This window comes from Maniola hyperantus, chromosome 20 (genome assembly GCF_902806685.2).
Source record: "Maniola hyperantus chromosome 20, iAphHyp1.2, whole genome shotgun sequence".
Lineage (NCBI taxonomy): Eukaryota > Metazoa > Arthropoda > Insecta > Lepidoptera > Nymphalidae > Maniola > Maniola hyperantus.
Genome location: NC_048555.1, coordinates 11,585,817 through 11,729,995, shown reverse-complemented (window position 1 = coordinate 11,729,995; position 144,179 = coordinate 11,585,817). Strand labels below are relative to the sequence as shown.

The 144,179-nt window shown below is 37.6% G+C and overlaps 5 protein-coding genes across 7 annotated transcripts; 3 read left to right on the top strand and 2 right to left on the bottom strand.

Annotated features, from left to right (window-relative positions):
- The first annotated feature begins 2,640 nt into the window (after positions 1 to 2,640).
- Positions 2,641 to 13,568, top strand: LOC138403768 (uncharacterized). The gene is made up of 7 exons (XM_069505556.1): positions 2,641 to 2,684; positions 3,364 to 3,778; positions 5,368 to 5,596; positions 6,244 to 6,365; positions 6,924 to 7,232; positions 12,026 to 12,184; positions 12,271 to 13,568. Exons 1-7 carry the CDS (start codon positions 2,676 to 2,678, stop codon positions 13,566 to 13,568), a joined length of 2,541 nt encoding a protein of 846 aa, XP_069361657.1. The 5' UTR covers positions 2,641 to 2,675.
- A 39,202-nt stretch (positions 13,569 to 52,770) lies between these two features.
- On the top strand, positions 52,771 to 72,242 carry LOC117991711 (pupal cuticle protein 36-like). Of its 3 annotated transcripts, none has more exons than XM_069505471.1 (4): positions 52,771 to 52,869; positions 56,047 to 56,671; positions 70,974 to 71,072; positions 71,142 to 72,242. In XM_069505471.1, exons 1-4 carry the CDS (start codon positions 52,861 to 52,863, stop codon positions 71,300 to 71,302), a joined length of 894 nt encoding a protein of 297 aa, XP_069361572.1. In that variant the 5' UTR covers positions 52,771 to 52,860; the 3' UTR covers positions 71,303 to 72,242. The 3 variants fall into 3 exon arrangements, with proteins under 3 accessions (XP_069361572.1, XP_069361571.1, XP_034835203.1); XM_069505470.1 differs by having other exon boundaries at positions 70,974 to 71,135; positions 71,169 to 72,242; XM_034979312.2 differs by having other exon boundaries at positions 70,974 to 72,242.
- Positions 72,243 to 83,719: 11,477 nt separating this feature from the next.
- LOC117991694 (uncharacterized) lies at positions 83,720 to 86,976 on the top strand. Its single transcript, XM_034979292.2, has 3 exons — positions 83,720 to 83,754; positions 85,130 to 85,607; positions 86,575 to 86,976. Exons 1-3 carry the CDS (start codon positions 83,746 to 83,748, stop codon positions 86,964 to 86,966), a joined length of 879 nt encoding a protein of 292 aa, XP_034835183.1. The 5' UTR covers positions 83,720 to 83,745; the 3' UTR covers positions 86,967 to 86,976.
- A 4,220-nt stretch (positions 86,977 to 91,196) lies between these two features.
- Positions 91,197 to 103,473, bottom strand: LOC117991808 (pupal cuticle protein 36-like). The gene is made up of 4 exons (XM_069505481.1): positions 103,420 to 103,473; positions 98,614 to 98,808; positions 95,056 to 95,254; positions 91,197 to 92,771 (listed from the first exon to the last, which is right to left on the bottom strand). The coding sequence occupies exons 1-4, from the start codon at positions 103,426 to 103,428 to the stop codon at positions 92,659 to 92,661; spliced, it is 516 nt and encodes a 171-aa protein (XP_069361582.1). The 5' UTR covers positions 103,429 to 103,473; the 3' UTR covers positions 91,197 to 92,658.
- A 20,741-nt stretch (positions 103,474 to 124,214) lies between these two features.
- LOC117991727 (uncharacterized) lies at positions 124,215 to 142,630 on the bottom strand. Its single transcript, XM_034979326.2, has 8 exons — positions 142,567 to 142,630; positions 141,341 to 141,536; positions 139,698 to 139,925; positions 134,758 to 134,897; positions 128,025 to 128,039; positions 126,785 to 127,064; positions 125,714 to 125,941; positions 124,215 to 124,333 (listed from the first exon to the last, which is right to left on the bottom strand). The coding sequence occupies exons 1-8, from the start codon at positions 142,573 to 142,575 to the stop codon at positions 124,215 to 124,217; spliced, it is 1,215 nt and encodes a 404-aa protein (XP_034835217.2). The 5' UTR covers positions 142,576 to 142,630.
- Positions 142,631 to 144,179: the final 1,549 nt, after the last annotated feature.

Here is a 144,179-nt window from a genome sequence, read left to right as displayed (position 1 = left end):
AAAATATCACGTCGATCTGTTGCACCGTTGCAACGTGATTGAAGGACAAACCAACAAATCAACAAACCAATAAACCAACAAACAAACACACTTTCGCATTTATAATAAGGGTACTGATGAACTTGAATTTGTCAGACTATCAATTCTATAGCTACGGATCTCCAAAAAATGATTTTTTACGATTTTTCTATCGATGGGAGCTTAGCGATGGCCGTTTAATTGTTAGTTTGTAATTAATATTAATAAACCTGTAATACTGTGTAATATTACTTCACATATTAATAGATTCTAGGCCTACTTATCTAATTTTTAATTACTTTACATAAGCTTTAACATCAAGTATGATTTTACTAAATCGGTTATTATTGCTAAACTGTTACACCTAAAAGAACATTACTTTTTCGGCATTTTTCAAAAAAAAGCGTAGGTAGGTTATAGTTCGTGACAGGTCGAGATGGCAATCGAGGTATGAGGCGGGGGGAAGCCCCGCACACCCGCACTCGCCAGCACCGATTGTCATCTCGACCTGTCGCGTACTATAAATCATCATCATCATCATCAACAGCCTGTGGAGGTCCACTGTTGGACATAGGCCTTCCCTAAAGAGCGCCACCACACCCGGTCCTCAGCCTTCCTCATCCAGCCACTTCCCGCCAGCCTCTTTATATCGTCGGTCCATCGTGCTGGAGGGCGTCCCACACTACGCTTGCTTAAACGCGGTCTCCACTCGATACATAGATATATTAATTAACTATTTAAATGTAAACAAATTAACGGTCGACAGTAGGTAAGTGGATCACAGAAGGATTTCTACACACCAGTTATAATATTATTACGATACCTACATACCTAGTTTTACACTATTATGTAGTCATAATATTATTAAGTACTAGCTGATCCCCGCGGCTTCACCCGCGTGTATATAATATAGCCTATGTCACTCAGGAATAATGTAGCTTTCTACTGGTGAAAGAATTTTCAAAATCGGTTCAGTAGTTCCAAAGATTACCCCCTACAAACAAACTTAACGACATTACCTCTTTATAATATTAGTATAGATTATATTATATATATATTATATTACTAGCTGATCCCCGCGGCTTCGCCCGCGTGGTTTTATGTTTTTAAAGATCCCGTATAGCCTATGTCACTCAGGAATAATGTAGCTTAATACTGGTGAAAGAATTTTTAAAATCGGTTCAGTAGTTCCAGAGATTACCCCCTACCTCCTCTACTACCTCTTTATAATATTACTAAACTCCCCTCCCGCACGCGCACCCCCGCCTTGGTGACGCCCACTTCGCAACGGGCCGTGCAGCAGAAATCGTAATATTTTAATTTCGCCATAACTTCAAAACCAAACGTCCAATTTTAATCATTCAAAGACCAAATATTATCTCCATAAACTGTTCTTAGTGATGAAATCATTTATTTTGATAAGGATTAATAGCATGAGTAAAATAAACGCGTTTAAATGTAGTCCAAAAAAATTCAAGATTTTTAAATAAAAAAATGGTTGCTGTGCCTCACTCGACATAGATGGGTATAGTGTGTCGCGGACTTTTTTGTAGATATTTATAAGATCTACAATTAATTAGAACATTTTATGGTTCTATCTTTTATAGTTTAGGCAGCGTACGCAAAATAAGTAACTTTTCTGGTTGATTTTTTACACCTTGTGTCCGAAAAACCCAAATATCTTACGGAACCCTATTTTTTTCCAAAATAAAATATAGCCTATGTTACTCGTGGATAATGTAGCTTTTGAATGGTGAAAGAATTTTTAAAATCGGTCCAGTAGTTTTTGAGCCTATTCAGTACAACCAAACAAACAAACAAACAAACAAACAAACAAACAAACAAACAAACAAAGTTTTCCTCTTTATAATATTAGTGTAGATGTAGATTATATATTATATAAGTATAGATAGGTAATCCATATCCATACTAACATTATAAATGCGAAAGTGTGTCTGTCTGTCTGCTAGCTTTCCACGGCCCAACCGTTTAACAGATATTGGTCTCTATCATTTATATGGGATTACGTAACAGAGAGGGCGCTATACCTACTAACTTCTATCCGTGGATTTTTATTCCGATATAAGTTAGCCCTTGACTGCAATCTCACCTGGTGGTAAGTGATGATGCAGTCTAAGGTGGAAGCGGGCTAACCTGGAAGGAATATGGCAGTTTTATTAAACCCACACACCTTTGATTTCTACTTTCTACACGGCATCGTACCGGAACGCTAAATCGCTTGGCGGCACGGCTTTGCCGATTGGATGGTCGACCGAAGCCTCCCACCAGACCAGACCAGAAATTTAGAAATCTTAAAATTCCAAACCCCTGCCGGGAATTGAACCCGGGACCTCCCACTAATAAGACCACAGCGCTTACAACTGCGCCAGGGAAATAGTATAGAGATAGTAAGTATTATTTCAGTTTACCATAAATTGTTTTCTTTTCAGGATTAAGATCTAGTTTCGGTAAGTCTAACTGCATGCGCTATTGATGAAGCAATAATCGCGACTTTTTAGTTAAAGAGCCATATTAACAATGTAGATCAATAATATACTTAATCAGGATCTAGTATAAATAAAGAACTCGATATGAAAGTTACATCACTGTATCAAAAAGCATCCGAGTGGTAGCTTGTTAGAAAAAAAAATCGGAGAATGAGATTGGTAAAAATTTCACAATATTTATTTTATTATTCTGATATAATAAGTGTTATTTCAATAATTTTACATATGGACATGAGGAAGTCGTTTGAATAAGTGTTAGAAATGAGTTCAATAACGTAATGTCATCGTGTAATTATACAATTTGTGCTACAAGCTACAAACAGCGAAGTCAGCAGGCACCACAAAGTAATAGTGTTGATTTTGACTTTACATTCGCACTTTGCGGCGTTCCCCATTCGATGTTGCTTTTGTTTTTCGGAGGAGATGTTACCGATCGACGAGTAGCTTCTGTGGATTTACAACCGTGTGCGATCTCCATAAGGTCGCTTTTCCCTCTTGCACCAATCGTGGTCGTGAAACTTGCTCGTTATCCGCGATTCAATGCGCATGAAAATATGTCCCTCTACACTCACAAATAACAGTCCAGGCGCGCGCAGTGTAGTTCGCATTCCCTTTGGACTACAAAAATAACGAAAAACGAGGAGCTACCCGTGCACCCACCGGCTTTTCCCACCAGTGGGTGGAAGGGGAATTCGTATTTCCTCGTATACACACTCACAAGAGATTTACTCTTGTTCGGGACAAATTGGCCTCATCCCACCCGTGCTACTGTATTCTTATCTCCTCCGATAAGATGTCCTTGTCATAATAATATTAACCCGCTTTATTTACTTTTCAGATAGCGCTATTAAGTATAATAGCTTTCTCATATGGAGAAAAGCTGGATAAAACTTACTTACCACCAAATGCCCAAGCGTCTGGTGGTTCCAGTGAAATACTCCAAGCTCCTATCTCAAGACCTATAGTTGTCGTTAACGATGAGGATTTCCAAAGACAAATTGATGAAACCGTTGAACACGAAGAGGAAAGGAGAAGAGAGGAAATCCATAGAACCATACTCAATAATGGGGTTGAATTTCAGAGACCAAGTATTGCAAATGTAGTAACAGATAGTCCTGCGTTGCAAAGACCGATAGGTTTTGTGGTAAATACTAACAATCAAGAAGTCAACGATGTAGTTCGTATTGGCAACCGTGGTAACAATTTCGTCCAAAAACAAAATCCAGTGGAATATAAAGATGTGCGTTATCCAGGTAATGTTGAACCTATAATTAATTATAATAACACTAGCTGATACCCGCGGCTTCGCCCGCGTGGGTTCTATGTCACTCTCCGTCCTTTCAATTACCTCTATGCCAAAATCAAGTCGATTATGGTTGCTTACTATGTATGTATCATAGTTTTAGAATTATCCTGCAAAATGTCGAAAAAATACGACTGTAGTACGTAACCCTCATTGCGCAAGCCTGACTCGCACTTGGCCGGGTTTTTTTTATTCATTATAGGCAAACGCTTGACCACAATCACACCTGATGGAAAGTGATGATGTGGCCTAAGATGGTACGCGTTAACCTAGAAGATGCCTATTTACTCTTGTTTTAAAGATACCCGAGTTGTAATTGGTAGGAAACACATATCGTGGAAGAGTATTCTAAACCTTAGCCATACGTATGAGGAATGATGACGCAAAACGTTTCGTGCGTGTAGATGGAATGTCGACGACATAAGGATGGAAACTCGCTCGACGTCTTGCGGTTCGGTGGTAAAATGGTGAAGGGGGGACAAGATCGAAGAGTTCCTGAGCACACTCTCCGAAATATATCCTACTAGCTGACCCTGCGAACTTCGTTCCGCCTAACAGTCGATTCAAATTTTTTAATTTTTTTTTAAATCCCCACGATTTAGGACGTCAGTACTTTGCAGCATCAGGATTGAGGAGTTAGGATCCGAAGTTCAATGATGTAGCCTATGCTTGGTACCTAAAATAATTTTGCATCATCCGCAGTTCCTGAAACATTATAGTTTAGGAGTGCTGTACCCTACATCATCAGGGTTGAGGAGTTGAGACTTGAAGTCTGAGAATAAAGTCGTTGCTTGGTACCTACAATATGAATTCACTATGAACACTTCCTGAATCTTGATAACTCAGGCGGGCAGTAACCCTGCAGCATCAGGATTAAGGAGTTGAATCCAGAATTTTTTATGTGACCACCACGAAAACTTTTTTTGTTGATTTAAAAAAAAAATTGCAAATCGGTCCAGAAACCTCGAAAAATCGATGTAGAAAAAAGAACCACCTCATTTTTGACAGTCGGTTAAAAACCGATTACCTTGAAATATTTATGGAACAATTTTTAAAATATCCCCTTTCTAACAAAAAAGAATGAATGAAATCGGACTACGCGTTAATGAATTACAACTCAGTATACATTTTAACTTTCATCCCCTCTCCTACGGGAACCATGCTGAATTTCGGGATAAAAAGTATCCTATATTCTTCCTCATAGTATGACCTCAAATCGTACCAAGTTTCATTGGAATCCATTCAGTAGTTTCAGCGTGATGCGCGGCCGTGATACAGACAGACAGACAGACAGACAGACAGACAGACAGACAGATAGACAGACAGACAGACAAAAATGAAAAAAATTGCAGTTTTGTGTTCAGTATCGATTATAGAGTGCCCTCGAAAAAAAATTTTCAAAATATCTTCAATGTACAGAATTTGACCTGTTACAGTTTTATTATAAGTATATTGATTGATTGATGATAAAACACTGAGAAACCGTTATAAGTTTATTAATGTAAACAACTGAAGTAATCACTGTATTTATTCTTTCAGGACCCAATTACCAAGTGGTTGAGCAAAGACACGAACGCAAGCAGGCTGTTAACGAAAGGAATGCTGCAATAGTCCGTCAAGAATACAAGAATGAAGGCGATGCTTACGCGTATGCTTATGAAACTGAAAATGGTATTTGGGCTGAAGAAAATGGCGTAGCTACAAATGGGGTTAACGCTAAAGGCGCATTTTTCTATATTGGTGACGATGGTGTCCAATACAGTATGAGGTAAAGTCTGCTTTTTTTTAATTTCAAGGCAAGTTATTGCTTTACTGCGATTTCTCTTGATTATCCATACTAATATTATAAAATATGCGAAAGTATGTATGTCTGTCTGTCCGTCTGTCTGTCTGCTAGCTTTTCACGGCCCAATAATTCAACTGATTTTGATGAAATTTGGTACAGAGTTAGCTTATATCCCGGGGAAGGACATAATATGTTACTTTTGATCCAGGAAAAATAAAGAGTTCCCACGGGATTTTTTAAAACCTAAATCCACGCAGACGAAGTCGCGGGTATCATCTAGTAGTAAATAAAGATGAATTCTTTAGACAAAGTGTCAGTTTGTATAAGCCACCGACCACCACCTATAAACGATCCCCCGATCGCCAGTTGGCCGGGGGTTGCTTAGCATAAAAGTTGGCCCACACCCGTTCGGTACCCTCATGCATGTTCGGTATCTGCATGCCAAATTTCAGCCCGATCCGTCCAGTAGTTTAAGCTGTGTATTGATAGATCAGTCAGTCAATCAATCACCTTTTCCTTTTATATAGATATCGGTTATAAATGATAACAGCATGCACCATTGCACCAAATATCGTCCAACTTTTTAAAATTATTGAAGTAAATCCTAAAATAATTATTTCTATTTTCAGCTATACTGCCGATGAAAATGGTTTCGTGCCTCAGGGTGATCATATTCCTGGTATCCCAGAAGAGATTCTTAGAGCATTAGAACAGAATGCTCGTGACGAAGCTGCTGGCATATTTGATGATGGTACGTGATTTTATGGATCTTTTATAGTTCTTGCATTTCACGAAGGCCACTGACTCATGCTTGTGTTTAAGACGTATCGCTTTACGTAAGGAACACTAAATGTGTGCGTTTGACAGCGCTTGCTCGCGACTGATTGGTCCGACATGCACGCACACTAACACAATAACCATGTAAACGACGTTACCACAAGTAAAGTTCACTAGCCTTCGTGAATTGCAAGAACTGTACCCGAATACGGCAAAGCCAAAAGGAAGGGTTATGATTTTAGCAGTCTATGTATGTATGTATGTAAGTTTGTATTTATGTGTGTTCCACCGTAGCGCCTAAACTACGAAGCTGATTTAAATAAATTAGGTGTTAATCGATTCGTTATTATAGTCCGGGTGACATAGTTTACATTTTAAATAAACAAAATCAATATGGCAGATGTAACCAAAAAAGTTTGCGACAGCAAAAAAATCCCCTATCTTCCTCGTAGTCATATTGTATCTATCGTCCTCGTAGTCGTATTGTATTGTAGTCACCTTAAAATAATATGCCTACTTTTGCTTATTCCAGGATCTTACGATGAGCGGAAATACGGCGAAGAAAATAGTAATCAGCAAAGAGTCAGCGTTGTTACGAGTCGTCCAAATGTATTCATCCAAAGTTATCCAACCCCACCTACAATCATCCAAAGTTATCCAACGGTGCCCACGTTCATCCAAAACCGTCCAACCGTAGCTACCATCATCGATCAAGGTTCAAGCAATGAAGATGCGGTCTCCAAATACAGATTACCTGGATACAGATACCCAACCAATCTAGTAAACCAACAGAATACTTTAGCACCAGTTGTCAATGGTTTGATTCAAGAAGTGACACCGAGTACTGTAAATAAAGTGTACCTACCACCAGTTAAAAGGAAGGTACCATCAGAAAATCGTCAATCAAAGATAAAAAGGAAAACTGTGGTCGTAAAGAGAATTCGTAAAATGGAACACAAAAAGGATGATAAAAATAACAAATCGTAGTTTATAATTGATGCTTTAAAATCTGTAATCTTTAATTCGATCTAGTTAATATACGGAATTATTTATTTATTTGTGAAATTTTATTCATTTTTCCTTACATTAGATATTATGAAGGGTGTGTACCTACTTCCGAAAACCGAATACCGGCGATAAATCTGAAATTTGGTATAATAATGAATTTGGAATTCCTAATCCAAAATACCGTAACCAAATTGGCGAAAACGCCATTTTGAATATAAAAAACGAAGAATTTCCTAAATATTTTCCATAAATATCATTATCTAAAAATATATCAAAATCTTTTAAACCTTAATGAAGTAAATTAGTTACTAAGTACATATTATTATTATATCTAATCAAGTGGCTGTGTACTTACGTCCGGAACCCTTTTCATAATAGAGCATGGTACTTTGCAAACAAAACAAATGTTTTCTTTTGAGCCTAAAATGAAAATTTCATCAAAATAAATACAGCACTTATGATAATCAAAATGTAATGATTACTTAGTCATCAAAATTAAACACACCATTTTTCAGGCAATTGTTACAAAACATATGACCACATGACGTTACATGAAGAGATATTCCGGGTCCTAATTGAGTCATACAATTATTGCAATGAATCCAATCCATTTTTAATTTGAAATAAACGAAAATCTAATAGTTTTTCAATAGTTTTTTCAACGTTATGTGATCTTAATACGAAATAGAGAGACATATTATTTTATGGAAAAGTAAGGGCGTTTGTGCATTCATCCGTATTCAGATCGTATCCGTGATTCTTCAAAGTGGCTGTCATACAATGTCAATTCGTATTTTTACGGATGAGTGCACAAACGCCCTAACTTTGGAACGAACGTAGAACTACGGTAATATTACCGTGGTAGAACTCAACGTAATCTTTTAGAACTATTTCTTCATCATGATTAACCTAAGTGGTCGATATCCAAAAACAAGTAACTAAAAACTTGAGAATATTTAGTTGCCTAATCTAGCCTAATATAGAGTTATGTAAGTGATTTAGTATTCTGTTAAAGATAATAAATTCGTTTATATTGGCATTTCATGATAGTTTTAATGTGTCATAAGTTGATATTTTATTGGCGCATTATATAATTTACGAACATTATGCCACGGTAGCGTACAAGCCAGTCCAGTTTTTAGGCCTATTAAAGATGTTGTAGGTAAATAGCTGCGATAGCCTCAATAGCTCAACCGGTATAGGAGTGGACTGAAAACTGAAAGGTCGACGGTTCAAACCCTGCCCGTTGCACTATTGTCGTACCTACTCCTAGCACAAGCCTGACGCTTAATTGGAGAGGAAAGGGGAATATTAGTCATTTAATATGGCTAATATTCTTTAAAAAAAAAAAAAACATTTCGGAGTTATGTGCGTTTTAAGTGATTAAATATCACTTGCTTTAACGGTGAAGGAAAACACCGTGAGGAAACCTGCATGCCTGATAGTTCTCCATAATGTTCTCAAAGGCATGTGAAGTCTACCAATCCGCACATGGCCAGCGTGGTAGACTGTAGCAGAACCCTTCTCACTCTGAGAGGAGACCCGTGCTCTGCAGTGAGCCGGCGATGGGTTGATCATGATGATGAAGTAAATACTTGTTTTTTTTCTTTACAACAAAAGGAAATATTCTGCTGATACAATTTAGATTTCATACCGCTACACCAGGGCAGTTACCGTTTTAAATGCCGAAAATACGATAAATTCTTACAGTAAACGAATGGTCGGAAAATGTAGTCAATTCAATGACGTAAGTAATTAAGAAAAAATCGACCGGACTTAGTAAAAGTCCCGGAAGGAAACGAAAATAATGAGCACTGGTTCAAAAATCGAAAATTTGCTAAAATGACCTATTTTTTTATCGAAAATTAAATATTTGCTTTGAAAAAAATTGAGCTTATTTTAAAAACTAAGCAAAACATTTTCGCTGATTTTCATGTAAATTTATTAATTGTTTGGAATAATAATTATAAATTAAAAACCAAAAAGATGGTTTTTTTTTTGCATTTTTCTCGATAACTTTGAGGGTATGGTCAATAATATCCAATAAAAAAGTTTTAGATGTTTTATTATCTACAAATTTTGCATTAATTTTTTTCGATAGGATGCATAGTTTAACTGTAAATCGCAAAAAAATGAATATCCGCCCCTAAACACGCCTTCCGGGACTTTTACTCGGATCGATTTTTCCTTAATTACTTACACCATTATAACTACATTTTCCGACCATTCGTATACTGTTAAGATTTTTTTTGCCTTAAAATTTATCGACCCTGGTCCTCACCTGGACCTCATATTATCTTTGAGCTATTTGGCTTACACCTATTGTCACGTACCAACACTTTCAATTTCAGTAAAGCTTAAGCGCTAATTCCCTGTATCGACGTCAATGGCACCTCCCCCAAAGGTCAAGGGATCAAGATCATCACGTCCATTTTGATAGCCGTCACAGTTGCCTTAACGTAATCAAATGTATACAAGTTACTTGTGACTTTGCTTGTATCTTTTTATTCTACTAATGACAGCATATATTTTGAAGTTAGTGTTAAGTACCTAATGATCATCATCATCATCATGATCAATCAATTGAGAAGGGTGTAGACCATAGTATGCTACGCTGGCCATGTGCGGGTTGGCAGATTACACACACCTTTGAGAATATTATGGAGAACTCTCAGGAAAGCAGATTTCCTCACTATGTTTTCCTGTGCCGTTAAAACGAGTTATACAGCTTAAAACGCATGTAAGTCCGAAAAGTTAGAGGTGCGTGCCCGGGGATCAAACTCCCAATTAGGATACTTTTTTAAATAATGACTTTTAAACGAGAAATATCCAAACGACATGCTTCTTTAAATTTTTGAATTATTTACTGTAACTTATAATAAAATACAAAAAAAAATCATTTTTAATAAAGCTCTCATGAATGTAGTTATAAAAATAAACAAAATATTACGAGATAGAAAGATAAAAAAAATTAGAGCAAAATTTTCAATCGATCTACAGACAAACGAGTCCTCTATATAGTGATATGTATTGATTGATATCTCTTTTAATAATCTTTATCTAGGTCTAATAGCAACAGTCTTGCAACAATTAGACCCTGTCACGCCGTGTGTCCGTCTGTCACGAGCGAAGAGCATAAGTGACTAGAGTAATTTTTAAGGACAGTATAAAAAGCATAATGTTGATTAGATTAAGCACATATCACATCCAGTTCCTGGAGAAGAAGGATCTGTGGAGATGAAGATGATTGGGGTTTGTATTAATTATACATAATATATTTTAACTTAGTTTTTAGGGATACAGGAACATAAGTTACAACGTTAAATAAATAGCACGATAAAGTCACAAGCGTCATATTTAAAAACCAAACGACATACAACCAAGGTACGCCAGCAGAAATGATAAACACTTGTAGTGAAATACTTGACACTACCTCAACACCAGTCGATTTCTAGATGGGTGACCAATATAATATAGTTTAATTGGCAAATGTAGGTAAATTAAGCTGGCTTAGATAACTGGATCATGTTACACCGAAAAAGAAGAAGAAAACTGGCCCAATTGTGCTCGTTGTAATTGTAATTAAACTCATTGGATTTACAGCTATTGATATTTCACTGATGTTTTTGTTTTATTGTTTTTGTTTTTAATTACAGATACTTCTGACTGTAGGTCTAACCTTTGCCGAAAAGTTAGACTGGACCTATCTACCTCCTCCTGGATCTTCTTTTTCTGGAGGTAGCCCTGGTGCTATAAATGTTCCATTAGAACTACCAAAAACTAAATATAGCTCTAACGATGAAGGACTTTTGAATACACCTGAACTAGTTATAGGAATTATTAGAGTTAGTCCAAATCAAGCTGCTGATACTTTTAAGGATATATTATCTATTCCAAAACCTGGGATAACAAATAATATTAATTCTTTTACTTATCAAACCAATACACCATCATCTGTTTTTAAGGCATCTTCACCGATTCCAAAACAAGAAGAAGATTCAATAGCAAAAATACCTAAAGATATATTTTATAATTCAGATCATCAATCAAATGATTTTAAAAATGCTCAACAAATTCAAGGCATTGAAAAACAACCATCAATATATTATGATGAAAAAAATAGAGTTTATTTACCATCTTACGGAGGAGATACTACAGATTACGTACCTTTCATAACCTTGCCACCACCAATTAACAATGACAAAGGTATAAATGATGAATATAATATATACATTCAAACAGATATTGGTAGTAATAAAGATACGCCTTCATTGAATCGAAATGATCAACAATTTAAAGCAATCTTCTCAACATTATCACCAGATTATCCTATTAATAGTAACAGAAACAGAACACCATATAACTATTATTCCTCGACTGCCTCCGATTCTTCTACTACTCCAATTAGTTCAATTAAAGGGGAACCACCTACCTACTTTAGGGGTAAGCAAGGACCAGAAAGGATTCAAGCGCAGGCAGATCGACAAGCGGTCGTTTTAAATTATGACCAATCAATAACTCCAGAAGGTTATGCTTATAGTTACGACACATCAAATGGGATTCATGGCGATGAAGAAGGAATTGCTACAGATGGAGTAAAAGCAAAAGGATCGTATTCATACATAGGAGATGATGGAAATTTTTACCAAGTTGAATATGCCGCTGATGAAAATGGCTTTGTGCCGAAAGGTGCTCATTTGCCAACTGCTCCACCGATACCAGATGAAATTTTAAGGGTTATAGAACAGGCAGCTAGAGACAAGGAAGCTGGAGTGTACGACGATGGTACGTTATAACTAGAACCGTTAAGTATTTGCTCTATTTTTAATTATTGCTTAATTTAATTTTTTTAATAATATTTTGATTTTCAGGATCTTATAACGAAGAAAAATATGGGTACAAAAAGTATCAAGAGGGATATCCAAAAACAAATACTAATATAATAAATGAAGCCAAATTTTCACCAGAAAATCAAAGAAATACTGAAATGGGAGATATTTTTAAGGGATATGAAGACTTAAATGAAGAGAATAGACTTGAAAATCCAGAAGAAAATACTAAAAATGACGTCAATGGTGGTATTCTTTCTATAAAAAATACTGAAAATAATTACCATAGTGATAATGATGATGGAGATAACATTTCACCATCAAATAATATAGTTCTGAATGAAAATTATCAGGAGCCCTTATCTGAATCAGATGTAGACGTATCTAAATCAGATAAAACTGATCTAATAAACTCAAAAATAGCGACAGGTTATGAATATTTTCCACCGCAATTTTCATTTTATTACACAAATAAAATGAAACCATTCCCATTCCGATTTTCCGGTGTAGGAAACCAAGATTTGCAACCAGAAACAAAAGAAAATAACACAAAAAAAGTGACAGCGAAACCTTTCTTAACACCTTATGTTATCCGGAAAGGTGATGACTCAGAAATTAACAACTATGATGAACAATTTCAAAATGAACAACAAGAGACTGATTTTGATGAAGAAACTGTTAGAAACAGATCTAAAGGGAATTTTGAAGATGATCCAAATGACTTTGATGATCAACAATTTGGAAATAAAGGTGAATATCAAGAAAGTTTTGCAGACAACCAATATGATAAACCTATAAACATGGATGAAGAAGTCGATTCTCGTCAATTTATTCCTGGAAATAAACAACTACAGTATGGGGACAGAATTCCCAATGTTAATCATCTTGTACCATCTGATGATAAGGGTTACTTTGACCAAAATATTAGTAAACCATTTATCACTCTTAACCCAAGAGTATCTTATACAACCTCAACAGCTGCATCAACAGAATTTCCAGCTGGCAGTACTGAAGATGTCAATAGTACTCCTGTAAAGAGTCCGTCATCATTTCAAACCCCTTCTTTTTCTACAACATCATTCATAGACGCTTCTTCTACAAAAATACCTATATCCTCATTACTAACAAATACAGTAAATCCAGATGCTTATAGTAAAACTGATTCGTTATCAACACCAGGTGTTACAAGATTTAGTATGTCATATAGACCAACTACTGAGAGTTCAAAAGATTTTGATAGATACAATAGTCAAACAAGCCCTGAAGATGTAATCGGTGAAGATTTTTCTGGACCAAAACAAGCACAGCAATTCGATCCTATCACTGGATACTACTATTAATAGCAAATGTATTTAAATAATGTCTAGTGTTCCGTACTCAAAGGAAAAACGGAATAATTAGGAAATTTCCTCGGTGTTTATCTGTCTGTCTCTCACAGAATTTTTAACCGACTTCAAAAAAAGGAGGAGGTTCTCAATTCGTCGGAATCTTTTTTTTATTTTTAAATAATTTATTACGGTGTTTTATTATGTTTGAATAGAATTAAAATGATAAAAAAATTTACCACTTTGAAAGCGCATTTTATTTAGAGACTAGCTGACCCGCCCCGGCTTCGCTCGGGTGGAGTATTTCGGACTGGGAGTGTCATTGTCATCAGAAATTCTAAAATCCCCACGATTTAGGACTTTAGTACTTTGCAGTATCAGGATTGAGGAGTTAGGATCCGAAGTTCAATGATGTAGCCTATGCTTGGTACCTAAATTAATTTTGCATCATCCGCAGTTACTGAAACATTATAGTTTAGGAGTGCTGTACCCTACATCATCAGGGTTGAGGAGTTGGGACTTGAAGTCTGAGAATAAAGTCGTTGCTTGGTACCTACAATATGAATTCACTATGAACACTTCCTGAATCTTGATAACTCAGGCGGGCAGTAACCCTGCAGCATCAGGATTAAGGAGTTGAATACAGAATTTTTTTGTTGATTTAAAAAAAAAATTGCAAATCGGTCCAGAAACCTCGAAAAAATCGATGTAGAAAAAAGAACCACCTCCTTTTTGACAGTCGGTTAAAAACCGATGACCTTGAAATATTTACGGAACAATCTTTAAAATATCCCCTTTCTAAAAAAAAATGAATGAAATCGGACTACGCGTTAATGAATTACAACTCAGTATACATCTTAACTTTCATCCCCTCTCCAACAGAAACCATGCTGAATTTCGGGATAAAAAGTATCCTATATTCTTCCTCATAGTATGATCTCAAATCGTACCAAGTTTCATTGGAATCCATTCAGTAGTTTCAGCGTGATGCGCGGCCGTGATACAGACAGACAGACAGACAGACAGACAGACAGACAGACAGACAGACAAAAATGAAAAAAAAATCAGTTTTGGGTTCAGTATCGATTATAGAGTGCCCTCGAAAAAAAAATTTCAAAATATCTTCAATGTACAGAATTGGACCTGTTACAGTTTTATTATAAGTATATTGATTTTCGAGTGGTATCAAATTTTTAATTGAAATTTTCTATCCCTGTCTGTATTCTGTCCCTGTAAATATACCTTAAATCTAATGAGTATACCAATTACGCCCAACTCCTCAACTCTGATGCTGTAAGGAATTGCATTCCTAAATCGTGGCGATCCCACGGCATTTTTAATTGGTAGGTAAGTACTGAGTTACCTTGCATCCTGGGGACGGGCTACTACGGATAGGCTACGTTTTGTCCTGAAAAATTAAAAGTTCACACGGGATTTTTAAAAATCTATTGCCACGCGGGCGAAGCCGCGGCCATCAGCTAGTATGATAATAATAATTAGAGATAACATAAATCGTAAGCACAGAAATCTACTTTAGGTTGGTAAGTTCTATTTCTGTAATTTTGTCGACCTCCCTGGCGCAGTGGTGAGCGCTGTGGTCTTAATAGTGGGAGGTCCCGGGTTCGATTCCTGGCAGGGGTTTGCAATTTTATAATTTCTAAATTTCTGGTCTGGTCTGGTGGGAGGCTTTGGCCGTGGCTAGTTACCACCCTACCGGCAAAGCCGTGCCGCTAAGCGATTTAGCGTTCTGGTACGATGCCGTGTAGAAACCAAAGGGGTATGGCTTTAATAAAAACTGCCATACCCTTTCCACGTTAGCCCGCTATCATCTTAGACTGCATCATCACTTACCACCAGGTGAGATTGCAGTCAAGGGCTAACTTGTACCCATCTGAATAATAAAAAAATATATATATACATACTTCCATACTAATATTATAAATGCGAAAGTGTGTTTGTCTGTCTGTCGGTCTGTCTGCTAGCTTTTCACGGTCCAACCGTTCAATCGATTTTGATGAAATTTGGTACAGAGTTAACTTACATCCCGGGGAAGGACATGGGCTACTTTTTATCCCGGAAAATTAAAGAGTTCCCACAGGATTTTTAAAAAACCTAAATCCACGGGGATGAGGTCGCGGGCATCATCTAGTTATTCGTAATTAGGTAGATACCAACATTAAATAATTCAGCTCCATCTATCAGATACTTTAGAGAACACGAGTTACAAATCGATATTAGTTGAACAGAATTTTGAAGCGTGACCTCACGCACAGCTTCGAAAGTTTGACACGTTTCCTCGTGAGTTTAATAGATGGCGTTGTTTTTACTAGTTGTGATAGCCTAGTGGTTAGGACGTCCACCTTCTATTCGGAGGTCGTGGGTTCGGGGGTTTTCGGGGGCACGCACCTCTGACTTTTCGGAGTTATGTGCGTTTTTAAGTAATTATATATCACTTGCTTTTACGGTGAGGAAACCTGCATGCCTGAGAGTTCTCCATTATGTTCTCAAAGGTATGTGATCCGCACATGGCCAGCGTAGTAGACTATGGCCAAAACCCTTCTCACTCTGAGAGGAGACCGTGCTCTGTAGTGAGCCGGCGATGGGTTTATCATGATGATGATGATGTTTTTATTGCAGCCTAATTGCTTATATCTTGATGACCCGGAATACTGTTTTTCTGTATCAATTACAATTTGTCTTGTGTTTTTGTTAAAATAAATTATTGTTGAAAATTGCTAAAAGCACCTTGAAAATAGATCATGCAACAATGGAATTATATCTTTATAATATATACCTGTCTTACTATCTACCTATATTATATCTTACATCTATTTCATAATTACAGTTTTTTCAGAGAGCATTTTTATTTTTTGAACTGATAAAATTTTCGCTCATTTATTAGGTATATCTTATTAATTTATCTATATCTATGCTATATTATCTATATATATAAAATTCAAAGTCCTGACTGACTGACTGACTGACTGACTGACTGACATAGATATCAACGCACAGCCTAAACCGCTGGTCCTAAAGACATGAAATTTGGAGAGTCTATTCTTTGTAAAGAGTAGGTATCCACTAAGAAAGGATTTTTCGAAATTCCACCCCTAAGTGGGTTAAATGGGGGATGGAAGTTTGTATGAAAGTCCGTCATTTTTCAAGTTATTTCTATGAAAATTGGTATTTCAGTTTTTGGTCACAAATGAAGAAATAGGTAGGTACGTGTTTCGGGATGTTTGGAAATTCAACCCCCACCTCGATTTTTTTAAATACCACCCGAGCGAAGCCGGGCGGGTCAGCTAGTAGCCTATAAGTAGCAGTCGAGGATAATACAGCTATCTAGCAGTGAAAGAATTTTCAAAATCAGATCATTACTTCCGGATATTACCCCTACATTCAAACGTACAAACTGTACCTACCTCTTTATAATTTTAATAAGTATAGATAAGTAAGTAGATAGATATTAGTTAAAGAAAACCGAACTTTTAATAGCAGCTGTTTTTTTTTTAAAGAATATTAGCCATGTTAAATGACTAATATTCACTTTCCTCTCCAACTAAGCGTCAGGCTTGTGCTAGGAGTAGGTACGACAATAGTGCAACGGGCGGGGTTTGAACCGTCGACCTTTCGGTTTTCAGTCCACTCCTTTACCGGTTGAACTATTGAGGCTCTACTTGTCTTTACTTTGTCCAAGCACTTTCACGGTCAGTGACATTGAACTTTCCTTACGTAACGAATAACTTACGCCTCTAACCGGTTTAAGTTGATGACCAATGTAAGGCCCATGACCAATGTAAGGCGGACACCCGCAATCGTTTAAACCGGCTGCGCGATTGCGGGAGAATGACAGCTACAATGTCACGATTGCAATCATCTCTGATTGGTTAACGCTCGCTCACTATTGGCTACAATGCATTGTTGCAACAAGAATCGCACAAATTCAGCCAATCAGAACAATTGAGATTGTAATAATGATTGATGCAGGTTTTAGACAATCGCCCTACCGGTGAGGGATGGCAAGGCTGACGTTCGGCTATGCGGGGCGTTTTCCGGCCTTATACCCCGATTGTCATCTCAACCTGTCGCATACAAATTGTCGCATACTATATATAACATTCTAAAAAAATCTAAATGCCAGATTTATCCGCTTTAATGAAGCCGTCGCATCGTACACGGTACAAGAAATCTCAATAGCTCAACGGGTAAAGGAGTGAACTGAAAACCGAAAGGTCGACGGTTCAAACCCCGCCCGTTGCACTATTGTCGTACCTACTCCTAGCAAAAGCTTTACGCTTAGTTGGAGAGGAAAGGGGAATATTAGTCATTTAACATGGCTAATATTCTTTATTAAAAAAAAATTAGCAGACTGAAAAAGATGCATTGCAATCCACAGTCAGGAAATACAAATACCCAACTATCATTATTTTTGTACCACTCCTAAGTATAGGTACCATTCTAAGGTACCATTATCACATTATTAAAAACGCTTTCACATATGCCTCATCCGGTATAGATTTCGTCAAAAACTAGTTCACACACTCGCCGATATTTTAACAGGATTTAGTCTATACAGCACGATGCCTGCCCATTGCAAAATCCGCATGCACTCACGATGCGCGATTGCATTCATGGAACGTGTCGAATTGTCACTGCACACTGCACAGTCTCTGATGAGATTCCTTCTACAATATAATAGTTGGTCTTCAGACAACGCAACTCTTACATACTAAGTAAATCGGAAATTGGCCATTTAGTCGAAAATAACAAAATTGCAACTCTTATTATAATCATATCTAAATTCTTCTTTCAAAAATCCCGTGGGAACTCTTTAATTTTCCGGGATCAAAAGTAGCCTATGTCCTTCCCCGGGATGCAAGCTATATCTATACCAAATATTATATTCATCAAAATCGGTTAAACGGATGGGCCGTGAAAAGCTTGCAAACAGACAGACAGACGGACAGACACACAGACAGACAGACACACTTTCGCATTTATAATATTAGTATGGATTATATAAAAGGAAAAGGTACTGACTGACTGATCTATCAACGTACAGCTCAAATGACTGGGCGGATCGGGCTGAAATTTGACATGCATAGCTATTATGACAAAGGTATCCGCTAAGAAAGGATTTTTGAAAACTTAACCCCTAACAGATTAAAATAGCGGATTAAAACTTGTATAGTCCACGCGGACGAAGTCGCGGGCATAAGCTAGTTTATTAGAAGCTAGATACTTAGGTCTGAGTACTAAGATCTCAGTTCATCATCTTCATGAACCAATCCCATCGCCGGCTCACTACAGAGCACAGGTCTTCTCTCAGAGAGAAGGGTTTTGGCCATAGTCTACCACGCTGGCCATGTGCGGATTGGTAGACTTCACACACCTTTAAGAATATTATGGAGAACTCGTAGGCATGCAGGTTTCCTCATAATTGACTCCGAAAATTTAGAGGTGCGTGCCCGGGTTCGAACCCCCGACCTCTGATTAGAAGGCGGACGTCCTAACCACTAGGCTATCACGGCTTTTAGAACTGTAACTGTACTCAAACTGTGAGAACTGTCAAACTGTGAATACGTCAAATCGCTTGTTCTAGATAAAATTGTTAAAATAAAAGTTTTTGTGGAGAAAATCAGTGAAAAAGTGAATCAGTGTAAAGAGTAACTTCGATTTATCGCTCAATAATTGTTATCTCAAGTCTAACTTACAGAATAACCAAGAAAAACGCATAACAATAATCGACAAAGTAACGGAATATCAACTCGAAATTAGGCGAATTTCTCGATAACAAGTGTTCGATTATAAACAGCAGTTAATAAAAAGTGAAAAATTATGTGAAGATAATATTAGGCTCCACTATAGAAAGGTTCACCACTATTTATTCACGAATATTATACTTATATAGGTATAGCGGTAATATTCAGTGTAAAGAGGTTCATTTGCACTTTACATATCTGTAATTTCAAGTTTTGGAGACACGTATTTATAGAGATTTATACAATTTTAAAATGATTAACATTATAAATAGAAAACACGATTACTACATAGATTTCGTTAATATTCACTGGAAAGAGATTAATTTGCACTGATCTTTACGTAATTTCTTAATTTCAAGACACGTAATCGCGTATTTTATACAGACTTATGTAAATAAAATTAAATTAATTAGGTCCCTAGCATTTTTAGAATGAACTTAACAAAGTACAAACACAAAATCGCAAAGTACGAACTACGAACTCATATTATAAAGATTACCATAACATAAACCTATAATACTTTTTTTTTAACTGGTTTTACGGCTCTGGGTTCTAATCTATAATAATCTTGCTGGGAACCAAAGACCAATAACCAATTGACAAAAAACAAATGACAAAGTTTCATTTCCTAAACAAATTTTGGCAAAATTATGAATCGTTTTATGATCGTTATAAAACTTATGTTTCTACAAATAATTCACTTGATAAAACAAATTACCAGACAAATTGTCATTTCATAAAATATCATTTGACAAACAATTGATTTCTTTAATCGTGTTAATTAGTAAAACAACATATCGCACTTTTTTTTTGATAAAATGAATTGTTTGATAAAATGAACTGTTTGATAAATACTTTAAGAATTCACTAAATCTTTTATATGTCGACCGGGCCGACGGAAGAGACCGCTTACTATGGTGGGGGGTCTCTTTTCTCCCCCCCGCTCCCACCATCAAGAGCGAGCGAAGCGAGCTCGGGACTTGGGGCACTCCGACTCGGAACGGTTAGGTTAGAAGGGGATGGCGGGGTCTGTAAGACCCCGCCATCCCCTTCGTGGGTTATTTCTTTTTTTACCACCCAGAAAAAAGGAGCCCCGCGAAGCGGGGCTCCGTCGACGGGCCCCGGTCGACGAGAAGAGACCACCACTATGGTGGGGGGTCTCTTTCCTCCCCCCCGCTCCCACCATCAAGAGCGAGCGAAGCGAGCTCGGGACTTGGGGCACTCCGACTCGGAACGGTTAGGTTAGAAGTTAGTTAGTTAGGTTCGTGGGTTATTTCTTTTTTTACCACCCAGAAAAAAGGAGCCCCGCGAAGCGCTCCGACTCGGAATGGTTAGGTTAGAAGGGGATAAACCCCCCCCCCCCCCCCCCCCCCCCCCCCCCCCCCCAACCTACCCAATCCTTAAGTTTTTTAAAACAGGCTACGCCAGAAGACTCGCTTTAAAGCCGTTTAGAAAAAAAAGTTTACTTTACTGGTCTGTACAGCAGCAGCAAGAGTATTATAGATTAGAACCCAGAGCCGTAAAACCAGTTAAAAATAAAGTATTACAGGTGTTAACGGTGGTAACCTATGATAGTAGATCTATCGTATTTTGCGATTTTGTATTGTGTTTGTTGAGTTTATTCTATAAACGCTAATTGTGATTAAAGTGATTAATTTTATTTAAAAAAATGATTTTCGAGCTCTGAAATTCTAACTTAGAGTTTCAGGAGCACCCCCTTTACTGCCCTCTATCCCAGTGGATGGTATTGTATTCTATAGCAACCCCTAATATTAAAAACAACATAACTAAATATATGCCGCAAAATTAAAATAATCAAGAAATAAATAGAACTTCGTTAACATAATTTGTACAATCGGTAGGTACTTACCCGCTATTTCAATTTAATTAATAGCTTGAGAGGTTATACTTACAGTGACTTTGTAAACAACTGCAACGTACACTCACCACTTATATCTACTGTACAATACCGATTAGAACTCAGTTACCTACTCTCAAATCGCGCATAAAGAAGTTGTTTACTTTAAAAACGTTTTAGGTTAGCTTTAACCTAGATTCACTATAATAATAAATTATTATCAACCATCGAAGATCATAAACAAACCTGTCATCAATCAAAAAACCTAGATCCAAAAAAGTTAACTCATTTCAACAGGCGTTGATACTATCAAAGTTGATGAAACTTCACAAATTGTTTGAAGTTTGCTCTTTTAATACAAAAGAGTAGATAAGTAGTTCATGTTAATTATATACCAAATACATAAGAGCAGACATTGTGTTGGACACGTGATGATCCTTATCGGACTGCTCTTTTGTGTTTTAAAAAATAATTCCATAGGTTTTTTATTCCATTGACGCCTTCGGGCTTTGGGTAATTTCATATTATAAGCATTCCTTAGGCAATATCGTGGTTCAAGCACTCTCCATATTAGGCTTCATCATCACTTGCCAGGAAGTCTATAAATTAAAAAAAACCCGGCCAAGAGCGAGTTTCAGCTCTAAGTATGGGGAACCCCCGATTTTTTTTTCTATTTTTGTGTGAAAATCTTAATGCGGTTCACAGAATACATCTACTTACCAAGTTTCAACAGTATAGTTCTTATAGTTTCGGAAAAAAGCTGTGACATACGGATGGACAGACAGACAGACAGACATGACGAATCCATGAGGGTTCCTTTTTTGCCATTTGGATACGGAACCCTAAAAAACTGGCCAAGTGAGAGTCAGACTCGCGCACCGAGTGTTCCATACTACAGTCGTATTTTTTCGCCATTTTGCACGATAAATCAAAAACTATTGTGCATAAAAAGAAATAAAAATCTGTTTTAGAATGTACAGGTGAAACCATTTTATATGATACCCTACTTGGTATAGTTATCTTACTTTAAAAATCACGTTTGTTTTCTACGCGGCATCGTACCGGAACGCTAAATCGCTTGGCGGCACGGCATTGCCGGTAGGGTGGTGACTAGCCACGGCTGAAGCCTCCCACCAGACCAGACCAGAAATTTCATCATTATCATCATCAACCGATAGACATACACAGCTGGACATAGGTCTCTTGTAGGGACTTCCACACTACACGGTCTTGCGCCGCCTGAATCCATCGGCTCCCTGCAACTCGTCTGATGTCGTCCGTCCACCTAGTGGGAGGTCTTCCAACACTGCGTCTTCCGGTGCGAGGTCGCCATTCCAGCACTTAGGGACCCCAACGTCTATCGGTTTTAACAACTATGTGCCCTGCCCATTGCCACTTCAGCTTCGCAACCCGTTGAGCTATGTCGGTTACTCTAGTTCTCCTACGGATTTGGCAGACAAGAAATTTATAAATTATAAATTTCCAAAGCCCTGCCAGGAATAAAACCACCCGAATCCAGAACAGTCAACAAGTTTTGCAATAATGATCTAAGCCGATTTAGAACAGTATAAACTTTGGGCCAATTTGACGATACGTTATTATTAAACTAACGACTTCAAACTTAAACGTTCTTGGCTTAACGACATAATTATGTCGAATGAAGTAATACACGTACTTTTAAGTCCCGCAAATTGCTGTTGCGCTGGAACCATGTCTCTTAACATCAAAATAACGTCATTTTGACGTCAGCCGAAATAAAAATATACCATCAGATAGAAACTTCAGTCTAGTGCTGACGTCACTAACATGGCGGCCACGCGTATTAGCAATTTGCGTGACTAATCTCTAGTCCTAGATAGTACTTACGGCTTAGGTCCAGTTGCATGACAGACGGTTAAAGTTATGTTACGATTAAATTTCGACCGTCCGTCGATAAAAGCAAAACTGACTGACATGTCAACATAAAGCTACCAACTACTGGGTCAACTTGAGATTTTACATATAGGTATAGTACGCGACAGGTTGAGATGGCAATCGGGGTATGAGGCGGGGGGACGCCCCGCACACCCGCACGCCATCCCGTGCTTTCCCGCATCAGGCTAGCGCGGGGGCTGTGTGGGTGTGCGGGGCGTCCCCATCTCGAGACTTGTTATTTTTTTTAGGGTTCCGTACCTCAAAAGGAAAACGGAACCCTTATAGGATCACTTTGTCTGTCTGTCTGTCTGTCGGTCTGTCAAGAAACCTACGGGGTACTTCCCGTTGACCTAGAGTCATGAAATTTGGCAGGTAGGTAGGTCTTATAATAGACATTAGGGGAAAAATCTGAAAACCGTGAATTTGTGATTACATCACACAAAAAAAATTAAATTGTGGTCATGAACTAATAATTAGTATTTTCAATTATCAAAGTAAGATAACTATATCAAGTGGGGTATCATATGAATGGGCTTCACCTGTGGATTCTAAAACAGATTTTTATTTGTTTTTATGAATCATAGTTTTTGATTTATCGTGCAAAATGTCGAAAAAATGCGTCTGTACTACTGAACCCTCGGTGAGCGAGCCTGACTCGCACTTCGCCGGTTTTTTGTGTGTGATGTAGGTAACTACAAATCCACGGTTTTCAGATTTATTCCTTTACTTGTGATATAAGACCTAACTACCTGCTAAATATCATGATTGTAGGTCAACAGGAAGTATCCTATAGCTTTTCATGACAGACACGACAGACAGACGGACAGACAGACAGACAAAGAATTGATCCTATAAGGCTTAACTTCTTTCCTTTTGAGGTATGAAACCCTAAAAATAAAAACTATTAGTATCATTAAGGTGACGCAGGACGCTCGACCGAAATTGGCAGCGCACGTGGGTAACATGTTTGCTTTTCACTTGACATTGTATGAGAAAGTTGAGAGGCACGATGATTTTCACCAAAATCAAGCGCGCGAAAAGGGTTCAGGAAAAGTATTTTTGAGAAAAAACTGCTGAATTTATGTTTGCAAAGTAAAATTATTTCAACTAATGAATAAATAAACTACGTCTAATGATAAATTGTTTTAGAATTTTCATATACCTAATCTTATTTATTTACGCCCAAAGTTGACATTAATTTAGTGTTAAAATAGGAATCTTTTGAGCCTCGTAACTTTTAAATCAATATTTTTTTCAATGTTTTATATATCAATAAACCTAGATAATGACGAGATAAATCGATATAAATCTTAGTTTTGTGCGTACAATATCAAATATTGTTGTAATTTCCCTCCTACGTTTGTATGAAGAAAGCACCGAACTGAGTCCCCTTAAGAAGTATTCACGAATGCATCTCTAAGCTCGAGGTCAGGGGTCAAGATCTGAAATCAGTACATTCCGCTACAATAAATAACAATAGGCGAATATTAAGAGTTACGACACAATGAACTTAATTCTATTATTATGCAACCTTGGTATTTTTGGACAATGATTTGTCCGTATGTTATAGCTTTTTATGAATGTGACTGACTTATATTCCACTTATCCACCGTTAAGAGGGCGCAGTTCGGTGCTTTGTTACAATTACTTATATTTTCTTAATTTTTTTTTAAATCTTTAATACAATAATGTATTTTTTTATTTTTTATATGAATTTAAACAATTGAACGTAAAAATTACAGATCGAAAATATCATCTAAACCACCGCAATTTTTGACAAATGTTTACAAAAATAGCATAACGGAAATAACATAAAATAAAATAACAGAGACAACAGAAAAATAAAGTAACAGCAACAAAAAAATCATTAATTATTCTAAATACATAGGTATGATAAAATGAGTCCCATTAGGGGTAGAACCCAAGATTAAATAATAAATAATTATTCTGTCGACAAAGTTTCTTAGAAACGTTGTTATTTTGTCAAATATTTTGTCAAATAACTAGGTATATTGCTTTGTAACTTATATTGACGGATTACGTATAGATTGATTATGTTAATTTTGGCTGTAAAGCAATTCAGCACTCGGTCGGGGGTTGTTTTAGGGTGTAAGTATACGGCCATTGTTTTGGGTAGATAAGGCCTTGTTCACCCTTAGATCGTTTAATATTCATACAAAGAGTTGATTACCGCACTTTTCGATAATTTTAGTGATATAAAATATTATGATACTTATCACACAATAATAGGTGATAGCCATTATTATTATTTATCCTCTTATTACTGATGTCAGTTATTTAGCTGAACCGCAAACCGACTTCCTCTGAAGAGACGGCCATCCCATAAATGTTTATACTTACTTACATCTCATCAATTAGAAGATTCAACCTTTGGTAATTAAGATTCTTTGTTATAAACATCGCTTAACCTCTCACATAACTGTGGCATCTTCAAATAGAGCAATTATTGTCGGCCTCGCAGAAGTTATGAGTTATTATATTTGAGAATATTAAAAGCGTTATAAGTCAAACTTATTAGAAGAATTTCGCCTCGGGGTAAGCGCGTGCTTACGCCGAGTATTACAGAGCTGCTGTATACGTGCGACAGTCTTGACTTTGTTGTTTTTGCATTATTTCCACCTTCCTGTGCTATTTAAAAATGACTTCTATCACATTCTGTGCTACTATTATAGCGTCATTTGTCGGGACTTGGGTGTATTGTTACAATCGTAACCTGATTATATTATTTTGAACAACTTGACTTGTTATACAAGTTATAAATGTCCTTTGTGTTTACAATAGGCACAGGTTTTGACGAAATTTGACTTGTTGTTGCAGGATATTGAGGGTTAGCGGGAGGAATGTGGAAAGATGACCTCTGTGTAAAATCGCGCTGTTTCTTAAAACACTCTGAGGAACTAGGATTGGTCTTCTTACATAAGGAACAAAATTTAGTTGGATGTTTTGGTTGAGTAATTTTTACAAGTTTGAAAAGTTTTCCTTCTTCGACTGCTAGAGAAAATCAATTTTTGAAATGCACGAGTCGTGCATTTGAATCCGAATGCACGAGTCGTGGTCACCACGGAACCACGACCCGTGCATGGGGGGCAATTGGGTTGAAATATCGACAAATAAAAACATCAAATTAATCGTGGTATGTACCCGTTATATAAATATATAAAAGGAAAAGGTGACTGACTGACTGACTGACTGACTGACTGACTGACTGACTGACTGACTGACTGATCTATCAACGCACAGCTCAAACTACTGGACGGATCGGGCTGAAATTTGGCATGCAGATAGCTATTATGACGCAGGCATCCGCTAAGAAAGGATTTTTAAAAATTTAACCCCTAAGGGGGTGAAATAGGGGTTTGAAATTTGTGTAGTCCACGCGGACGAAGTCGCGAGCATAACCTAGTCTATGTATATTAAAATATGACGTTAAACCAGGAAATAAGCAATCATTAACTTGGCTTGGGCTAATGGCTAAGCAATAACTTTTCAAGGTTTATTTTTTATTTTAAGATGTGTCGTAATGCCATATAATAATACTAGCTTATGCTCGCGACTTCGTCCGCGTGGACTACAAAATTTCAAAACCCTATTTCACCCCCTTAGGAGTTGAACTTTAAAAAATCCTTTCTTAGCGGATGCCTACGTCACAATAGCTATCTGCATGCCAAATTTCAGCCCGATCCGTCCAGTAGTTTGAGCTGTGCGTTGATAGATCAGTCAGTCAGTCAGTCATTCAGTCAGTCAGTCAGTCACCTTTTCCTTTTATATATATAGATTATATTCTCTAAAAGTATTGTAGAGAGTGTAGCTTTAATATTAACAACATTAACAAGAGTAAACATGCATCTTTTAGGCCAGCGCGCTTCAACTTAAATCTCATAAAGCAAGATTGTCGTCAAGCGAAAGCCTATTTTGTAAAAATATATATAAAAAATTTAAAAGCTTTTGAGAAACTGATTATAATTATACAACTGTATGTCTATTGCCTAGCGCGCTTTTTTATTATATTAAGATGATTTAAACGCCAATCGATAAAACCATTGTGATACTCGCCTAAAGTTTTTTACTGCTTCACATACTTGACTATTAATGTGTTTAAAAGTCAACAAAGTGAAATTCTCTTTCCAGCTTCAGTGTAAGAAGTAAGAACCAACGTTTCCTCCTCCTTCTTATGTTACATATTTTGTCGTGCATACAATAATTATGTCGCAGCAAAATCGCAAGTCAGCCCTGACTCCATGAATAACGCTCCACCGATCAGTCTCACGTTGCACAATATAGATCATCAGCACAGCAGATACTTAGTTCACACAACAGACGCTTGCGTTATATTAATTTTGGTATTGGCTGCAACTTCTCACGACTGCTACCTCTGACGTTTGGGAACTTTGCACGAAATTGTATCGGTTGCCTAGACTTGAATAATTTGCTTATACTTAGTGATGAACACAGACATATATTGTAGGTACAATATAAATGTCTGTGGTGATGAAGTCACTCCTAAATAATTGATCAACTGATTAGTGATTACCTACTTAGGTCTTTTAAGTTGAGTCCCATACATAAAGATATCATCATTTTCAATATAGAGTACGGGTCACCTCTCAGAGTGAAAAGGGTTTTGGCCATAATCTACCACGCTGGCTATGTGCAGATTGGTAGACTTCACACACCTTTAAGAACATTATGGAGAACTCTCAGGCATGCAGATTTCCTCACGCTGTTTTCTTTCACCGTTAAAGCAAGTGATATTTAATTACTTCAAACGCACATAACTCCGAAAAGTTAGAGGTGCGTGCCCGGGATCGAACCCCCGACCTCCGACTAGAAGGCGGATGTCCTAACCACTAGGCTATCACAGCTCGCAGCACGCTAGAACAAATACAAACAGAAATTACACGCTACCACAGTAGTTATTTTATTACGAAATCATGATAATTAATGATGTTTTAGATTTAATTTAATTTATTTTAGTTTTAATTTAATGTTGTTTTTTTTAGATTTAAGTTTATTAATAGTTTATTTGTAATTAATTATAAAATGTAAAATTCTATAAAAAAAAAAATTAATGATGTTTATTTACTTGAATCACCACAAAACTCATGAAACACTATTAAACCTTTTAACTGATGGTTTGATAACCGAGGCAGTCACAATTAATTATTTCTATTTCTAATCGCAATAAAACTGAACTGCAATAACCACGCGTTGTAGATTTGCGCTGACCAATGCTGCGTCTTCCGGGGCGAGGTCGCCATTCCAGCACCTTGGGACCCCAATGTCTATCGGTTGTACGAACTATTTGCCCTGCCCATTGCCACTTCAGCTTCGCAACCCGTTGAGCTATGTTGGTTACTCTAGTTCTCCTACGGATCTCCTCACTTGATTTGACACACTGATTTGATCACGTAGAGAAACTCCAAGCATAGCTCTCTCCATCGCCCGCTGAGTGACTCTGAGCTTTCTTATGAGGCCCATAGTTAGCGACCATGTCAAGAAGATTTATTTAGTTGTAAATTAATTATTTCTAATCGTAATAAAACTGAACTGCAATAACTACGCGTTCTAGATTTTGCGTATGACCTTTCGTAATGTAAGCGAAACCAGGTAATTATAGCATCATAAAATCGAGTTTAATGTTAAATAATCTGTGTTGAATTTGATTAAGTTTCATAGGTTTTTAGAGTTCCGTACCCAAATGGTTCCGTACCCGATCACCTACTAAGTCTTCGCTGTCCGTCCGTCCTAGAATAGAGGCCTAGTATAAGCAAGCGCAGTGTGGGACGCCCTCTAGCACGATGGACCGAAAGAGGCTGGCGGGAAGTGGCTAGATGAGGAAGGCTGAGGACTGGGTGTGGTGACGCTCTTTAGGGAAGGCCTATATCCAACAGTGGACGTCCTCATGCTGATGAAGATGATGATTAACAATATAGTTATGAACAAAGTAACCTAATAAAAAGATCTTCGTCAATTCGTCTTTAGAGCCTCGCTAGCTCAACGGTTGAAAATCGGTTCAAACCCCACCCGTTGCACTATTGTCGTACCTACTCCTAGCACAAGCTTTACGCTTAATTGGAGGGGAAAGGGGAATATTAGTCAGCATGATAAACTTGGCTAATATTCTTTTATTTTACAAAAAAAAAGACAATACAAAAAGGTCAATTCTTTGTCATAGTTCATCCCACATGTCCAATAAACCACTAAACTACTTGCAATAACATATGAGATAACAATCAGATCAATAGGTATATGATTGACAGACAGACAACATAATAACTATGTGGGAATTTCAACAAGATTGCTTTATACTAATGCACGCATTCCATTGCGTGGGATGTTCCAACTATCGGTTGTTGCAAAATTGTTTTACGAAGGAATTTCGAAGACGCACGTTTCTCCGAATTATGCGTATTTTCTTTCATAGGTTAGGGATACCATCGTAATACGGCTCCTGTGGAGTAATACAAATAAAATGGAAGTACATAATTCAATAGTAAATAGAGTATAAAAATGACCGACCTTTTTTTAAAGCTATGAAAATATTAAATTATTCCATAAATACTAATTAAAATTTTCAAATAAGGATTCCGGTATACAGTGTGCTGGTATGAGATTTTACATCTCTACAATGTTGATGAAATTCGAGAGTCAAAACACAATAATGTGCGAGTTAAATATACCTAAAGGTTGTAAAAGTTTATACCTTTACACCGAATACATAATAGTTTCTAAAGGTAAAAAATTCAGTACCATTGATTTTAATTTTGACAAGGTTTCCAGTTATAGCGCTAGCTGTAGATGTATGGATGAAGTTGAGCTTTAAAACCAGGCAGTTAAGATCAATTTTGCTATAATGCTGAATAATTTTGACGCTCAAATTCTATCAACGTTGGTGAAACTCATAACAATGCGTGATAATCATACTCTTTGGTATTTTATTTATTTTTCACTACTAAAACGCCTAGTTTGTAGGCAGCCTTATAGTAAAATTCAAGAGCTATCGGTCATGATTGCACTTCAATAGTATTTATATATTAAGAAACAGTAATACTTATACTCGATAAATCAAAAGTCATTGATTTTATATGGCGAATTGATGCGCGCAGCATTTAAATCAGTTTTATTATGGGCATGACTTTGTAATAATTACAGTTAAAAACACATGTCGATTCTTGATGACCTTCTGAGTTATCTATAATTAGTTGAGTGATGCGTCCAGGCTGCTTGGTTGACAGAAATACGTCGTCGTCTAAAACCACAGATATGTACTTATATTATGTATATACCAGATATGCAACTAGCGTGGCCCCCTCAGTCTCTCTCACTTAAGCAGAGGTACTTACTTGTGAAATGTTATTCCTTCTATTTTACTTTCGCTTAGGCTTTTATAGCCTAGTATACCTACTTCAACCAACCATTGCACAATAACAACAAAATAAATAAATTATTTCTTTAAAATACTTGAGTCAACATAACCTCTCTTCACGTTGTTTGTCAAGATCTCACGTACAAATATATCTTGACAAACAAAAAAAAGTAGCCACGGTGATAAGGACAGAAAATAATCATTTTGTCACGTTCTAACAAGAGCCTAAATGCATTTAGCTATCTCGCTGTAACAGTAAGAGTCACAATAGGACTAGTTCTAAATGTATTTATTCTGTGAAACCTGATGGCATGAGGCCTATAGTTAGCAATCATGACGTCTCGGATCCATAATATGTTATCACTGGCAACACTTCGAAGACTTTGGTCTTGAAGCACTAAGGAAGACAAGAAGCCGAGAAGACATGACAAACCCAAAGACTCTCCATCGCTCGCCCGCTGAGTGACTCTGAGCTTTTTTATCTAGCCATATTTCGGGATATTTCATCACTGGCAAAAAACAAGATCATAAAACATGTCATAAAATAATATTTTTCACCTTTCCCTCCAACAAAACGAAAGGTTTGTTCTAAATACGACAATATTCCAATAGAAGACGTTTGACTTACAACCTCTTGAATTTCATTCCGCCCCTCAAAGTTATGTATGATGCAGAACCTTGACCTTTAAAAGCACTGGTTTAAAATTTGGAGCATGTATAAAACGAAATACCTTTACTACATTTATTATACTTGAATACAAGGATAATAATAATTATTACGTACTATATTTTACGTCTTTTTAATAAGACGTATAATAAAAAGGCCATATACTATAATTGAATCATGAAACTTTAAAAATTGTAGGTATGTGATAAACAATGTATTACAATTTAAAATTCTAGTAGTCTAATAAGCGTTTAAAAATTCCATATTTCTGTCTGTCTATATAATCTTCTCTTTCATATTGTATTTTCTTTTATAAAGAATTTTTTCTTGGATTAGTTAATTTTTAATTAAAAAATTACAATAAAACTTTAAAGCTAGCCTTATCTATTTACTGAACAAATCATGCCCGCGTGGAATGATGCCAAGAATACTGGCTGCATTTCCACGCTGGACAGCCAGGCTGATCCTTTGCGCAAAAACTGAGCCCTTCTTTCACCAGATGAGACTATTACTTATTCTTACTCCTTGACATTTATGAGTGACGGGTCAACAGAAATAGGGCATGTACAAAACTAAATGCAAAGCAGACAGTTTTATTGACCATTCTCGGCGTCGAACCACAATTAGATGAGTTGCCTTAAACACTGGATTATCTTTGTACTTCAGTGAGATAAGGGCGGGTACACTTGTAAGACACTGCAGCTAATTTTTGAGTTTATCATCACTTCTGAGCACTTCAAAGTTCGTCCAAATTCTTTTTAACCGACTTCAAAAAAAGGAGGAGGTTCTCAATTCGTCGGAATCTTTTTTAACATAAAGGAACTGACACGGAACACTATGTAAAATGATGTTCCATTATTTATTAGAGCCTCAATAGCTCAACTGGTATAGGAGTGGACTGAAAACTGAAAGGTCGACGGTTCAAACCCCGCCCGTTGCACTATTGTCGTACCTACTCCTAGCACAAGCCTGACGCTTAGTTGGAGAGGAAAGGGGAATATTAGTCATTTAACATGGCTAATATTCTTTAAAAAAAAAAAAAAAAAACTGTCTCAGATAGTATAGCTAATTCTGGTGTAGGTACACAATCTCGCAACTAAACTAAAATGGCAGGTATAAATAGATGGCTATCCCTTTCATAATCCATTTCATACCTGGAGAAAAGAATAGCACGAGATTTAGACAATATTAGCTAGCTTTTCCATTTTGTCTTAGAACTTTATTTTTTATTTTTGTATTTGATGGAGATGTGAAAGCTGCAGGTAGACCAAATAAATGAAAAAAAAAAAATTGAATTCTTACATATTACTTTCAGACTTTTATGTGTAGCTAAGTTGTGTTGTGGTTGTTGTGAGTATGGTCCAATAAAAAGATTTGCTTTATTTTTTTTTCTTGCTCACCGGTAAGGTGAATGAAAACATTGTGAGGAGATCTGCATGTCTAAAAGTTCTTCATAATGGTATCAAAGGTGTGTGGAGTATGCCAATCCGCACTTGTCCAGCGTAGACCATATAGCCCATTCTCATTCTGAGAGGAGATCCGTGCTCAGTAGTGGCTAGTGGGCTGGCGATGAGTCGATCATGATGATGATGATATATCGTGGATGAAGGCACAGGCAAAGGCTAGTCTAGTCTTGTAGAAAATAAAGCAAAAAAAAACTGTGGCGTACGTTTATAGGGGGCTTTAAACGTCTGTAAACGTCAAATACCCGCACGATGATCCTGATGTCTTTCGTTCTCATTTTTAATGCGCAAAGGTTATCCTACGTACCCGCAATTACTGTGACTGAGAGATTTTTTTATTCCGATACAGGTCAGCCCTTGACTGTGATCTCACTTGGTGGTAAGTGACGATACAGTCTAAGATAGAATCGGACTAACTTGGTAGGGGTGGCAGTTTCATTAAACCTATATCCCTGATTTATGGAGAGGGCTATGTTAGGAGTTTTCCTGAGGAATAAGATCCGAAATGAGGAGATCTGCAGGAGAACCAAGGTCACTGACATAGCCCAGACTATTAGCAAGCTGAAGTGGCAGTGGGCAGGTCCTGCCTGTCGTAGAGGCGATGGCCGTTGGAGCCGGAAAGTCCTTGAGTGGAGAACGCGTTTAAGCAAGCGTAGTGTGGGACGCCCTCCAGCACGATGGACCGACGATATAAAGAGGCTGGCGGGAATTGGCTGGATGAGGAAGGCTGAAGACCGGGTGTGGTGGCGCTCTTTAGGTAAGGCTTATGTCCAACAGTGGACGTCCACAGGCTGATGATGATGATGATGATGATGATGATGATATCCCTGATCGGTTTCTACGCGGCATCATACCGGAACGGCACGGGTTTACCTTTAGGGAGGTAACTAGCCACGGCTGAAGCCTCCCACCAGATAAGACCGGAGACAATTTAAAAATTGTAAATTCTCAAATTGACCCTGCCGGAAATCGAACCTGGCACTTCGCGCACCACTGCGCCAGAAAGGTCGTCAAAAATATTATGTCAAATGAAGAGTAGGTATATTGATTACCTATTGCCTGCACTACCTAATGCATTATACATTTCTAGTGCATCGCTGACTAAATCTGCCATCAAGTTAACTAGACGTTGAATAAGCGTCTGTAACAGACAGATAGACAGACAGACAGACAGCGAGGTGATTCCATTCCACAAATAATCCATTTTATTTCGTAGACAGATCACTAATTAATACAAAAGAAAAATCCTGATTTTATTGAGTTGTGGTGTAACAGCGACGATTTCAAACCCTATCCTAAACGAAGCCTATAGTTTTTCCGAACAAAACTATCCCAAATTTATTATGTGCGTTGATCGATTACTCAGTAAGACAGCTTTTCCTTTTATATATTTACATTTATTAAGATTTATTGTACAGAAATAATTTCTTACCCAAATTTTTACAGATTTATTTTAAGTTTAACTCTTTTGTATTGCAATAATGCATAGATGCAGTCGAACTGCCGATTGTGAAACACAGGTTCATAGTCTCTGATTTATTATTTACAAAGCAAGATAGATAAGTATGGATCATTTAGTACATTGACAAATAGCTACATTAGGAGTAAAGATGCCGCTAAATGCCCTAGGCTTGGGAAATGTGCTGGATTTAGGGATTGCAATCCCGCAAAACGGGATCCGGCATTCCCGCGGGATCCCGCTCCACTTATTAATCTGCTGGATCCCGCACCTTCAAAACGCGGATCCGCGGATCCCGCAAATTTAAATTTACCGCTAAAACATTCGTGAAGTTTTGCGTAAGAAAGCGAGTGGTACGAGCACGACGTTGCCGTTTCGCACAGTGACACATAGACTCACCGACTACCATAGATTATGACCACCGTGCGCTTCGCGCGTCGTTTCTGTATGTGACAGACAGAGTGTTTTCGTATTCACCGTCCGGCGTTTAACGTAAGTATATTAATGTATTCTATTTATTTTTTGTTTTGTGCTATTTTATATGCTGATTATGCCCGTAAATGGGAATATGTCGTAATGTGGCGTGAACATTTGCTTACAAGTACACATTAAATACATACTTGCAGGTAACGAATAAATGAATCATGTCCAAGTCCAATGAAACTGAGAATTCCGAGAAAGGGAATAAAGGCGACGACAATCAACTTGGTAAAGGTCTGTGGCGTTATGATACGTACATAATGTAAGACATGTTTAATTAATAATACTTGATTTTTGAAACAAAAACCTGTAGTTTCAATTCGATTTTATAACATAATTTTAAATAAGATAAAGTATTAATTTTTCGATCTTATAGCCCTATAAGATCAAAAAATTAATACTTTATCTTACATACAAACGGCAAAAAGTTGAACTACTGTGAATAATTTCAAATATGCGGGATCCCGCGGATCCCGCGCGGGATTAATCAATCCCGCATATCAATCCCGCGGGATTGAGTGAGCTGCGGGATTGCAATCCCTAGCTGGATTCCGTTACCTTCTGACCTTTAGTAGGTAACTATGACTTTCCATTAGGACACTTACAATTGATGCCGACAGCTAAATATAATGGTATGATAATTATTGGATCGAATCCATCCTTGAACACTCCTATTTAGAGTAAAGCAGCGAATACATCTAAATATATAAAATGAAAAGGTGACTGACTGACTATCTATCAACGCACAGCTCAAACTACGTGACGGATCGGGTTGAAATTTGGCATGCAGTTAGCTATTATGACGTAGGCATCCGCTAAGAAAGGATTTTGAAATCCTTGAGGCGATTGAAATATGTGTAGTCCACGCAGACGAAGTCGCGAGCATAAGCTTGTTCTAAATGTTTAATAAAAATAAATAAAAATCTGTTTTGGAATGCACAGGTGAAGCCCTTTCATATGATACCCAACTTGATGTAGTTATCTTACTTCTAAAATGGAAAATACTAATTATTAGTTCATGACCAGAATTTCATTTTTTTGGTGTGATGTACCTAACCACAAATTCACAGTTTTCAGATTTTTCCCCGAATGTCTGCTATAAGACCTACCTACCTGCCCAATTTCATGATTCTAGGTCAACGGGAAGTACCCTGTAGGTTTCTTGACAGACCGACAGACAGACAGACAACAAAGTGATCCTATAAGGGTTCCATTTTTCCTTTTGAGGTACGGAACCCTAATAACTGACGATTTGAACGCAACCAAAAGTCATGGCTGACTTTTGAAACTTTGTATCCTTATGTCACGCTCAAATTGTCAGATCAATGAAATGCACACTTTTCTGCAACTAATTAACTTGCCTTGTCTTAATCCGACGCGCTCGAGTAAATCCCAAAATCCCCTCTTAGGCTCCCCTACCATCACCCACAGGTACACGTGTAGAATTTAAGAGTGAGCTTTACCACTCTATTACAACGAGCAAACCAATAATACTGCAATTAGGTCACTCATTATGTGTGTATTTTATATCAATAATCACACTTAACCGGATGCCGAGATGCGTTGAACTGGTATGTGGTAAATAGCCACATGTCATACCATGTCCTTACATGGCCCCATGTATTATTTATGAGTCAAATACAACTGTAATTATTGCAGGCTAACTTTTTGATTTAAGAAAAAAACTATAAGAAAATCTAGTCAGAGATGCACTGCGAATTCCTGTGCGGTTTTTAATTGATCGTGTTTCATAATAGGAATAGAAACACCGACAAAGAAATGTCTGTGATGTTTATATCAACGCACAGCCTGAACCGCCTGGTCCTAGAGACATGAAATTTGCAGGCTGTGTCCTTTGTAAAGAACGGGTATCCACTAAGAAAGGATTTTCTGAAATTCCACCCCTAAGTGGGTTTAATGGGGGTTTGAAATTTATGTAGTCCACGCCGACCAAGTCGCGAGCATAAGCTAGTTATTTAACAAAATCCAAGGTGCTGAAATGGCGACCTCGTGCTGGAAGACGCCCCACTAGGTGGACGGACGACATCAGACGAGTCGCAGGGAGCCGCTGGATTCAGGCGACGCAAGACTGTGCCGTGTGGAAGTCCCTACAAGAGACCTATGACCGGCAGTGGACGTCTGTCGATTGATGATGATGATGATTTAACAAAAATCATGTGCAACTAGCCTTTAACAGATATAGATAATTGAGACGATCCAAATACCGATCTCATTATACAAAAACCGGTCAAGAGCGAATCAGACTCGCGCACAGAGGGTACCGTACTACAATCGTATTTTATCGACATTTTGCAACATAAATCAAAAATTATTATGCCTAAAAATAAATACAAATCTGTTTTATATAATGTACAGATTCCCTTTCATATGGATACCCCACTTGATATAGCAATCTTACTTTGAAAGTAGAAAATAGCAATATTTGTTCATGAACACATTTTAATTTTTTTCTTGTGATGTAACCACAAATTCACGGTTTTTCAGATTTTTCCACTAATGTCTGCTATAAGACCTACCTACCTGCCAAATTTCATGATTCTAGGTCAACGGGAAGTACCCTATAGGTTTCTTGACAGACCGAGAGACAGACAGGCAGATAGACAACAAAGAGATCCTAAAAGTGTTCCGTTTTTCCTTTTGAGGTACGGAATCCTAAAAAATTACGATAGGAATATCCCAATAATCGTTAAGGCTAGGACTCGCTACCTTGGAACCTGTTAATTGAATTGAATCTGTATTTTACGAGACCTACCCATACTTTATGCATTTTAATGGTATACGTTTGATATTATGAATTGATTCATGCTTAAAGCTATGGTAGGTACGCGACCGCTTCAGATGGCAATCGGGGAGGGAACGTCCCGCACAGCCACACAACCCTCGAGCCAACCTGGTGCGGGAGAGCGCGGGTGACGTGCGGGTGAACGGTGCGCCCCCCCCCCCACGCCTCATACACTTATTGCAATCTCAACCTGTCGCGAACTTATACGTGTATTCAAATCATGCTTTAATGAGTTTAGTCATAAAGATGATGATTAGTCATAATATAATATGAGTAGCAGAAGTCAGAACTGCTCCGGATTCGCTTCAGTGGATTTTTTGAAAATTGGTGAGGGCCAGATAAGTACCTACTTACTTTTTTATTTCGGACCGAAATTTTATCAATTTTCATGGACACAACCTGAAAAAGACGGACTTTCGTATTTAAATTTCATCCCCAATATAATCTCCGTAAGGGTGAACTTTCCGAAAATCGTAAAACAAGTATAATTTCTTCATTTTGAATGGATATAACTTGAAAATGACGAATTTCCTAAATTACTTTCTTAGTTAGTGCTTTCGCTATAAAACTGTCAAACTTTCAAGTTACTAACTCCAGCTGTTCTGTTTAGGCTGTGCATTGATAAATCTGTCAGTTAGTCAGGACAAGTGTTTATATTTTAATACTAGCTAACACTCGCGACTTCGTCCTCGTGGATTTAGACGTGGAAACTGATTTCCGGGATAAAAAGTAATGAATGTCACTCTCCAGGTCTTAAACTATACTCATGCAAAAAATCACGTCGATCCGTTGCTCCGTTGCGACGTGATTGAAGGACAAACCAACAAACCAACAAACAAAAACACACTTTCGCATTTATAATAAAGGTTGGGTATTGATTATTTTGGCGATCAAAAAAAATTTCCTTACAAGAAGATAATTTATAATCCATCTATACTCCTTCATTATTAAAGTCGGTTAAAACGGAAATACCGGGAGAACTAAACGGCCAAAGAAGCGTGACCTAATTGGCACCCGGTACTGTTTTGCAAATGTTAAGGTCACCTCTCACTACGCACCTAAGAGTCAATTTCTTGTAAATAAACCACTCGATCTATGTAAGAGGCATCTGTCTTTTACATAGAGTGATCTATGCGGATGCAAAATCGTGCGTGTAAAAGGATCCAATTATATTAAGTACCTAATATACTAAATGATGCTCGCAATTTCGTCCGCGTGGATTAGGATTGCAATGAACCTAAATTATAACCTAAATCCTAAATTACCCCTGTCAGAAATCAAACCCGGGACCTCCCATTTATAAGAACACAGCGCTTATCACTGCATCAGGAAAGACGTCAAATACGTACGTAGAGGTGTCGTAGAGATATACAATGAACAGAAAGCTTAATTTGCTGTAATCCGCTGAAACAGGTCGAATCTGTATGGTGCAACGTGCAGCATGCGAAATGCACCGCCCGCCCTCCCTCTGCTAAACATGTAGGAAAGAGCGGCCACCAGGCAAGCAATATGCACCACCACCACGCAGCACCACACAAATCCCAAAACACACTTGTCGCACGTTTCGCCCCGACACCGGACCATCCTCAGGAGTAGACCTTACAATGCACAATTTCAAAAAAGGTGTTTTGGGATTTGTGTGGTGCTGCGTGGTGGTGGTGCGTATTGCTTGCCTGGTGGCCGCTTTGTCTGCTGCCTCCCTGAGAGTTCTCCATAATGTTCTCAAAGGTGTGTGAAGTCTGCCAATCCGCATTGGCCAGCGTGGTAGACTATGGCCAAAACCTTTCTCACTCTGAGGGAGACCCATGCTGTGTAGTGAGCCGGTGATGGGCTGATCCTGACGGATGTGACAGACTACACAAATTTCAAACCCCTATTTCACCCCCTTAGGGGTTGCATTTTCAAACACCCTTTCTTAACGGATACCTACGTCATAATAGATAACTGCATGCCAAATTTCAGCCCGATCCATCCAGTAGTTTGAGCTGTGATAGATCAGTCAGTCAGTCAGTCAGTCCTTTCCTTTCATATATTTAGACTAACCCCAGAGTGAGCTAAAATTGCAGGAATCATAGAGTGGAGAGTTTGCACATTAGCACATTTACTTTATTAGATCTGTTCAAACATGAGTCTAAAACGCGTGAAACTTGAGATAGCGAGTCGAGATAAAATAGTTAACTGGTAGATAGGATCAGCTGCATTTGTTCACACTAACGTGAAGAAATTTCGACGACTAGGTAGGTATAATATGGTAATAATGTTATTGTATTCATCTCACAATTAATTTAGAGCCTCAATAGCTCAACCGGTATAGGAGTGGACTGAAAACCGAAAGGTCGACGGTTCAAACCCCGCCCGTTGCACTATTGTCGTACCTACTCCTAGCACAAGCCTGACGCTTAATTGGAGAGGAAAGGGGAATATTAGTCATTTAACATGGCTAATATTCTTTAAAAAAAAAAATCCTAATAACTATCTCAGAATTACTCAGGAAGACTTTATGTAGGTGATTACTAGCTGATATCCGCGACTTTGACTGTGGTAAGTGCTGTGGTCTTGTTAGTGGGAGGTCCCGGGTTCGATTCCCGGCTGGAGTTTGGAACTTTATGATTTCTAAATTTCTGGTCTGGTCTGGTTGGAGGCTTCAGCCGTGGCTTGTTACCACCCTACTGGCAAAGCCGTGCCACCGAAGGATTTAGCGTTTCGGTACAATGCCGTGTAGAAACCAAAGGGGGGTTTAAACTGCGATACACCTTCCGAGTTAGCCCGCATTCATTTTAGATTGAATCATCACCAGGTGAGATTGCAGTCAAGGGTTTATTTGTATCTGAATAAAATAAAATAAAAACTACCTACCTTGTATTCCGGATATAGACATAACCAACTTTTCCAGAAAACCAAAGAATTCCCACATGATTTTGAAGTAAATCTACGCAGACGAAATTGCGGGCATCGTCAAGTAATACTTAATATAATTTTCTGACTTCATCATGGCAATCTAAAAATAATTTATCTATTTTTCACATGGAAAAAGCTCTGTAGTGTCTTAACATAATGACAGCTACAGTGATTTATTGTACGGATATGAGTACCTAGCCACAATGCGTGACTCATTCAATGAATAATTTATACGATGATATAAGAAAACTGCAATAAAATTGTTATAATGATTTAATTTTCTTAATTACAAAATGTATGCCTCTCTTATCGAGAGTTACATTTTTGTTCCGTTCACCGTGGAGACCCTGGGGCCATGGAGTATTAGTGCGAAAAAAAATTATGAGACATTTTTTCACCGCGAAACAATATCACATGAAGAGAAATTTGTTAACCGTGTTACCAGGGTACACCAGCCCAAGTGCTGCTCTTCCCTCCCAAAGGGACGCGCAACACTCAGGCACACGGGACGGTTACCTGGCTGGTACCCTATTTAGTTAGGTCCCTATTCCAAGTTCGTGGTATTAAACAGTAAGACAAATACAATAGAGTTAGACTGTAGTTTATCAAAGTCAAGTCAGTAAATTTCGTGATTCACGCTTTAGTCTCCAATAACAAACAATTAATTTTATAGGTAAGTAATCCTTATTTATCTTATAGAGTTATGGATTAATCCAATCCAATTTTACTGACCATAAAATCACAAAATGATGACAGATCCAGGTGGAGCTTCGATCGCAATCGTGAAGGAATGTTTTTGGCCGATATCTTGACAACTATCCACTTTAGGGCAAAAATTACATAGACCATTATTATAGAAAATAAAATTTCGCATCTTTTGTTTTTTGAATTTACGAATTAATCCAATTTTTTAAAAGTTATCGGCCGATATAGAAAAACCGGTTCATTAAATCGGCCATAAAATCGTAAACGGTAAGTTTTACAAAAAAGTTTACTAGAAACAAAAGATGCAAAATTTTATTTTCTACAATAGTAGTTTAAGTAATTTTTGCCCTAAAGCGGATAGTTTCCGAGATATCGGACAAAAACTGTTCTTCAAGATTGCGATCGAAGCTCCACCTGAATCTGTCAGCATTTTGTGATTTTATGGTCAGTAAGTGACCCTTAACCTAAAAAAATAAAAATTGGATCGGAAATTAAGTGCGCGGTTAAATGCTCTATTTACTGGCCTAAATATGGATTATAGAAATAATTGTAAAGATTACAGTTTTAAGATACTGTAGTAAAGATCTTGCGGTCAATGGAAACACTCGCATTTATGATACTCGGTGTATCTATCTATTCTATTTTAAGCCGTGATAGCGTATTGGTTAAAACGTCCGCCTCCAATCGGTCGGGGGTTTTCAGCTGGATGGGGTTTTTGGAGTTGTGTGCGTTTTAAGCAATTAAATATCACTTGCTTTAACGGTCCAGCAAAATATCGTGAGGAAACCTGCATGCCTGAAAGTTCTCCATAATACACTCACAGGTGTGTAAAGTCTGCCAATCTGCCCTTGGCGTAGCGGACTATGACTCTTTTCATTCTGAGAGAAGACCTGTGTTCAGAAGTGGGCCAGCTATGGGTTGATGATGATGATGATGACTCTTAATATTTTACAGACCCTGGGAACATGAGTGAATCAATGTAGAGCTATTAATGTATTTCTAAATGAAATTGCACTATCACGAATATAAACGCAATTTACACGGCTACAAATTAAAATATGTACTAAATTAAAATTGTAAAATACCTAATCAATCAAGAGCAATCAGTGCTTTTGAATTATCCTTAGTTGTTTTGACTTATTAGCATATTCATTGCAATAGGTATGGGCTACACTAGCGACATTTTGTTTCCACAACAACAAAGGAAAAAAAGTTTTTTGTCTTATCTCTTTTGCGGGCTACGATTAGGGTAACGACGCGACAGATTGTAAGTAGGTACTTACTACATATATTTAGTGTATATATTACGAATCAACTATGCACCATCAGGTATCACAGAATTAACAAATCAATCAAGCAAGCGAGTGAGAGAACGAGAGGAACGTATTCCATAGGTCACACAGGTAATAATTTAATATTTTCCTATTGTAAAACACAGAATATTAAGTGTAACAGGCACTAACAAAGAGACTAAAGCCAAATTGTACCAGGGATTATTAGGAAAGGTAATATTTCAGTCTAGTCAGTTAGGAAAAAGCTGCATCAACCATTGTTACAATCTGAATGGGTGTGATTGGCTGAATTTATGGTATTTTTGCTGCAGCAATATATTTTAGCCAATCGCAAGAATATTGGCCAATCAGATGTGATTATGATCGTCACAACTCACACTGTAACTGTCAAACAACGGCAATCAGTTTATGTTTTACAAAAAACAAACAGTCTTTTGTAAAAACATAAACTAGACGTTTTAAATGTATTTCATGTACAATATAAGGACAATTTCGTCTGTGACTGTCTATCGACATCTGAGAAAGCACATACAGTGCGACAAGATTCATTCAAGTGCCACGAGAGCCCTGTCGCACTGTACCTAATGTTTTGTGTACAACAATTTGTCGAGCAACATGTCGATAGTGTGTTTCAGTTATTTGCATACTCATTGCGAGATTATGTAAGCAGCGAAAGGCAGATGTTAGGTCAAGTGTTACTAGAACAAACAATGTAGGTACGGACAGACAACACCATGTTGCGTTTAACCTTAGGCTGTGGCATATTTGGTATAGAATCATATCCTTTGATTCTCGAAGTCTTTATCGACAGGTATGGATTTAAACCCTTGCGTAAATTTAATAGGGTCTTGAACTGTAGTAATAAAATGATGTATTTTTTTTATAGTGCCTATTTATGGGGCTACAATCCATTATTAAAGAGAATATTTAAAAAAAAAAAACTAGAATTTTCGTTATTTTTAACATAATATCATTATTAACGTCACGCTGTACGGAAGGAGATTAATGACGTCATAAGGCGTAAATGACAAATATTTTTCAATTTTTTTAACAAAAAAATATTTTCCCGCCGATATTACTCTTATTTTTATGTCAAAAATTGGAATTTTTTGTCGTTTATGGACTGTGACGTCATTAATCACCTTCCGTACAGGCATGACGTTCATGTTAAAAATAAATAAAAAATCTTGAGGATCGTCACCGAGGGGGTTTTAGTGGGTAGAAATCCCACATAACCCGATCTCTCCTCAAAGAGATAGAGATCGGGTATTTTAAGAAGATTTCCCCCCGTCAACAAAAAAAGGTCACCTAAGCTATCATAAAGTCGCGGCATTTAATTTTGTTTCTGCGGGCGATGGAGGGAGCTGTGCTTGGAGTTTCTCTACCTGATCAAATCAGAAATGAGGAGATCCGTAGGAGAACTAGAGTAACCGACATAACTCAACGAGTTGCGAATATGAAGTGGCAATGGTCAGTAAACATAGTTTGAAAGCCCGACAGACGTTGGGGTCCCAAGTTGGAGGCATGCCTACTTCGCACCGCAAAGCGCAGCGTTGGAAGACAAGCTCTGATCCACAACTATTTCCTTTCTCATTACTTAGATATATGTAAAAAAGCTGTTAGGTCAGGGTTGTTACAACGCGTTGCAAAGACGCACTATGACGCACAATTATTTCAATCGAAGGTGATACCGATCACGCGAAATGACGGGCAAGGGCGGGCCGATTGGACGAACTCTTTGCATATCCATACTAATATTATAAATGCGAATGTGTGTCTGTCTGTCTGCTAGCTTTTCACTGCCCAACAGTTTAACCAATTTTGATGAAATTTGATACAAAGTTAGTTCCCTCTCGGGGAAGGACAAAGAGTTCCCACGGGATTCTTAAAGGCTCGTCTGCTTTTATATGAAATTTGGTATAATTAGTATAATGGTAGCTTGCATCTCGAGAATTTTTTATCCCGGAAAATTAAAGAGTTCTCACGGGATTTTTTAAAAACCTAAGATCACGCGGACGAAGTCGCGAGCATTCTCTAGTTATCTGTATATATAAAATCCAAAGTCCTGACTGACTGACTTATATAGGAATCAATGCACAGCCTAAACCGCTGATCCTAGAGACATGTTTGGAGGGTGTGTTCTTTGTAAAGAGTAGGTATCCACTAAGAAAGAATTTTTAGAAATCCCACCCCTAAGTGGGTTAGATGGGGGTTTGAAATTTATGTATGCGGGGCGTCCCCACCCCGAATGCCATCTCGACCTGTCGCGCACTATAGGTAGGTAGCCATCATAGAAAACAACAAAAGTGATTGTCCATGAACAGTCTAGAGCTAGACAGTGCATTCCTCACTTTATTTATCGTACATCTTCATAGTTTTAGGGCTAATTGTGACCTTTAGTATCGCAACACGCCATAAAACATTAAATGGCTTGCGGCTAGAAATGGAGTGAGCTGATTGAACCGTCGTCGATTAGCTTAAACACTAGTTATAGTTACCTACATGTTATTATTACTTCAACACCTTGTCACTGCTTTTTTGCTATTTTATTATCGATCTATTGAACAAACTATTAATGATTTTACCGAACTAAAGTATCGTAGGTCTAGTTGTCAAAGATTATCGCACTGTTTTTGGTGTTATCATAATATCAGTACCATAACTTAATTTTCTGTATTGCGTGTAAGTACTATCCAACACACCTAGTTTCTCCTTTCACCAAAGGTTGCCTGGTAGAGATTGTTGTGAGCAATAAGGCCGCCTTTGCATACGATTATTTTTTTAGTTTTAGTTTCTGTAATAGTTATGTAATATTTTTTGTGTGCAATAAAGTATTTCTATCTATCTATCTATCTATCTATCAGTAATCATCAGTAGTAGCCTAGTAGGCAGGTATCTCCTGTCTTCGTTTTTACTAGCGTTCTGGTTACACCTGTATATCGTATCTACCTATACGGTTCTTTGAAATCTATGACCCGTTCTCAGTAGTGGGTCGGCTAAGGATTGATCATGATGATCCTAAATCTAATGTAAAGTAAAATAAAAGATGTTCCCATAATTTTTAGGGTTCCGTACCTCAAAAGGAAAAACGGAACCCTTATAGGATCACTTTGTTGTCTGTCTGTCTGTTTGTCTGTCTGTCTGTCTGTCTGTCTGTCCGTCTATCTGTCAAGAAACGTACAGGGTGCTTCCCGTTGACCTAGAATCATGAAATTTGGCAGGTAGGTAGATCTTCTAGCTGACATTTGGGGAAAAATCTGAAAACCGTGAATTTAGGGTTAGATCACACAAAAAAAATTAAATTGTGGTCATGAACTAATAATTAGTATTTTCAACTTTCGACGTGAGTGACTATATCAAGTGGGGTATCATATGAAAGGTCTACACCTGTACATTCTAAAACAGATTTTTATTTATTTTTATGCATCATAGTTTTTGAATTATCGTGCAAAATGTCGAAAAAATACGACTGTAGTACGGACCCCTCATTGCGCGAGCCTGACTCGCACTTGGCCGGTTTTTGACAGATAAAAAAACTGCAGGTAGGTCATTGACTTATGGCATTGACTCAGTGGTGCTTTAGCACCAATGCAACCTCAGTGACGTCTGGATTTCAAACGGGTCGTTCATTAGTATCTAAGAGGTGGCGCTGATTTATTTGGTTCCAAAACCGTGAAAATTAAGTTCGCTTGACCATATCTTGTTATTTATATCAATGAAGTAGGTACATTAATGAGTACACACACCTTACACACCTAGTTTCTCTTTTCACCAAAGGTTGCCTGGAAGAGATTGCTGTGAGCAATAAGGCCGCCTTTGCATACAATTATTTTTTTAGTTTTAGTTTCTTTGTTTTTGTCATGTTATGTAATATTTTTTGTGTGCAATATAGTATTTCTATCTATCTATCTATTAATGAGGTCAGTAGCACAAATTGACCCGTAGTAGAATTAACTCCCAACACCCTCTTAGCTGCACGACATCAGGAAGCGTTCACAAATAGCTATAACGTGGCAGATGGATAAAAACGTTTCAAAACCGCGCGGCTTTCTCACGGGATTGCGAACATACGCTTTGGAAACATACCGAGCTTTCAATTACCGAGCATCGAGATTCGAGATGTCTCTATGATATTGTATACGTGGTGTATGACGTGGTGGTGGTGCGTATTGCTTGCCTGGTGGCTGCTTTTTCCTGCATGTTTAGCAGTGGGAGGGCGGGCGGTGCATTTCGCATGCTGCATGTTGCACCATACAGATTCGACCTGTTTCAGCGGATTATAGCAAATTAAGCTTTTGGTTCATTGTATATCTCTGCGACACCTCTACGTACGTATTTCGACTAAACGTAGTTGACGTCTTTCCTGATGCAGTGATAAGCGCTGTGTTCTTATAAATGGGAGGTCCCGGGTTTGATTTCTGACAGGAGTAATTTAGGATTTTAGATTTTCTAAATTGTTTCAGGTCTGGTCTGGTGAAAGGCTTTGGCGGTGGCTAGTTACCACCCTACTGGCAAAGCCGTGCCACCATGCGATTTTGTTAGCTAATAGACCGTGTTAGACCGATTGGGGGTTTTTGATTTTACCGATTAATTTGATGATTTTTATTTGCCGACTAGCTTATTCTTGCGACTCCTTAGTTTCCAAACCCACATTTAACCCACTTAGGGGTGGAATTACAAAGAATCCTTTCTTTGTAGATTCCTGCTCTTTACAATGAACACACCCTCCAAATTTCATGTCTCTAGGACCAGCGGCTTAGGCTGGTGTTGATACTTGATAATTATACAGATTTTTTTTAAATTCTGAATTACTGAATTAGCTGCTCACATTATGAGTAATGCGAATCACTTCGACAAATGCATTGAATGAGTACCTAAATAAATACTATCTGTCCCGGCTTACTCACGTGTGTAGTCGACGTTAGCCCGACTAGTTTCGAACCCATCCGGGGTCCTTTTCAAGGGAGTCCGTCCGCGCACGCGCCGCGGTTTTGCGGTTTTGCGGCGCGTGCGCGGACGGACTCCCTTGAAAAGGACCCCGGATGGGTTCGAAACTAGTCGGGCTAACGTCGACTACACACGTGAGTAAGCCGGGACAGATAGTATTTATAATGGAAATCACTCACGGTAGTTTAAACGCTAAAATAGAGTACCTAAATGGCGAATATTTGTAAACTTTATTCTTAGAATTAAGTTCTCATGTAAGTGACTTTGTCTTTATGAGAATAAACGTCTTTAAACCTAAACCTATTCATTTAGATTATTTATTCAACTCAGTTGCATAAGTCGTGGTCACGACTATTTATTATTTTGTATGCTCGTGCGAATCACACCCCGTGTGTACACGTAATAAGTGGCGGTGGTAATTACTGTCATCACAATAACATAATAGATAATATAAAATCGCATCTCCGCTGTTTCCTAAGCACCAACGTGAACTACTGATTGTTATACAGGGTGTATGTAATTAGTACGCTAGTGAAAACTTAGCTCTAGTAATATACTACCTAAACACAATCCAATACCAATAACCATTTGCCTTATAGGTACTTGTAGGTTTATTATATTTCGATTTAGTATTTTTCAAACTCGCAATGTATAGCATGCTAAACTCGGGATCAATGCGCCCATCTATCTACGCAACGTTCGTTGACCTCTAGCGTCAGTCAGACGCTTTATTTGCAATATATTGCAAAATTTAAAAAAAAAAAATCCCTGCGTTTCTTGTGTGGGATCTTACTATCATCTATCTTCGTTTTTGCTAGCGTTGTAGTTACAGCCTGTATTTATCCGACGTTTAATAAGATGAGTTTGCATAACCACTTTATTAAGAACACTAGCTGACCCGTCCCGGCTTCGCTCGGGTGGAATTTAGAAAATCGAGATGGGGGATGAATTTCCAAAAATCCTGGAACACGTATTTCTTCATTTGTGACTGAAAACCCAAATACCAATTTTCATGCAAATAACTTGAAAAATGACGGACTTTCATACAATCGTTCATCCCCTATTTAACCCACTTAGGGATGGAATTTCAAAAAATCCTTTCTTAGTGGATACCTACTCTTTACAGAGAACACACACTCATGTCATGTCTCTAGGACCAGTGGTTTAAGCTGTGCGTTGATATATATGTCAGTCAGTCAGTCAGGACTTTTAATTTTATATATATAAGATTAGCGATAGCCCGCGGGTCCACCTGTATTTTTGTAGATTAAGCATCATTTATTTTGAAGTTTTATTATGTATCTATACAAAGTTGACAGTGACCAAATCATTTGACGAGCAGCTAGATGAAACTCATGCGTTATTCTATGAAAAAAAAATTTTTTTTTAAAGACCAAAATCGGTAGGTAAAACGGATGGACCTTTGAAAATTACGTGTGAACTCTTTCCGGGACAAAAAGTAGCATAATATATTCGTTCCTGGGATGCAAGCTATCTCTGTACCTACCCGTCAAAATCGGTTAAACGAATGTGCTGTGCAAAACTAGCAAACAGACAGACACTGCACTTTCGCATTTATAATAATAGTATGGGATGGGGTATGGATTAATATGGATATGGTAGTGATTGATTTAATAACTCTATGTAATCATCTGGGCGGAACCTCTTGTGACTAACGAGTTAGTAACTAACTTACCTACTATTTGTGAGTGTCGTCATCTCAACTCATCGCCGGGCCACTACTGAGTACGGGTCTCTTCTCAAAATGAGAAGGGGTTTTTTTTAATTACAAGTTAGCCCTTGACTGCGAAAATAGGTCATCGCAAAGTGCTATAGACTGTCAAAATATTCGTACACTTTTGACAGTTTAACATTCAATTTATAACCAACATGATTTAATGGAAAAAATAATTGTCTCCGATTTACAAGATAGATCAGTATGATATTTTTTCAAAAAGTTAGATTCAGGTTAAGGCGGAAAATCCGTGTAATTTTTTTCTTTCAAGGGTAAAAAATACAACAATTTTGTCAAAAAAATAAAGTACTTCATTTGTATAAAATTATCAATTTACGAAGTGCAAACAGTTATTAGAGGTAATTAAAGGTTTTAATTGCCAGTTACCATTGACAACACAAAAACTTGAATTTTTGTAAAAATATAAAAAACTGATCGATAATAATAATAATAAATATATTAGAGAACTTGGGGCCGTAGGGCCGGGGGGCTCGAGCTCTTTTTGAGGAAATTTCGAAAAGGGTTATCGAGTCAACCGGGGACCCGAGAGCTGGCAGCTACCTTGGACAAAGAATTAGTTTGGCCATCCAAAGGGGTAATGCTGCCAGCATCTTGGGTGCAATGCCTCGCTGAGGTTTTAGATTTCATTTAATTTATTTTATTTTTAATTCAATGTTATTTAATTTTAATTTTGATTTCAGTTTATTTAATCGAATTGTTAGTGGTTAATTAATATAATGATAATTTTGAAAATCTTAATAAAATTTAATTAATTATAATTATTGTATCCGAAAGTAGCTATAAGAATATTGCTCGTTTAGAGATAATCAATGAACTCAAAAAGGAAAAAGAAAAATTTTAGACCTACAATTACAATATTTAATTAATTATATATCTGTATAACCTTGCGCTTTGATAGGGCATTAATATCAATACACTGAGTTCATTAATACAGATTTCATAAAGAGTAGTATCTTAGTATTATATTACACATTATCAATGATCTTATCATTAATTTTCAATTATCGATATTAGCAAAGTTTGTTAACCTAGTTAACAAAATAAAGAATTCAATAGGTAAGTATAACCATACTAATATTATAAATGCGAAAGTGTGTCTGTCTGTCTGTCTGCAAACTTTTCACGGACCAACTGTTCAACCAATTTTGATGAAATTTGGTACAGAGTTAGCTTACATCCCGGCGAAGGACATGCCATTTTTACCCCGGAAAATTAAAGAGTTCCCGCGGGATTTTTAAAAACCTAAATCCACGCGGCATAATCTAGTTTATCATAAACTGTTAGATCACTTTGTTGGTGCGCCTCACACGTGTGATGGGGGGCCTCGTGAGTGAGCCCCCGCTGCAGGGTCCGCCTTGTCGGACGTCGCTGGCTGGGTCGTGGTGGTTTGCTTTGGTATTCCCGTGACCCAATCGCCAGGGGGGTTTTAGTGGGTATTCCGGTCGCCTCTCGGCCGGCGAGTCCCACATACCTTTCTCCAGTTGGCTGGCTTGTTGGGTAGCGGCTGGCTTCCAGAGGGGGGATGCGTAAACGCATTTCCCAGCGATAAAAAAAGGCTTTGTAATAGGGTCCCATTTGGACCCTTAGGTACGGAACCCTAAAAAGATAGTTGTAACCAGCAGCTTTGAGTAGGGGGTTTTTTTTGTTCTTCTTCTGGCTTGTAGGGTTTTAGGTTTTTTTTTTTTTTAAAGAATATTAGCCATGTTAAATGACTAATATTCCCCTTTCCTCTCCAACTAAGCGTCAGGCTTGTGCTAGGAGTAGGTACGACAATAGTACAACGGGCGGGGTTTGAACCGTCGAACTTTCGGTTTTCAGTCCACTTCTTTACCGGTTGAGCTATTGAGGCTCTAAATTATAGGTATTGTGTAAATAATACTTCAAAGATTTAAAGATTCTTTACTTGGGGAAACATTTTACAATGAGGTGTTAATTATATAATATTGTAGAAATGTTTCGCCTTACATAATATTATAAGGCATGCAAAATAATTAGTAAAACAATAACTATAAGTAATTTGACGCAGGTTGTCTTTGTCTATGGTAAAACCCAAAATTCAAAAATGTCTAACTTGAGAAAATGTACCTACCTATACTTTTCACTGCCCATCTACTTTCCCTATTTTGATAAAACTTGGTACAGAGATAGCTTGTATCTCGGAGACGAACAATGACTACTTTTATCTCGGAAAATCAAACAGTTCTCATGAGATTTCAAAAATAACTGAATTCACGCGGAAGTATTAAGTCACGTAGCAATGTAAAAAACTACTTCATCGTCATGATCAACCAATCGCCGGGTCACTACTGAGCACGGATCTCCTCGCAAAATGAGAATTCTTTGGCCATAGTATACCACGCTGGCGAAGTGCAGACTGGCAGAATTCTCACACCTTTGAGAACTAGGAGAACTCTCAGGCATGCAGGTTTCCTCACAATGTTTTCCTTAACTGTTAAAGCAAGTAATGGGGCCGATTCTCTTGTACACAATTTCTAAACTAAACTAAATTAACAGGTCTAAATCTAGTGCTATCCTTTTCCGCAAGCAACATTATGAAAAGGATAGGAATAGATTTAGACGTGCCATTTTAGTTTAGTTTAGAGATTGGGAGTTTAGAACGGGAGTTAGCGACTACCACCCCCCTGAACTTCAGAATATACGTAACAAAAACAAAGGAAATTTACTCAAACATTTTAACCTGGAAGATAAAGGGGGAGGCCTTTGCCCGAGTTTGGGATGACCTCTGAAAAATTAGATTATTTTAGATTAGATAATTAGAGTTAGATATACCTAATAAGCAATAATATATATATATATATATATATATATATATATATATATATATATATATATATATATATAAAAAGAAAAAAAAAGAAGTATATTAAAAAACATATATTAGAGAAAAACAAAAAATTTAGAGGTAGGCTTATAAAAAAAAAAAAAAAAAAAATACAACGGAATTAGCCACAATGTTAAATTAAAATGCACATAGTACCTCCGAAAAGTTAGAGGTACGTACGTGCCCGGGAGCGAACCCCGCTCCTCCCGATTGTAAGCTCTACGTCTTAGCCTAGGCAGCTAGGCTATCACCGCGAAGACCTACCTACCTGCCAAATTTTATGATTCTAGGTCAACGGGAAGTACCTTATAGGTTTCTTGACAGACAGACAACAAAGTGATCCTATAAAGGTTCCTTTTTCCTTTTGAGGTACGGAACCTTAAAAAATTTAATATGGCTATTCGTCCCTTTTCTAATTGCCGATACAGATTCTAAGGTAGAATGATATCATAATTATTTTAGTACGTACGTAATTTCCTCACGATGTTTTCCTTCACCGGTAAAGCAAGTGATATTTAATTAATTAAAACGCCCATAACTCCGAAAAGTTAGAGGTGCGTGCCCGGAATCTAACCCCCGACCTCTGATTAGAAGGCGGACGTCCTAACCACTAGACTATCACAGCTTAGCTGCATGTCTGAGAGTTCTCCATAATGTTCTCAAAGGTGTGTGAAGTCTACCAATCCGCTCATGGCCAGCGTGGTAGACTATGACCAAAACCCTTCTCAGTCTGAGAGGAGACCCGTTCTCTGTAGTGAGCCGGTAATAGGTTGATCATGATGATGATGATGATGTACGTAGTTTATGATTTAAAAATATTATTGAAAATGGCCATTCGTCCCTTTGCTAATCGCCGATACAGATTCTAAGGAAGAGTGTAACCTTCCTATCATCGAGATGCACCACATCGCAACGCGTGGCCGTGATACCTTTTTCAGCACGGCGTTCTAAGGCAAGATGTACGGTATAAAACCATCAGGCCATCTTTACCGAGCACAGTCCAACTCTACTTGCCAGGCGCATCAGTTTGAAAAACTATTTATTTATTTTTTAATATAATTACTTAATACAAATATGAAACTGGTGAGTGCAATTTGTAGTTTCATATCTCTAATGTAGATCACCCGTAATATATTTGGATTTTAAACATAAATCAATCTCTACTATCAATTGATTAAGCACATTTTCATCCCTTATGGATAACGAATAAAAATTGGAATAAATTAAGCGAAAGTACCTACTTATGAGTTATTAAAAATTTATTATTATTCAATACAAAATATATGAAACTGGTGAAAGGAATTTGTGGTTTCATATCTCTAAAGTAGATCACCCGTAAAATATTTATCGGCTCTTCAATATTAATCAATCTTTATTATCAATCGAATAAGTGAATCTGGTACATTTTCATCCCTTATGGATACTTGATAAAAAATCTAGTATAAGTTTAGCTTATAAGTTAATTTTAATTTTTAAATACAAGATCTGTGTCTGTGATCTGTGAATCTGTGTTCTAAACTAAATGATGCCCGTTATTTCGTCTGCGTGGATTAAGGTTTTTAAAAATACCGTGGGAACTCTGTGATTTTCCGGGATAAAAATAAGCCTATGTCACTCTCCAGCTCTTAAACTATACCCATGCAAAAGTCACGTCAATCCGTTGCTCCGTTGTGACTTGATTGAAGGACAAACCAACAAATCGACCAATATACCCAACAAACTAACATCCTGTCCGTCTCCGGGTTGCCATCTATCTCTGCACCAAATTCCGTCAAAACTTGGTAAAATGAATGGATTATGATACGGTAACAGACAGACAGGGTGCATACTTTTGCATATTATTAAGCTCTTTGGGTGTATCGTGTGCTATTATTTTTTAAATCTTAAACAATTAAAGTCATCCTAAAAACTTGAATTCAAATGAATCAAGAGGTTCTTAATCGAATTACCTGTTTACTAAAATATTCTTTCGGATCTGAAACCCTATTACTGAAAAAATTAAAAATCTATCTATTTAACCCCTAAATAATCTAACACTAAACAAATAACAAAGTTGTGTGTTTTGTAAAAAAAAAAAAAAAAACATTGGAGTTAATTTTATGGGTGGATAGTTGATTATTAGGATGTCGATTGGTTTGCCAAAAATTAAACTAACATCAAATTCGATCGATCTTTTTAATTCGATTTCAACAAGAATGTTTAATTTTATAGTAAAGAGTGTTTCGAACTCAAACTTAAATTTATTACAGCGACCTGCCCCAGCTTTGCACGGGTGTTTTTTTTTTTTTTTTTTTTAAATAAAATATGGCCTATTAGTGAAAGAATTTCGAAATCAGTTCAGTAGTAGGTACCAGAGATTACTTCCTAGAAACAAACTTACAAACTTTACCTCTTTATGATATTAGTGTGGAAAAATTCTAGTTTTCTTATAACGTTCAAACATTAGTTTGCTATCCATCCATACTAATATTATAAATGCGAAAGTGTGTCTGTCTGTCTGTCAGCTTTTCACGGCCCATCCGTTTAACCGATTTCAATGAAATTTGGTAAAGCTTGCATCCCGGGGAAGGACATAGGACATTTTTATCCCGGAAAATCAAACAGTTCCCACGGGAATTTTAAAAATCGAACCTCACGCGGACGAAGTCGTGGGCATCACCTAGTATTATAGTAAACTGATGATTGAACGCTAAAAAAGTTGAAAAAGAAGTTGATGAAGAGTTGATGCCATAATCAACCGCAATTCTGTCATCCACAATGTAACATTTCAAAAGCACTTGTAAAAGTCTACTTGAACAAATAAAAGACTCATTTCTATTCTAGTCTAAGGCTCGATAAATGCCAATTTACACGCAGAAGTACGTAATGTATTACTAAATAGAAGTAAAGGTGATCCATAATAACACTATAATGTAATGTAATAGATGTTTTTACCTCCGAGCAATTTTACGAAAGCAATAAGATCTCTAATAGCGTTTAGGATTCACTTACTTATTGGCCTTTATTGAAGAGCCGTGAACTTTGGAAAATGGATTAGGCTAGTTTAAATTATTTCAGAACCTATAGAGTGATTATTGACTTGTATATTACATCGTAATTCGTATGGATAGGGTTATTGTATAAACAAAATGGCACCGACTCATTGGTGCTTATGCACCAATACAACCTCAGTGACGTCTGGATTTCAAACGGGTCGTTTATTAGTATCCAAGAGGTGGCGCTGATTTATTTGGTTTCTAAACCGTTAAAAATGTTGTTTGCTTCACCATATTTTGTTATTTATATCGATGAGATTGATATTATTATTATTTTTATTATTATTTTATTTCCACACAAACAGAAAAAAACACAATATTGGTTTCTTCGTGCTCGTAAGCGCTTGGCGGCTTGTCTGAGCACTGCACATTCCTCTGTAGTCTTATACTTACATACATACTATACATACTATTAATGTAGGTAGGTAGTTTTAAAATAAAATAATTATGTCCGCGTATACCAGCTTCAATTTCTGCATACGAGTTGGACCTCACCACGCCAAAATGTACCATGCCACACAGCGTCGATCTCGATAAAATATAGTTCGTTGAAGTAAATAGCCTATTGTTCTATTAATTACTTTTTGCATACTTTACATTACAGATGCAGTAAAATGAACAATAAAACTGTAGATAATAAACAAATCAGACATTCAGAACAAAGTTAGTTAAAATCAAGACTAATTTATTAAAATCTTAATAATATCGCCGTAAACCGATAAAAGTAGCAATAATTCTAAAATTCTGTTGTGACAACAAAGTGTTCATATTTTGAATCGGTAATAATTGCCGTGACTCTCAGTTACTATTTTATATCCTAAGGTATTCTAAGTTAAACTTCTAAAAGCCCTCAATCAATTTTTTTTTTTATTCATTATTGGTGTACGCTTGACCACAATCACACCTGATGGGAAGTAAGATATTCAAGTTAGACAAGCGAAAACAAAAAATATATTTTATGGCTGGACTCAGGCGGCGCAAGAGATAAGACCGTCACGTGTGGAAGTCCCAACCAGATACCTATGTCCAGCTCTGGACGTCTATCGGTTGACGATAATAATGATGATCTAAGTTATTAAAAAGAGGACATTACAAAAGCCGGCGTCTGATAGTGATAGCTTTACATCGTTGCAAAAAAGCTGCTGGGCGCTGGCTGAAGAATTCCTTTGATATGTGATCTGCGATTAATCTATCTTATCTATCTTAAAAACTCCTATCTTTCCAGTTCATAGTCGCCGCGGTCATCGGAATCTGCTCAGCAGCCCGCCTGGATAACGCCTATCTTCCTCCAAGGGGAAGTTCTGGTGCTGGTTACAGCGGCGGTGCTGGAGTGGGTGGCTTCAGCGGCCCTAACTTCGGCAGAGGGGGAGCGGGTGGGGCTGGGTTTGGGGGTGGTAGTGCTGGATTCGGGGGTGGTAGTGCTGGATTCGGGGGTGCTGGAGCTGGGGGTGCTGGATATGGGGGAGCTGGGGGCGCTGGGGGTGGTGGATTTGGAGGCGCTGGAGCAGGAGCAGGTGGCTTTGTAGGCAGAAGCAACCCAGCTGACGTTAACGCCCAAATCCTCCGATACAACAACGAAGTTACCGCCGAAGGGTTCGCTTACGACTTCGAAACCTCAAACGGCATCCGAGCTGATGCATCTGGAGTAGCGACAAATGGAGTACAATCCCAAGGAAGCTTTTCATACAAGGGTGATGATGGACAGGACTACAGCATAACCTATACCGCTGATGAGAACGGTTACCAGCCAAGGGGTGCCCATTTGCCCACACCTCCCCCCATCCCTGATGAGATCCTGAAGTCTTTGGAGCAGAACGCCCGCGATGAAGCCGCTGGCATCATTGATGATGGTAAGTTTCTATTGGATTAATGATCAACCCATCACCGGCTCACTACAGAGCACAGGTCTCCTCTCAGAGTGAGAAGGGTTTTGGCCATAGTTTACCACGCTGGCCAAGTGCGGATTGGCAGACTTCACACACCTTTGAGAACATTATGGAGAACTCTCAGGCATGCAGGTTTCCTCACGATGTTTTCCTTCACCGTTAAAGCAAGTGATAATTTAATTACTATAATATATATTTAGTTGATATTGGATTAATTTCAAAGTAAAATTTGTGTTGACGGTTGTTATCATATTATCTTCTAATCAACATACCTCGAAAGTCGAAAACTCCCAATTCTATGACTGATCATATAAAAAAGCTAATCAATCACTAGGCACAAAATCTTCGTCATTGTTGAAACGACATTTATCTAGTAATTATTGATAGTTAGGTAATAGATTTTTACCAAAAATATTCTATTTAAAAAGCTGTTAAAAAACTAAAGACTACTTACTTACTTTAAGTTCTACCTAAAATACCTATATCTAAACAAAAATACCTATATCTAAACAAAAATACCTATATCTAAACAAAAATACCTATATCTAAACAAAAATACCTATATCTAAACAAAAATAACCATTCCTTTAATTTCACAAAACATTTTCAGAGGAAACAATTTGAACAAAAAAAATATGCATTATAATTGAAAGCTCGTATAACTACACCTAGTACGAATATAAAATTGAACACTAAGTAATATTATAATATTACTAGCTTATGCTCGCGACTTCGTCCGCGTGGACTACACAAATTTCAAACCCCTATTTCACCCCCTTAGGGGTTGAATTTTCAAAAATCCTGTCTTAGCAGATGCTTACATCATAATAGCTATCTGTATGACAAATTTCACCCCGATCCATCCAGTAGTTTGAGCTGTGCGTTGATAGATCAGTCAGTCAGTCAGTCACCTTTGCCTTTTATATATTTAGATTACATAATAAATAGTGCTTAGGTTAACTCGTTTCATAAATCGTACTTTTTGTAAAAGTACCAATGATAATACATCTGTGTAACTTTTTAGGGTTCCGTAACTCAAAAGTAAAAACGGACCCCTTATAGTCTCACTTTGTTGCCTGTCTGTCTGTCTGTCTTTCTGTCTGTCGGTCTGTCAAGAAACCTACAGCATACTTTCCGTTAACTTAGAATCATGAAATTTGGCAGGTAGGTAGGTCTTACAGCAGACATAAAGGGAAAAATCTGAAACCCGTAATTTAGGGTTACATTACACAAAAAAAATTAAATTGTGGTCATGAACTAATAATTATTAGTATTTTCAATTTTCGAAATAAGATAATTATATCAAGTGGGGTATCATTATGAAAGGACTTTACCTGTGCATTCTAAATCAGATTTTAATTTATTTTTATGCATCATAGTTTTTGAATGATCATGGAAAATGACGAAAAAATACGACGTTAGTACGGAACCCGCGGTGCGCGAGCCTGACTCGCAGTTGGTCGGTTTTTTTTTTGTTGTAACTTACCTACTCGTTAAGTCTTTTCGATGGGTCAACGCATCAATATGGAAAAAACTATAAAGTTTTTTCACTCTACAAGCTCGGCAGTTTCTCTGATGATACAAAAAGTTTTATTAGGACAATCATCTGTCTGCAAACCTTGATGGATTAGAAACATCCTACTTGGTTTTTTCTTGAGTTTTTCAAGACTTCTGAAATATCTTGTAGCTATAACAACGTCATAGTATTCTGTGAACTTAGTAATGTAAGATTTTAATAAGGGGTGCCACTAGACATTTTTGTCTCTTAGAATCAAAATTCAAAGTCAAAGTCTAAATCCAAGTCTAAGTCAAAATATAATTCATATGCTTTTATGAAAACTCAAGTCCATCGGTGTATCATGTACCACCGTTTCGGAATACTTTTACTGAGTAGAGTTAGGAATAAATTCAGAAACTGTAGTTTAATAAACATAATAGGTACATAAATTATATATATTTTATTATTGTAACAAACACAGTGAAATTAATGTACGCAAAATTATTATTACTATTTAGTACTACAGATATACTTTAACACAACATTTAGGTACTTTGTTTTACGAAATAGTAGTTAACATTATCAGAAATAGAACTTAATTTTGATTAATATGTTAACTAAGATGTTAGAATCTTAGTCTTTTTTATTTATTTTTTATTCAGATTTTTTTTTATTCAGATACAAGTTAGCCCATGACTGCAATCTCACCTGGTGGTAAGTGATGATGCAGTCTAAGATGATAGCGGGCTAACCTGGAAGGGGTATGGCAGTTTTTATTAAACCCATACCCCTTTGGTTTCTACACGGCATCGTACCGGAACGCTAAATCGCTTGGCGGCACGGCTTTGCCGGTAGGGTGGTAACTAGCCACGGCCGAAGCCTCCCACCAGACCAGACCAGAAATTTAGAAATTATAAAATTCCAAACCCCTGCCAGGAATCGAACCCGGGACCTCCCACTATTAAGAACACAGCGCTTACAACTGCGCCAGGGAGGTCGTCAAAAAATTTGTTAGCAAATTTGGACATATTTGAACAATCAAACTATACATCACAGCTAATGAGTATGAATTCGCAACCCGTGTTTGTAAAGCCTACTTAACCGCTAAGTGTTGCCGACTTAGATCGGGGCAATTTCATGTGGGTACGGCATATAACCGCGTCTTAACCTTGCTTTGGGCTATTAGGTACCGTTCGTTCATCAGTTGTAGGGTGACTACTTATTTAATTTATTCCTACATTCCATGTCCCAATCCCAATCCATCCCAATGTACAATATATATTTGTACCTTTCGTTTCGTTCGAAACGTCGTTCGTTTCGTACACTTCTGTATAATTTTACTATTATATATATTAGAGATACCTACCGGCTTTTTGAACCGCACATAATTTCAGTAGAATTTACAAAATTTTAAAATTAATCGTATTTCATAGTTTTAAAAATTGTTGAAAAGCAGTTTACTTAATTTAAGAGTTAAAAAGACTCATTTTAAAAGACACAGCAGGTAACTGGTAAATAAATACATAAATAAATAAATGATTAACCTAATAACAGAGGACTGAAAATTAAAAATCAATTCAGCGGGAACAAAAACAAATACGTCAACTTTTGTCTAGACTTCGAATTTGGAACGAAACAAAAACTAAACGAAAAAATTCATCCGTAGCTAGTCATCAAGTTGTTTTATACAATACTAGCTTATGCTCGCGACTTCGTCCTCGTGGACTACAAAATTTCAAAACCCTATTTCACCCCCTTAGGAGTTGAATTTTCAAAAATCCTTTCTTAGCGGATGCCTACGTCATAATAGCTATCTGCATGCCAAATTTCAGCCCGATCCGTCCAGTAGTTTGAGCTGAGCGTTGATAGATCAGTCAGTCAGTCAGTCAGTCATTCAGTCAGTCAGTCAGTCAGTCAGTCACCTTTTCCTTTTATATATATAGAAGATAGAAGAAGACTAGCTGCCCCGGCGAACTTCATACCGCCTAACAGTCGATTCTTTTTCAGGATTTTTTTAAATTTTTTCTCTCCGTAAGAACCATACTCGTACTTCAAGGAATATTATAAAAAAGAATTTGCGAAAGCGGTTCAGCTGTTCTCGAGATTTGCGATCAGCAACACATTCAGCGATTCATTTTTATATATAGAGATATAATGTAATAGTAGTCTTTCTTAATTATGTGCACACGACTGTATATTACTTTCTCTTGTAACTTTTACTCTCCACTTTAGGCAGAAAAATATTTGCAACTAAAATGTTATATTTTAAGGACTCGTCCTATAATTATCATGTATTTTTTTATTTTTTATTTTTTACATCTTATTAGAACGGCAGTGCCACTTACACTAACTAGATAATTAATAATAAATTTTAAATACAAATAAAGGTACAAGAAAAAAGACATAAAATACAAAACGATAAAAAAATCAAAGGATTTTGAATATGTACGCTGAGAACATTGAATGACATATTCATGTAATGCTCTCAGCGTACTTCAGTAACTCCCGAACCAGTATTATAGACCCATCATTAAATGGGTCCCATTGAGCATTATTGTCCAAAAGCGCGTTGAATGATGCTAATGAACGGGGTATAGGTGACATAGATCTAGCAACAGTGCGATGATGTGGGACCACGAAAAGTTTATTTTTTCGTGGACGAAGATTACTGTTGGATTCAGGGACACGTATGCGACACAGTTGGTCATGAAGTTCTGGAGCATTAACATCTCCTCGCAAAATTTGACACATAATTTTGAGTTGGTCGCAAATGCGTCTGACCTCCAGGGAGTTGAAACCTAAGCAACCTAACAGAAATTTGGTTGGGTATAGGAAAGGGTAATATCCATAGCAACGTTTATACAGGTATCTTAGGAAGGCCTTTTGTACTTTTTCTAATATGTGTATGTGGTCACCCTACCGCCATTACGCTTATGAGTTGTAAGTTCCAGTTGCATCAGTTAGTATATAAACCGGGGCACGCAGGGCAAGGGTCAGCGGATTAATTGTTTAGGTATTACTGCAGTTTTCATCACTTCTTCTGATTGGTTTATTATCCATACTAATATTATAAATGCGAAAGTGTGTCTGTCAGTCTGCTAGCTTTTCACGGCCTGACCGTTTAACCGATTTTGATGAAATTTGGTACAGAGTTAGCTTATATACCGGGGAAGGACATAGGCTACTTTTTATCCCGGAGAATTAAAGAATTCCCACGGGATTTAAAAAACCTAAATCCACGCGGACGAAGTCGCGGGCATCATCTAGTAACATACCTATATGCAGACAGGCGCTACCAGAATTAGTTCATTGCCACAGTTTGAGAGAGAGACTGACTTACTGATTCAGTAAGTCAGTCTCTCTCTAGACGGAGTTAGTAATTAAATTGTCCCTTTCAAGTGATGGACTAGGACTTTTCAGGTTGAACCCTGTTGGTTTTATGTATGTGAGTTTCTTTGTTCCACCATCTATATCTATAAAATATATAAAAGGAAAAGGTAACTGACTCACTGACTGACTGACTGACTGATCTATCAAAGCACTGCTCAAACCACAGGACGGATCGGGCTGAAATTTGGCATGCAGATAGCTATTATGACGCAGGCATCCGCTAAGAAAGGATTTTTGTAAATTCAACCTCTAAGGTGGTGAAATAGGGGTTTGAAATTTGTGAAGTCTACGCGGACGAAGTCACGGGCATGAGTTAATAAAATATAAGACTTTGACGTGCTTTGACTATGAGTCAGATCGATGGAGCAGCAATAAGTACTTGAGAACCTTCTCGTCTAGGATGTAACCTTTTTAAAAGATGTGTTCGGTGCAGCATCGAAATCGTTGGCCACGCCTCGCGCATTGCGGGCGGTCACGACTCCCATATTCCTGCAATCTGTGACCTCATTCTCTGACGTAACTTCAATACAACATAACCCTCTCTCCTATAACATCATCATCATCATCATCAACAACAACCGATAGACGGCCACTGCCCACTGCTGGATATAGGTCTCAATCAGTGGGACTTCTCCGTTTGGCCGGGACGGCCAGACGGGGGTACGGGCCTCGAGGCATGGCCTCCTTACCCGGGTGTGGCGCTGGGTATCTTTGTGCCCAGGTGTTAGTCTTTTAGCAGCGGGGTCTTCTCCGTTTGACCTAGGCCAAAACGGGGGTACGGGCCTCGAGGCATGGCCTCCTTACCCGGGGGTGGCGCTGGGTATCTTTGTGCCCAGGTGTTAGTCTTTTAGCAGCGGGGTCTTCTCCGTTTGACCTAGGCCAAAACGGGGGTACGGGCCTCGAGGCATGGCCTCCTTGCCCGGGTGTGGCGCGGGGAAGAACGCTTCCCCGGTAACGTCCTTTAAGCCGTTGTCGGCTAAGGCCTGCCTTCTTGGCTTAGGGCCTCGAGGTCTCGGTTTTGTGTTGGGTCCTGGGCGCCCGTACTGTAGGCTGTGGGCTCGTCGTTGTGCACAGATAGTCTTTTAGTTGTACGATGACAATTAATGTACTTAGTCTTTACTAGATGGCGCCACGGGAAGCTAACATTACACTGCGAATTACGTCAGTTTGAACGTTAAATAAAGTACGAAGGGTATTTTGTGATGCGAAGTCGGGGTGTAATTATAATAAAACTGTAACTGACTGATTAATAATTTTTGAAATAGGTATTTCTATAAAAATGCGTAAAATAAATAATCAAGAAAACTGATGTTTAGGTTTTTGTGGTGAAAAATGAAAAATAATTTGTTTCAACTTTCAGGAATTTTGAAAATACAACCCTCTTACCGATTTTCAAAAAAATATCTCATTTTCACATTTTAATAGATACCTAATACTAACAATTTATTAAATAAGGGTGTCTACGTCATAATAGCTATCTGCATGTCAAATTTAGGCCTGATATGTCCACTGGTTTGAGCTGTGTGTTGATAGATCAGTCACTCAGTCAGTCAGTCAGCTTTCCTTTTATTTGCTTACAAGGCACTAAAAGTTCCAGGTAATAATCATAAGTACCAGGCCATCAGAAGAGGCTATCAGATAGCCTTTTGCGAAACGCAATGAGTCTCATTTCACAACATTGCATTTACATGCCTGTGTAGTGTGGAGAGTATCTTTAAATGGAAAACCGGCCAAGTGCGAGTCAGGCTCGCGCAACGAGGGTTTCGTACTACAGTCGTTTTTTTTTCGATATTTTGCACGCATAACAATTAGGTATGCCTTAAAAAAAACAAAAATCTGTTTTAAAATGTACAATGTAAAGCCCTTTCATATGATACCCCACTTGGTATAGTTATCTTACGTTGAAAGTTGAAAATAGCAATATTTGTTCATGAACACATTTTAATTTTTTTCTTGTGATGTGACGGTTCAAATTCACGGTTTTCAGATTTTTGCCCGCATTTCTGCTACAATACCTACCTTTCTACCAAATTTCATGATTCTAGGTCAACGGGAAGTACCCTATAGGTTTCTTGACAGACAGACAGACAACAAAGTGATCCTATGAAGGTTCCTTTTTTCCTTTTGAGGTACGGAACCCTAAAAATGGATTTCTAACGACCTCGCGTGATGATGTGCTTAGCTATATCAAATTACTGTCTTGTAAAATGTAATGCTATTAGATTATACGTGTATCTATTATTATTATAGGCTGGTAACATATAGGTACCTACTTGTAAATCATCTATATATATAAAAGGAAAAGGTGACTGACTGACTGACTGACTGACTGATTGACTGACTGACTGACTGACTGATCTAAACGCACAGCTCAAACTACTGGACGGATCACGCTGAAATTCGGCATGCAGATAGCTATTATAACGTAGGCGTCCGCTAAGAAGGGATTTTTCAAAATTCAACCCCTAAAGGGGTAAAATAGGGGTTTGAAGTTTGTATGAAACTCTGTCAGTTTTGAAGTGTCTATAAAGAAGTTTTGTAGTTAATATTTTTGCAATTAGCAGTATGACATATTTTATTAAGCTCATGTTAAAATCTCATAGTTAAAGATTAAACCTAAGGGTGTAAAATAGGGGTTGAAAATTTGTGTAGTCCACGCGGACGAAGTCGCGGGCATAAGCTAGTTACACATAAGTAATTTATCCTTTTGTAATGTTTCTCTAACTAGGCCCCAGATTCGATCCATTGTATTACAGTAGCCGGCAAGAAATATTGTATATCGACCTTTAGAATGAGATTTCGGCTTCGTAGAGCTTATAGTCTCTGTCACTCATACCTATGTGACATTTTGTGGGTCTCAACGACAGAGACAAGGCTCTACGAAACCGCTATCTCTTTCTAAAGGACGATGTACAATATTTTATGTACGCACTGTACATGTTTTTCATTCATTTCGGTTTTCGGGCATAGATAATTTTTGGCCCGGAAAATATTTACAAGATTTTCAAAAATCGAAATTTACACGAAGTCACGGGCATCATATAAAAAAGTCATAAAATTCCACGTCATCTGCCCCCATACATAAATATTTGAAGGAATGTTCTAACAACCAAATTTTAATTTTGTGTTGTTTTGTATAGAAGTAGTGTAGCTATGGGGCTAGAATAATTCATTATTAAAGAGAAATATTTCGTTATTTTTAACAGTTTTTAGGATGTTATAATATTATGTAATACCTATTACTTTCTTAACATAACAGATTTTTTCATATAAAATATCTAGACAAGATAGGTAGTTATTTTTAATTGAACACTCATTTACTATCTGGGTTTTTGTAGTTTAATGGCCAGAATTACAGCTTAGGATTGTGCAATCGAGTTTTTGATAAGTAGATAAATATTTTTCTCTAAGAAGATAAATAAATATTTCACTAGTTTTTAACTAGTTTAATCAATCCAGGGACAATCCTCCACCTCCCATGGCCCCACCAACCTCTCGGTTATAAGGCCGAATCGCGGGAGGGCGCCCGTTCGGTAGGTACTTGCTCTTGGCGTTTTCCCTGGGCGCCTTCTTGACTAGTTTAATCAATCCGTTATAATCCGCCCGCCCGCCTTAAAAACTAAACTTCTGAACACCAAGGCCAAGCAGCGAATAAACAGTTGTGACTATAAAAAAACCGGCCCAGTGCGAGTCAGACTTGCGCACCGAGGGTTCCGTACTACAGTTGTATTTTTTCGACATTTCGCACGATAAATCAAAAACTATTATGCATAAAAAACTGTTTTAGAATGTACAGGTAGGTTAAGCACTATAATATGATACTCCACTTGTATAGTTATCTTATGTTAAAAGTTGAAAATACTAATTATTTGTTCATGAACATAGACAGACAGACTGACAACAAAGTGATCCTATAGGAGTTCCGTTTTTCCTTTTGAGGTACGGAACCCTAATAAACGAAATGAATACAAATTAACGTCAAAATATATATGAGCCTCGATAGATCAACGGTTAAAGGAGCGGAATGAAAACCGAAAGGTCGCCGGGTTCAAATCCCACCCGTTGCACTATTGTCGTACCTACTCCCAGCACAAGCTTTACGCTTAATTAGAGGGGAAAGGGGAATTTTAGTCAGCAATGAACTTGGCTAATATTCTTTTAAAAAAAACACACAAAACACCTTTTTACTCAATAATAAACGATTACTTAGTTAAACAAAGAGATATCATTATTTCGACACGTCCGTTTAGCTCGACACCCGATCGAAATCGCGTGACTCGGTTGTTTCCCATAAGTGGGAAAGGTGTGGGAACGCCTAACAATGACATAGGTTATCTTGCATGTTGGTTAAATCTTCCATTTAGCTCGATTCGCACACTTACCTAGTTTGTCAAATGACTTATTTGGAAAGATTTCCTCATGATTTCCTGTTTTCGTGAAGTAGTGGTCGATATTTATTTATCTATGACTAGATTTGTTTAATATATATTTATCTCTAAATATATATAAGGAAAAGGTGACTGACTGACTGACTGAATGACTGACTGACTGACTGACTGACTTACTGACTAACAGATCTATCAACGCACAGCTCAAACTACTGGACGGATCGGGCTGAAATTTGGCATGCAGATAGCTATTATGACGTAGGCATCCGCTAAGAAAGGATTTTTGAAAATTCAACCCCTAAGGGGGTAAAATAGGGGTTTGAAATTTTTGTAGGTAGTCTTCGCGGACGAAGTCGCGAGCATAAGCTAGTTCTTCATAATTCTTCTAAAAAAAAAAAAATTTAAAAAAATTGACCGAACGACAAACAAAGAGATACGCTGCCATGTTGTTTTACTATTTACAATTTTAATTAACTTTTCAAAACAGGTCCAAGTTCTAGTAATCATCTCAAATGAACATCTCCGATTTTAATTAAGGCATCGCGAGAATTTCTTACGCACTTTTCTAAGTCGGTCAAGTCCTTTTATGTAAGCTCTTCTGCGATGTTCCAACCTTCCGTTAGTACATAATTAAGATTGTATAATGTTCCATTGAAATTGTTTTATGACCTTTATGGTACAGTGGATCGGTGTGTCTTGGGTTCGATCTCGGTAGACCTTTGTATTTTCCATGCTTTCCAATATCAGTGAGCAACCAGTTGACAATTTTGATTAGGCCTAGTGGCCATACGTGGGCCTGTGCAGGTGTGCGGGGCGTCCCCACCCCGATTGCCATCTCAACATGTCGCGTACCTACTATAGTTTGGTTCTCATTAGAATATTAATCAATCAAAGTCAATAAAGAAAAAATTGGTGACATGTTCTAAAAAATAAGCTGTGATAGTCTAGCGGTTAGAACGTCCGTCTTCTAATCGGAGGTCGGGGGTGCGATCCCGGACAACTAGCTTTTTCGGAGTTATGTGCGTTTTAAGTAATTAAATATCACTTGCTTTAAAAGTGTGAAGGAAAACATCGTAAGGAAACCTGCATGCCTGAGAGTTCTCCATAATGTTCTCAAAGGTGTGTGAAGTCTACCAATCCGCACATGGCCAGCGTGGTAGACTATAGCCAAAACCCTTCTCACTCTGAGAGGAGACCAACTCATCATTTACTAAGTTTACCCAATAGGGAATCAAATCCGGGTCCTTCGGCTTACAAAAGACTATTCGCATTACAAAGAAGTCTTATGGTAATAAAATTATTATGCTAAGACATTTGATCTGAGATTATTATAAATGCGAAAATGTGTCTGTCAGTCTGTCTGCTAGCTTTTCACGGCCCTTCCGTTTAACCGATTTTGACGAAATTTGGTACAGAGATAGCTTGCATCCCGGGGAAGGACATAGGCTACTTTTTAGCCCAGAAAATAAAAGAGTTCCCACGGGAGTTTTAAAAATCGAAACTCACGCGGACGAAGTCGCGGGCATCACCTAGTAAATAATTAAAATAATTACTACGTAATGAGGTCTTGGTAATAAAATTATTATGCTAAGACATTTGATCTGAGATCACAATTTTATGAACCCTAAAAATAATGGTCTCGCCAAAGTCTCGAAATCCCACTTCGCATAGTTTTAGTGTTACAAAACCCTCCCTTCACTTGACTGACAGACACAAATACGGTACATTTACTTTGTGAACAAACGAGGAAGATTTTCGCAAAGATGGCGGCATGCTTTTCATTATTTAAATTATTCTTAGTTAGGTATTGTGAAAATTTGCGTCGACTCATGAAGTAACCAAACCAAAGTAGGTAATCGAGACCTCTAAAAACAGGACCACACAAATTTTCAAACCCCCTTAGGGGTTGAATTTTTGAAAATATTTTCTTAGCGGATGCCTACGTCGTAATAGCTATCTGCATACCAAATTTCAGCCCGATCCATCCAGTAGTTTGAGCTGTGCGTTGATAGATCGGTTCACTAATGAATGACAAAAAACGTATGACAAATTATCAGTTCACCAAAAACTTTTGAAAAACTAATCAAATCACAAACGTCGTATACCGCAAACATATCATTTTACAAAAGATCATTTGACAAATATTCTATTCACAAATGTTTAACTTTCCAAATTTTTAAAAATTTATTATTTCACCAAATAATTTGTTTTTCAAATTCGCGATTTTACTAAATAATATGATGATAAATTTATTATTTGATAAAATAACTAATTAACAAAAAACATACAAAAAGTCTGTTTTGCATACATATGCAAACCCCTATGCAACGCATCAATAATATCATGGGGCTCCTTTTTTCTGGGTGCGAAAAAAAGAAATAACCCACGAAGGGGATGGCGGGGTCTCAGACCCCGCCATCCTCTTCTAACCTAACCGTTCCGAGTCGGAGTGGCCCAAGTCCCGAGCTCGCTTCGCTTGCTCTTGATGGTGGGAGCGGGGGTGGATGAGAGAGACCCCCCACCATAGTGGTGGTCTCTTCTCGTCGACCGGGGCCCGTCGACGGAGCCCCGCTTCGCGGGGCTCCTTTTTTCTGGGTGGTAAAAAAAGAAATAACCCACGAAGGGGATGGCGGGGTCTTACAGACCCCGCCATCCCCTTCTAACCTAACCGTTCCGAGTCGGAGTGCCCCAAGTCCCGAGCTCGCTTCGCTCGCTCTTGACGGTGGGAGCGGGGGGGAGGAAAGAGACCCCCCACCATAGTGGTGGTCTCTTCTCGGCGACCGGGGCCCGTTGACGGAGCGGAGGAGGGGCTCCGTTTTTCTGGGTTGAAAGAGACCCCCCATTATAGTAAGCGGTCTCTTCCGTCGGCCCGGTCGACACATAAAAGATTTGAGTGAATTCTTAAAGTATTTATCAAACAGTTCATTTTATCAAACAATTCATTTTATCAAAAAAAAGTGCGATATGTTGTTTTACTAATTAACACGATTAAAGAAATCAATTGTTTCTCAAATGATATTTTATGAAATAACAATTTGTCTGGTAATTTGTTTTATCAAATGAAGTATTTGTAGAAACATAAGTTTTATAACGATCATAAAACGATTCATAATTTTGCCAAATTTTTTTTTGGGAAATGAAACTTTGTCATTTGTTTTTTGTCAATTGATCGGTCACCTGATAGATCACTCAGTCAGTCAGTCGGTCAGTCACCTTTTTTTTTATATATTTAGATGCCCACGACTTCGTCCGCGTGGAATTAGGTTTTTAAAAAATCCCGTGGGAACTCTTTGTTTTTCCGGGATAAAAGCCTATATCACTCTCCAGGTCTTTATCTACACCCATGCAAAAAATCACATTAATCCGTTGCACCGTTGCGACGAGACAAACCAACAAACCAACAAACTAACAAACCAATAAACCAACAAACCAACAAACAAACACACTTTCGCATTTATAATAAGGGTACTGATTATAAAGAGGTAAAGTTTGTAGGGGGTATTATGTAGTATTATGTCTCGACTATATAATATTATAAAGGCGAAAGTTTGTATGTGTGTGTGTGTATGTTTGTTACTCCTTCACGCAGAAACTGCTCGACGGATTTGGCTGAAATTTGGAATGGAGATACATTATACCCTGGATTAACACATAGGCTACTTTTTATCCCGGAAAATCAAAGAGTTCCCGCGGGATTTTTAAAAACGTAAATCCACGCGGACGAAGTCGCGAGCATTAGCTAGTAGTTTATATAATCGAAATATTTTTATTGATCGTATTCTCGGTAAGGGCAATAAACGTAAAAGGCGCAAATGCAAATCCGTAAAAGGTCACCTGTTACTATAACGTGTGGTTTAGTTTCGTTTCCGATCGCGGCCTTGAGACTTGGGAGCTTTCGGAAGAGACGGTTCCGTTGCGGCCACTAAATCAGCGACTTTGTGAATCTAAATGTATAAAAGGAAAAGGTGACTAACTGACTGATCTATCAACGCACAGCTCAAACTACTGGACGGATCGGGCTGAAATGTGGCATGCGATAGCTATTATGACGTAGGCATCCACTAAGAAAGGATTTTTGAAAATTCAACCCCTAAGGGGCTGAAATAGGGGCTTCAAATTTGTGTAGTCCACGTGGACGTCTTGACGCAGTGAATTGTCACAATTCGATTTCTATATTATTTAGAAAAGTAGCTCACGTGAATATCCAGATCATTAACTATAGGTACCCATGCTAAAAATTTCATGTTCCGTTGCTTCATTGCGATGTGACTGAAGGACAAAAAAACAAACGAAACGCTTTTACATTTATGATATTATAGGTATTGTTTATCGGCAGGTTTAGTGGCCTACCATCATTATAGGTGGGTAAACTGAGCAATTGAGACAGTATTATGTGCGTGCAGAGCATGTCTGTCGTAATTGAAAATGGTGCACGATTGCCGCCCCGCTCGTACCTACCTATCTATTGTGATTATTATTGTTGTTTGCGAAAGGTCAAACGTTTTGAGATGCTACTGCAATTTTGCTGTAATTTGACAATTTCCCTGGTACAGTGGTGAGCGCTGTGGTTTTATTAGTGGGAGGTCCCGGGTTCGATTCCTGGCAGGGATTTGGAATTTTATAATTTCTAAATATATATTTTTTTCTTTATTATGTTGATGGAAATTACTTAAAAAAAAATTAAAACCACATTTTTCTCTTTTAACTAAAATCTAAAAGAGGTTTACATATCTTACAATTATTATTATCTTCGTCAGTCTTTTTTAATAACTTTATTTTTCGTCGGTCTATGATGTTCGTTCCGTCAACCGTCCGTTCCATCCATCCATTCCATCCTTCCATTTTAAAGTGCATAATCTAAGATGGAAGCGGGCTAACTTGCAAGGGTGTGGCAGTTTTATTAAAACTATACTCCTGATCGGTTTCTGCACGACATAGTACCAAAATACTTTTATTGGCATTAATAAAATTTATTTCTCTATCTTTCCAGGCCAATACCGCGGTGAGGGAGCCAACGGCGCTGGCGCCGGCGTTGGCGGTGGCAGCTACTCCGGCCAAGGCCAATACGGTGCTCCATCCCGCGGTTTTGGTGGCTCAACCGGTGGCTCAGCCTTCGGCGGCTCTGCTGGTTCAGCCTTCGGTGGTTCAAGCGGTTCAGGTGGTTCAAGGGGATCAGCCTTCGGAGGATCAACAGGTTTTGGATCATCCTCAGCATTCGGTAACGCGGCGTCAAGGCAATACTTGGCACCTAATGCTGGATCAGGGCCCCGTGGATCAGGATCTGGCAACTTTAACTCACAAACTGGTTACCAATACTAAATGATGGATCATTGATTGTACGCTACTTTTTTTTGTTGGTTTGAGTAATTTATCTATGAAAGAGGTCTTAGATAGGTGATGATTTTGAAACCACCGAACTTGGTGTCGATTTGTAACTAAACTCAAATTACTTTTATCTGTTTTTGTCCTATTTAAGTTACCTATTTATTATAGTTTGTCAAATCAATAGACACTTTAATATGGAACCTTAGTGACGATCGCACATCATACCGAAGCTGAAACGCACGCGAAGAAATTTTTTTTTGAATCTCAATTTGAATTTGGTAAAAAATGGTAATATCAACACCACATATTATATCCATTACTGCAAATTCAAAATGCGGTTCTTTCGGATCGTCTCGTATATTGTTCTACGTGCTGTGTTACCACTTTCTTTTTACTAATACTTTCCTCTTTACTTATTCCATCTTAACTATAGTTTTTTATTATATTCAAATTGACACCAATAAATCACCTGTCTAGAAAAGTTAAAGTTTAATTTGCTAAAGACAAGTTAAAGTTGCTCCAAATTTTTTGTTCGCTCTGACAAAGTAGCTAATATCAATCAATACCTTTTTTGTTATTTTATTTGTAGCGAAAACGACTTAAGCTGTGAAACGTTTATGTGATGCTTTGTATAAAATGCTAGGCAGTCAAAGAACTTGGGCTCTCCACTGCCATGCGCTGACTTTAATACTCATTCTGTCTGTTTATAAGTCCCCTCTTGCCTCTCATTTTCATTAATGATCTCATTAACAAATCGCTGGTTTGACATTTGCCAGCATCGTACGTACCGCTTACGCTGTATGCAACAAAATCTTGCTTCGATTATATTAAATTGATTGTATATCTATTGAGTATATACCATACGTGCTGTATTTTTAGTAGGTATGTAGTTTAAAAAAGTGGATCAGCATAAGAAGGAACGCTATGAAAATACAAAAGCGTTCGGCGCATGCTAATTGATGTGTAAATAGCTTTTGGGGTTGGACTAACCAAAATATTTTTATGTGACATATATATTATAAAGATGACGATTTACCAGGTATCATTTGGACGTAATGTAACATATTACAAATTACAATGTGAGCATCCGTAACTAGTACAGCATTTGTACAGAGCTCCGTGTTACATTAGGGCCAAAACTACCACTCATCTCGAATGTTACATTATGATACAATTTTAGGTCAGTCGCCACCTTTTCATACCGCATCCATTATGTAGGAGGCGTGCGGTTCGTGCGGTGCATTCATTAATGTGCAACCAGCTTTTCCCCACTAAAGTTCTCTTCTTGTTAAATACTTGTTAGTTTATAAGTTTAGTTATAAAACAGCTATGTAAATGGACAGTACTAGAGCGTAAGACGAAAAAAATATGCGAGCATATACCTAGTTATAATAATTATAACGATTGTAAATATATGGTGTAACGTATACATGAATAAATATTATATTTAAAGCATTTTTTCTTTAATTTTGCACTTATCACTTTTACAGTAAATAGCTTTATAAAAGTTTTTAATAATAAACAGTACCTACCGACTATCAAAACTTTCTAAAAATAAGGGTATATAAACCTAGAAGCCTTACATACTTTTTTATTTAATCATCATCATCATCTCAACGTAGATAGTCGGCCCACTAAGCATCGATATCGAAGAATTTTAGGCCATACTCTACCACACTGATCAAGTGCGTATTGATAGACTTTCCACACCTTTGAGAATATTATGGAGAAGTCTCAGGCATGCAGTTTCCTTCATTCTTAAATCAAGACATACATAGGTAATTCGTTATTCCAAGAGTATTTTTTTAAAGAATATTAGCCGTGTTAGTCATAACTAATAGTCCCCTTTCCCCTCCAACTAAGCGGAAAGCTTGTGCTAGGAGTAGGTACGACAATAGTGCAACGGGTGGGATTTCAACCGCCGACCTTTCGGAAATCAGTCCACTTCTTCACCGTTGTGCTATTGAGGCTCAAAATTAGAGGTGCATACCCGGAATCGAACCCCGAACCCTTCCGAATAGGAAAAAGTCTTAGCCAATAAGCTATGACCGCTTTTTTATTACTTTAATTAAGAAAACCTAATTAGGAATTCAATTAGTAGGGATCCTCAGGATCCTATTTAGCTAGTTAAACGTTTTCATTCCTTTCCAGCTCTTATAGCTTAATCCTAAATTAGGATTACTTAATTCCGGGTAGATCGTAATTGCAGTGGCAGCTTTTGGAAAAGGTCAACCACTCTTTTGCTTCGAATTAGGGACGATTGATGCCAGCACGTGACGGGCGCGGGACGTGAAAGAAAAAAGATATGGAAGTACGTCAACCATAGACTACAGTTCGTCACGTTCGAATTTCAACTAGTAGGTACTTTGCACTCTAGCGAGCAAAACTACCACTTTCCACGCAGATTTGAAAGGGCAAAGGAATCCTTTCCGAGCGAGCGAGTGAGATGAGAATATTATTGTTTCGTAACTTAATGCTTGCCTAATTTAAAACATGTTATTATTTGATGAAAATACTATTCTAACTTATAAGATTCGTGAGATGTACGAACTTAATTAGAGTAATTTAGTAGCAAATGAGCCGTTGCAACTAATTTGTCTGAATCTAGACCGTCATGCAAATGTTACTAAATCCCATCATTACAGCCCATAGACGGCCTACTACTGAGCACAGGTCTCCTATCAGAGAATCCCTAATGAAAAAGGCTTAGGACGTACTCCACAACGTTTTTGAAAACGCAAATTCTTGTTCCGTTTGCCGTGGCGCAACGGCAGCGCTGCGGCAATTTCTAAATCTACATAAGTAATTTCGGTCGACTGATGTGCTTCGATCGGCTGATGTGCTTCGATCGACTGATGTGCTTCGATCGACTGATGTGCTTTGATCGACTGATGTGATTCGATCGACTGATGTGCTTCGATCGACTGATGTGATTTGATCGGTTGATGTACTTCGATCGGCTGATCCACATAAGTAATTTCGATCGACTGATGTGCGGCCGCAGCGCAAGTGTAGCGCTGCAGTCGCGCGTTTTTATTCATATGGATTTAAAAAGCAGCGCTGCAGCCGCTCTGCCTCCGTGCGTTACTTTGCGGCAAAGAAGACGCCCTTTCTGCTCTGGCACTTATTTTCACTGATATAGATATAATAAACATACAAGTTCTTTAATTAAAGATTAACTTGCTGATGCCCGCGACTTTGTCCGCGTGGATTTAGGTTTTTTAAATCCAGTGGGAATTCTTTAATTTTCTGAGATAAAAAGTAGCCTATGTCACTCTCCAGGTCTTTAACTGAGTATATCCATACAAAAATCACGTCGATCTGTTGCACCCCTCACACCTCTCTACCCGCCTTCTCAACTCCTGTCCCGCTGGCAAATTAGGTATCTATTCCTATTTGCATTAGGCTTTGAGCTTAATGCAAATAGGAATGTTAGATTGACTAGTGTTACTTAGAATGACAGATTTCTGTGTACATAGGTAGAAAAACACAACTCCTCCTTTTTTGAAAGTGGGTTAAAATAGTAAGTAGCTTATGTTACTCCTTGGTTAATCCTCTACTTATCTTTAAAAGTCCCGTCGAAATTAGTTCAGCCGTTCCGAAGATTAGCCCGTTAAAACAGTTTATATTAAAACTACAATTTTATTTATTAGTATAGATTAATGGGTATGGTCATGCAATATTGAATACACTAGCATTTGTAACTCAAAACACACAAGTAGGCAACATTACATAAGAGAATAATCTATGTAGTTCAAATGAAGATCTGAAGAAAGACCAATCTGACCTCATGCATAGTCATTAAGCTCATCTTGGCCGTATATGGTCGGAATGTACGGCGGTATGCCTCGATATCCAAGTTTGGCTTCCAAATGGCTTGAAATGGCGTGCCTTGGGAATGGTTGTATGACGCGTTGGGGAGAACAAACACTTAATCGCTTTCAAACGCACCTTGAATTCAATTTACTTTTTAATTTTTTAAACGTTTTCAATGTTAAGTTAGTATATAGAATGCTTAGCTCATTATGAATTCTTATCAATAATCTGATTGATAAGACATCGGGTACAATACAAAGTATCCGTAGTACGGGACTGGCGTAAGCGCAGCAGACCTCCGCAAAGAGATTTGGTAGGTAGATAAATTACATCAAATCCAACGCAGGGAGCCATGACGTAAGACAAGACTGCGGCAGATGAAAGCCCTGCAAGGAATCTATGTCAATCTAATCCACACCTATGTCTAACATAACAGTGGACACATTCTATCGGTTGACGACAATGACGACAAATGAATCCCATGGTGTAACAATGTCAATAATTAGTATTTGAATTATGTTTTGGAAAAAAAAATTATACGATAGTCGGTATAAGGATATTTCAATAAAGTTTACATTAAACAATTTGTTGTAATTTATTTCTTATCCTTCAAGCAATTAAAGATCTTCTAATATATCTAGCTAAAGTTAAGGTAAAGTTGAGGGAAACTTGAGTAAGTCTTTTGAGATCGGAGAAAATCTCGTTAGGGCGTTTGTGCACTCATCCGTGATTTTACGTATCCGTCAAAAAAATACGAATCGAATGTACATACGTATTCGTATGACGGCCACTTCGAAGAATCACGGATACGAATCGAATACGGAATAGCGCACAAACGCTCTAAGCCTGATTTTTATGCTTTCAAACATTTCAAATTTAATACTGTAATTTATATTATAACTTGTAGATAATTTCTTAACCTGAACAAGCTGGTTTTTATTTTTTTGACGTATTATGCTACTTAACCATCTTTTTGTAAAATGTAAAAGTGGTACTGTGTGTGTGTGAATAATAAAATGTAGTCTACATAGGATTTAGAATTTATGTTATTGTTGTTGTTTTATTACTTCGGAGATAAGAAACTGCGTTTCTTAAGTTACTAGCTGTAGGTATGTTATAGGTAGCTGGAAATAAAATAACACTTTATTAATGAGCTGTTTGAATGGATTGCTTTTAAATATTTTTTTTAACGAACAGATTCAGATAAGTGTGATCAATCCCTTTAATGAAGTAAGTCGGTAAATCGGACTTGCGCGTATTATGCCAAGTTATTATGCCTTTTAATTGTAAATACATTATTAATGAAGGAGAATCTTCTAATAGACATTTACTATATTTTTTGTCCGTTTCTAAATTTATCGGTTAAGGATCTAGCACTCCTTAAAGTTTATGGTTCTATTTAGAAATTCTTAATATAAGAGGTGTTTTATCTAAATATATAAAAGGGAAAGGTGACTGACTGATCTATCAACGCACAGCTCAAACTACTGGACGGATCGACCTGAAATTTTCCAAGCAGATAGCTATTATGACATAGGCATCCGTTAAGAAAGGATTTTTTGAAATTCAACCCCTAAGGGTTGAAATAGTGGTTTGAAATTTGTGTAGTCCACGCGGACGACGTCGCGAGCATAAGCTAGTATCTTATACAATTTCATTGAGCAATGAATTGGATATCTCTATTGCTATTTTTTTTTTAAAGGGAACACTTTGTATAAGTTTAGTCTTTCTCATTAAATTATTCATTAGGTAGATAATAGGGCAGATTCTCTTGTGCACAATCTCTAAACTACATTGACAGGTCCAAAATATAGTGCTATCCTTCTCCGCGAGCTACATTATGAAAGGGATAACATTTAACAATAGATAGACGTTGGGGTCCCAAGGTGCTGGAATGGCGACCTCGCACCGGAAGACGCAGTGTTGGAAGACCTCCCACTAGGTGGACGGACGACATCAGATGAGTCGCAGTTCAGGCGGCGCAAGACCGTGGCGTGTGGAAGTCCCTACAAGAGACCTATGTCCAGCAGTGGACGTCTTTCGGATGATTATGACGATGATGATGATGAAATTATGTAGGTTAGTAAATTAAGTAGGTAGGCACATCTTCTGAGTAGCCTTTTATGATACCTACTTATCCAAAGATTTAGAGCCGACCTAGGATTAAAATGCCTTGCCATAAATGATACGCAATCAGATCTAGGCATTCCAGACCTGTTGCTAGAGCTAGTCATCAAGTCAAAACTTGACATGCATATTTACTTGACTTAGTTTTTGGTAATGTCTAAGTATAGAATGTTATTTTGGTAGAGGCCAGTGAGACGGAATTAAAAAATATTCGAGACAAATAGGGATCATTTCCTTGATTTTAAGTATATCAGTACCCTTATTATAAATGCGAAAGTGAGTTTGTTTGTCGGTTTGTTGGTTTGTCCTTCAATCACGTCGCAACAGTGCAACGGATGGGTATAGATAAGACCTGGAGAGTGACATAGGCTACTTAATATCCCGGCAAATTACAGAGTTCCACGGGATTTGAAAAACCTAATTCCACGCGGACGAAGTCGCGGGCATCAGCTTGTCTTTTTATAAATTTGTAAAAATAAAATCTGCATAAAAAAATTATCAAAAAATACGAAACATAGGCTAAGTAGAAATTAAACAGCAATTTTTCTCAGGGTTCAAGTATTTAGGTGTTTCTATGTTCCGTAACTTCTAAATGCCTGAACAGATTTGCGTGTATACTTATATCGTTAGAATCCTTACATCACCCCGAGTGACACTGGCTATAAACTTTTTGAAAAAAAAAAATCAATATGGCAGTGCTGTTGTGTTTTTAATTTTCTTAATCACTAGGCACTTACTTGGTTTTTTCAAAAGCACGATTCTGACCGATCTCAAGTCAACATCCTGTATATAAATAATTGAAACTAATTATAACTTTAATCGTACTTATTAATTGCAAAAACTCATTAAAGTGCGGAAAAAACTTTTATTACCGAGATCTTTTAGCCATTTTCATGAATATTATTCATGGTATGGTTACCGGCCAGTTCCGTATATCGCAAAACTGTTGAAAAGGTCAAATTAAAATGCTTTACAGGTAAAGCTGCTTACAGACTTTTTGAGAAATTAAAACGTTTTTAGGGTTTCGTACCTCAAAATAAAAAAAATAACTCTTATAGGAACACTTTGTCGTCACGTCTGTCTGTCGATCCGTCGTGTCTGTCAAGAAAACCTATAAGTAAGTAAAATAAAGTTTTTAAGTAATTATTATATCACTTATAAAAACATCGTGAGAAAACCGGCATGCCTGAGAGTTCTCCATAATGTTCTTAAAAGTTTGTGTAGTCTGCCGATCGCACTTAGCCAAAACCCTTCTAAACCTGAGAGGAGGCCCGTGCTCTGTGGTGAGCCGGCGATAAGTTGATCATGATGATGATGATGATAATCTACGTCTTCGTCTTCTAGCTGTCTTCTAGATATTCTAGCATCTTGGGACCTTAGCGTCTATCATTGTATTTATTGACTAGCTGTTGCCCGCGACTTCACCCACGTCAACTCTATTTTCCCAAGGAATTTCCAAAAAAAACTTTTATACAAACCTTGTCTTCTTGACAATTATGAACACAACAAAAAAAATAAGCAATTTGGTGCAGTTATTCAGAAGTTATGCGCGTGTATATTATATACATTTCGGTGATTTTTTTTTATCATAGATTTTGCAGTTTTCTGCCTTTCTTTTCTGGTATGGTATTTGCGGTATATATTTAAAAAATGCACCTAACAGCTAACAGATAAATAAAGCTCCATTTAAAAGAAGTTTGTAAGCGGCCTAAACTAAGCGTCATCGTTTAATTGATTAGTGACGGCACCATCAATTAATTTAACAAGAAACAATAGAGACATGATATGATTAGTATTTCATTGCTTTATAATATATTTTTTGTTTCATTACTTAGTTAATAAGTAGTCGCTAAAAATATTAAATTGATCAATAATTTTATTAGATGACTTATAATATGCTCGCGACTTCGACCGCTTGGACTACACAAATTTCAAACCCCTATTTCACCCCCTTAGGAGTTGAATTTTCAAAAATCCTTTCTTAACAGATGCCTACCTCATAATAGCTATCTGCATGCCAAATTTCAGCCCGATCCGCCCAGTAGTTTGAGCTGTGCGTTGATAGATCAGTCAGTCAGTCTGTCACCTTTTCCTTTTATATATTTAGATGCCCGTTACTGTGTCCGCGTGGATTTAGGTTTTTCAATCCCGTGGGAATTATTTGATTTTCCCGGGTAAAAAGCAGTTAGTGCTCATCTTTAGGATGCAAGCTATCTCGTACCAAATAGATGTTGCCCATGACTCTGATCTACGTGAATTTAGCTTTTTTTGTCCCGTCGGAATTATTTGATTTTCCCGGATGAAAAGTCAAAATTGGTTTATCAGATGGGCTGTGAAAAGCTAGCAGACAAACAGATATGCTTTCCCATTCAAACTAATATTATAAATGCGAAAGTGTGTCTGTCTGTCTGTCTGCTAGCTTTTCACGGCCCAACAGTTTAACCAATTTTGATGAGATTTGGTACTGAGCTAGCTTACATCCCGGGGAAGGTCATAGACATACTTTTTATCCCGGAAAATCAAAGAGTTCCCACGGGATTCCAAAAATCTAAATCTACGCGGACGAAGTCGCGGGCATCATCTAGTTTTATAATATTAGAAGAATAGATTGGAATATAGGACATGGACTAGAATCATGACATGACATCACTTCAAATTCGACTGAAAACCTAATAGATTGTTGCACTTATTTAGTATGCAAATAATACAGTAGTTATACAAACTTTAAATTACTTGGTATAGGTTACCATGACGTCACAAATGATTCCATACTACAATACTTACTATGAAACTATGAAATCTATACATGTAAAATCGGTCAAGTGCGAATCGGACTCGCACAGGAAGGGTTCCGTACCATCGCAAAAGAAATAACACTTTTAATTTTCATGGTGGCAATTTTGAAAGGAGATCGCCCGTGAACTCTTTTGTGGCATCGTGTCAAAACTTAAATTAATTTTTTTTTAAATGTGTTATTTTTTTACGATTATGTTTTATTACGACTTTTTTCACTCTATTATTGAAAATATCCACAATTACAGTTAGAATCGTAGACATGCACTTATTTTGAAGAAGTATTAATTAAATATAACCTCAATATCAGCAATATAAAAAATAAGATTTCTTTATAACCTGGGTGAATAAATAGAAATCGTTTGCAGAATGTAAAGAGTTAATTATTTGTCTACAAAATAAAATTAAAACCATGGTGACATAACAATTATATTAGGGGGTCCCAAAGCTCCTAAGAAAATGGGCAATCTCCTTTTCTGTATTTGTTGTTTGTCGGCAATAGGAATACACATTCTGTGAAAATTTGGTCTCTAACTATTATGGTTCACCTTCCCGGGTACCAAACAAGAAATTTTGACAGTAGGTTTCTTTTATAACGGAGATTATTCAGAAATTCCACCCCTAAGCGGGGAATAAAATATGGAATGAAAATTTGTCTAAAGGTCCAAATTATCACCAAATGCTTCGATTATTAAGGTCAGTATACAGTTAAAACCATACCTTGAGTTACTAAACTTGGTAAAATTCCAAATATTCTCCACGATTTAGGTTTGCACGCTATTTTTCAAGGACGCAACGGTTTCTACGTGACCGGCCCTCTTCTACTTCCTCACGTCGCACCACGATTTGCCAAAACAGACTACAAAGCCTTACTTGTTCCCAAAAAAGTTTATTGCGAAATCTTAGCAAACGAGCTAATTCATAATTTCGACTATTAATAATTGTAAAGCTAGTTACTCATTGTAGGACTTGTAACTATTTTGTTTATTTTATACAAGCTGAAGTGGCAGTGGGCAGGTCATACATGTCGTAGAGGCGATGGCAGTTGGAGCTGGAAAGTCCTTGAGTGGAGACCGCTTTTAAGCAAGCGTAGTGTGGGACGCCCTCCAGCACGCTAGACCGACGATATAAACGGGCAGGCGGGAAGTGGCTGGATGAGGAAGACTGAGGACCGGGCGTTGTGGCGCTTTTTAGGGAAGGCCTATGTCCAACATGGACGTCCACAGGCTGATGATGATGATGCATGCATTGCCAAGTTAGGTATTTTAAAATATATACATAGTAAATATACAATTAATATACAGTTACATATACATATAAGCTACTATAGGTAATTCATTTTGAATCGAATTTATTTTTACTTTTATTTATTGATCGCAAAAACTAATTAAATTTGTTATAATTTCAATTTGTGTCATAATAGCTATTTTCATTCCAAATTTCAGCCCGATCCATCCAGTAGTTTGATAGATCAGTCAGTCAGTCTGTCAGTCACCTTTTCCTTTTATATATTAATAATAATATTATAATAATAATAATAAAAATATAACGGGCGAGCGCGAGTGACGTGAGGGTGTGCGGGGCGACCCCCCACCTCATACCCCGATTTCCATCTCAATGTGTCTATACTTAATAATTTTTTAATTACATATCAAAAATTGCACAACCGGCAGGATTCGAACATGCGTCTCATGGATTCGCGCGATGCTCTGACTGCTAAGCCACGGTTCGCTTGCTGCCAGTGTCTATACTTACATCAGTTATAGTACGATTCGAACGTAAATGCGCCCCTGAAGTTTGCGCAAACGTTGCGCAGAACACATATTATTTTGGGTGTCCGAGGTCGCCCGAGGTAGCGGGGAGGGTAACAGCGCACGTCTCGCTCCTACATTCCCGCCAGTTCCTTGATGCGTCTCTCTCTCGCTATACGTGTCTTGTTTGTTTGTACAGTCGAGTTGAGAAGTTACTTTGTTTTGTTATAGTTACAGCTTGCTTTTAAGCTGAAGTGGAACCTACCGCCAGTTAAGTGACTTAGTTCTCGAGTCTACCATGCGCAAGATCGCAAAGCTAGCTTCACGCAGACGCATTTAAGTTTGAATCGTACTGTACATTTGTAGTAACATCTCGCATACAATGAGTACTCTCCTTAACGTTATCCTAATCACGAATATCACGATGTTGATAATCTGATCTGCAGAACAAAGATTTGATAGGACCTAAGACGGCTTTCGTAATTAATCAATTTTCGAATTGTTGTGCTTGGCTTAATTAATGGTCTACCCTTGAATGTAATACCTCCTGTGACAAGCGAGGTCCGGAGTAAACTTTATCTATACTAATAACTTACCCCTCATGCATATCGTATCTACAGCAGGGTTGTTGCGGATGCCAATATTTTGACATCCGCGGAAGCGGAATAATGCGAATGTTCGGATGCGGATGCTAATATCCGTAACACCCTTGTTAGGTATCATTGTACACTTTTTACCCGACTGCGGCAAAGTCCAAAGGAGGGATATATTATGTTTGACCCGTATGTATGTATGTACGTCCGTTTCAATGTCCGCTTGTCAATACTGAACGGCTCATACGATTTTGATAAATGATATGTCATTAGATTCATCGTTGACCAGTGGCCCTACCGCAGTTGTTTGACAGCTACAATGTCACGATCGCAATCATCTCTGATTGGTTAATGCTCGCTCACTATTGGCCACAATGCATTGTTGCAACAAGAATCGCACAAATTCAGCCAATCAGAACAATTGAGATTGTAATAATGATTGATGCAGGTTTTAGACAATCGCCCTACTGGAATCATGAAATTTGGCATGTAGCTAGGTTTTATATTAAAATAAATACTCGAGTATGGAACCCTCGGTGCGCGAGTATGACTCGCACTTGGCCGGTTTATTTTTTACTAGCTGTTGCCCGCGATTTCGTTCGCGTGGATTTACGTTTTTGAAAATCCCGTGGGAACTCTTTACTTTTCCAGTATAAAAATAGGCTATGTCACTCTCCAGGTCATTGACTATACCCATGCAAAAAATAGGCTATGTCACTCTCCAGGTCTTTGACTATACCCATGCAAAAAATAGGCTATGTCACTCTCCAGGTCTTTGACTATACCCATGCAAAAATAGGCTATGTCACTCTCCAGGTCTTTGACTATACCCATGCAAAAAATAGGCTATGTCACTCTCCAGGTCTTTGACTATTTCCATGCAAAAAATAGACTATGTCACTCTCCAGGTCTTCGACTATACCCATGCAAAAAATAGGCTATGTCACTCTCCAGGTTTTTGACTATACCCATGCAAAAAAATCACGCCGATCCGTTGCTCCGTTGCAACGTGACTGAAGGACAAACCAACAAACCTACAAACCAATAAGCCAACAAACCAACAAGCAAACACACTTTCGCATTTATAATAGGGGTAGTGATTTTAAGTATTAAAAAAAAGTTGAAACGTCTCCCAAAGCTACGTAGCGAGTTCTGTAATAGGTTATCATCTTTAAGGCTACATGAACGAAGTCACAAATAGAGACTAGTCAAGGATAGCACAAAACATTACGTCAGGCCACGTGCGAGGTGCTCAGGATTAGGATCTGATGATCTGGTATATAATAGGTCAATTGTGTCTCGAACCTCACAGTTTTGTGCGAGCATCACATTTGGTTGTACCTACACAGATCCAAAAATGAAATTGGTAGGTAAACGTTTTAATTTTATATTAATTCATAAAAAACTAAGTCTCCTTTGTATTTAAAAATACACAAATATGAGTAGTTTTAATTAATATTAGTTATAAAAATAACTAGCTGATTCGGCCCAGCTCGAGAGAAATTTCGGAAAATCCTTTCGTAATGAGGGACGAGAGGGTAATATCAAAAAGTTTCAGGACTCTGAAAGTTAAACCTATTAAAATTAATTTAATAACTAGCTTATTCAACGCAACTTCGTCCGCGTGGACTACATAAATTTCAGACCCCAATTATACCCCGTTAAGGGTTGTATTTTCAAAAATCAATGTCTACGTCATGATAGCTATCTGAATGAAAATTTCAGCCCAATTTATCCAGTAGTTTGAGCTTTGCGTTGATAGATCAATCAGTCAGTAGTCAGTCAGTCAGTATCAGTCAGTTTTTCTTTTTATTTATATAGATAAACAAATTACAATTCTATTTTTACTGCATGATCTAAAAGTAGAAGAATTCTAATAACCAGTGATGTTACGATTTACGAGTCAATCCATATTAATTAATGCTAATATTATTAATGCAAAAGTGAATTTGTTTTCATGACAACATATTGGACAGAGAGAGAGAGAGAGAGAGAGAGACCCATCGCGGGACCCTAGACAAAGACACCTTTTATCTCAGGAAATCAAAGTACCAAGAAATTCCTGAAGGCAACCACAGGAATTTTAAAACAGAAACTCCACGCGGACATTAATTATTAGTGCGTTAACTTTGTATAGTTTAAGCTTTCTAACAAAAGTTTCAATCATCTTTTATAAGTGTAATCCGTAAAGAATGACTCCTCACGCGCCATTTTAACTCTATGGGTAAATTGTCATGTCAAAAGTACGGTTCACCTTTGAAATAAGGGCTAACATCTTCTAAATATATAAAAGGATTGACTGCCTGACTCATCTATCAACGCACAGCTGAAACTACTGGACAGATCGGGCTGTAATTTGGCACGCAGATAGCTATTATGACGTAGGCTGATCTGGTAAGAAAGGATTTTTGAAAATTCAACCCTTGAGGGGGTGAAATTCGGGTTTGAAGTTTATGTAGTCCACGCGGATGAAGTCGCGAGCATAAGCTAGTCATAGATAAAAGCTTATCTGTAGCTAAAATCGTGCTTTTGACATTCTATGTATTTGACACAAAAAGTTAAAATGGCTCGTGAGGAGTTAAATTCTACGCGTTATACAGGAAATTAACTTTATTAACGTTTGATTTATGTGTTTATATTATGATTCTTGTATTCCAGTTTTTCTTTTTGTATGATCGTCACGTCTTGCTAGCATATCTACCTACCTCATAATGACTAAAACTTGTTTTTTTTTTCTGCAGTTACTCGTTTTCGCCCTAATCGCCGTCACTTCAGCTGCCCGCTTAGAACATCTCGAACGTGGCTACCTTCCACCGGACAATAACTTTGGCACCAATGGATTTGGCGCCAACATTGGCAGCTTTGGCAATGGTTTTAACTCTGGGAGCAATGGCTTGGGCAATGGCATCAACGCTGGCAATAGTTTGAGCAGTGGTTTTGGTTCCAATGGCCAAGGAAACAACGGTATCAGACCAATCGGACAAAGCCCCTCTTTCACCAATGGTTTTGGAACAAATGGCTCAAATGGAAAAGGCCAAAGCCCAACCACTTTTGGTTTCAATGGAAAAGGAAATGATGGATCTCAAGGTGCCGATGGTTTTGGTTCTATTGGAACTACAAATGGTTTCACTGGAGCTACCTCCAACCAGTATCTTCCTCCTGATCAAAGCTCTTCTGGATCTGGAGCTGGTTTTAATTTCGTAGGATCTTCAATCAAGCGTGAGTTCAATTTCTATTACCTTTGAGAAAGTCTAACACTTATTACTTATGAGTATTCATAGTCAATATAGGGCCTTCTTTAAAGGACGACTAAAACGACATGTGTCATATAAGCTAGCTTATTCCCGCGTCTTCGTCCGCGTGGACTACACAAGTTTCAAGAAACCCTATTTTACCCCTTTTGAGGTTGGATTTTTAAAATCGTTTCTTAGCGGATGTCTTCGTCATAATAGCTATCTGCATGCCAAATTTCAGCCCGATCCGTCCAGTAGTTTGAGCTGTGCGTTGATAGATCAGTCAGTCAGTCAGTCAGCTTTTATATATTTGTAAGATTTATTATGACACGTGTCGTTTGAATCGTCCTCTAAAGAAGCCCCTTTCTTGATGAATTCTGGTGTTAGACAGTTTAAAAAGTCAACAGATTTATTTATATACTGTGTAACTTTTTATATAATACTAGCTTATGCTCGCGACTTCGTCCGCGTGAATTACACAAATATCAAACCCCTATTTCACCCCTTTAGGTGTGGAATTTTCAAAATTCCTTTCTTAGCGGATGCCTACGTCATAATAGCTATCTGCATGCCAAACTTCAGCCCGATCCGTCCAGTAGTTTGAGCTGTGCGTTGATTTTATTTTATTTTATTTTATTTATTTATTTTATTTAGATCAGTCAGACCAGTTTGATAGATCAGTCAGTCAGTCAGTCAGTCAGTCAGTCAGTCAGTCAGTGAGTAACCTTTTCCTTTTATATATTTAGAATTTGATTCTAAATGAATTAAGATCTAATATCAGATCAAAGTAACCAAATCCTCCAATTTCAATACGGGTGTATCTTCAAGTCAAAAGAGAATAGGTATCTTCTAGGCAAGCGTGCTCCATCTTAGGCTGCGTTATCACTTGCCAGCAGGTCTGGTTGAAGCCAAGCGCTAGTCTATAAATTAAAAAAAAAAACTTTTTTTTACAGCTGCATGCTCTACCTGTGGTCCGAATCGTTTCTCTCAACAATACAACCAAGTTTCCTCATCAATACCCGGTACCAGCTACGGAGTACCGCAATTTGATTCTTCCCTTAGCACCAATGGTGGATCAAACCTTGGTACAAACTTTGGATCGACATTGGGATCACCTGGTTCTACGTTCCAAAGTTCTGAACCGTCTGGTTCTAACGCTGGATCTTCTTTCGGTTCTCCAAATGGTAACATTGAATTTAGTTCCTTTGAATCTCAAGGGCTTTTGGGGTCTCAGGGATCTTTAGGATCTCAGGGCACAGCTAATCGTCAGTACTTGCCACCTAGACCGTCTTCCCAGAACCCACCTCAACAGCCTTTCGATGAAAAATATGGCTATTTCTATTAGAAAATAAATAATAATATTATGTTGTTTTACAAAATGTGTTCCAATATTATTATGTAATTTTATTAAATAAAATGTTCATTTTACTTTTCACAGATTTTTTTTATTCTTCAAACACTGCGTAACTTATTTAATAACTCTTAACGCCACTTTGTAGATATGCAATGTAGGTTTATTGACAGTATTTAAATCGTCAATGAAGACGGAAAAGATATAGATGACTACGATAACACAATATGTATGACAAAACTTTACTCACGTATTTCGTCGACGTCTAGCCCGACTAGTTTCGTCGACGAAACACGTGAATAAAGCCGTTTTGTCATATGTGTAAACGCTAAAATTGAGGATAACGTTAAAAAATATCAGTCGAACTGGTTTGCCGGTGAGTCCATGGTATACCCATGCCAAAACCATCACAACAGGAAACCGTCATGTTTACATCAGTAGATATTAATTGCAGTTATTAATATTTAGCTGCGCTTCATTGTCTGATAAATAAATATAATTGTTGCAATTAATTTGAAGAAGATTTTACAGCATTTGTTCTTAAATTTTGTAGTATTTGTAATTTGTATCTGCAGTTTTTTATTTGACAACGGTACTGATTCTAAGCTCACCTAAATGTTGGAGATTTCCTCTTCTTACTAATGTGTGTACATATACCTACTCGTAATATAAAAAGGACAGTTTGAGATTTTAAATTTAATTTAGAGCTTTCAAACCTCGTGACTTTAGCAGAGGTGCCAGTTGCAAGCCTATTGTTGTAGCATGCACTAAAATTTTGAGAAGAAAAAGATGCATATACTCTAAATTTAGTTCAGAGAACGACAACAGAATCGGCGCCAATACCGTTATTTGTTAAAATAAAACTTATAGCTGCACTGTACTATAATCATCCCATCGTCGGTTCACTACTGAGCACGAGTCTCCTTACAAAATGAGAAAGGTTTATATACCATACCACACCAACCTATACATAGCTGACCTGACCAAGCTATAAGCGGAGCTATAATCCGCTGAAACAGATCTGTATGGTGTAACATGCAGCATGCGACATGCACCGCCCGCCCTCCCACTGGTAAACATGCAGGAAAAACCAGCCACTAGGCAAGCCATACGCACCACCACCACGCAGCACCACACAAATCCCAATTTGATAGTTTCGCCCTGTTTCAGCGGATTATAGCAAATTAAGCTTTTGGTTCATTGTATATCATGGATTTCCGCAAAGTAACGCCTGCTTCTATACAACAGATTGGAAGACACACCTTTGAAAACATTTATTGAGTAAAACTCACTTTCCACACGATGTTTAACTTCACCATTAGCTTCGAAAAAGTTTATAGCCTCAATAACTCAACGGTTAAAGGTGCGGACTGAAATTTGAAAGGTCGCCGGTTCAAACCCCACCCGTTGCACTATAATTGTCGTCGTCCTAGCACAAGCTTCACGCTTAATTGGAAAGGAAAGGGGAATGTTAGTCAAGGGCCATGGCTAATAATCTTTAAAAACCGGCCAAGTGCGAGTCAGGCTCGCGCAATGAGGGTTCCGTACTACAGTCGTATTTTTTCGACATTTTGCAGGATAATTCAAAAACTATGATACATAAAAATAAATAAAAATCTGTTTTAGAATACACAGGTGAAGAACTTTCATATGATACCCCACTTGATATAGTTATCTTACTTAGAAAATTGAAAATACTAATTATTAGTTCATGACCACAATTTAATTTTTTTTGTGTGATGTAACCACAAATTCACGGTTTTCAGATTTTTTCCCGAATGTCAGCTATAAGATCTACCTACCTTCCAAATTTCATGATTCTAGGTCAACGGGAAGTACCCTGTAGGTTTCTTGACAGACAGACAGACAGACAACAAAGTGATCCTATAAGGGTTCCGTTTTTCCTTTTGAGGTGCGGAACCCTAAAAAAGTTAAAACGCGCGCCCCGGATCGACCCCTGGACCCCTCGAATCAGCCTCCTACATCTCAACCACTAGACCGTCACCGCGTTGTCACATTACGCGAAGTAAACAAGGTCACATAAGATCTCAAGGCTTACTGAGGACTGAACACGTTTTAACATAATTGGTTTTGATACAGTTAAAGCTCATTTGCTGTAGCTGCCCTTGAAAACACTTAATGTGACCTACTTTTTACTGGCAGCGCGTGTTATGATCAATGATAAATATCCATACTTCCATACTTATATTATAAATGCGAAAGTGTGTCTGTCTGTCTGTCTGGCTGTCTGTCTGCTAGCTTTTCACGGCCCAAACGTTCAACCGACTTTGATGAAATTTGGTACAGAGTTAGCTTATATCCCGGGGAAGGAAATATGCTACTTTTTATGCCGGAAAGTTGAAGAGTTCCCACGGGATTTCAAAAAACCTAAATCCACACGGACGAAGTCGCGGGCATCATCTAGTAGTCCACAAAAATCACTTCTCACGCGCCATTTAACTCTATGTCAAAAGTTCGGTTCACCGTTAAAATAAGGCTCAGAATACATACGTTTAGAAGGTAGCTCTATTGTGACTCTTGCTGTTATAGCTAAATGCATTGAAGCTCTTCGGATATTTACGTTACGGATATTCGCATGTGCATTCGCAAATTCTGAACATCCGTATTAATTCAGACATCCGCATCCGCATTCGCATCAATTAATGCGGAGCTTTTACGGATGTGGATTCATAAATATGAAATGAAATGGTCGTTATTTCTTGCAAATGCAAGAAATAACGACCTGCAAAGAAAGTGGGCGGGGCCAGAGCAGCGCGTGCCTCGCGCGTGTTGGCTAGTTGATATCTTCGTTCGGTAACTGACCGATCAAAAAGTGTACAATGGTACCCAACAGCGGTGCGATGGATACTAGCATCCGCATCCGCAAATGCGGAACATTCACATTAATTCAGACATCCGCATCCGCATCCGTGGATGTCATAATATTGACATCCTAACCCAGGGAGGATTTTTCTACAAAGGGGACGATGGCCAAATCTACTCCGTCAGATTCACTGCTGGAGAAGGTGGTTTCAGACCCGAGGGAGCTCATCTTCCTGTACCACTTCCTACTGCGAGATTCTGCTGGTTTTGAAGCAGAATGAGCAAGTTGAAGCTGCTGGGACCTTTGATGATAGATTACAGTTTTAAATGATGCTAAAGTTACAGTTTGGACCCTGCGATTTTAAGTGTACTTTTAGATAGACAGTCATAGACCTAGATCATATTTTAACTAGTAAAATTAAGTATATCAATATGTAGTCACGCAAATATTTTATCTTTATTTAGGTTTTACTATGTATCTCTCATTTTGTGAAGAGTATTATTTAATGTAGACCACTGATTCTTAGAAGCAATGATTCTATTATTTCTTCAAAAAAATAAAATATTAAAGAATTTTGTTTTTATCCAGCAAATAAAGGCCAAACTGGTCCAAGTCCACCAGGTCAAAGACTTGGTTCTGGCAACCACCAAGGAAGTTGCAATTCTAACGCTGGTTACAGCTATTGAAGATTTAAGATTTGACTAGTTATTCTACATTGCTTTCCTATTAATTTTGTCATTTTAAATTATTATGTGTTCTATCTAATTTAAAATTTCCTTTAAGAATAATTATTCTATCTGCATTCAGTAATTTAGTAAATGTTCACGATTCATCAATGTTTAATAATAAAATACAATAGAATTTTTTATTGTTTGCTTGTTGACTGTTCTTATACCTACAGTAGAAACTCGATTATACGGCCCTCAGTTATACGGATTCGCGATTATCCGGACTACCAACCGAAAATTGTTCAGCCAAGTGCGAGTCAGACTCGCGCACCGAGGGTTCCATACTCGGGTAATTTTTCCGCCATTTTGTACAATAAATCAAAAACTATAATGCATAAAAATAAATAAAAATCTGTTTTAGCATGTGCAGGCAAAGCCATATCATATGAAAATTAAAAATACTATTATAGTGAACTACATAATATGCACAAAACCCGCTTTTCTTCAAACATTCGATTATCCGGATTTTCGATTATCCGAATCCCTAACGAAAACAATTAGTCCGGTTAATCGAGTTTCAACAGTATTTGATTTTGAAAGTAGGTATGTTTATCTATAAATAACAAAAACTATTTTAAGTATAATTTTCAAATACCGGAATTGCATAGAAATTAGATACCTAAATAAAATACAACATCAATATGTATAGAACGTAAAGATAAACACAGAAGTTTGGAAAATTCATTTTTTATTCATAGAATAAATAGTCTATTATTTATGTATCCATTAATTGGACGGGTATAACTACAAAAGTATGGGATTTAGTTTATTATCACATTCACATTTCATACTGAACATACGCTAATTTGTATACATAAAGCCCGATTTACATTAAGATAGTAGGCGAGCTAGTTACGTTGGGTTCCAATACTCACCTTATCTGTAGTCTAATCAATAAGTTACTTAGCAACGTTGTTTTTTGTCAAAACGACTATACAATTATAAAAAAAACAGCATTGCTAAGTAACTTATTGACAGAATAAAGATAGATTGAATATTGAAACCCAACGCAAGAAAGTAGGATCGATAGAGAAAAGAAATAAAGTATAGCCTCATTAAAGAAATACCCCGTGATTAATTGCCAATGTACTTATTAAATTTTTACCTTCTTAACAAACGTGAAGAAAATAACAAATATAAAGTATAAAAGCAAATACAAAACTATTAGAAACACGTATTAACGAAATGAGAATAATTATTAGTACAATTAATAAACAAGAGAATGTTAATTGGAAACATTTCGTTAATACTTGTTTCTTCCTAAAAATCTGAAAGTAAACGATTTCCTAGTTAATTTAAGAAAAGATCTTGCAGTGTCCAATTTTTAAGATTCTACTTCCATTAATTGAGAGATACGAGTATGTTAGAAATAAGAATCTAAGCAAGATAGAGAACAGAATTAACGATATGAAAAACGTTTCTTAGGTCATATTCTAAAGTGTAATTCTTTGCTCGTCAACTTTACCAGTTTTGAGTTTTATTCCAACATTCAACACTGGTAAGTTAGACGTTACAAAAATTAACTCAACAGAGAGACTACTTACTGATGTGGCGGTTGCCAGATTTGCAAGTAGATGGCGATATTCAATCGATAACATTTCATGACGTAGTCCCGAACAAATGTACCGCCGACAGTACTCGCACTAACGGAGTTTTCTGCAATCTGGACTATATATAGAACTTTCAAGACACAACCGTCGACCCAGCGGGCGCCACCGAGCACAACCAACCACTCGGTGGGAGATCTCCCTTTGGTACGGTCGAGCCTGCACATCGCTCCCGTACACTATCAATAACGACGCCTTTGCATTGTTCCAAACTTTACTAACTAATCTCTATAATTAGTTTATTTCTGATATGTGTAGAAAAAATCTCAAAAATGTTTTTGTCTACAGTACGCGGCCAAAAGTGAACATCGGCCTTTAGAATGACATTTCATATTTGTAGAGCGTTGTCTCTGTCACTCATACCCATATGACGCTTTGTCGGTCTTAACGACCGAGACAGTGCTCTACAAATCTGCCGTCTCCTTCTAAAGATCGATGTTCATCACTTTTGGCCGAGTACTGTACTAAGTAGCTCGAGCCATAAATCTGAATGTAAAGTAGGCTTAACTTGTAAACTAAATTATGTTTTAGAATTTGTAGGGTTGACGGAATCCAGCGGACGCTTGCGCACGCGCATAGTTCTGTACGGGAGCGAAGCCTGTGGCAGCACCTCCGCCATATTTGCCAGGGTTGTATGAACCTGAAAATTAAAAAAAAACAATGTAAATTTTCATTTATGAAAACATACTGGCAAGGCTTTCTGGTACAAAGAAACCATTAAGTATATTTAATTATTCGATTTAGAATTTAAATATCATCTTTCTATATATATAAAAATGAATCGCTGAATGTGTTTGCTGATCGCAAATCTCGAGAACAGCTGAACCGATTTCGCTAATTCTTTTTTTATAATATTCCTTGAAGTACGAGGATGGTTCTTACGGAGAGAAAAAATTAAAAAATTCCTGAAAAAGAATCGACTGTTAGTGGTACGAAGTTCGCCGGGGCAGCTAGTTCAGTATAAAAACGATAAACACCAGGAGCATGCCTGACTCAAAATACATGCTCCCTTGCGACTTTGGCCAATTAATTATTATGGACGTGGAATAAGGTTTGTCAATAATCTCATGGGAACTTTTTGATTTTCCTGGACAAAGATCAATCGGTCCATCCCCAGGATGCAAGCTACATATCTCTGTACTAAATTTTGTCAAAATCAGTTAAACAGGTGGGCCGTAAAAAAGCAAGCAGACAGACAGATGGACACACTTTCGCATTCATAGCCACTATTAGTATGGATGGTTCGAGAAACGGCCATTTTCTAAGCAATACTAATTCTTTTGTTGATAATAATAAAGCTAGAAAGATCTAATATTTCGACACATTCACATGATAAAGTATTGTCCAATACAGTAGCTGTCGGTTTCACAGAGTATGATAGATCTTTATCTTTCGCAAAAATATTTCGACAATTATTTAATCAAAATAATTAGAACCTTATTTCAATTCCGATAAGAGTTCATTTCAAGTTTTGGAATTTAATAATAGTAAATCTTCTCAAGTGTTTGCAAGATAGAACAGTCGATAAAAAATCAACTTTATTTTGTTGATCACACAATGCAATTTGGATTGAACTGTGCTGAACTTAAACATTTGTAATGATATGCATATTAGCGAATTTACAATGCAAAGAAGGTCAAACGTATTAGTATTAAAGCTTTTGTAAACTGCACATTAGCTTTCGATAACCTTTTGACCATTTTAGATCTTCAAATGTAATGCTATTTACATTCAAAAGATTTTACTCATCATTTGTAATTATAAAGTCATTGTAAGTATTTTGTAAATTTAGCGATTTAGCGAAAATTTATATTTCTAAACTAGCTGATGCCCGCGACTTCGCACGCGTGGATTTAGGTTTTTGAAAATCCTGTGGAAACTCCCTGGTAGTGATTCCTCTTGAAGTGTTCTGAATACTAATGAAACCTGTATTGCCATTGCATGATGAATATATGAATTCCTTCATATATTTCATTATAGTTTTCTTGCATTCTTGCAAATTATTTCCGAAGACAAATGCTTGTTTCAGCAATTTTGAATGGATTACTGTTTAATAGTAATTGCTTCTCTGGTAATAACAGTAAATTCAGAAAATTGTTCAGACAGTTATATATAACTATTATTCAAAATGTTATATGAAGAATGTGTTGGGGATTGTGATGTTTATTTGAAGTACAGACATATTAATTATCGTTTTTATATGACGCCACGCGACGGTGCTTGAACGTTATATCTTGTCTCATATATTTTGTGTATTATTTAACATAATATTTTGTAGTAGATTGCTTTTAGTGATTATCTTAACGACAGAATACGAGACTTGCTATGTTCAACTGCAAAATTTATTAAATTACTATTGCAATCTTTTAAAGATATCCCTCCAAGTTATGCGCTAAATGTTGGAAATACGTGTGTGAAGATTTATGAATTTTGGAGAATGTGCCGCCTTCTGTACAGGTCGAAATTTCATAACCGGATAAAGGTCATCACTCATCCCATACTATAAGACGTATTGCATTGGCCATAGAGTAACCACGCCAAATACAACGATTGTTTAAGTGCCTACATTTCAAGCGAATAACATATCTGTCCTTATACCATCAGTTGTAGGTACTACAAACATGATCTACACACCATCTATTATAAGTGTTTCAACTTTATTTATTGAAGACTAGCTTATGACCGCGACTTCGTCCGCGTGGACTACACAAATTTCAAATCCCTATTTCACCCCCTTAGCGGGTGAATTTTCAAAAATACTTTCTCGGATGCTTGTGTCATAATAGCTATCTGCATGCCAAATTTCAGCCCGATCCGTCCAGTAGTTTGAACTGTGCGTTGATAGGTCAGTCAGACCTTTTCCTTTCATATTATTTAATTTTAAAGATAAGATAAATCTTCCAGAATTAAAAATTTTAGCTTACCGTCATCAATAATTCCAGCTGCTTCATCACGGGCGTTCTGTTCCAGAGCCTTCAGGATTTCATCGGGAATCGGTGGGGCTGTGGGTATGTGAGCGCCTTGGGGCAGGAATCCTGCTTTGCCACTAGAGTACGAGATAGCGTATACTTGACCATCATCGCCAACGTATTGGTAACCACCCTGGTTTTCGATTCCGTCAGCCTGGAATTGAAATGAAACGAATTTAGTTATTTCATCTAGAACAACGTAAGCTCTGATAGCCTAGTGGTTAGAACGTCCGCCTTATAATCGGAGGTCGGGGGTTCGATCCCGGGCACGCACCTCTAACTTTTCGGAGTGATGTGCGTTTTAAAAAAGAAAAATATCACTCATAGAGGAAAACATCGTGAGGAAACCTGCATGCCTGAGAATTCCCCATAATGGTCTAAAAGGTGTGTGAAGTCTACCAATCCGCACATGGCCAGCGTGGTAGACTATGGCCAAAACCCTTCTCACTCTGAGAGGAGACCCGTTCTCTGTAGTGAGCCAGTGATGGGTTGATCATAAAAATTATGATCTAGAACAACATGCGCCACTTATGATATATCAGGTCTCTACTACCGGTTCGGAAAGCAATTTTACTGAGAAGAGTCGGCAAGAAACTCGGCAGTTGGAATGCTGATTGCAGAGCTGATCGTTTCCATGCAATTTTGTCATTTACAAATCCGTCAATTGTATAACAACCGCGACTAAACAAACTAAGTGTTCTGTAACACAGTGTTTAAATATTTATCTAATGGCAAATCTAAGAACTCTTTGTGAATCATTTTATAATTAACATTTCTTTCTTTAAGTATAGATATCTCATTTTGTATGGAAATACTTAACTAAATATTTAATTTATCTATAATTATTAGTTTAACGCATCATTCGATGGATACGTAAAACTAAATTTACTTTTCTGAATTTCTTTTAGATTTTTATCGCGTTGGAGGAATATTTTATTTAAAGATTTATTCAATAGCATGACCAGTATATTTTAATTTATAAATAAATCAATTTGCATTTAAATTGTTTACTGAGGTTGAGTCCCTTAAATATATTATTCTGTTATTTCATTATTAGTATCTTCTAGATAATAATATATGGTGAAATTCTCATAAAAACATCATTTGAATATGGAAACCTTGAAACTTGTATCATTGATTTGTTGTAATTTGAATTATTTAAAATATGACGAAACGCAGATAGATGAACGCAGTTTCAAAACTCAGTGTCAAAATTACAGATTTAATTACAAAATCTTTTGAGGACGAGTATATAAGATAACTTATTTTTTTTGGCATTAATTAATTTAACCAATCAGGAATATCTCATTATGTAAATATTTATAATTCATTATGTCTGGTAAAGAATTGCGTGGTAAGGTTACGTTAAGCTGCTAGAAATGTTACATGGTGCATATAATTCGTGTACGCTGATGAGTAAGACAATTACAATCACTGACATAGCCCAAACTATTAGCAAGCTGAAGTGGCAGTGGGCAGGTCATGCCTGTCGTAGAGGCGATGGCCGTTGGAGCCGGAAAGTCCTTGAGTGAAGACCGCTTTTAAGCAAGCGTAGTGTGGGACGCCCTCCAGCACGATGGACCGACGATATAAAGAGGCTGGCGGGAAGTGGCTGGATGAGGAAGGCTGAGGACCGGGTGTGGTGGCGCTCTTTAGGGAGGGCCTATGTCCAACAGTGGACGTCCACAGGCTGATGATGATGAGTAAGACAGAAGATACAAATCACACGAGTAGAAAAGAGAGCGCTCTACAAAATATGTGAATCAATATTATCGTATGTGACCCAAGTATCGTACTTTTCAGTCCTTACTTTAAGATGCATGATGCATAAGATGCAATAATATACAATTGCGTTATAATTAAAAATAATGAAAAATAAAGGTATAGCAAACATTTCTGCCCACAGCCAAGTTTTCTCATCGACAACCCAATAATATGCTATGTGAAATACCTAATAGCCAATAAAAATTTAAGTTCGTCCATGTAAGTCATTAGGTGTAATTTAAAACGAATTTCCTCAGACAAGCTTGCCATATAGAACTTAGCAGATTGATCCATGAAGACGTTACAATAAATCTAAAAACCGGCCAAGTGCGAGTCAGGGTCGCGCAACGAGGGTTCCGTACTACAGTCGTATTTTTTCGACATTTTGCACGATAATTCAAAAACTATGATGCATAAAAATAAATAAAAATTTGTTTTAGAATGCACAAGTGAATCTCTTTCATATGATACCCCACTTGATATAGTTATCTTACTTCGAAAATTGAAAATACTAATTATTAGTTCATGACCACAATTTAATTTTTTTTTTGTGTGATATCTGCTTATATCTGCTATAAGAACTACTTACCTGCCAAATTTCATGATTCTAAGTCAACGGGAAGCAAGTACCCTGAAGGTTTCTTGACAGACCGACAGAAAGACAGACAACAAAGTGATTCTATAAGGGTTCCGTTTTTCTTTTTGAGGTACGGAACCCTAAAAATGTTAAGGCAACGGTGACCTTTTGTGCAATCCTGGCCAATGCCCTTTTGGAGATTGTATCTAGTGTGAGACTTGGGTTCGGCTACGTTACATATAATATACTAGCAGACCCGCCCCGGCTTCGCTCGGGTGGAATTCAGAAAATCAAGGTGGGGGATGAATTTCCAAAAATCCTGGAACACGTATTTCTTCATTAGTGACCGAAAACCCAAATACCAATTTTCATGCAAATAATTTGAAAAATGACAGACTTTCATACAAACTTTTCCTAAAATCCCCTATTTAACCCACTTAGGGGTGGAATTTCGAAAAATCCTTTCTTAGTGGATACCTACTCTTTACAAAGAACACACCCTCAAAAATTCATGTCTCTAGGACCAGTGGTTTAGGCTGTGCGTTGATATATATGTCAGTCAGTCAGTCAGGACTTTGAATTTTATATATATAGATGGAGGTTATAGGAGTCAGAGTGCAAATATCTAGTACCTATAAGTAACGTTTATATGGGCACAGAAATGTCAGGTGTAGTCATACAATTTATTTTTACCTTGAGCATTTGAGGCTACATCAATAATAATTATTATTTTCCTCGATAGTGATCAATTTACTAATTGGACATGTTTCATTCATTTTTTAAATTCTAACTTTTTAAGTAAAAACAAATGACTATACTTGAGAGAGAAAATCGCCAATAGTTAGTCGTTTTCTCGCCCGACGGCGCGCGGCGGTCGGACCACTGCCTAAAGTGTAAGAACCATAACTTTTAATTTTTTAATTTTTTTTAATAGAGATAGCGAGCAGGCGGGTCACCTGATGTTAAGTGATTACCGCCGCCAATGAACATTTGCAGCACCAGAGGAACCGCCGATGCGTTGCCGGCCTTTTAGGAATATGTTGGTCCGCCCCTTGAATAACCCCATGTTGTAATCTAGTGGGAACACCACCGATGGGAGTTGGTTCCACAGTTTGCATGTGCGTGGAAAGAAGGATCTGGCACAGCGGACGGTCGACTAAAACTATACATACCTCCTGGCCTTGCTCTTCAGCCTTGATGCCATTTTCTGTTTCGTAGTTGTATCTGTAGGAGTCCTCTTTGACGTCCGAGTTGTAGGCGAGGATTCGCGCGGTCCTCTCCAAGGAGGCCTGCGGTCTGTTGGACTGTTCGCTGTAGGGCGTGTACGCTGCCGCGGCGAGGCCGAAGAGGGCGGTGGCTACGATGAACTGGAAATATTGAGAAAATATACATTAGTAATAAGCGCACAAACGTGTCTATCCTTTCGCAACTCGGGATCACTGCTCGACTCTCCTCCATATGTTACCAACGATTACTCTCATATTTCGGCCACATCATACGGCGGGGGGACGACAGCTTAGAAAAGCTCATAGTGACGGGCAACACTGAGGGCAAAAGACCGAGAGGCCGCTCACCAACTAGGTGGTCCGACCAGCTAAAGGAGTCCAGCAGGTGTGGATTTCATCACATTGTAAAAATAGCCACCGACAGAAGCCGATGGAAACAGATAAGCCATTCGAGGGCAGTTTGCCAGGACCACGAACTTCAGCAATGAAGGAACGACCGGAGAGAGAGAGAAATGGAGCTATTAATCCATAATCCTATTCCTAATTCTAATCCTAATCAGTACCCATCAGTACCCATATATTATTACTAGCTTATGCTCGCGACTTCGTCCGCGTGGACTACACAAATTTTAAACCCCTATTTTACCCCCTTAGGGGTCGAATTTTCAAAAATCCTTTCTTAGCGGATGCCTACGTCATAATAGCTATCTGCATGCAAAATTTCAGCCCGATCCGTCCAGTAGTTTGAGCTGTGCGTTGATAGATCAGTCAGTCAGTCAGTCAGTCAGTCAGTCAGTCAGTCAGTCAGTCACCTTTTCCTTTTATATATTTAGAAGATAAATGCGAAAGTGTGTTTGTTTGTTGGTTTGTTGGTTTGTTGGTTTGTCCTTCAATCACGTCGCAACGGAGCAACCTATGGACGTGATTTTTTGCATGGGCGTAGTTAAATACCTGGAGACTGACATAGGCTACTTTTTATCCCGGAAAATCAAAGAGTTCCCACGGGATTTTTAAAAACCTTAATCCTCGCGGACGAAGTCGCGGCATCAGCTATTAATATTATACATAAATGTGAAAGTGTGGATGTTTGGATATTTGTTACTCAATCACGCAAAAACTACTTTACGGATTTGGCTGAAATTTGGAATGGAGATAGGTTATACCCTGGATTAACGCATAGGCTACTTTTATCCCGGAAAATCAAAGAGTTCCCATGGGATTTTTAAAAACCTAATTCCACACGGACGAAGTCGCGGGCATCAGCTAGTAAAATTATAAATGCGAAATGGTGTCCGCGATTGAATAGCATTTCAATCGCGGGTGAAATGTCTCGTAAATATTTTTTTAGCACTCAGACTCCATGGCAAACGGAACAAAAATGTAGGTAACTCTCAATCAGAGAGGCATACCTACTTGCGCCGCTTGCCGTTTTCAGCCTTTTCTGCGGTTTTAATAAAATTGATAATCGTAAACATTTAATAATCGTTATTTAAAATTTGTTTGGAATTAATGATTCGTAAATTCAACAATGATAAACGCAGAAATATCACGATTTCTGTTACTGTTCCCACAATTAATCATCCTTCAAGCATATTTTGTATGTAAAAACAACGCAACATAGTCATTGTCTTAACTTTACCATCACTTACGACCGTGAACAAAGAATATCACATAAATCACATTTGAACACACTTGATATTAACTCTTTTGTACAAGGAAAAAAGGCATATAGTCGCGTGGATAAATTTTAATATTATGGTAATAGGAAATGCATAAGTTTCAAGTTCGACACAGGTTAAGCAATGGGCAGATGGGCGTATTCAAAATCTCATTAAAGTATTTTAGTGTTTACGTGTTTGTTGCTTAACCGTGATAAAGTAAAGGTAAGTAAAGTTTATGTTAATACCAATATAGATAGCTGTATCATTTTTAAATTTACATTTGACTAGCTTATGCTCGCGACTCGCGACAACACGAATTTCATACCCCTATTTCACCCCTTTAGGGGTTGAATTTTCAAAAATCCTTTCTTAACGGATGCCTACGTCATAATAGCTATCTGCATGGCAAATTTCAGCTCGATCCGTCCAGTAGTTTGAGCCGTGCGTTGAACGATCAGTCAGTCAGTCAGTCACCCTTTCATTTTATATATTTAGATCATTTTATTTATATTATGGATGCTCAACGTTTCCTGGACGGAGCACAAGGCGAATGTCTTGATTTTAAATACATTGAAAATCATGTTGCGGCTATCCAACATCTATTCTGTCTGCGGCGGATGCTCGAATACTTCGTTCATATTGCTAGGAAAAACACGAATAGCATAGAGAAACTGCTGATCCTGGCAAGATCGGAGGGAAGAGACCCAGCGGACGAAGCCCGAGACGTTGGTCCGACCTGATACGAGAAGCGGTCGACACACGCTTCTGCAATGCCTTCCGTACGGCCTCCAACAGGGAAAAAACCGGCCAAGTGCGAGTCAGGCTCGCGCAATGAGGGTTCCGTACTACAGTCGTATTTTTTCGACATTTTGCACGATAATTCAAAAACTATGATGCATAAAATAAATAAAAATCTGTTTTAGAATGTACAGGTGAAGACCTTTCATATGATACCCCACTTGATATAGTCACTCACTTCGAAAGTTGAAAATACTAATTATTAGTTCATGACCACAATTTAATTTTTTTTGTGTGATCTAACCCTAAATTCGCGGTTTTCAGATTTTTCCCCAAATGTCAGCTATAAGATCTACCAACCTGCCAAATTTCATGATTCTAGGTCAACGGGAAGTACTTACCCTGTAGGTTTCTTGACAGACAGACAACAAAGTGATCCTATAAGGGTTCCGTTTTTCCTTTTGAGGTACGGAACCCAAAAAATGGCGCAACATCGTGAAGAAGGTGATATCTCGAGGGAGCCACGATCCTCAAAACTTAGGGACCGACGCGAGAAGAAGAAGAAGAATGGATTATGGATCTTTTTCAATGTTAAAGTAGTAGCGAAAAAAATAGTATTAAGTAGAGCACGTGCTAGATTTTCAATTGTACAATATCGATTTCTAGACAAACATAGTCATACGTAAACCGCAAAATGTTAAGTAATGGTTAAGTAATATACTTATTTCATTAAAAAAACTAACATTGGCAATAGCAACGTGAATAAAAGTCACAGACTTTTTAAAACTTAAGTCTATTAATAAATCACATAAAGATCTAACTTTAGATAAAGAATTATTAATAGAATTTTAGATGAAAATCAAGCATTTATATATAATTAAGAAATACATAACTAGATGATGCCCTCGTGATCACCTGCGTGGATTTAGATTTTTGAAAAATCCTGTGGGAAATCTGATTTTTAGGGACAAAAAGTAGCCAGTTGTTAGCATAGTTTGTCAAAATGGGCCTTTTAAAATCCCATGGGTTTCTAGGATAAAAAATGAGAACTTTTTGATTTTTCGGAATAAAAGGTAGTACGTGCGTCTCCGGGATACAAGCCATTTTTGTACCAAAATTTGTCAAAGTGGGCCTTTTAAAATCCCATGGGTTTCAAGGATAAATAGGTAGGCACTTTTTGTTTTTCCAGAATAAAAGTAGCATTACGTCACCGGGATGAAGCTATCTCTGTACCAAATTTTGTCAAAAACTGTCGAAGGGAATAGATCTTTTAATTTTTCGCGACAAAAAATACCCTATGTCCTTCTCCGGGATGCAAGCTATATCTGTACCAAAATTCGTCAAAATGTGATGGACTACGAAAAGGTAACAGACAAACACACTTTTGCATTTTATAATATTAGTATGTATTAATAAATTAAGTAATGAGTATAATAAGCTCTTCATTAAAATCACTTCACTGCCACAACACTTGATGTGACGACTTCTGATTGTAATACCGATATCGATAGTGCCGCGCCGTTTGACATTTTAATCGATTATCCACTTTGATCGATGTATCGTTAATGCACTGAGATATACCTCACAAGAAGCACATTAACATGAAGTTTTTTTTTTTTTTAATTCTTTATTTAGCCAAATAATAATTATACAATTTTACGCTTGACATCCTAAAACTCAGTTGAGTTTGTATGGATGTTGCACATTCCTCTTATAAAACTAAACTAAACTAGATAATAACTAAGTACAAATCAAAATTTAATTTTGTAATAAACTAATTAAGAAAAGATGTATGTTTTATTGTTTTAAAATTTGTTTGTTGTTTCAATTTACAAATATAGATTCTACTAAAAAGATCCGGCAAGATACTCAGCAGTCGATCTTTTCAAATCTATTAAGAAAAGTAAATTAATAAAAATCTTTCACTAATGACTAATCCGTTCTTCCATTATCTACTAATATTATAAATGTCAAAGTATGTCTATCTGCAGGCCTCTTACCTTTTTACTATCCACACACTTAACTGATTTTGATAAAATTTAATTATCCTGGTACGTTTTAATCCCGGAAAATCAAAGATTTCTCACGATATTTTGAAAAAATTAAATTTTATTATTAAAGTAAAATTGATAAAACAAAAAGAAAAAGAAAGAAATTAGCTAAGTTTATTGTTGAAATCAAAAAAAACTAAATTTCAAGTTCGAAATTCAAAAAACAACTAGATTTAATGAAAACACTTCACAGACACAAAACGTTTGATAACTTAATCCGATCGCAAAAGGCCGCGGTGGTTTGACATTTCAATCGATTAATTTGATCGATGTATCGTTATTATAATCGATGTATAACTCACCAGCTGCATATTGCAATGTGTTAGATCAGGTCGGAGGTGAGCTCACAAGTGATGCTACGACATCGGTACTCACATTTATATATACGCATCGTGTAGGTTACAAAATTCATTCCACATTATAATGAAACCACTTTTCCCAATAAATAACTGAACTTTAGACACTTTTTTTGCGTAAGTTTTTTTTAGTGTGTGGGATAAGGATAGGCAAAGGTCTATTTTGAAAAATTCAATCGGAAGCTTTAATGAAAAAAAACTTTGACGACTTTTTTGAAGCAGATGTGTGCATTCACAGACCTTGTTATCAAGGTCCTGAAATGCATTTCTGGTTGAAAAAAAATTCGAAAATTATCTTTAAAGAATTTTGCTACCGAGCTTTTTTACCTCTAAGTACCAGAAACTTGGTTTAAAAAAGTTCTTCATTCGATTTCAGGACAGAAAAAGGAAATCAGCGTTACATTTAAATGCCTACTCATAATTAAAAGAGCCTCAATAGCTCAACCGGTATAGGAGTGGACTGAAAACCGAAAGGTCGACGGTTCAAACCCCGCCCGTTGCACTATTGTCGTACCTATTCCTTAATTGGAGAGGAAAGGAGAATATTAGTCATTTAACATGGCTAATATACTTTTTAAAAAAAATGTAGATAATTTATAACACTTTTCTTTTATAGCCTAATAACTTTTGAGGTTTTTAAAATGATCTGTTTATTATTTTCAATCCATATATTATGTAATTTCGCTCAGGCAGTTATGGAGAGGGCTATGTTAGGAGTTTCTCTGAAGGTTAAGATGCAAAATGAAGAGATTCGTAGGAGAACCAAGGTAATTGACCTTATTGCCAGTTTAAGCTGCAGTCGTAGGAACGATGGACCTTAGAACCGGAAGATTTTATAGTGGAGACTGTGAACTAGTAAGCGGTGCGGTGCTGAAGCAAGATGGACCGACGATATAAAGAGGCTGGTAGGAAGTGGCTCGATGAGGAAGACTGAGAACATGGTGTGGTGGCGCTCTTTGAGAAAGGTCTATATTCAGCACTGAACATCCGCAGGCTGAAATGATATTGAAGGTAATATGAAAGAGCAACCGCCGAGTTTCTTGCTGTTTCTTCTCGGTAGGAACGGCATTCTGAACCACTGGTAAAGTAAATTAAACTTGTTAACGATTCAAAAGCACTTGTAATAAGTCTACTTGAAAAAATATATTCTATTCTATTCTATAATTTTTATAGAAAATGTGAAAACTATTTTCCAAGAATACAAAATCAGCAAGTATTTTTATTATCTACGTTTACGGGTTTACCTAATAACATTAAATGATTTATTTACTACTAGATGTTACCCGCGACTTCATCCGCGTAGATTTAGGTTTTTAAAATCCCATGGGAACTATGGGATTTTCCGGGATAAAAAGTCTTCCCCGGGATGCAAGCTAGCTCTGTACCAAATTTCGTCCAAATCGGTTGAACGGATGGGCCGTGAAAAGCTAGCAGACAGACAGACAGACACTCTTTCGCATTTATAATTTTTTATGGACTAGATGTTACCAGCGACTTCTTCCGCATAGATTTCGGTTTTTCAGAAAATCCCGTAGGAATTGTTTGATTTTCCGGGATAGAAACTAAAAAGTAGCCAATATCCAGCTCTATGGGATGCAAACTATTTATGTGCCAAATAGATGGTGCTTGCGAATTCATTCAAGCGGGTTTAGGTTTTTCAAAAATCTCGTGGGAACTCTTTGATTTTCCGGAATCAAAAGTAGCCTATGTCCTCCCCGGGTTGCAAATTATCTCTGTATCAAACGTAAAAAAATCGTCAAAAAATCATTTAAATGCATGAGCCGTAAAAAGCTAGATGGCAGACCGACATAGAGACAGACACACTTTCGAATTCAAATAATAATATTAGTATAGATATAGATTTTTTTATATGTATTTTATCATCTTATTTATTCTTTTTACCAATTTCCTATTTATCATTCTAGAAGTTGCCATACCTATTTCGTCGGAAAATATGAAAAACTATTTTCTGAAAGTTCAAGGTCACGTACGGCATGGGAGTCAGAATGTCAAGGTCGTGTCGATTGTGGCCTGAGAACAATAGCACTCTTACATCACACTGATGCTATCTCGTGAGCATTTACCATATAATGGGTTAACAGATTCACATATAGACATGTCAACGCCTTTTTTATTAATGTTTTCGCATTACTACCACAATAATTTAGAATATTGCGGTGAGTTTTTATATGGGTCCAGTAATTTATATAAGAAGTTTACACACACACATATATTATTAGTGTGATTCCGAGAAACCTCTCCCTTTTTTTATCGCTGGGAAATGCGATTACGCATCTTCCCCCTGGAAGCCAGCCAGGCAGCCAACTGGAAGGAAGTTATGTGGGACTCGCCGGCCGACTGAGACCCTCCCGGGGACTCAACGGGCGACAACGCGGTCCCGCGCACGTCGCCCGCGTCCCATCCTTCGCCTCGTCCACTGTGCCCTCTGCTAGTCAGACTGACACGCGGAGAAACCTTCCCCCTGCCAGGTCATTAGCCAACAATATCCCCGAAGAGAAATTATTAGCCATGTTACCGGGGTGCAACGGCCTGAAAACTGCTCTTCCCCTCGGACGTATCCAAAAGGGACCAGCAGCATCCAGGCACACTGGAAAGTTACCTGTCTGGCACCCCCTGGCTGGCACCCCCTGGCTGGCACCCCGAGAAACCCATCCCTACTAGAACCTAATTAATGGGTCACGACTAGAAGTGCCAAATACAGGTTCATTTGTATATCACAATATTATCACGTGTTACAGACAAATATTTAATAATTACTAACGTTACATTATTTTGTTTCAAAAAAAATATTGCTTGAACCGTGAGGCGCAAGCAGAAAAATGGGTGAAATCAAAAAGAGTTATTAATTACTACCTATTTTGAATATCATTTGACTTTGACTTTGACTTTGATATAGAGATTAGATAAGTTTTAAAAGATAAATAAGAACATTCTAGTGTTCGTAATTCTACATCTAATTAGCATGTTGAAATTCAGGTGCTGGGAAACTTTCAGTTCGTTTTAAAATTAGTTTCGTTGTTAACAATGCCACTTATGCAGACGATTCAACTGCAGTTTTACTCATTTCAAAAGAAATACTGCGTTCAAGTGCCTTCACAAATTTATACTTCTAACTAGCTTATGCTCGCGACTTCGTCCGCGTGGACTACAAAATTTCAAAACCCTATTTCAGCCCCTTAGGAGTTGAATTTTCAAAAATCCTTTTGTTAGCGGATGCCTACGTCATAATAGCTATCTGCATGCCAAATTTCAGCCCGATCCGTCCAGTAGTTTGAGCTGTGCGTTGATAGATCAGTCAGTCAGTCAGTCATTCAGTCAGTCAGTCAGTCAGTCACCTTTTTCTTTTATATATATAGATATACTAACAAATAAAATTGAAGTGTCTGTCTCTAATTTCGAAATAACTACCTCACATTAAGCTCGTATCGTATGGTTATTTGAACTGTACCATAACTGAATCACACGTTTTTAAATTTTTTGTCTGACTGTCTGTCTGTTTGAACGGGCTAATCTTCGGAACGGCTGAACCTTTTTTGACGGGACTTTCACAGGCAAGTAGAAGTGTGAAGCCGAAAGTAACAGAAGCTTATAGTTTAGTTCATAAATAAATAAATAACACTGTTTGAGTGTGTAGTTTCCATGGTTGGCAATGATTTACACAAATTGTTTTAATACAAGTGTTTGAAACATGTTTAAAATTAAAAAATAGTTTTAAACATACTGTTTCTGAACTTGTTTTAAACAATAAATGTTTTTTAACTGTTGTTTTTCAACCCTGGTAGTTTCCGAAATTATATATGTAACTTCCACGCTTCTATGAAAATACGATACCCTCGTTTTCGATTTTCAAGCTCATAATTAACAAGCTTTATTATTATAATATAACTTGATTAACTAAAGTACCTACTTGCTACGATGTTTAAAAAATAATAAAATAAAATAATTGCTGTCGTAAAATAATAAAAAAAAACCAATTGAGTTTTTCTTAAATTCACATTAAAATATAACTTTCAACCGACTCAGGATCTAATCAGGTATTTTACCACACAAAATACAAAGCTTTTTTTATTAATAATAATTAATTCATAGTCAAATCATTAAAAAATAGATATAACAACCATGTAGTTTTCCAGGATTACCATAATATTATAATAAATAAGAAAAATCGGCCAAGTGCGAGTTGGACTCACACACAAAGGGTCCCGTACCATCGTACAAGAAATAAAACTTTTTATTTATTTTCATAAGCTAGTGCTTATTCCCGCGACTTAAACCTCAAATTTCAAACCCCCATTTTATCCCCATAGAGTTTGATTTTTTTTTAATCCTTTTTTAGCGGATGTCTATGTCATAATAGCATGCCAAATCTCAAACCGATCCGTCCAGTAGTTTGAGCTGTGCGTTGATAGAGCAGTCTGTAAGTCAGTCAGTCAGTCAGCTTTTCATTTTATATTTAGACTAGCTTAAATTCTCCACTTCTTCCACGTGGACTACACAAACTTCAAACCCCTATTTCACTTCCTTAGGGATTGAATTTTCAAAAATTATTTCTTACCGGATGCCTACATCATAATAACTATCTGCATGCCAATTTCAGCCTGATTCGTCCAGTAGTTTGAGCCGTGCGTTATAATAGATCAGTCAGTCAGTCAGTCACCTTTTCTATTTATATCCTACTAGCTGATGCCCGCGACTTCGTACGCGTGAATTTAGGTTTTTAAATCCCTATGGAAACTCTTAAAATTTTGGGATAAAAAGTAGCCCATGTCCTTCTCCGGGTTGCAAGCTACCTCCGTAGGTACTAAATTTCGTCAAAATCGGTTGAACGGTTGAGCCGTGAAAAGCTAGCAGACAGACAGACAGACACACTTTCACATTTATAACATTAGTATGGATTTAGATTATCATAACGGCTATAATTATTGTTTTTTTTTTTTTTAATATTACAATAAAACTTAAAGCTAGCCTTATCTAATTACTATATAAATCATGACCGCGTGGAATGGTGCCAAGAATACTGGCTGCATTTCCGCGCTGAACAGCCAGGCTGATCCGTTGCGCAAAAAATGAGCCAGCCCTTCTGGTGATGTTGTTATAGCAGCAGCATGCATACATAGGTATAGGGCGTTTGTGCACTCATCCGTGATTTTATAGATCCGTCAAAAATACGAACCGAATGTACGTATTTGAATTACGACCACTTCGAAGAATCACGGATACGAACCGAATACGGATGAGTGCACAAACATTTTTAACTCTCTCCCAATACGGACACCGAATACGGATCACGAATACATCGGCGGGATACAGCCCGCTGACAGACAGACTGATGGACGGATAGACGGAAGGACGTACGGACGGACAGCGGAGGCTTGGCAATAGGATCCCGTTGGCATCCTTCGGATGCAGATCCCTAAAAAAAAAAATATTCATATATTCTAAAAATTTCATAACATTTTTGATTAATTGCTTCTATCATTTAATATTTTTTGTTAATTTAATCATGATAGTATCTTTATTTTTTGTTTAGTAACATTATAATAATATTTTAATTAATTAACTTTATACGCCTTGTACAACAAAACACTGGCTAAGTCCACAATGCTATTTCTTTCTCACTGCTCCCCTTAGAAATTAATAGCATAAAAAAGAGACAAATCTGAAAACCCGGAATTTGGCCAAGTGCGAGTCAGGCTCGCGCACCAATAAGTAGTTCCGTAGTACAGTCGTATTTTTTCAGCATTTTGCATGATAAATCAAAAACTATGTTTCATAAAAATAAATAATGCGCGAGTCTGACTCGCACTTGGCCCGTTTTTAAATTAGGCACCACTCAATATTATAAATCAATATCTAGTTTCCTATACTTAATACGAAAACTTAGAACTGTATTTGACCGCAAGAGGTCAAACGGTGTTGCGAAACTCTGACAGCGCCTTGGGAACACCAATTTGTGTCAAACTAGCAGGCCTATAATGGTTGACTAAGGCCTATAATGGTTGACTTGTGTTACCGGCTAGGTAGGCCCGATGAAATGCTCGTTTCATTTGATATCGTCTGTCTAACTACTACTGCGCTTTCCGGTGCGAGGTCGCCATAAAATTGAACACAGGTACCAGAGGACAAAAATAAAAAGAGTCATTCAACCCAAAAGCACATCTCCCTTTTTGGAGAAGTTCAACAAAGCTTCCTTCATCGCCTTTACTTCGCGCTAAATTACGGATGCAGTGACTGATCATGCCTACGTCTTAGGGCTTAAGCACACATTAAATGTGCCCACGCACCTGAGCTGCGCTGCACTGCACACAGCGCAGCGACGCAGCGCGTCGCTTCAGTGAAACACACGTATCGTGTTAAGTATTTAAAATACAGGCATGATAGCTTGGCTTGGCTTCACTCTAACACAGTACGCTTAGTATAAGACTAGCTTATGCTCGCGACTTCGTCCGCGTGGACTACAAAAATTTTAAATCCCTATTTCACCCGCTTAGGGGTTGAATTTTCAAAAATCCTTTCTTAGCGGATGCCTACGTCATAATAGCTATCTGCATGCCAAATTTCAGCCCGATCCGTCCAGTAGTTTGAGCTGTGCGTTGATAGATCAGTCAGTCAGTCAGTCAGTCAGTCACCTTTTCCTTTTATATATTTAGATTTTACGTGTCGCTAACGTTGATAGTATTTGAGAATCGAAACACAATAACGTCAAAGTAAAATGGATCGTAAGTTCCATGAATTAAAGTCAAAAATTCAAGACCACTGATTTTAATTTCGCAACGTTTCCACTTGGAGCGTTGGCTGTAGATATGTAGACGAAGTTGAGCTTCAAAACAGGGCTGATTAGAGTCCAGTTTAGTATAACGTTGAAGTGTTTCGATACTCTAATACTATCAACGTTAGTGAGACATAAAATCTCGTACTAAGCATACTGAACGCGCGTGTTAAAAACCTTCTCACTACTATGACCCGTGCTGTTCCCGTCTCCGTCGCGCGTTGTGTGTTGCAGGCCTTAACTCCACAGTCTCTACCTACGTGTAGAGATGGTCTCAAAGGTCACATTCCTTGTTCACCAGCGATGCGCCTTCAATGAATTTTTATAGCACGTTTTATAGGAAATTAAATTTTACAGTTATTACCTTTGTGTAAAGTTTAACCGAGCCTACAAAAGCGTCTATAATATTTCTTCTGGTGTTGCACATTGTTCATACTACGTACGTTCATGGTATTGTCTGTTAAACAAGCTAAACTCACTTTCACCACCATTAACATCATAGTCATAATCAGTTCAAGGATTTTAGGGGTATTTCAAACCAGACATTAATCAAGTTAGCCCTTGACTGCAATCTCACCTGGTGGTAAGTGACGATGCAGTTTAAGATGGAAGCGGGCTGACCTGGAAGGGGTATGGCAGTTTTTAATAAACCCATGCTGACATCAGACGAGTCGCAGTGAGCCGCTGGATTCAGGTGGCGCAAGACCGTGGACCGTGGACCGTGGCGTGTGGAAGTCCCTACAAGAGACCTATGTCCAGCAGTGGACGTCTATCGACTGATGATGATGATGATGATGATAAAAATAATTCGCAAACGATAATAACGTAATTTTTCAGAATACCTAATGCCCTAATATGGTGTTCAGTATCGTTAAAATATCGATATAATAGTAACTACTAACAAGGCACCTCCCATTACCGTTGATAATATCATTAAATTTAAATAACCGAATTTCCTTGACTTCATAATTCCATACATCATTATCACATTGCATATTTCATTAAATTCATGTTTTTTGCATGAATCGATGTGTATCTTGTTTTTTTTTTTACCCAAGGTTTAATGAACCGTATCGAAACCGTTGGTTAACATTCTTCATCATGATCAACGCATTGCCGGTCCTCTACTCAGCACGGGTCTCCTCTCAGAATGAGAAGGGGTTTGACCAAAGTCCAACACGCTGCCCAAGTGTGGGTTGGCAGACCTCACACAGCTTTGAGAACATGATGGAGAACTCTCAAGTCACAACCATGCAGGTTTTCTCACGATGTTTGCCCTCACCGTTAGATCAAGTGATATTTAATTGTATAAAAAAAGATTCCGACGAATTGAGAACCTCCTCCTTTTTTTGAAGTCGGTTAAAAAGTAATAAAAATAATCTCAACTTATAGGAACTGACTTTATTTCATTTAGACAATGCTTAATAAACTTCAATCTTAGTTCTAAACTATTAACTTCTTCAAGACATAATTATAAATTCTAATTTTCCCTGTTTCAAATCAATAGCTCCGGCTTTCCTGGCCGCCATTTTACATCTGCCACTAATTCTTTTTTTAAATTCAACTCAAGGCAAAAGGCACACAACTCCGAAAAGTTAGAGGTACAACGCGCCCGGGATTAAACTCCCCTACCGAAAAGAAGGCGGACGTCTTAACCTTCTTAGATATCACCGCTTGTTTAACTCTGACTAAACCGAGGGTGATTTTGGTGGCAAAAAGTGACTGTGGCACGTGGCACGTGGCAGAAGGATTATCTGTGCCAACCGCCCCGTTAGTGATACGTCAGTCAATATTTTGCTCCTCACGGAAAGTACAGATCCAGTATCCAGTAGAGCGGACGTTTTAACCACTAGGCTAACATGGTTTACTTTAGGTAAATACTTAGTTAAATACCAGGAATATACGAGGGCAACATGTTTCATCCAGTATCCAGTAGAGCGGACGTTTTAACCACTAGGCTATCATGGTTTACTTTAGGTAAATACTCAGTTAAATACCAGGAATATACGAGGGCAAATTGTTTCTTCCAGTATCCAGTAGAGCGGACGTTTTAACCACTAGGCTAACATGGTTTACTTTAGGTAAATACTCAGTTAAATACCAGGAATATACGAGGGCAAATTGTTTCTTCCAGTATCCAGTAGAGCGGACGTTTTAACCACTAGGCTAACATGGTTTACTTTAGGTAAATACTTAGTTAAATACCAGGAATATACGAGGGCAACATGTTTCATCCAGTATCCAGTAGAGCGGACGTTTTAACCAGTAGGCTATCACGACTCACTTAGGTAAATACTTAGTTAAATACCAGGAATATACGAGGGCAAATTGTTTCATCCAATGTCCAGTAGAGCGGACGTTTTAACCACTAGGCTATCATGGTTTACTTTAGGTAAATACTTAGGTAAATACCAGGAATATACGAGGGCAACATGTTTCATCCAGTATCCAGTAGAGCGGACGTTTTAACCACTAGGCTATCATGGTTTACTTTAGGTAAATACTTAGTAAAATACCAGGAATATACGAGGATAACATGTTTAACAAATTCAACACGCAAGATAAGCTCCTAAATCAAAATTAACGAGTATAATCGACTCCAAAGAGACAACCGTCTATAAGATTCTTGCAACTGATAAATTATTATCAGACATTTGGATTGGACACATGCCCTGAATGTTTGCGTCTTCGTTTTCAACAAGCATTTTGATTGGCGTTTGCGCGTACTTATTAGATTTAATTGTAAATGTGTGGAGCACGAAAGAATTTTTGCAATGTCGCTTGCGCATATTTTTCAGTCTGAGCTTTGAGTGGAACTTTTGCGTATACCTAATCCATACTATTATTAATTAATGCGTAAGTGTGCCTGTCTGCTATAGTTTTTCATGGCCCATCCGTTCAGCCGATTTTTACGACAAATAGGGGAAAGTTGGTTAATTGAGAACGGTGGGTAATTAGGAACAGTTGAATATCAATTACTTACTACTACAAAGAAAAGTTGTTTACATTGTGACTTTATTATTTTAGAGAGTTTCAAGTAAGGTGTTCCCCATAACCCCGCTTTTCCCTACAGAGATAGCTTGCATCCCAGAGTTGTATATCGGCTACTTTTATCCCGGAAAAGCAAAGAGTTGACAGCCTCAATAGCGCAACGGTTAAAGGAGTGGTAAACCCGAAAGGAAGGCGGTTCAAACCCCACCCGTTGCACTATTGTCGTACCTACCTACTCCTAGCACAAGCTTTACGCTTAGTTTCAGAGTAATATATTCTTTTAAAAAAATCATGTGACTTTTAAGAACCTAAATGCACGCGGATTAAGTCGCAGGCATCAGTTAGTTACTTAATAAATCCTAGATACTTTTAGTCTAGCCTTTATGTAAATCGAGCCTAGATATTAAGACCGCTTGGCTAATTTATTTCACCCGGATGTTGGACGTTCCACATAGACTGGCCATCTCGGCCTTGACAAGAGCCCTTTATGCCTTAACGTTTATAAATTAAGATTAATAGCAAATACCATTCAGTTATCCTATAGCAATATTACATAAACATTAGCAGATAAAATGTCGAGTGTTCTGCATAACTTATATTGCATAGCAAATAAAAGGATGAGAAAAAACCGGCCAAGTGCGAGTCAGGCTCGCGTAATGAGGGTTTCGTACTACAGTCGTATTTTTTCGACATTTTGCACGATAATTCAAAAACTATGATGCATAAAATAAATAAAAAACTTCGAAAGTTGAAAATACTAATTATTAGTTCATGACCACAATTTAATTTTTTTTGTGTGATCTAACCCTAAATTCACGGTTTTCGGATTTTTCCCCAAATGTCAGCTATAAGATCTACCTACCTGCCAAATTTCATGATTCTAGGTCAACGGGAAGTACCCTGTAGGTTTCTTGACAGACAGACGGACAGACAGACAGACAGACAACAAAGTGATCCTATAAGGGTTCCGTTTTTCCTTTTGAGGTACGGAACCCTAAAAACTGGCCAAGTGCGAGTCAGACTCGCACACCGAAGGTTCCGTACTACAGTCGTAGTTTTACAACATTTTGCACGATAAATCAAAGATCACAATGCATGAAAATAAATAGAAATCCGTTTTAGAATATACATGTAAAACCCTTTCATATACTGCCCCACTTGGTATAGTAATCTTACATTGAAAGTTGAAAATACTAATTATTTATTTATTCATGAACACATTTTTAATTTTTTTCCCTTTACGTGTGCTATAAGATCTATCTACCTATATAGACTCAGCGTATTTTTTTACATGTAAAGTCGACATAAGTTGACATAAGTCGCGAGCATACACTGCGTCCAGTTTTTTGCAGGATCCCGTTTTCTGCAGGATCCCGTTTGATGGTGAATTTTATTTTATTTATTATTTACACTTTATTACACACAACACAAAGTAAACATGTCATTGTTGAAAAAACACAATACAGGATCTTAATCTAATAGCTGTAGCATGCAAAGGCGGCCTTATCGCTAAAGCGATCTCTTCCAGGCTGTGCCTTGACTGTGTTTATATGCTAGCAAGCATCCCGCATGCGGGATGCTCGCGTGAACGCTAGCATATACTGCGTCCAGTTTTTTGCAGGATCCTGTTTTCTGCAGGATCCCGTTTGATGGTGAATAAACGCAACGCTAGCATACAAACACATTCGCCATCAAACGGGATCCTGCAAAAAACTGGACGCAGTGTGATAACAAAAGGTCGAATATAATAGCTTCACGGGCTGCATGTTATAGCTGTTAACGCGTAATTTGTGTGCTTGAGGTCATAACAAATAACAATAGCTAGTAAATATTTGCTTAAAATGTAGACTTAAGTACAGCTTTTGTTTCTTTCTCTTAATATTGAATCGAATTTTTTATCTTTTGTCTAAATTTAAATTTTGAATCGAATAAGTATCTACCTGGCTTAATTTGCTATTAAATTGCTTAATCTCCAATCATGGCCCATTTGAAACTCTCGTATCTTTAGTTTTAATAAATTGAATTCAAATTCAAATTATCTTCAATTTATTTTTCCTTACTTTTAAATGATTTTTAAATGATTTCATTTACTTGCCCTATTTAAAAAAAAAACATTAGGTACAGAATATTAACGAATCAGGGTGTAAAGGCGGGCCCTATCACTTGGTGATCTCTGCCACATGAGTGTCTATCTCTATATATGCCTATCACTTGGTGATCTCTGCCACATGAGTGTCTATCTCTATATATGCCTATCACTTGGTGATCTCTGCCACATGAGTGTCTATCTCTATATATGCCTATCACTTGGTGATCTCTGCCACATGAGTGTCTATCTCTATATATGCCTATCACTTGGTGATCTCTGCCACATGAGTGTCTATCTCTATATATGCCTATCACTTGGTGATCTCTGCCACATGAGTGTCTATCTCTATATATGCCTATCACTTGGTGATCTCTGCCACATGAGTGTCTATCTCTATATATGCCTATCACTTGGTGATCTCTGCCACATGAATGTCTATCTCTATATATGCCTATCACTTGGTGATCTCTGCCACATGAGTGTCTATCTCTATATATGCCTATAGGTACTTATATCATACGTAAACTTCAACTTATAATTTTTTTAATAATTTTATAGGGTTTTTTACCTACACTTCAAGGAAGTTTCTAAATATACACATACTAGCTTATGCTCGCGACTTCGTCCGCGTGGCCTACACAAACTTCAAACCCCTATTTCACCCCCTTAGGGGTAGAATTTTCAAAAATTCTTAGCGGATGCCTATGTCATAATAGCTATCTGCATGCCAAATTTCAGCCCGATCCGTCCAGTAGTTTGAGCTGTGCGTTGATAGATCAGTCAGTCATTCAGTCATTCAGTCAGTCAGTCAGTCACCTTTTCATTTTATATATTTAGAAGAAGATATTTAGATTATCACAAATTTCATCACTGGCGAAGCAAGCAAACCATGGCTTTGCGGTCAGAGCGTCGGGCGCGATTCCAGGAGACGCAGGTTCGATCCTGCCGGTTCCGCAATTTTTGATATTTATATCAGACATAATATAAGTACTTACGATATAAGTAGTTACGATTAAGATGAGTCATGGGAGTGGCCGGACCTTATAAACTGCGACGCGTGTTTCTATGCCTAAAGTCAGACTATAATTAGACACGTACCCAATATTTTCGTCCTTAATACCTAATATTTTTATAGATTTCATCATCATCATCATCAACCAATAGACGTCCACTGCTGGACATAGGTCTCTTGTAGGGACTTCCACACGCCACGGTCTGATGTCGTCCGTCCACCTAGTGGGGGGTCTTCCAATACGCTGCGTCTTCCGGTGCGAGGTCGCCATTCTAGCACCTTGGGACCCCAACGTCTATCGGTTGTACGAGCGGTTTATAGATTAACTTAACATCTTTTGTAAATAAAAAGTGCTTTATGTAAATGATGATAGCTTTTATTGTTTTTTTTCTAACACCCGTCAGGTTACCACACATGATGTTAACTATTTTGTAATCCATTAGACAAGGCTAAAGCTATTAAATCTGTATTAAACTTAAGTGTTTACTTTGCAATAAACTATAGACTATGCTGAGTTATATCATATTAAGACAATTTTAAGCAGACGCATTATTATAAAATTTGCATTAAATTTTATATTTAAATCATGGGTAGGCCATGTCTGTCGCAGAACCGATTGCCGCTTAGGCAGACGTGTTCTGAAGTGGAAACCACTTACCAGATTTTTTTTATAAAGAATATTAGCCATGTTAAATGACTAATATTCCCCTTTCATCTAGGAGGTAGGAGTAGGTACGACAATATTGCAACGGGCGGGGATTGAGCGTCGAACTTTCGGGTTTCAGTCCACTCCTTTACCCGTTGAGCTATTGAGGAGACATTGCAGTGTGGGACGACCTCCAATCTGCTGGAGTGAGGTAGCGGGATGTGGGTGGATGAGGAAGGCGGAGAAACGTGTGTGGTGGCGCACACTTGATGCCTATGTCCAGCAGTGGATGCAAACAGCATGACTGTTTTTTTTATATAAAAATGACGAGCAAATGAGCAGGCGTTACTGCCGCCCATGAAAATTTGCAGTAGGTACCAGAGGAACCACCAATGCGTTGCCGGCCTTTCAGGAATTTGTTGGTCCGCCGCGCCCCTTGAATATTTTGAATAACCCCATGTTGTAATCTAGTGGGAACACCGCCGAAGGGAGTTGATTGGAAGTGAAACTTGTTGATTGATCAATCTGAGAAGAAACCCGTTCCCACAAGTGGACTGACGATGGGTGGAGATGATGATATGAAGTACTAAGTATATAGGTATATAGGATGAAAATATAAACCGTATTCCGAACCAGTGGTAAATTAAAACAAGGTACTTGACTATTCATAAGCACTTGTAAAAAGTTTACATGAATAAAAACAAAAAAAAAAATCGCAATCACATACTTAGTAGGTACTTACGTAAAGTAATATATTACAATAATTACACGTCTGGTGTCAGATATCTATTACCGATTTTAACCACTCATTGAATTTAATTACTGATTTCATATCGAAGGTAATAATTTAGATGTTAGGCACAAGTATGTGTCATGCCGATGTTTATTACATTTACATACAGTTTATGACCGGAAAATCTTTGGAAAAAATTACTTGCAAAAATACTTTTTACACTCCATAATAATTATGGAAATTCACGGTTTACAGATTTTCCCCCTTATGACTGTTATAAGACTTACCTACCTGCCAAATTTCATGATTCTAGATCAACGGGAAACGGGAATAGGGAGTACCCTACAGGTTTTTTGACAGACACGGACAACAAAGTGATCCTATAAGGGTTCCGTTTTTCCTTTTGAAATACGGAACCCTAAAAATAAAAGTGGATTGGATGTTGACTACAATAATATACGGAATCCAAGGATCAACTTCTGTAATTTTTTTTAAATAGAATATTAACCATGTTAAATGACTAATATTCTCCTTTCCTCTCCAACTAAGCGTAAAGCTTGTGCTAGGAGTAGGTACGACAATAGTGCAACGGGCGGGGATTGAACCGTCGACCTTTCGGTTTTCAGTCCACTCCATTACCCGTTGAGCTATTGAGGCTCTAGTAGTAGATGAAGGAAAGTAAGTAACACTGCAAGGAATACAGATTTAAGATTTATAATTCACCTAAAGCCGAGCCTAGTCCGTCCTTGCGGCGATGATTAATGATGATTGCATATGATTATCTCCATTTATTTGGGCGCAAACTGACGAGGATGTGGCAACGCTGTATTTGTAACGCGCTGATACAAAACGACAGCCTATAGAGATGTAAAGTGTGAACACGCCTGTGTTTCATGTGTTCCGTATACAATTAATGATGATTGCATATGATTATCTCCATTTATTTGGGGGCAAACTCACGAGGATGAGGCTAGAACAGAAAAACGGTTATTTTTTTCTTAAACTAATTTTATAAAGAGGTCAGTCTCATCATGAACCCATCGTCGGCTAATTATTCTCTCAGGCCAAGCCCATACCACCATGGTCTACCATGCTGGCCAAGTGCGATTTGGCAGACTTCACACAGCTTTGGGAATATTATGGAGAACTCTCAGGGTGAGATCTATAGAGCGCACTCTGACTTAGTTTAGACTTAAGACAGAGTTAAAACGAGACAGAGCTATATCTCTCACATAAATCTGTCTCGTTTTAACCCAATCTTAAGTCTGAGCAAAGTCAAAGTGCGCTCTATAGATCTCAGCCTCAGGCAAGCAGGTCTGCTCAAAATGTTTTCCTTCACCATTAGAGCAAGTGATATTTAGCAAAGATTATAAGCTTATTTTGTGGTTTAACTTCATATCTCGTAGCACGCGCAGTCCCGTCGTGACCACGACCCGTGCAATACGGTATTTGACAACTAGTCAAATCAGTAACTTTTTATCAAACGTCAAAACGCGCACCTAGTATGCGATATTCTATGAAATACTGTTGTGTGTCACAATATCATAAAGACGTAATTTTTTAGTTTAATCGATAATTTAAAATGGTTACTACACTTCAAACTAACAAAGGACGTGGACTTTACGTGTTTTGGAAGACCGTATTATATTTTAACTAGCTTATGCCCGCGACTTCGTTGCGTGGAGTAAACAAAATTTAAACCCCTATTTTACACCCTTAGGGATGATCTTTCACAATGAGATTTTAACATAAAATATGTCATACTGCTAATTGCAAAAATATTAACTACAAAACTTCAAACTTCTAACTTGAAAACTGACTGACTTTCATACAAAATTCAAACCCCTATTTTACCCCTTTAGGGGTTGAATTTTGAAAAATTCTTTTTTAGCGGATGCCTACAGCTACGTCATAATAGCTATCTGCATGCCGAATTTCAGCGCGATCCGTCCAGTAGTTTGAGCTGTGCGTTGATAGATCAGTCAGTCAGTCAGTCAGTCAGTCAGTCACCTTTTCCTTTTATATATATAAATAATCACTGAGAAATAATTTTATTTTTGATGTAGTCAAATACCCAATTGGGTTAAAATATCGACAAATAAAATATGATATTTAGTAGCTTAAAACGCACACAATTTCGAAAAGTTACAAGTACGTGCCCGGGATCGAATCCCCGACTCGGATAGGACGACGACAGGGTCCGTAGTCGGCTAGAAAACAGCAATAGGCATCTGAATTTAAACATTACGGAACCCTAAACATGTAGACGATGATATTTAGATGGACCGTGTTGGATTTGAACTTTATATTCTGCATACTTGACTTTTATGTAATTTGTTATTAAATTCTCACCGCAGGGCTCTGTCAGCTATAATGCGGGGTATTATTTAAAGTTTTTGTCAGTAGGTATACGTAATATCCTTAATGATTTCTTTATCGATAACAGGTTTACACCTAAAAGTTAAAAATTGAACGTACATAGCGTGCGTTGAGCTATTTCATAGAGCATATTTAGCATTGAGCCTCAATAGCTCAACCGGTAAAGGAGTGGACTGAAAACCGAAAGGTCGACGGTTCAAACCCCGCCCGTTGCACTATTGTCGTACCTACTCCTAGCACAAGCCTGACGCTTAGTTGGAGAGGAAAGGGGAATATTAGTCATTTAACATGGCTAATATTTAAAAAAAAAAAAATTTAAAGCCGCAATAGCTCAACGGTTAAAGGAGCGGATTGAAATCCGAAAGGTCGGTGGTTTGAACCCCACCGTTGCACAATTGTCGTACCTACTCCTAGCACAAGCTTTACGCTTAGTTGGAGGGGAAAGGGGAATATTAGTCATGATTACTATGGTTATTATTCTTTTTAAAAATTAAAAATAAATATAATTAGGTATGCAATATAAAGAGAATTCAAAATTACAAAGCATTGTAAAAGTTTATTTGAATTTAAAAAATCCGTGTCAGTGATTCGACCTATTTTACCGACGACGGGGCTTGCAGCTTGGATTTTTGGACTTTCTTGCGACTCCTACACTCTACCACAGGAAAGTCCAAAAGTCTTTTGTGGGAATTACTTAGAATAATCTTTTATAACAAAACTCTGCAATCAAATTTGGACTTGCCTTTAAGTATGCTTCTATTTTTTTTTTTTTTTTTTTTAAAGAATATTAGCCATGTTAAATGACTAATATTCCCCTTTCCTCTCCAACTAAGCGTCAAGCTTGTGCTAGGAGTAGGTACGACAATAGTGCAACGGGCGGGGTTTGAACCGTCGACCATTCGGTTTTCAGTCCACTCCTTTACCCGTTGAGCTATTGAGGCTCAAATTACGCAATTGAAGATAAAAAAGTGTGGAATTTGCTCGCTCCAGCAATGCGCAGGAGTCGCAATTAATTTTATATAGGTAGGTATGGCATAAAAATTAAATTACAGTACCTACCTATATATCAAATCTTTAATACGAATAAAAAAGATTTTTATTTTATTTCATTTATTTATTTATTTATTTATTAAAAAGAACAACTGCCAAGTTTCTTGCTGGTTCTTCAGCCATTGCAAAGATTCAAAAGTACTTGTAAAAGTTTAATTGAATAAAAAAAAATTCTTTTTCACGCAGTTTATAAAATATCCACGTCCAAATTAAGAGTAATAGACACAGATTAACTAGAAGTAAAAGTTTACAGTCAGACTCCCAGACAGAAATCTAGGTCAAAGTCGCGAAATAATATTTAAAGGCATCAATACATAACAATGACATGACTAATCCTGTATAGACTTCGGTTTCAATCTTCGAATGTGGGATAACTCGCCGAATTGAACCCGAGACCTTGCGGTAGATTGGTGTGATTGTAGTGGTATTATTCATTTTGCGATCTTAAATAATTCACCCCGGTGTCTTATTTTTATTTAAAGGTTTAGTAGCGATTTTAACATAGTATACCTATCAGTACCCTTATTATAAATGCGAAAGTGTGTTTGTTTGTTGGTTTGTTGGTTTGTCCTTCACTCACGTCGCTACGGAGCAACGGATTGATGTGATTTTTTGCATGGTTATAGTTAAAGACCTGGAGAGTGACATAGGCTACGTTTTATCCCGGAAAACCAATTTTTTTTTAGTAAATATTGTACTAACACTATATGGGCCAAGGTTTGAAATAAACAATTTTTTAATGTTTATAACTGACCAGATCAAAGTTAATCAAACCATCAAGAATGCAAGGAATGTCGTATTACAAATCACAATGGCCGTAGCGTAGGATTCTACTGTTTACTACGTAGGTGAATCTTGGCGGTAGTGATTTGTGCAGACACCTATTAATTAAGTTGTTATGCTAAATAATATGTAAGCTTCCTATCCCGTTATAGGCGTCGATTGTTATTTTCTTATGCCTTACTAGCGGACTATCTTTGTACCAACACTATATGGGCCAAGGTTTGAATATAAACGACTTTTATTTTATTTGTTTATAACTCACCAGATCAAAGTGAATCAAACCATCGAGCATGCAAGGAATGTCGTGATTACGCATCACAATGGCCGTAGCGCGTAGGATTCTACTGTTTACTACGTAGGTGAATCTTCGCGGTAGTGATTTTTGCAGACACCTATTAATTGAGTTGTTATGCTAAATATGTGAGCTTCCTATCCCGTTATAGGCTGCGATTGTTATTTTCTTACGCCTTACTAGCGAACTATTTTATGGAATATCTACTGCTACCTAGCAAGGAAAACTCTTTATGGAATAAAACTGGGTTTAATCAAGTTTTTTCTTCACCTACAAACACAAAATTATAGTATTTATAGTATTGGAAAAATTACTGGTAGATAGGTAGGTATATTGGGAATTTCGTTTCAGAAAAAAATACTTATCTCTACCAGGCTTATAGGTATAAAACATGGTGACATTGGACACTTTTTAAAAGTCAGATAGGTGAGGTACTTGTACCTATGTCATAGACCATAATAAAATAGTCAAAAATACGTAGCATCGTTTTATAATTATACTAGCTTTTGCTCGCGACTTCGTCCGCGTGGACTACACAAATTTCAAACCCCTATTTCAACCCCTTAGGGGTTGAATTTTCAAAAATCCTTTCTTAGCGGATGCCTACGTCATAATAGCTATCTGCATGTCAAATTTCAGCCCGATCCGTCTAGTAGTTTAAGCTGTGCGTTGTCAGTCAGTCAACTTTTCCTTTTATACATATATTTAAGATAATGGGGAATGTAAGGTAAGCTATTAATCTTAAGCTTATTTCAAACTAGCTTAAGCTTTAGTACGCTAGTTTAGATGTAAAATTAAAAATAATACCAAAATATATTACATTAAGGAAACGCCTTCATTTATTAAAGTAAATAACAACAATAGGAATAACAAGAGGATACTAGACATTTCAGTATAACATAATTTGGTACAAGCCTTTAAACTAAGTAGACTAGCTTTTACACATCTAAAAAGATTATTACGTTTACACAAAGATATACATAGTTATAGAAAGATAAGATATAACGGCAATCAAGGGGAAAATATAGGTTTTTAACAATACTAAAATATATAACAACAATCAGTACAAATCAGTACCCGTAGTACAAGATTTTACGTCTCACCAAACCAAACCAAATTCGAGAGTCGAAATACTTCCGCGTTACAGTAAAATGGACCTAAACAGCCTTGAATTGAAGTCAAATATTCAATGCCACTGATTTTAATTTCGCAATGTTTCCGCTTGGAGCGCTGGCTGTAGAAGTGTAGACAAACTTGAGCTTTAAAACAAGGCAGTTAAGATCCAGTTTACTGTAACGCGGAAGTATTTCGACTCTCGAATTTGGTTTGGTTTGGTGAGACGTAAAATCTTGTACTACGGGTACTGGTACTTAATTAAAAATAAACCTAGACGTAACAGGTTGTTTATACGAACATTTCAATTTCATTGACTTATAATGGTAATCCTACATCATTGATAACTCTACCAAACAAGATTATTAGAAAAGGGTATAAAAGTCTTGATTACCATGATCACCATTATCCAAAATCAAGCTACAATTTTGGGTACCTACCACATAAAACACGACCTAACAATAATTCAGAAGATTTGTCTTCGAGAACTAGTAGAATTATTTTTTGTTAATAAGATGCACATACCTTATCCCTTGAGTGAAAATAAAAGAAAATCATCTTTTTCTACGGTAAATGAATAATTAAAATGTTCATATTATAAACATAACAGAACTAGGAACACAGACTGACAAATTTTTACAGCGGAGTGATTCGCTATCTCAGTGATCAACACTGAATGATAGCCACCGAGCTCATTTGACATTTATTTTCAATCCATTGAAGATTTTCTATGAAGAATTATTTTTAAATAGCTCAGTGTAGCAGCAATGTATAACTAACCAATGTTAAATGACCTCTCATTCAGTGTTGATGACTGAGTTAGTGAATCTCCCCGCAGATGATCTAAAGTCTAAACCTTCAAGTTAATGATGGTACCCTGCCTCACTTGACTCGGCTTGGGCAGGTGCTCCATGGTAGGCTTCTTGTTGATAGGCATTGAGCTGGTAGTTCTGACCCTGCTGGTGTTGTTCGTGATAAGAACCTGGAAGTGAGGAGAAACAGGATTTAACAATTGCGAGTAAGCTGAAGTGGCAATGGGCAGGCCCATGCCTGTCGTAGAGGCGATGGTCGTTGGAGCCGGAAAGTCCTTGAGAGGTGTCTGCGTATAAGCAAAAGTAGTGTGGGATGCCCTCCAGCACGATGGACCAACCAATGTAATGAATGTTCTTCAAGAGTTTTTGAAAAAATTAAGATGTCATCTAAAAAAAAATTTGCATAGCTAGAGGTGCCACCATTAATAAAAGTAAAATTTACTATTAAAATATGATACTTTAAATGTTTCTGGAATTTATGATTCAGGTTCCAATGAGTCATTATTTTTTTTATTTTTTTTTATTCAGATACAAGTTAGCCCTTGACTGCAATCTCACCTGGTGGTAAGTGATGATGCAGTCTAAGATGATAGCGGGCTAACCTGGAATGGGGAATGGCAGTTTTTATTAAACCCATACCCCTTTGGTTTCTACACGGCACCGTACCGGAACGCTAAATCGCTTGGCGACACGGCTTTGCCGGTAGGGTGGTAACTAGCCACGGGCGAAGCCTCCCACCAGACCAGACCAGAAATTTAGAAATTATAAAATTCCAAACCCCTGTCAGGAATCAAACCCGGGACCTCCCACTATTAAGACCACAGCGCTCACCACTGCGCCAGGGAGGTCGTCTATGCAAGATTATTAAAGATACAATCTAATGCAAGATTATTAAAGATACAACAAAAATAAACTACAAGTAAACGACAAAAGTATTAACGGTGAGAAGAAAACAAAAGGTATGGTAACTCTAAAAATAAAAATCTATAATATTAACAGTGTGTGGACAGACAGTAGACTAAATGATACCCGCGACTTCATCCGCGTGGATTTAGGTTTAAAAAAATCCCGGGGGAACTCTTTACTTTTCCGGGATAAAAAGTAGCCTACAAGTAGGTATGTACTTTCCTCGGGATGTAAGCTAACTCTGTACCAAATTTCATCAAAATCAGTTGAATTGTTGAGCCGTGAAAAGCCAGTAGACAGACAGACAAATAGACAGGCAGACGGACGGACAGACACACTTTCGCATTTATAATATTAGTATTTTTTTTAAAAAGAATATTAGCCATGTTAAATGACTAATACTCCCCATTCCTCTACAACTAAGCGTCAAGCTTGTGCTAGGAGTAGGTACGACAATAGTGCAACGGGCGGGGTTTGAACCGTCGACCTTTCGGTTTTCAGTCCACTCCTTTACCCGTTGAGTTATTGAGGCTCAAAATGTATGGATATCCACGTATACCGTTCCACGATAACGTTAACTTTAACTACGATTTTCTAATCGGTTTGGATTGCACTGCTTAGTTTTGTTTTGATGTAAGACTTACCATCATCAAGGATTCCAGCGGCCTCATCCTTAGCGTTTTGCTCCAAAGCCCTCAGGATGGCTTCAGGGATGGGGGGAGGTGTGGGCAGATGGGCTCCAGATGCCCTGAAGCCGTGCTCGTCAGCGATGTAGTTCACGGTGTACACATGGCCGTCGTCACCCTTGTAGGAGTAGCCACCTTCTGCTTGCGTGCCCTTGTTGACAGTGCCAACTTCCTGGGCTTTGATTCCTGGAAAATACGGAAAAACTGGTTCGTATCAAATTGTCTTAATGGATAGTTAAATTAACTGAACTCTATCAAAGTATACATCAAGGTAGAGAGATAGAGAATTTTAAGAAAATAAGCGTTAAATTAATATAGTGACAAAATTGTTTCATCATCATCATCATCATCATTCTGTGGATGTCCACTGTTGGACATAGCCCTTCCCTAAAGAGGGCCACCACACCCGGTCCTCAGCCTTTCTCATCCAGCCATTTCAAGCCAGCCTCTATGCGGTCTATCGTGCTGGAGGGCGTCCCACACTACGCTTGCTTAAACGCGGTCTCCACTCAAGGACTTTCCGGCTCCAACGACCATCGCTTCTACGACAGGCAATGACCTGCCCACTGCCACTTCAGCTTGCTAATAGTTTAGAACATTGTTTAGAAGATTTTCAAACCTTGGTTAACAAATGGGATTTGAATATAGCAGAATTATTCATGAAAATTTGGGAATACCTACTTATATTAATACCTACTAATCAATTAAGTCATCAAAAATACAAAATTAAAGAACTATCTGATTCAAACTCATTATAGGTAAACGCTTGACCACGATCACACCTGATGGAAAGTGATGATGTGATGATGTATTTCCCGCTATGGTAGAATCCATTGATGACGGACTTTGATATATTCTGTGGTAGTATCATAATATCACTGTTTTACGAATCGTTAAACTGTGGTAAGTAGTATTTAACTCCACAAAATTATCACACAGGAAATTTTATAATAAGTAGTAAAGGCTCCTCCAGCAAAATAGTTTTGTCTGAATCAACAAATTAACACTTAAAACAAAAGTTAAACTCACCATTTTCAGTCTCATAAGCATATTGGTAGTTGTGTCCATCGCTTTCAGAATGGTATGCCAAGATCTGCGCATACGCGTCCTTGGAAGGTCGTTCCTGATAGGCTAGACCACCACCTCCATGGCCTGAGAACCCTTGTGATTGGCCATCGAAGGCGCTTGGCACTTCTACCTCGGCATTTGATTGGTAGGCATCTGCTGCTTGGGCGTAGTGTTCGGCTTGTGGTTGGTTGAATATTTGGCCCGCTGACGCAGCAGCTATGATGGCAGTGAATGATGAAATCTGTAATTAAATGAATAAAATATAATAAACTTGCTGGTGATGACTTCGATCGCGTGGATTTAGGTGTTTAAAATCCCATGGGAACTCTTTGATTTTCCGGAATAAAAAGCCAATGTCACTCTCCAGGTCTTGAACTGTACCCATGCAAAAATTCACATCGATACGTTGCTCCGTTGCGACGTGATTGAAGGACAAACCAACAAACAATCACAGTTTCGCATAAGGGTTAGTAACTAGCTTATGCTCGCAACTTCACATGTAATGTTGGCCTGTTACGTAACATTGGTTCAATTTCCCTTTCTTCTCAATCTAAAATTTTAACACTGTTGAAATTTTTACTCTGTAATATTTTGTCACATGTATAGGTCATCATCATGATCAACCCATCACCGGCTCACTACAGAGCACAGGTCTCCTCTCAGAGTGAGAATGGTTTTGACCATAGTCTACCACGCTGGCCAAGTGCGGATTGGCAGACTTCACACACCTTTGAGAACATTATGGAGAACTCTCAGGCATGCAGGTTTCCTCACGATGTTTTCCTTCACCGTTAAAGCAAGTGATATTTTAATTACTTAAAAACGCACATAACTCCGAAAAGTTAGAGATGCGTGCCCGGGATCGAACCCCCGACCTCCGATTGGAAGGCGGACGTCCTAACCACTAGGCTACCACAGCTTTTTTATAGGTAGGTTTAAAAAAAACTTGGCAATAGCAGGAACGAATTTTGAATCTGCACTAAGTAGTCTGGGCTTTACGGAGGAAAACAATCTCTCAACTTCTCCTACTATTAATTTTCTTTTTTAAAGGAAAAGACACACTACACACACAAACACACGGTTTACACAGCCACAGAAAAAATAAAAAGTCCAATTTCAAAAAAAACGCAAAGTTCATAGACAGTTGCATATAAACTAAAACAGTTGTTCAATCGTTTTTTTTTTGGAAATAGGGACGTACCAATTTCATTTTGGACTATAATTTCGCGAAATGGATGAGACACGAATGTGTATCACAAATTTCTCTGTCGGTTTATATACTAAAAAGTTTCTATATACGCACGTTCTTATTAAGTCACACTTATTTGCAGTTAGACCAGGAACACTGCGAAGCTAGGCACATATTCCTATACAGGGTGTAGCTAGAACGCTGGCAAAAACGAAGACAGGATATGATACTTCTTGGTCGTAGTCCAGCGAGTCGGTGAGCGAGAGAGAGTGAGCGAGATGATGATAAGAACTATATATATAGGCTCTAAATAAATATAGGCTCTGCCTGAAAATCAGCGCTGCAGTAGTCAAATACTGCAGCATAATGCTGACCATTATTTTTGTTTTTAGTACCTACTTTCCAGCTCGTAGTTTTAAGTTTTCTTTGTTTTAATTTCGTAATTTTTAACATTTGGTTGTATATTTTTCGTGGTTACTCGCGGTTTTCGGATTGTTTCCTTTACTTGTTGTTGTACTATTTTGTGAGCTGAGTAAACTTTTATTTATTTTATAATAAACTAGAATATGATGGCCGCGACTTCGTCGGCGCGGATTAAGGTTTTTAAAAATCCTGTGGGAACTCTTCAATTTCCCGGGATAAAAAGTAGCCTATGTCCTTCCCAAGCTAATCAATGCAAGCTATCTCTGTACAAAATTTCGTCAAAATCGGTTGAACGGTTGAGCCGTGAAAAGCTAGCAGACAGACAGACAGACAGACACACTTTCGCATTTATAATATTAGTATAAGTTAACTTTAGTCTATACTGGTAGTGGTCAGACAGCAAGAAGCTGGTTAAGTAACTTAAGTAACGAGATGCATCCGGTGAATGAACATGTAGAGCAAATTTCGGACAGAGCTGAGAAACTACTAGAGCGGCTACTATTTCGCGATAAAGATTTCCCAAAACTATGTCATCATTTAAAAAAAAATATTAATCAATAAAGTTGAACGATTAAATTTATTCCACACATTTTAAATAAATCTTTTAATTCATATCTGCACTTAATATTATAAATGCTAAAATGTGTCTGTCTGTCACTTTATCACGGTTAATTTTTTTTAATTTCCACACCTATTATTATTAACAATATTTTAGGCTTCCGTACTAGGTAGGTGCGAATGGGAACTATTACTAAGTCTCCGCTGTCCGCCCGTCTGTCCGTCCATCTGTCTGTCAGCCGTCCCAAGAACCGTAATAAGCAGAGAATTGAAATTATTTTCACTGTGCATTTCTATTCAAGATGGCGAATTTCAAAATGGCTGCCACGCAAATTAAAAAAAAAGTGGGTAGGTACATAGTGTTATATTAATATCTCATACGATGGTATGGAACGCTTCGTCTGCGAGTCCGACTATTGTACTAGACTGGTTTTTTTTATTTCTTGTCATCTCTATAAGACTTAAAACTCTTTACCTTAACCACTGATTATTAAGATGGAAAACAAAAGCAATACATATTTTAATTGCAAAAAATTAAGTGTCTTAATAATTAAATATAACTGGTCTAATCTTGTGAAGCTCTAAGTAAATCTTCACTTGCGATTTCATAATGACGTCGATATCTAGTACTTATCATACTTACTGTGTAATTAGAACAACCGATTGAGGTGTCGATGCCACTGCCAGTGGTAGTAGCCTAGTGGTTAAGATGTCGGCCTCCGGGGGATCGAGGGTTCGATTACGAGCACGCACCTCTAATTTTTCGGAGCTACTCGTATGTACGCCCTTGACTGCAATCTCACGTGGTGATAAGTGATGATGTAGTCTAAGTTGTAATCGGGATAAGCTGGAACGGGTATGGCAGTTTTTAATAAATCCATGCCCCTTTGGTTCCTATGGCATCGTACCGCAACGCTAAATCGCTTGGCGGCACGAATGGTGGTAACTAGCCATGGCCGAAGCCTCTTACCAGACAAAACTTGCTATAACGGCGACGGTAAACATCGTGAGAAAACTACATGCAATGCACTGCACCTGCATGTTAGAGAGTTTTCTATAATGTTCTCAAAGGTGTGGATGTCTGCCAATCCTTACTTGGCCAGCGTAGTGGACTATGGGCTAAACTCTTCTCATTCTTGGAGGAGCTCCGTCCTCCGTCCGTCCGTCCATAGTGTGCCGGCGATCGGTTGATGATGATGATGATGACCAGAGATATCAGAGGTCTAGATAGGAGTGCTGTATGTCCATCTGTTAATAAAATATATTTCACGGCCTATCCACTAAATCGATTTTGACGAAATTCACGACAAAAAGATGGCTTGTATCCCGGGGACGGAATTAGCCAACTTTTATTCCGAAAATCAAAGTTTTCACCGGATTTTTGAAAATCTAAATCCACGCGGTCAAGGTCGTGACAATATAAATTACTAGTTGATGCCTACGACTTCGTACGCGTGGATTTAGGTTTTTAAAATCCCGCGGGAACTCTTTCATTTTCCGGGATAAAAAGTAGCCTATGCCACTCTCCAGGTCTTTTCCTATATCCGTCCAAAAATCACGTTGATCCGTTTCTCCGTTGCGACGTCATTGAAGGACAAACCAACAAGCCAAACACACTTTCGCGATCATTGTAATGGGTAGTGATATAAATTATTATGTAATGAAAGTAATTAATAAGTCTAATTTTTATCCTGTGTCATAATTATTATTGTTACATAAACCATTATATCCATCAAGATTATCTAACACGCGACAATTTCGTAAGTACGTAAGTGCAATAAATTCGACACAATATAAAAATGCCTGCATTGATCTATTGTCTTGCGAAACAGACAAACAAACAATGCCTTAATCTCATCAGACTATACAATACAGGGAGGTTACGCATAGTTTGCCTGCTGATGTACAAAATACCAGGAATTTTACACTTAACGACTGGCGTACGATACGATTTGTCGAACACAATGTAGACAGTGTTCCAAATTCTGGTATGATATTTTATCTGGTGGTAATAAACTTTTTTTTAAAAAACAACAAGAAGTGAGAGCATTTTTTCTAATTCGTAAAACTGAACTGATAGATAATACGCTGTTAAAAGAGAATTTAAAAATCAAAAATACAACTTTACTGCCTTGCCAAAAACGAACTACAAGTTTAAAAAAATCACATTTGAAAATGGTGCCATACGGCCGCCATATTGAATTTTTCAAAAACATAATAGCTAGTGTTACTTGGGATGATGTAAGGATTCTAACGATATACCATCTATCCGGGATAAAAAGTAGCCTATGTCACTCTTCAGGTCTTTAACTATGCCCATGCCAAAAATCACGATAATTCGTTGTTCCGTTGCGACGTGATTGAAGGACAAGCCAACAAACAAACACACTTTCGCATTTATAATAAGGGTAGGTACTGATGGCGGGTTAAAGAAACTTAATTACACTCCTGTTTTCGGGCAGTCGCGTAGAAAGAGAGATGAAGACTTATGGGAAAATAGAAAACGGAAAATTAGTCAGGGTGCAACCAAGATTCAAAACTGAAAAGAAAGGTTTCATTTAATTAATATTATTGTTAAAGACTTAAAGTGCCTGAAACGTTTATTAACTTTAACTTAAATTTAATAAACGTTTCAGACAGTTTGCTCCGTTATATTTATGAGGCGCTCAATGAATAAACTGTTGCAGAGTTCCATCGTTATCGTACAATACTTTAAAAATTGTAATCGGAGGAAGCAATATTATCGATATACATTTTAGGACGTATCACAATCAGATGTTTAATAATTATTATGGACTAAGAGACACCGCGTGCCAGGCCTTCGTTATTTTATAAAAGCTGAAAGTTTCCCTGCGTGTTGTCCCCGACCTAGGAGGAACGTTTGTTTGTAATTGTAATAAAGTTGTAAAAATCTTACGTCAAAGTACCTATAAAGTCCAATTTTTTTAAATATTTTCTTCAGAATAGAATAAGAAATCATGTCATACATTTCCAGACACTTAGTGTCGCGGCAACCCCCTGCCAGACACCCTTAAACTTTTCTGGCAGGGGGTTGCCATGATACTAAGTGTCTTTCAGTGTTGGGGACAATACGCAGAGATACTTTCAGTTTTTTTGAAACGACGAAGGTCTGGCACGTGCTGGCTCTCTCTGTAATAGTAAAAATTACACAGCCTCAAGTGTCTGATCGGCTTTTAAAATTTGTTGTAATAAAGCTGTGTTGAAGTTATTATCAAAAAGATTCAGCTGCACTCCACTCCGTGAATATGCGTCGGCTTTAGGGATGAAGTAGGTATAAGTACTGAAGTACTAAGCCCGATTCCAATACAGATGAAGCCATGGAAGAGATGTAGCTAATCTAAGCTAAAGTAATCTTGCCAAAGGACCAAGGATTAGTTAGCCTAAATTAATACAATTAGCTTTATAAAACACTTTTACAGAACAATGAGTTGTAAAGAAGTGTAACATGGCGCAGTAATTTGTAACTCGTTGTAAATTGAGCGAAACGACTGATATCGTTAATTATGTACACACGCTGTCGGAAATGTGCCTCTTATTGTGATGGCTGGACTAATTGAGACTAATCATTTTCGAAATCAGTCTGATGGTATTATAGTGAAACTTACTAGGTATTCCGATCATTGGAGCTTGATATCCATCTTCACGCAAAGAAGCTTTTACAAGTGCAAAACCGAAATCAAAAGACAGTTTCTCATGAAAGCATTCGAAGCTATCAATACACAATAGGTTTATTTACTTTGATGGCCTAAAGGTAAACCTACCCTAAACTAATTAGCTGTATAAAACACTCTTACAGAACAATGAGTTGTAAAGAAGTGTAACATGGCGCAGTAATTTGTAACTCGTTGTAAATTGAGCGAAACGATTGATATCACTAATTATACACACGCTGTCGGAAATATGCCCCTTATTGTGATGGAATAGGCTTAATTTTGTACAATAGCTGGAGGTCACACGGCCTGTCGAATGGGTTATTTTTGAATTGTGTGTCTGTCCCGTGTATTTTGGGGCATCTTCAGATAAAAATCTCAAGCAACCATTAGTTCACAACTCACTCACAAGTGACTAATTCTTCTAACATCTTTTTCATGATTTTACTATTATATTAGGTGAACTCAGACATGACAAAAATATTTTATAATACATTGCGTGTTTTGGCGCTAGGGCCTCATTGGGTTTGTCTTTCAAGAAATTCGCAGTAAGAGCCCTGGAACACCCCCTCTCCCTTGGAACTTGGATTTAATAATCACTTTCTCTGCTAGTAATATTGCTCTGTACAATACTCAGAACTACCTACTCATAATGTTTTATGGCACGGTGAGGGTAGATGAGTTTTATCTTTAATCAGAATAAGATAGAGTTAGTATAACAGAAAGGAAAACGAACTTTACAATATGTTAGAATAAAGCGAAGAAGAAGTAATAAAAGTTTGCTACCTAAGTAAGAAAAAGTCCAAAATGTTACTTGTATTTGACAATCACTTTATTTCGTTAAAATTGCAATGTTACAATTCCTAGGACTAATTAAATAGCCCGAGAGGATGACATCGTCTAGAAAATAGAGCCTTAGATAAAGGTAAATGATAGAAGAGTACCATAAAGAGGACTTTACACAGTAGGATGGAAACATGGACTTTATAAGTAGTGAAGACAGAAGAAGAAGTAAGTAATAAAAGTTTGCAGTAAGTAAGAAAAAGTCCAAAATGTTACTTGTATTTGATAAATAATCATTTTATTGCGTAAACATTGCACTGTACATTGTACAATACTAGAACTAATTCGATGACACGAGCAGATGAGGTCGTCTAGAAGCCGAATTGGCTGTCTAAAGGCAGGAGCACAGCCTTAGACAAAGGTAGATGATAGAATATTAACATAGAGAGGACTTTACATAGGAGGATAATTAAGTAGGTACTTAGGACTAATTTGAAAGCATGAGCGTTTAGAAGCTGTAAGGCTGTCTGGAGGCTGGAGATACTTCCTTAGACTAAGATAAATGATAGGGCTAGTAGTATAAAGGAAAGAGGACTTTAGATAGTAAGATAAACATGGACCTTACAAAGTAATTCAGCAGAAGAAGACGAAGAAATAATAAAGCCGCTGGATTCTGGCAGCGGCGCAAGACTGGGGCTTGTGGAAGTCCCTACAAAAGACCTATGTCCAGCAGGGGAGTCTAATGGTCGATAATGATGATGATTATAAAGAAAGAGTTCAAAACGTACTTATATTCAATAATCATTTTATTGCGTAAACATTGCACAGTACAATACTTAGAACGAATTCGATGGCACGATCAGATGAGGTCGTCTAGAAGCCGAATTGGCTGTCTAAAGGCAGGAGACACAGCCTTAGACAAAGGTAGATGATAGAATATTAACATAGAGAGGACTTTACATAGGAGGATAATTAAGTAGGTATTTAAGTAGTCAATTCTAATTTTAAGTAGTAATAAAAGTTTGCAGTAAGTAAGAAAAAGTTCAGCTTAAAAGCGTTGGAAGACAGACGATATCAAACGAGTCGCAGGGAGCTGCTAGATTCTAGCAAGACTGAGGCGTGTAGACTGTGGAAGTTCCTACAAAGACCTAGATGTACAGCAGCGGACGTCTATCGGTTGATGATGATGATGATGATCAAAAAAAAATGTGCGAAATAGTAGTTGTATTTGCTAATCACTTTATTGCGTAAACATTGTACTGTACAATACTTAGAACTAATTCGATGGCACGAGCAGATGAGTTCGTCTAGAAACCGTATGGCTGTCTGAAGGTTGGGGCGATGTACTGCTGAGGGGTAGTGTACTGCTGAGGGGTAGTGTACTGCCGAGGGGTAGTGTACTGCCGGGCGGCGAATACTCCTGAGTCGTATTTACCGTCGCGGTAGCTACCTGTGAAATAAAAAGAAACATGAAGGCGAGTTAAACTTACTTCGTCATCTATCTTTAGAATTACAAGTCTCTAACTCATCGGTCAACAGACAAGAAAACAAGTTAAAAAAGTTTAAAATGTTTACTATATTTCGGACTCCGGTGATCTCAGTGTCTAACACTGAACGATAGCCACCGAGCTCATGTGAAATTTATTATTAATCCTTTGAAAGTATTTTAGAAAAAAAAAAATTCAGTGTCTCTCAGTGAAACATTTTTTGGTAACAAACATCCATGATGTAAGAGTTCAGCCTAAAGAAATACTTCATACGTTGAGAGGTTTCAGATAGGAGTATACCGACCGACAAAAACCGGCCAAGTGCGAGTCAGGCTCGCGCAATGAGGGTTCCGTACTACAGTCGTAATTATTCGACATTTTGCACGATAATTCAAAAACTATGATGCATAAAATTAAATAAAAATCTGTTTTAGAATGTACAGATGAAGACCTTTCATATGATATCCCACTTGATAATAGTCACTCACTTCGAAAGTTGAAAATACTAATTATTAGTTCATGACCACAATTTAATTTTTTTTTGTGTGATCTAACCCTAAATTCACGGTTTTTAGATTTTTCCCCAAATGTCAGCTATAAGATCTACCTACCTGCCATATTTCATGATTCTAGGTCAACGGGAAGTACCCTGTAGGTTTCTTGACAGACAGACAGACAGACAACAAAGTGATCCTATAAGGGTTCCGTTTTTCCTTTTGAGGTACGGAACCCTAAAAATCAGTTGAACAAAGTTTAGTTATTTTGCTTAGTGGTGAATCAGAGGTTCAAGTATGTAGCTTGTAGGTGCCACGACCATAAATTTACAAAGCAGACAGTAAGGGTGTCGTCTTACTGAAGGTACTTAAGTATTTTAGCCTCAATAGCTCAACGGGTAGAGGAGTGGACTGAAAACGGAAAGGTCGACGGTTCAAACCCCGCCCGTTGCACTATTGTCGTACCTACTCCTAGCACAAGCTTGACGCTTAGTTGGAAAGGAAAGGGGAATATTTGTCATTTAATATGGCTAATATTCTTTTTAAAAAAAAAAATTACGCTATGGTGAGAGCTTGAGAAGCGTTAAAGCCAACTACTCTAATAGTTATACAAGTCAAACAGTTATTACAAGTCAAAGATTTATCCTAACTTATTATTATCATCAATCCATTAAAGTAGGTATCAAAAATTCGTGACCAAAGTGTTAATGCTATTAGCCTTAAGCTATACAACTACAGGTAGCATATAATTCTCATTTCATATTATTCCGGTGAATCTTGACGGCTTGATAGTTGATAGGCCGCGTCATCCTCTAGTCACGATCAGTCTAGTCGTGAGGATTTTGACGAACTTTGAAATATCATAACACTCAGAGGTCTTACTCTTATCCTGAGGCGGATCTAGTAATGTTCTATTATGGCAGAAAGTATTTTTAATGTATTGTTGACTAGCTGACCCGCCCCGGCTTCGCTCGGGTGGAATTTAGAAAATCGACGTAGGAGCAGTTTTCAAAAACCCTGAAATAGGTAGGTATTTTTTTTTGTAACCAAAAACCCAAATATCAATTCTTATGGAAATAACTCAAAAAATGACGGACTTTCATACAAACTTTCATCCCCTATTTAACACCCTTGGAAGTAGAAAAATCGTAAAAAATGATACCAATTTTCATCGATGTAACTTTAAAAATGACAGACTTTCATGCAAAGGTACCTCATTTACCCCCCTTAGGCGTGGAATTTCAAAAAATCCTTTCGATACTTATTACTCTTTGCAAAGAACAGACCCTTCAAATTTCATGTCTCTAGGACCAACGGTTTAGGCTGTGCGTTGATATATAAGTCAGTCAGTCAGTCAGGACTGGACAGGATAAAGAAGAAGTTACTTTTTATTCCAGAAAAGCAAAGAGTTCCCAATAGGATTTCAATAAAAAATTAAATCCACTCAAACGAAGTCGCGGGCATAAGCTAGTCTATAGGTATATATAAAAGGAAAAAGGTAACTGACTGACTGACTGACTGATCTATCAATGCACAGCTCAAACCACTGGACGGATCGGGCTGAAATTTGGCATGCAGATAGCTATATACGTAGGCCTCCGCTAAGAAAGGATTTTTGAAAATTCCACATCTAAGGGGATAAAATAGGGATTCGAAATTTGAGCAGTTGCACGCGGATGAAGTCGCGAGCATAAGCTAGTACCTATCCAATAAAAGCTCTATTTGAATATTTCAATGTCTAAATGGAAATAAATCTTCTCATTTGTTATGTAACGACAATCTACTAATTAGAGTGATCATAAAAGTCAGACAAAATCATTGAAGCAATACATAAAGAAGATTGATGGTTTTAATGATGGTTCTGCCTTAATAGGCGATGGCGATGATCACAGACTTCGAGAAGCTAGATGCCACAGGTTCATTAAATTAAATTAGTAAGAAAACTAACCATGTCTATTTTTTAGGGTTCCGTAGTACCCATAATAAAGACAGACGCCATGTCCGTCTGTCTGTCCGCGGCTTAACTCAGAGACTATAATTTGTACTAGAAATCTGTAATTTGCCATGGATATACCTACAGATTAATTACGCAGATAGTGGTAAAATAAAATTTTGAAAAAAATATTTTTAGGGGAGGCATCCCCTAGACACGTGAGAATAAACGTGAGATAAATTTTTTTCTCGTCCGTCTCATGGTATTGGGTGTCGTTGGATTAGTCTTTGAAATTATTGCAGATGTGTGAAAATCATTTTTTGAATCAGGGATCAGTTAGTGAAATAAAGCTTTAAAGTGCGAATTTTTGTTTACACGCAATTTAGCTGTTTTTCCTACCTACGATGATCATAATGCTCAATCAGGGGTTTCAATCGCCACCCGTCAGTGAAAAAAACTCCTAAAAATAAAGATTTAATAAACCCAAATAAATAAACATGTCGAAGTCTGTTTGGGTTTATTATGATAGAAGAGAGGCGTTTAGGTACGTTACAACGAAAACCTACATGCAAAATCTAATGGTTTGTTATATGTACCTACTTTGAATTAATACTTTGACTTCGTTTTAAAATCTCAAGCTTCTAGACCCAACAATCTAAGCTCTAAGTAATTTAATAGGTCAGTTTCTTCTTTTATATTATGTAGGTACGTTGTAAGTACATAGATTATAGACATTTTTTTCTGCCTACATGATTGCAACACTCTTATTTGCATTGAATCTTCAATTTAACGCCGACGATTCGTCTCTATAATCTTCTCTCCTAATACAGTACTCTATAATCTAGTATCAACAAATAAGGCTAAGCAAGGTCGCCCTGTAATTTGGCAGACAGATGAGTTACTGTTTGAATAAAATTACGGATCTAGTTCTAGCCCAGTACCTTATACCTAAATGCAACGATAGAGCATGAACAAGACCTTGGTAAAAAAAACTAGATTTAAGTTAAGTTAAGTTCAATCCCTCCATTCCTCTTTATCTTAAAGAACGTTTTGAGTACCGATGTGATACACACTCTTTTTCTCTTCGTTCTCAAAATAATCTACGCCTGAAAATTCCTACACACTCCTCTTCTTATTATGCTAAATCATTTACTGTTACCGCTATACTGCTATGGAACTCTCTCCCCTTGGATATCAAACAGTCTCAATCACTATCAATTTTTAAAACAAAATTGAAGCTATTTTATTTATCCTCCATTTGATGTGTTTATTTATTTTTACTTTTTATTCCACTTATCTGTCGTCTATTCCTCTCTTATTTACTGTTGTATTTTCATTTATATATATATATATATATATATATATATATATATATACATACGTATATTATGTGTATTTACTTTATTTAATTAGTACACCCCTTCCGCTTTCTTTAATTTTTATATCCTCTACCCTAAGGTTGCCTGGAAGAGATCGCTATTTTAGCGATAAGGCCGCCTATTGTACATGCTGTATTTGTTATATGTCTATTGTTTTTGTTTTGGTGTACAATAAAGCATATTTTACTTACTTTACTTTAAGTTAGATTATTATACATTAGAGTTAAAGTGATTTGGAAGGCTGGCTATATCTACGCAGAAATACGCGAGCAAGCCTCCGCTAAATATAACAGATGTTGTATAGAAAGCAGGCGTTACTTTGCGGAAGACCATGATATACATAATACAATGAACCAAAAGCTTCATCATCATCATGATCAACCCATCACCGGCTCACTACAGAGCACGGGTCTCCTCTCAGAATGAGAAGGGTTGCCATGTGCGGATTGGAAGACTTCACAAACCTTTGAGAACAGCATGGAGAACTCTCAGGCATGCAGATTTCCTCACGATGTTTTCCTTCACCGTTAAAGCAAGTGATATTTAATTAATTAAAACGCACATAACTCTGAAAAGTTAGAGGTGCGTGCCCGGGATCGAACCCCCGACCTCCGATTAGAAGGCGGACGTCCTAACCAGTAGGCTATCACAGGTTTTAACCAAAAGCTTAGTTTGCTATAATCCGCCGAAACAGGTCGAATCTGTATGGTGCAACATGCAGCATGCGAAATGCACCGCCCGCCCTCCCACTGCTAAACATGCAGGAAAAAGCAGCCACCAGGCAGCACCACACAAATCCCAAAACACACTCGACGCACGTTTCGCCCCGACACCGGAGCATCCTCAGGAGATTTAGACCTTACAATGCACAATTGCAAAGTGCAATGCACTTGAACTGTTTCAGCGCATTATAGCAAATTAAGATTTTGGTTCATTGTAAATATAACAGAATCTTACCATCATCAAAGATCCCAGCAGCTTCATCTCTGGCATTTTCCGCCAGAGCCTTAGCTATCGCTTCAGGGATGGGAGGCGAGGTGGGTAGATGGGCACCCTGGGCCTGGAAGCCGTTGACATCAGCGGTGTATCTCACGCTGTAGACCTGACCATCGTCTCCCGTGTATGAGTAACCACCAGCTGCCTGGATACCGTTGGCTTCACGGCCGGTTTCTTCAGCCTGGATGCCTGAAAAGTAAAGATTGGTGGTTCACTTTTTTTTAATGAAGATTATTTTTATTGAAATTGTTATGATACCTAATTGTAAAATCGCACTTTACTGATAAAATTAATAATACTTATCAAGATAAAATTTCTCAATAAATTCGTTAATAGCAAAATTATTTCTCGAAGTTGATCACTAACCTTGTTTTTATAACTTTAAACTATAAACGTAAAGCTTAGGTATATTATTGTCTTAAGCTTATATTATAACTAGCTTATGCTCGCGACTTCGTCCGCGTGGACTACACAATGAATTTTGAAAAATCCTTTTTTAGCGGATGCCTACGTCATAATAGCTATCTGCATGCCAAATTTCAGACCGATCCGTCCAGTGGTTTGAGCTGTGCGTTGATAGATCAGTCAGTCAGTCAGTCAGTCACCTTTTCCTTTTATATATTTAGAAAGATAGATGAGCATAAGATTTAACGGTTATAGTATAAGTATCTAGGCTTATTATCATCAATTCATTATTAAGTAATTCGTGACGAAAAAATTTCGTAGAAAACCTTCTACGAATTGTTTTCTTAATATCACTCAGCGAAGCAGCAATGGACCCAGAAATATCAAATGAGCTCGGTGGACTATCATTAAGGCTGAAATCTATAGAGCGAGCTTTGACTTTGCTTAGACTTGAGCCACTGTTAAAACGAGACAGATTTATGCCACCTATATAACGCTGTCTCGTTTTAACCGTGTCTTAAGTCTGAGCAAAGTCAGAGTGCGCTCTATAGATCTCACCCTTAGTGTAAGACACTGAGTTTAGTGAATCACCTTCTAGTTCATAACATAAAGCACCTAACTTGTAAAGAGAGAAACAGAAAGCTGCGCATCTTACCAAACTACAAGAAGTTTAAATTACCTAAGAATAATAATAATTATGGAACTAGAACATGTTCATATATCTTAGCAAATATAATGAATAACTTACCTTTAACTCTGCAAAATACCTACAGTAAAAGAGCGATTTTTATAAGAAATTGTAAGAGGCACTTCCTGGATCTAGGTGCCTCTTTGGATGCCTAGTCTAGGTCTAGGAAGTGCTTCATGTAACGATATTTTATATGTACAAATATGCACTAATTTACAGCTTTTAATTTTTATAAGTTTGTTACCTAGATTTTATTAAATTTGTAAAACGCGAACTCGCCATCCTCACATAAACTTTAACAGTTTCTAGAGGATGGCGAACTGTTTATTTTAAAATGTATTTTTGAAATTTACGTGATCAATAAAATAAAATAAAAAAAAAATAAAAAAAAGTTAACCTGATTCCATCTTAGACTGTACTTATCACTTATGTACTCAGTAGACATATAGCAAGGCTGGGCGAAGCAGCGGGTAAAGGGGTCATCGGTCATTGAATTAACTTTGAAACTCACCATTTTCAGTGTCATAAGCCCAGTGGTACCCCAGTTCGTTCTGATCAGACACTGATCTCAAGACGGCGGCATTCCTTTCCAGGGCAGAACGAGCTCTCTCCGGGTAGTAGGTCCTAGCGTATTGGGGGGGTACCACGGTGCCATAGCCGGGTAGGACGGCCGCGGCGCACACGCTAACTAAGGCTGCTAGGATTATCTGGGAAGCGGAAAGCTTGTTTAATCACCTTGAATTAAACTAGTTGACAATTCAAAAGCACTTGTAAAAGTTTATCTGAATAAAAATCTATTCTATTCCATTCTAATTGGGTAAGCTTAATCAGTACCATTATTATAAATGCGAAAGTGTGGTTGTTTCTTGGCTTATTGATTTGTTGGTTTGTCCTTCAATCACGTCGCAACGGAGCAACGGATTGACGTGATTTTTTGCATGGGTATATTCAAAGACCTGTGGCCCTACCGCGGTTGTTTGACAGCTACAATGTCACGATCGCAATCATCTCTGATTGGTTAATGCTCGCTCACTATTGGCCACAATGCATTGTTGCAACAAGAATCGCACAAATTCAGCCAATCAGAACAATTGAGATTGTATTAATGATTGATGCAGGTTTTAGACAATCGCCCTACTGGAGAGTGACATATGCTACTTTTATTCCGGAAAACCAAAGAGTTCCCACGGGATTGTTAAAAACAAATCTCGGAATCTTGGACCGTTAAATTCAGTTACAAGTTAGCCCTTGACTGCAATCTCACCTGGTGGTGGATGATGCAGTCTAAGATGGAAGCGGGCTAACCTGGAAGGGGTATGGCAGTTTTTATTACACCCATGCCCCTTTGATTTCTACACGGCATCGTGCCGACACGCTAAATCGCTTGGCGGCACGACTTTACCGGTAGGATGGTAACTAGCCACGGCCAAAGCCTCCCACCAGACCAGAACAGAGATTTAGAAATTCCAAACCCCTGCCAGGAATCGAACCCGGGACCTCCCACTAATAAGACCACAGTGCTTACCACTGCGCCAGGGAGGTCGTCAAATCCAATAACCAGGGTTGCTATACAATATGCTATAGATCTTAATAAGGTCCACAGAAATATTTCACACGTATTTTCGCCTCTTGATAATATCCCAATCACGAGTTCAAGTAAAATGAGATCCACTATAATTACAAAACACTTCACGGGGAGTCCTTTCGAAATTAATATAATTAGGCCGATTGACGTACCAGTTTCATGTTGCTTCTTCAAGTACTGGTGGTGGAATGATGCATCTTGGGTCCAGGTCGGCTTATATACTGCTGCCATCAATGCTGGCAATGTCAAGGTTGAGATGTAGGATCTCTGTGAGATGAGAGTAAGGATTGGAACACACCGAGACCAATTTACACATTTCACGCATCGTACTCATAAAAGCTTGATTTTAAGTGTAGTACGTGTCTGTTTTGTATACTGTTCTTTGCTTGTAAATCTTCATGTATTTTTGGTTCTATACTATATCCTACTAGCGGTTACCCGGCGTGTGCAGTTCTACGCTAAAAATAAATAAAAAAAAACCCAGGCAACTACGCTAAAAATACACTCAGAAGACATTTTCTCACTATTGCTTTTTCAGTGAAACCAGTTTGGGGACACAGGTAGATACATTTTTTTGTATTTTATATAAATTATTAAGATTTTGCTAAATGCGAAATGTAAAGATCGAAAATGTTCCCGTAAATATTAAAAATGTTTTAAAAATCCGCTATCTATTTCTATATGCTATTTTGTTTTCATAGTCCAATGCAGTTAGGTTATTTATATTTAAATTTAAAATTTAACTGACAGATTTTCATTTAATCATGGCATAATTTATGGTTCAAAGGGTTACTTTATGATAATATTATGACATGCGTAAACAAACATAAATTTTATTTCAAATTGTGCAACTCTATTTTTAATTTAAAATTATTAGAAAATACTAAAATAAATAACGGGATACGTCACATAATATTTATTCCTACTAGGTCAGTTTATTAAAATAATAATATTGGGCTTAGTATACCAAAAGCCTAACAATGTATGCGCCAATTTTAGTTCATACTATTCAAAAAACTTGGCTTGATCAAAACAAATTGTATATTATTAGCATAAAAGTTTAGTGCATCAATTGTTTAAGCACTAGGAAGTTCTCATGTTTTCGTTCTTATACGGCTAAATAGCTGTAGGTTGGGAAAAGGTTGGTAATCAGACTAGATTCTCGCCAGAGTTAAAACTGAGCTTAATTAATGGAGATCATTTCCTGATTGTTTTCGGTCGGCACTCGGGAATTGAACCTGGAAACTAACTATCACTTGGAGGCCGATAAGCAACGCTGTACCTATTAGGTACCTAATAGGTTTTTATTTATTTATTTTGACGACACCCATTGATTGTCTAACGGCTAGACAATCAATGGGTGTCGTCAAAATAAATAAATCTTATAGGGTACCAAACGGGCGTAGGCCGACTTTTATGCTAAGCAACTGCCTAAGCTTGGCGATCGCGGGTGCTATTAGGCGTCCATAGCTGGTGGTGGTCTGTGATTGCAACTAAGCGCAATGCCTGTACTCCTGAAGTAGGTATTGATCGTTAGACAGTTACGTTATCTTTAACGGTTAGACGTCCACAGTTGGACACAGGTCTCTCTTCTAGTCTTCAAGTCTTGTGCCGCGTTCCTAGCTGTCCATTAGACAGGTTTGTTAGTATAAAACCGCGATCGAAGCTTGCGACTACAAGGTCTGAAAAATAAAAATATCCTTAACTAGCTGATGCCCGCGTCCCAGTCCGCGTGGATTTAGATTTCTAAAAATCCCGCGGGAAC

Excerpts from the sequence above, each read along its gene's own strand:
- LOC138403768 (XM_069505556.1), top strand. Across the intron at positions 6,366-6,923 it reads TGCTGGCATATTTGATGATG|GATCTTACGATGAGCGGAAA; the intron begins GTACGTGATTTT and ends TGCTTATTCCAG. Across the intron at positions 7,233-12,025 it reads GATTCAAGAAGTGACACCGA|GAGATGATGGAAATTTTTAC; the intron begins GTACTGTAAATA and ends ATTCATACATAG.
- LOC117991711 (XM_034979312.2), top strand. Across the intron at positions 56,672-70,973 it reads CGCTGGCATCATTGATGATG|GCCAATACCGCGGTGAGGGA; the intron begins GTAAGTTTCTAT and ends CTATCTTTCCAG.
- LOC117991694 (XM_034979292.2), top strand. Across the intron at positions 85,608-86,574 it reads CGTAGGATCTTCAATCAAGC|CTGCATGCTCTACCTGTGGT; the intron begins GTGAGTTCAATT and ends TTTTTTTTACAG.
- LOC117991808 (XM_069505481.1), bottom strand. Across the intron at positions 95,255-98,613 it reads CTGAAGAGCAAGGCCAGGAG|GCTGACGGAATCGAAAACCA; the intron begins GTATGTATAGTT and ends TTTCAATTCCAG. Across the intron at positions 92,772-95,055 it reads AGCTGGAATTATTGATGACG|GTTCATACAACCCTGGCAAA; the intron begins GTAAGCTAAAAT and ends TTTAATTTTCAG.
- LOC117991727 (XM_034979326.2), bottom strand. Across the intron at positions 134,898-139,697 it reads TGCTGGGATCTTTGATGATG|GTAGCTACCGCGACGGTAAA; the intron begins GTAAGATTCTGT and ends TTTATTTCACAG. Across the intron at positions 125,942-126,784 it reads TGCTTATGAGACTGAAAATG|GAATCAAAGCCCAGGAAGTT; the intron begins GTGAGTTTAACT and ends CGTATTTTCCAG.